Source organism: Labeo rohita, chromosome 1 (genome assembly GCF_022985175.1).
Source record: "Labeo rohita strain BAU-BD-2019 chromosome 1, IGBB_LRoh.1.0, whole genome shotgun sequence".
NCBI lineage: Eukaryota > Metazoa > Chordata > Actinopteri > Cypriniformes > Cyprinidae > Labeo > Labeo rohita.
The window spans coordinates 5,217,013-5,329,512 of record NC_066869.1 but is presented as its reverse complement, the minus strand read 5'-3'; the positions used below and the strand labels follow the sequence as shown (position 1 = coordinate 5,329,512).

Here is a 112,500-nt window from a genome sequence, read left to right as displayed (position 1 = left end):
AGATGTGGTTGAGATCGCTTTTGAATCTAATCATTTTCTCAGGAGGGTCAGTACAGGTCATTTGATCTTCAAAGAAAGCGATGCAAAATATTTGCGCTAATATTGATGTCTTGGAAAATCCAAGCACCGTTTGAGATGTGGTTGAGATCTCTTCTAAATCTCATTTTTTGAATCTTTGAAAAATCTATCTTTGGAGAAGTTAATGTTTGAATTAATACTGAGATCTTTGACTATAGATTGCAAATCTTGTCAAATCCAAGCACAGTTTGTGGTGTGGTTGAGATTGCTTTCAAATCTCATCATGTATATAGCTTAGATCATTTGATCTTTTTGTGGGAAATGTTTGACTTTATATTGAGATCTCTGACTTTACATTTCAAATCTTGAGCACAGCTTGAGATGTATTCCAAATATCATAGTCTTCTAAGGAGATTTCTCAGATCATTTGATCTTTAGAGAATTTTGTGAGTTCATATTAAGACCTCAGACATTAGGCCGGAAATCTTGGCAACTCTGGATACAGTTTGAGATGAGGTTGCGACCCCTTCCAAATCTAATCTTTTCCGGTAGAAAAATTGTAGAAACAGCACAGATCATTTGATCTTCAATAAATTTGATGAGAAATGTTTGAGTTCGTGTTAAGATCTCTGACGTGAGATTGCAAATATTGGCAAGTCTTGAGATGCATTTGGGACCTCTTCCAAATCTCATTGATTTCTCTGGAGAACTTTTGGGGAAGCAGCTCCCATAATTTGATCTTTAGATACTGTAGTTTTGTGAGAAATGCTTGAGTTAGTATTGGGAGCTTCTACTATAGATTGGAGATCTTGGCTAATCTAAGAACAGTTTAAGATGTGGTCGAGGTCATTTGATCTTCAGAGAATTTTGTGAGAAATGTTTGAGTTCATATTGAAATCTCTGACTTTAGGTGGCAAATCTGAGCACAGTTGCTGTTTTTTTTTAAGTGGAGGCGTTTATATTGAAAGCCATTACATGTATCAAAAAAATACCATAACGGATTGATTTTTATGATGTGTTTGTCTGTTAATGGTTCTCAAACCTCTGTATTCTTCTGTAAATGTAGATGGAAAACCGCTGTAAATAAAATTATATGATGTCATTTTTCTAAAACAATCATTAGGGATCAAAATCATTAAGGAACTGGAATCAGAACAGTGTCCCATGATTCCCATCTCGTTTACGCTAAAGTCTCCATTTGCTCTCTGTTCAATCCCATTGTGCTTTTGTGTGTTTATCTCCTCTCAGATCCTCTCTCGACGCCTCTTCTCTCCACCACTCCTCCAAACGCGCTCTCCACCACCGTTTCGATGGGCTTCAGTCCCACTTCCGTCCCATCCGTGACCTTCCACCCGGTGGGGGCTATAAACAGGGCTCCGGCGGGGCGGCCCATCACAGCCACGGTCCCAGTGACCGTCAGGCCTCCCCGCCGACCGCAGGGGCCGCGCACACCCATGTGTGAGGGCCGTGTGACTCGCGGGGTCCAGTGGCCTCCGACTCATCGAGGAGAAACGGTGGAGAGGCCCTGTCCCAAAGGATCTCTAGGTCAGTACTTGCTTTTGTTGGCTGGTGTTTCGGGGGGTTTCATGTGTGTGACCACACTACAGATGAGTCAGGACTAAAATAAACAATTCAGTGGGTGTGTTTCAGATGCAAACTGTGGTGAAAATACTGCTTTCTTTTGTTTCTTCACTATGTCATTACTCTCTAAAAATTTTGTTCCTTGTCGATTCCTTGTGTCGATGCCGGTTTCCCCATTTTTCTTAGTATAATGCTCAAATTTAAGTGGTTTTATTTTACATCTGATGACATGTGTATTTTTTATTGTAGTATTGTGTCTCTGGATGCGTTCGTATAATATAATCATACGCGCTGCTGAACTCTGAGCGAACTCGCCTCTGGACAGTCGTGAGGCGTTTGATGGCTTCTGTTTTTCATAATCTTTGTCGTAGTCATTTGTACAAGGCCCCCAGACACAAAATCAGTTTTTAATATAGTTTGTAAATGTATTTAGCATTATTATTAGAGGCGAGTAGTGGCTCTAACAGTCATTACCATCAGTGTTTTGACTTGATCATACAGATTACATCAAGGCGCTAGAAGGTCATATGCTAATGCAAGCTTTAAAGCAGCACTCTCCTGCAGAGGAAAACTTCATCTAAAATGCCATTTTCTAAATTCTAAACTCAAATTAATTGAGAGACGACATCAAATACTTCTGCTTATAAAAATCAGTTTGTTACACAGCAGGACTAAAGAAACATTTGTAAAAATGGCAGGAAGTAAGTAAAAAAACTAAATGAAACTATGACCATTCAGAACAATTAAAATCGGAAAATCTCTCACGCTTTAATTTGTCAGCTTCCTCACCGCTGAATGTTGCCAGAAAAACACACCCATCTTTTGCGCATTTTATGGGTCAAAGCGTTTTCTGAGCGGAATGTTTCTGTTTGTGGTGCTTTCCATTGACGTGTGTCATGTAATAAGGTCGAATATATCTTTACAGCTTGACAATAGTCTTTCCAAATGTTTACCTAGTAACACAGCACGGGATGAATGTGTTATGTTTAGCTGTGTTTTGATTATTTCTACAGGAATCTCTCTTATCTGGGGTTTTCCTTTTCCTACAGCGTTATCTGAAATGTTTGGCAGCTTTACTCAGTTTTCCTGCTCTCTGTGTTTCATTCAGGTATTGCGTCGTATCAGTGTATGGCTGACGACGTGGTGTGGAATTCCAGAGGTCCCGACCTCAGCAACTGCACCTCCCCCTGGGTCAACCAGGTCGCTCAAAAGGTCAGTCAAAGGTCACGGGTTAGCAGGGGGATAAACGTACACAGATGAACGGATGCTTGATGTGTCTCTCTCGTCTCTGTAGATAAAGAGTGGGGAGAACGCAGCGCATATCGCTGCTGTACTTGTCAATCACACACGGGGGCGTGTCTATGCTGGTGATGTCACTTCCTCTGTGCGTCTGATGGAGCAGCTGCTGGACATTCTGGACTCACAGCTGCAGGCGCTGCGACCCGGAAACAAGGAGTCGGCCACACGCAACTACAACAAGGTGTTGTACGCAACAGCACACGCACTCGCACACATGAACAACTATCAGAGTAACAGTTTTTCGGTGTCTTTTTTTAGCTTCAGAAGAGAGAACGGACCTGTCGAGCATTTATTCAGGTAATCATACAACACGCAGTCACGAAACATGCGTGTCTCTGTGTTCGGCGCTCACGTGTTTGTGTGTTTGTCAGGCGGTGGTGCAGACGGTGGATAACCTGCTACGTTTGGAGGCGCTGGAGTCGTGGCAGGACATGAACGTCACAGAACAGTCGCACACCGCCACCATGCTGCTCGACGTCATGGAGAAAGGAGCGTTTCTACTGGCCAACAACCTGTACGGGGGTCATTTCAGCGACCGCGCGCCAAACGTCGGTACGGCTTTATGCACAAACTTTTAGAAGTTTGGGAGCTGTTCTTCTGCCCACGAAGGCTGCATTTATTTGATCAAAAATACAGTAAAACACTGAAATATTATTAGAATGTAAAACAGCTGTTTTCTATGTGAAGATCTGTTAAACTGTAATTGATTGCTGTGATCAAAGCTGAATCTTCAGACACAATCCTTCAGAAATCATTCATACATTTTATTTTTCAGGATTCACAGGTGAGTAGAAAGTTCAAAACAACAGCATTTATTTGAAATACAGTAGAGAACTTCTGTAACATTATAAATGTCTTTACTGTCACCCTTCATTAATTCATTGATGAATAAAAGTATTCATTACTTTTAAAAAAAATCATTGTATAAAGTAATAATGTAACATGAGCACAAATATCTTTTTTTTTTTAATAGCATAATTACTGTCACTTGAGAAAGTTCAATTACGTTACATTATAATAAAATATACAACAAATGAACAAATTAATTAATTAAAAAATATATATACAAAGACCAAAATCTAATTATTTACAGTACTGTGCAAAAGTCTTAGGCCACTAGTATTTTCATCAGCTAAAAAATGGTTTAAAGTCAGTTAAAGTCGGTCTTTTGCTGTAGTGTGTCAGTAGGAAATATCAGATTACATTTCCAAACATTCATTTTGCCATTATTGTAATAATCCAGTGAGATTTTTGTGTGGAGCACAGGCTGTTGTCAGACTCCTTGTGCAAACAGAGATGTGATCTCTCCATCATTCAATCCAGAAACAGAAAAAAACGGAGACAGACTAAATCCAGAAGAACTGTGGCAACATCTCCAAGATGCTTTAAGAGACCTACACCTACAAAGCTACAGTACTGTTAACATTTTTAGGCAGTTAGGCACATAAAATGAGGATGCTGTCAAAAACAATGTCATAAATAGATTTTCTTTATCAATGAACTTCTGTTAACTAAAATAAATCAGCATCTGATGTGACCATCCTTTGCGTTTAAAGCAGCTTTTGCCCTATGTGCACTCGTGCAGAGTTTTTCAGGTAGCTCTGCAGGTAGGTTACTTGAAACATTTTGAAGATGTTGCCACAGTTCTTCTGGATTTAGTCTGTCTGAGTTTGTTCTGTGTCTTCATGTCATTCCAGAGACAGACTGGATGATGGTGAGATCAGATCTCTGTGTGGAGCACTGGCTGTTGTCAGACTCCTTGTGCAAACAAAAATCTCACTAGATTATTACAATTAATGGCAAACAGAATGTTTGGAAATGTAAACTGATGTTTCCTACTGATACACTACAGCAAAAAATAGAAATAACTGATTTTAAACCATTTTTTAGCTGGTGAAAATACTAGTGGCCTAAGACTTTTGCACAGTAATGTAAATGTGTTAAATACATAAAAAAAAATTATATAACACTCGACCATATTTTTACAACATTTATTAGTCTTGGTTAATACTTCATACATTTTTAAGCTGTATAAATAAACATTAGTGTATTATGAACAAACAAAAATTAACTATGTAAAATGCATAACTAATGTCAACAGTAATGTTACTCAGTGTTGGGGAGTAACTAGTTACAAGTAACAGAGTTACGCAATTTAATTACAAAAAAAAATGTAACTGTAATCTGTTACAGTTACTGAGGAAAATGTGTCATTTAATTAAAGTTACTTACAAAAATGTTAACAATTACAAAGTTACATCTGAACACTTGTCTTAATATTTACTATTTCTTGTTATGACATTAAACCTATATTTAACCTCAGATCAATCTCAAAGTAAAAAGAGGAGCTAATATCTGATTTTGTGATGGCTGCGCTTTAAAATTAAATTATTATTATCTCACTTCAAGTGTTGAGAACTACTGGTTTAAATGTTTGAAAATGCTTAACAGTTGAAAACATACATTATACATTTAGAAAAGTAATTAAATATAATCAGTTACATTACTTTAATGAAGTAATTAAAATAGTTACACTACTTATTGAATTTTAAATAGAGTAACTAGTAATCTGCAACCTATTACATTTTCAAAGTAACCTTCCCAGCACTGATGTTACCCTTATTGTAAAGTGTTACCAAACTTTAATATTTGTATTCATTTGCATGTACGTTAATGTGTTTATGCTTGTTATTTTTAAAGAGAAAACGTGTGTGTTTCAGATCTGGAGGTGTATGTGCTCAACACAGAGATGGAGCTGAAGGATCTGTCGTTCCCAAACTCGTATGACAGCGACAGCACCATCCACGTATCGTCATCCACCATCAAACAGTACAGCCGTAACGGTCAGTCTTTCTCTCTGTCTGTCTCAGTCGTCCTCAGACGCTCACGCTCTTCACTAGGTTTCTCTGCGCAACACGTATCCAGGCCGGTTCTCTCGTCGTTGCCATGGCAACAGTCACCATGATCACCGGCTCCTGTGGCTGTTGCCGTGGTGACGCGTGTGTGAGATGATGCGGGTTATTTCGAGAGCTGTGTGGGATCGGCCGTATCGATCGCAGCTGAACGTGTCGTGCAGATCTGACACGTGACCGCGTGACGTGTGTGTGTGTGCGTGTGTGTGTCTCCATCAGGTCAGGTGAAGGTGGTTTTCACGCTCTATAAGAACCTGGGCTCGTTCCTCTCCACTCAAAACGCCACGGTGAAGACGGACGGCGAGCTGAAGTCAGGAGGACACAGTTTGGCCGTCAACTCCCACATCATCTCAGCCTCCATGAACAAAGAGTCCAGTCGTGTGTTTCTGACCGAACCCGTCGTGTTCACACTGCGACACCTGCAGGTGCAAACACACACTGCAACACACACTGTTTTTAAGCAACATACACACTCTAATAAGCTCACAGTTCCTCATCTGTATGGCTCACAGGCATCTCTGTGGTTGTGTTTTGACAGCTGGAGAATCATTTCAATCCCAACTGTTCGTTCTGGAATTACTCTGAGCGCTCGATGACGGGTCAGTGGTCGTCGCAGGGCTGCAGACGTGTGCACAGCAACAACACGCACACTACTTGCGCCTGCTCGCATCTGACCAACTTCGCCGTGCTCATGAACCACCAGCAGCCGGCCGTGAGTTTCAGACACACGCGTTTAACGCTTCACACGCCGCGAGTCTGTCATTTACGCTCTGTTATTCTCTCTGTGTCAGTATCCCGGCGGCGTTCAGGGTCTGATCCTGTTCGTCATCACGTGGGTGGGGATGGTGATCTCTCTGGTGTGTCTGGCTTTGTGCATCTCCACCTTTTGCTGCCTGCGAGGCCTTCAGAGCGACCGCACCACCATCCACAAGAACCTGTGCCTCACGCTCTTCATCTCACAGCTCCTCTTCCTCATCGGCATGGACAAGACACAATATACTGTGAGTTCACAAGGACCGGACTTCATCAGAGCAAAACAGACCACATTAGACCGCTTCTGTACAGACTAAACCAGACCACCTCAGAGCAAACCAGACCTCAACAAACCACCTTATACAAAACCAGGCCACATGAGCCAAAATAAAACCACATTAGATTAAACCAGACCACCTCAGAGCAAAACAGACCACATCAGGCCACAATAGTCAAAACCAGACCATGTCTGATCACATTAGACTAAATCAGACCACATCAGATCAAACTGTATCAGACTAAACTAGATCACCTCAGAGCAAACCAGACCACATCAGGTCACAATAAACGAAACCAGACCATGTCTGATTACATTAGATGAAACCAGACCACGTCAGATCAAACTGTATCAGACTAAACCAGATCACCTCAGAGCAAACCAGACCACAATAAACGAAACCAGACCATGTCTGATCACAGTAGACTAAACCAGACCACATCAGATCAAACTGTATCAGACTAAACCAGACCACCCCAGAGCAAACCAGACCACATCAGGCCACAATAGACAAAACCAGACCATGTCTGATCACAGTAGACTAAACCAGACCACATCAGATCAAACTGTATCAGACTAAACCAGATCACCCCAGAGCAAACCAGACCACATCAGACCACAATAAACGAAACCAGACCATGTCTGATTACATTAGATGAAACCAGACCACCTCAGAGCAAACCAGACCTCAACAAACCATCTTATACAAAACCAGGCCACATGAGCCAAAATAAAACCACATTAGATTAAACCAGACCACCTCAGAGCAAAACAGACCACATCAGGCCACAATAGTCAAAACCAGACCATGTCTGATCACATTAGACTAAATCAGACCACATCAGATCAAACTGTATCAGACTAAACTAGATCACCTCAGAGCAAACCAGACCACATCAGGTCACAATAAACGAAACCAGACCATGTCTGATTACATTAGACTAAATCAGACCACATCAGATCAAACTGTATCAGACTAAACTAGATCACCTCAGAGCAAACCAGACCACATCAGACCACAATAAACGAAACCAGACCATGTCTGATCACAGTAGACTAAACCAGACCACATCAGATCAAACTGTATCAGACTAAACCAGACCACCCCAGAGCAAACCAGACCACATCAGGCCACAATAGACAAAACCAGACCATGTCTGATTACATTAGATGAAACCAGACCACCTCAGAGCAAACCAGACCTCAACAAACCACCTTATACAAAACCAGGCCACATGAGCCAAAATAAAACCACATTAGATTAAACCAGACCACCTCAGAGCAAAACAGACCACATCAGGCCACAATAGTCAAAACCAGACCATGTCTGATCACATTAGACTAAATCAGACCACATCAGATCAAACTGTATCAGACTAAACTAGATCACCTCAGAGCAAACCAGACCACATCAGGTCACAATAAACGAAACCAGACCATGTCTGATTACATTAGACTAAATCAGACCACATCAGATCAAACTGTATCAGACTAAACTAGATCACCTCAGAGCAAACCAGACCACATCAGACCACAATAAACGAAACCAGACCATGTCTGATCACAGTAGACTAAACCAGACCACATCAGATCAAACTGTATCAGACTAAACCAGACCACCCCAGAGCAAACCAGACCACATCAGGCCACAATAGACAAAACCAGACCATGTCTGATCACAGTAGACTAAACCAGACCACATCAGATCAAACTGTATCAGACTAAACCAGACCACCCCAGAGCAAACCAGACCACATCAGGCCACAATAGACAAAACCAGACCATGTCTGATCACAGTAGACTAAACCAGACCACATCAGATCAAACTGTATCAGACTAAACCAGATCACCCCAGAGCAAACCAGACCACATCAGACCACAATAAACGAAACCAGACCATGTCTGATTACATTAGATGAAACCAGACCACATCAGATCAAACTGTATCAGACTAAACCAGATCACCTCAGAGCAAACCAGACCACATCAGGTCACAATAAACGAAACCAGACCATGTCTGATTACATTAGATGAAACCAGACCACGTCAGATCAAACTGTATCAGACATAAGACCTTATGAGACTAAACCAGACCACACCAGATCACATTAGAGTAAACCAGCTATGTCAGATCACATTCAACTAAACTGGACCACATCAGACCTAGAAAGACTTTATGAGACTAAACCAGTTCACACCAGATCACATTAGAATAAACCAGGCTACACCAGAACACATCAGCAGTGAAGTACTCATGCGTCAGGTGTCTGTGTGCAGGTGGTGTGTCCGGTTCTGGCCGGTCTGCTGCACTTTTTCCTGCTGTCCGTGTTCTGCTGGCTCTGCATGGAGACAGTGCAGCTGTATGTGCTGATGGTGGAGGTGTTTGAGAGCGAGACGTCTCGTCGTAAGTACTACTACCTCTCCGCGTACGGCTTCCCTACACTGGTGGTGGCCATTTCCACAGCCATCGACTACAGGAGCTACGGAGGACCCAAAGCGTGAGTGTGTTTTCATATGCAGGACTCGTATATCTTGACATCGATGTGTTTGAGTGTGTAATTTCTCTGTCTTGTTTTGTGTAGCTGCTGGTTAAGGGTTGATAACTACTTCATCTGGACGTTTATTGGCCCCGCCTCCCTCGTTATTCTGGTAAGATTCATTCATTCATTCATTTTATTTCATTGTTTTAATTGATAAATATATATATATATATATATATATATTTATATATATATGAATTTTTTTACATATAATTTGACATGACTGACATATCACAAGACATATTTATGGAAATTTAGACTAAAAATGCAAAATAACTTTATTTGTGAGAGGATAAATGGATGTGACGTACTGGACTGAATATCTTCTGAGTGTTCTCTGCTCTCTTAAGTGCCCGTCTTATCTTTGAGCTTTTGTGTTTAGCTAAATCTTGCAGTGCTGGTCATCACCATCCACCGGATGCTGCGTCACTCCACTGTACTGAAGCCGGACTCCAGCCGATTCGACAACATCAAGTGAGAATGCAGGGGTCACTCTAGTTTCTTGGCTACAGCACATGGAATTTACTGGAAATCTGCTGCTTTGAGCACTTTATCTAGACAATAATAAAAGGTTTCACGGTCCGGACATGAATGTCCATTAGAGTCGAGTCTCGTGTGCTCTTGTGATCAGCACTTCTCATGTAGAACAGTCCAAATAATCACAAAAATTAATGCGAACTTGCACTATTGCAACAGTTTTTCAGTTTTAGTAGTAATTTAATGAAAATGAGACAATTGACCTTTACAACTAACTTTTTTTGTGATCTATTACGCAGCAAATCAGTATGTGATGTAAATGTAACGTTTTCCAGTAGTTTTAGGTTTAGTTAACACAGCAGTTTGTGTGTGTTAAGGTGCTGGACGCTCAGTTCTGTCACGCTGCTGTTACTGGTGTCTCTGACGTGGATCTTTGGCCTCCTGTTTATGAACGACAACAGCGTGGTGATGGCCTACCTCTTCACCTCCTTCAACGCCCTGCACGGCATGTTCATTTTCCTCCTGCACTGCGCCCTGCAGAAGAAGGTGTGTGGCTGTTTGTGGCGGTTTTCTCACATGTGTTTGTCCTCGTGACCTGCTTTCACACGCGGTGTTGCCTGTTTAACAGGTGCAGAAAGAATACAGCAAATGCTTGCGTCAGTCGCCCTGCTGCGGCCACGCCTCCTCCACCGGTTCCCACGGTTCCCTCAAGAGCTCCGCCCACCGAGGCAACAATCGCTACTACGGCGGCAGCCAATCACGCCATGCGCCAGCGCAAAGACAGGTGTGTGTCTGTCCTAAATATCGGCCTTACAGGAATTTGCACACCTGTAGCTTAAATCTCACCCGTGTGTGTGTGTGTGTTCAGAGTCGTATCAGGAGGATGTGGAACGACACTGTTCGACGGCAGACAGAATCATCCTTCATGGCAGCTGAGATCAACAACACACCCACGCTCACCCGAGGTGAAAAATACACACACACGCTCATCCAACGTGAAACGTCCCGTTAATCACCATTTCATTCGAAACATTTTAATATAGAAAAATCAAAAGTTTGCAAAATTATAAATATTACTAAATAAAGAAGTTGTAAAAATATTTTTTAAAAAAGTTTTAAATCATTTTCTGTCTATTGTATCATAAGAAATTTATAATACACAGGAAAATATTCCAAAATGTTGACTTCATTTAAAAATTCAAATATTACCTGTAATAAAGTTAATAAAAATGTTAGTAACAACGAATAATCAAAATATTTGGAAATTTGACCATTTATTTTACAACTTAAAACATAATATATAATAAAATATTACTAAGGCAAATATAAATGTGGAATGCTACTTTCTTTTATTTGGAAATTCCACAGACATTTTTTTTCTCCTACAAAGAGCACCATTTTTCAACTTTTTTAGTTTTCTTAGAATTCTTTCCCTTAAGTTCACACCCAAAGGTCACCATTTTCCGAGAACGACCCCTATCAACTCGCACAGCTGAAATGTATCCCTGCATCTCTGTGAGGATTGTGCTGTTTCTCCTCAGGCACTATGGGTAATCACCTCCTAGCCAATCCAATGCTACAGACCCGCTCTGGCTCCTCCCCTTACAACACCCTATTGGCCGAAACATTCAACCCCCCCTCACCAGCAGTTTTCAACGCCACTGGTCAGTGTGTGTGTGATGAAAAGCACTGTTTTGTGTGTACTCTCTAAATGTTTTTATCTGTATTCACTTGTTCTTCTGTTTCTCCTCTCTTCTGTCTTGCTCTCTCTGTTCTGTCACTTTACGCACTGATCTGCAGGCACGTTCAGAAACTCAAGTATGGACATGTGTTCGCACTCTCTGTCTGTCTGATTCTTTCATTTCCATGCTTCTCCTTCATCTTCACCTCCCTGCTGTGTCAATTCAAATTAAGCATTTATAAAAAACACATTAATAAATGCTAATGTCTCATTTATACAGTATAACATTTACGTCACAATCAGACATCAGATTTTCCATTGTTTTAGATTTCTGTTACTACAGAGCTAGACTACAGACATAAATAAGAGACAACTGTGGGCTATAAAAGTCTGGTTTAGAATGACACAAGGGTGAATAAATGATGACAAGTCATTAATTTTAGAATTATTCCCGTTGACTGTGAGCAAGCTGGCAAGAGTCACGACAGAGCCGGCGTTATTGTGGAAAGAGTGAATCATGTTCATCACATGCATGAGAGAACGTACACTCTAAAAATGATAGAACACGCGTTGGGTTGTTTTGACCCAAGTGCTGGGTTTAACCATTTGACCCAGAATGCTGGGTTGTTTATTTGACCCAACCAGTGGGTCAGGTTAACTGTGTTGCTGGGTTAAACATAACCTAATCATTGGGTTATTTGTTGTCTTATTGCCTTGCTACCTTTATATTTACCAATAATAATAAATAATCATAAAAGAATGTAAAATTATTATTGCTTTTCTGTAATACAGTTAGAAAAACACACACAAAAAAAATGCAACTGTAAATATTAATTTAATGAGTTTTATTTCTTTTTAAAACAATTTTCAAATGGGTGCAGCTGTCACACATTTTATCCAACCATTACAGACACATAAAACAACGACTTCAGTAGATCAGTTAATTTAAAACACAAAACTGTGTAAACTAGGCACTGTAGATTCCAATTCTTTGTCAACATTGCAGCAGCAGAACACTCAAAAATTAATGATTACCACATGAGAATCATTCCAAACATTGTGCTATTAAAACTAAGCAAAACAAAGTGTCCACCAGACAATACATATGACAATTTAAAACATGTTACAAGTGGCCAGAAAAAACTGTTGGCCTTAAAAAATTCACACATGAAGACTTGTCCATCAATATAATATACTGCAAGCACTGAGTCCGCTTCAGTGGCACAGTGAAGGTCTGCGATGTCGTTGTCTCGTCCCTAATACACAAATCCACCATGCTGGTCCCCACGTCTTAATTATACAACACTTAGTCTTGAAGAAACTTAGGCCTGAAAAATGCTCATTTTAGAAGAAAATTTCAAACTGCACATTTTTAGTCTTTTACATCTGAACACTTCATACAGTGGTGGCCAGAATGATTGGAACACTAGTATTTTCACCAGCTAAAAAATGGTTTTAAGTCAGTGATTTCTATTTTTTGCTGTAATGTGTCAGTGGGAAATATCAGTTTGCATTTCCAAAAATTCATTATATAAAACAAAACGTACAGGTTGTATGTCAATGAATGGCTTCCAGAATTCTGTGATTGTGGTTCTGTGGACACTTCCTCCAGAATGGGCAGGACTTTGAAAGCACTCTCCCCTTTAGCATCTAAACCATAAGAATAATACAGTGCAAACTGTGAAACTTATCTCATAATCAAAACAACACACTGACATTTCTTTATTCCTTTAAATAATGAAATTATAATAAAAAATAAATAAATAAAAAATATAATGGTATTAATGCAAATGAATCCCCGCCCCCATTCAACTACTGCAGGTTAAGTTTACATATGGGGTGGGATTCAGAGATGTAGAATATGCTCATGCAGAATAAGGCATCAGTATGTGCTTTATAAGTACTAATTAACAGCCAATACACAAACTAATAAGCAACTAGTTAAGTCTTCCTGTACCATTGTATTTACCAGTTGATGTGTCAAATCAGTAGCGTAGCCAGAAAAGAGACTCTGGGTGTGCATCAGAAAAACTGGGTGTGCCACATTTATCGTCAGCTTGATGTGCAAAAACATCCGACTGGTATTACTAACATTACAGATTACATATTAAAATGACCAGAGATGCGGTTGTAGCCTATTTTTTTTGCACGGCACGCATCCCTACATCTCCCCCCTCACTGACATCATTTCATGTGAAATGGTCAAATACAGCTGAATTTTGTTTCTATAGATTGACATATTATAAGAAATACATACGTCATGTCACCCAGCTCTTAATGCACCTTTCCATCTTGCTGGGCATAGGCAACAATTTGGAACTATCTGCAACTATAGCCCAGTCTTCAAATAGTCTACCTCTGGATGTAGCTTCCTGAAGTCTTGTGAAATCTGATCAAATTAAAAAAACAAACAAAAACAAAACAAATGTGGTTAAATAAGTTAAAGCTTTTAAATGTTAAATTGATTGTTTGATTTTATTGCCATACCAGTAACTATGGTTATTTTAATGAAAAGATCAAATTCGAAAACAAATCATGGGTATTGAATGTTATTGAATGATATAACTTACCTTCAAAGGTTTTAATCAAGGTATCAAGCTGCCTTTCCGTCAACTTCTCTGTTACAAAGCTGTCCATCTTCACCAGCAAGAATCTCACATATCTAGAATGAAATTTCAGATTTAGAAAATTAGAATTTCACAAAACTGTTTTTACAATGACTTATTTTATATAGAAAGCAGGTTAATGAGTTTAGATGCAGCGCAATCATTTAAACACAGATCAGTTCTATTATGCTGATATCGCGAGAAAGCTTCTCAAGCATTTTAATATCTTGAGATCTCGTAAACGTTAAAAAAAAAAAAACAACGTTTTGTGCAGTAGTGCCAAATTAAAACAGTTTGATTGAACTGTTGTAAAACTTTGGCGATCTTCAGAGTTAGAAAACAAATACTGTATGCACTGGAGCGTTTGTCAAACACGTGATGACACGATTCTATATTATACGGTACTTGAAGGCAACCCAAGCTAGCATCTCACCACTGAACTGCATTTATCAGTCTCCAGTCTGAAGGGCAGAAGCTACACTGTTAAAACTGTCGTTACTGGGTTTTTTTAGGGAATATTTGAATTAGCTATTCATGTGGTGGACTGTCACGATTTTGGCTAATGCAGAACACTACTGGATGCGCAACAGAAGGGATTTAGAAGTGGGTACACGCAAAGCCAACTGATAAAGAAGTGGACATAAGCCGTATACCTGCGTATACCCTGCACTACACCATAGACCACTAGTCATTAAAGTAAGGGGCATAGCGTAGCTAATGCAGCTCCCTGAGAACATAAAAATAATGGATCTATCGTTGGATTCGGACATCGCAGACATTGACTTGAAAAAAATGCCCTTAAAAGATCAATTTTAGTACGAAATGACATAATTCTGACAAAACATTACAAAGCCATACAGTATGCAGACAGTAACTGAACTTACCCCGTATTTCTAACCTATGCCTGGTTTCATGAAGCGTTAAAAAAGGACGGTACTGATAAAAAAAAAGGATGTGTACTGTATATAAGTAAAACTTTGCACGTGCACACACACACAACTTTTATTTAACGATAAAGCGATTGTTGAGGCAAAAAAGTACCTCACTATAGGCTGCTACTTAACGTTCGTTAATCATTCACAGAATAAAACGCTAACCCCGCACAGCGACATGTCAAATATTGCATTAAACAGTGAAATTGCTGTGCTTTAAACGACAACTTATTAAAAAAATAAAGATAAATAATCATATAATCATATTAACTTACCGCATAATCCTGCTTGCTGTGAATTGCGTGACCGCCTGACGAGGAGACGAGTTAAGAATCCAGAAAGTTCGATGAAGTGGAAAAATAAACAAACCGGTTGAGTTAAAATAACCCAACCCGCGTGTTCAGTGGTGAAAATCCATTTGACCCAGCATGATCAACCCAACTGTGTGTTTACAGTACCTCAAACAACCCAGAATTTTGACCCAGCACAATTAACCCAACAATGTGTTTACAGAAATAACCCAGCACTTTTTAGAGTGTAAACGGCAAAAGCATCACTGTATGCAGACATTCATGCATACGCAGCACCTGGAACCGCTCGCTCATTCAGAATCAATCACATATCAATGCCACATTGACTAAACAGTGTCATGTTCTGAAAAAAAAAACATTTTGAAATCCTGTTTGACTGTTTAAACTGAAACATTTAAAGGAGTCCTATTATGCTCTTTTTCAAAGTCTTGATTTTGTTTTGGGGGTGTACTAGACCAGGCTGGCATGCTTGGTTTGAAAAAGGCATTATTTTTTACATACTTTACATCATTACAATACCTTTCTCCCAGCCTGGCACAAATAGCTCAATTAGTTCCGGGTTTAATGAAAAAACTGAAAAAAGGAAATGTGTTAGCTGTCCCAGTGCGGCTCATTGGAGTGGCTCTCCGCGCTGCATCGCTAAGGTTTGGCTAATGCCCCACCTGGTCCCTACCCACCCCCCCAATAATTTGAATTTCTGTAGGCGGGATTTAATTGAATGATATTCTGATGGACCGCGTTGTGACATCATTGCATGCGGAAAACTAACGCTGTAGTCCAAAGGAGCCGTTCGATGTAGTTCTTGGAAAGAGATTTTTTTAAAAAACGAAATATCTCCCTTTGGAATGGACTTCGAGATTTGTAGATCTTTTTTATGCCCAAAGATAAACACCACACACTGACTAAAATTCAAAAAGTGAAAAAGCATAATAGCACCCCTTTAAATCAAAAAATCTGATTTTAGCTGCCGTGTGATCGAGCATTTCTCTCTCTGTCCTGTAGAGGGCACACTGTCGCGCAGCCGTGAGTCGTGTGGCCTAGAGGGAGTTCGGCTCAATGGAAACTACAACAACAGTTACTCGCTTCACGGAGGGAGTTCGGATCTCCTGGGGGGCGTTCCTGTGGGATCCGGTGGCGTGTCTGGAGAAGTCAGCCCCGCCCTTTTGACGCCCAGAGGGGCGGAGCCTGCTGGCGGTTTGAGACGGAACCTTTCTGACGCTGCAGCGCTGGAGAAGATGATCATATCCGAGCTGGTTCAGAGCAACCTGCGGCCTTCCACCGATCGCTACGGCAATGGACCGAATTCCACGATGCACCGGCAGGATTACGCAACTTCGACGGGTCACCGAGAGCCTCCGCAACGGCCCTTGCCCCGCCCACCTCCGCCACCCCCGCAGGACGAGGAGGAGCTGCTATACAAAGCGCTGGAAAAGCCACGCCTCCCTGACAAACCCCGCCTACCCGATAAACCCCGACTGCCGGATAAGCCCCGCCTCCTGGAGCACGCCCAGTCTGTGTTCTACCAAAGCGAGGAGGACTCGGAGAGCTTCTCGGCGGAAATCACGGATGGCGTGGGCGGGGCCGGACCGGACTCTGCCTCCCTGTACGCGCGGGACCGTGATTCATCCTATCCCGACAGCAGTCCCGAGGCACTGGGGGCAGAGCCTCATCCTACGCTCCCGCCGGACGAGCTGTACTTCAGCGCGGGACGACAAGCGCACATCTCGGCCTTTTACCAGCCTCCGCCTCGCAGGACCAACGATGAGGCTCGGCTGGGACTGCAGCCCTCGCAGGGGGAAGGCGACGGACAGATGCAACTGGTGACGAGTCTGTGACTAGGGCGCTGGTGACCAGGACACGTAGATCTGGAGGAGGACAATGAGGGTGGACGCCTTCAACATCACCATCATCATCCCAAATAGTACCTGGGCGAATCTCTAGAAAGCATGCATCTGGTTTGTAGATTAACGTGGACTTCATTTGAGTTCTGACTTGGTGAAATATGAGCCAGATGTGTTTCCATGAGATTCACGCATTAGTATGAAGCTGCTTTCAGATAATGAAAACCATTATCGTGTGTCCTGAGATCTCCCAGAATGAGCAGTGCGCTGAAAGCCACGGGAGATCCCTGTTTAGATGATGATGATGATGATGATGATGATAGCAGTGTTGGCGTCCTCCTCCACGTCTCTGTTTCCTGGTCACCCGCACACCCACCCTGCTCATCTCACTGCCATTCAAGCACATCTGTCTGTCCTTTCTAAGAAGAAACCTTCTTATCGGGTAGTTTTTCCTCCATTCGTTCATCCTCCATCTCTTTCTTGCTGAGAAAACCGGTGTAAACCATTCTGAGGTGGATATCTGGTCTCCTTTCTTGGCCAAACTGGTCCGTTTTGCTGATTTTGGGTGGGAGACCATCTGAAAACCACCTTAGGCTGGTTTAAGCTGGGTTTTCAGTGGGATTTCTTTCATTCAGGGTGGTGTGGTTTATGAGTGTCAGACCTTTATCAGAATGTGATAACACTTACACCAGAGACCGCAGCTCTTACATGCCAAAAAATATCACACATTTACACTCTTGGGGAGCAGCCACTGTCAGGATCACGCTCTCACCGTCATAGAGGTCAAAGGTTAAGAGTAAAAGGTTAAGAGTCACGGGTTCAACACGTCAAGCAGATCAACCAGACTGTTGTTTTTGAGCATTGTGGCGGGTAAAAGAATGAAAATGAACTCTTGCGTCACCTTTCTGGACGCCAACCAATCATTGGTGTTGGTGTTCAAGACACTGACCAATCCTCCGCCCCCTTCCTGTGTTCAAGTAGGTTGATCGAGGACGTGACGTTTAATGGCGGGCAGCCGAGCGACGGCCGCTCGCAACTTCCTGTAAATACGAACTGAGGGACGCGACGTCTCTGGACATGCTTCTCTTTCACTTACGAGTTTATGGTTGAAAAAAGTCTTAAAGAATATGTAGATGAACTGATGACACTGTCTCCTCTTTCGGTCTTTTTCTCACTCTGTCTCTTTCGGTCTTTCTCGCTCTCTCTGAGAGTGTTTCATGTAAAAAAGATAAGAAATGTTTTTTAATCAAAATAAAACGGACAAAAGCAAACAGATGCTGTTCAGACTTTTCCTCAGCTAATCTGACTAAATGTCATACAAGATCTCTGATGAGCGCTGGGTTGACCAGGAGGTCCAGGTTTAGCTGGTGAACAGGTAGGAAGCATCTGAAGCATCTAGGATGTAACAGCTTGAGAGCATTACATCTTATTCTGCAGAGCCTCATAAAGTTTAAATGCAAAGTTTGTGCTAGTCCTAATTACAGATGCTTAACGTGATTCAACATTGCTGCTGGTAACGGATCAGATTTTAGTTTTACGCTGTTACAGTTTCAGAGTTGTGCTAAACAGCGATGCGATTTTTCCATATTTATATGGATTTCTGTTTTTTAGTAAATCCAAAGGAAATCTAATCAAATTTGTTAAAATAGTTTTATTCAGCAAAAAAAGTTTAAGAAATTAAGACCTTAAATATTTGTAGTTCTATAAAACTATTACTATTATATAGTCATATTCAATTCAAATTCAAATTCAAATTTATTTGTATAGCGCTTTTCACGATACATATCGTTGCAAAGCAACTTTACACCAAATTGACATATTTTTACAATATATGTAGTAGTAGCTTGATGTATATATGGCAGTGATGTGTGGTAAAGATCAATTAATGACGTAATCAAACAGACAAAGAACACTATAAATTAGTAGCAGAATTCGGTAGTGCTGTATGTTTTCAGGGAAGAACAGGTTTTCTTTTAGTCATAGCTGATCACATGCCTGGTTACGTACCCAGTGCTGTATTATCATCATCAGCAGCAAAATTTGCTTATGTTTCAGGTTCCTGCACAGCTCTGAACTATTTACAGTCATTTGTTACCAAAAATGATCAGATAAATCAGATTGTAAACCACAAAGACACTGAGGATGCACATATGAAAATTTGTATTTGTGGTATGGCAGGATTCCAGTGGGGGAGGATAATGGGAAACTACATCTAATTTTACAATAACAGACCTGTTGGTATCTCCAGTGATCTGGTATTAAACGTTATCTGCATTCCCCTGAAATTAACCCAACTCATTGTCAATATTGTAGGAAGCATGATAAACACAATAAAAGACCACCGTGTTCAGTTTGGTTCGGAGCATTTAGTGAAGATAAACTTATCATTAATCTCATTAAACAATTTTCAGTTATACAATCCTTCAAACAAGATACTAAGACTTTTTGTCTTTATTATGTGTATTTTGTCTTACTCCACCAACTTGTTTTGAATGTTTAAGCTTAAAATATAATTTACTAGTGCAATAAAACAAAATATGCTAGTATTAAAGAATATATGAAAGCAAGACTTTGCAAAAATTGGCTAGGCACTAAGCTTTTAAAGATCTTAACCACAGATTGCTGAAAAGGAAATTAGCAAATGCACTACTTGAGAAACCACTGCTGTCTCAGGAAAACAAAAAAAAAAAAACATCGACATATTGTTCAAAAAAGGTTTTTCGGAGAATTTGGAAGTTTGACTCAGAGTTGTATGGAATTGTGAATCATGATAAAACTGGAGCTGCCTAGTGTCATAAAAGATCTGGTGAGAAATACAATAATAAATGCATCTCTAGCACAGAGAAGCATTAAGCATTGACTTGCTTCCCACAATTTAAAACTTATTATCTAAAGAGGAACAATCAGATGACCTGACCAGTAATTTTTGGTAAATGGTCAAATGTGCACCACTAAGCTAAATACTTGTACGTTTTTGGCATTACCAATTTATTATTATTATTATCATTTTGGAATATCTAAAATTATTTTTCCAGGCAACGCAATTATTTTATTATATAGTTTATTAGTTTATTTTCAACTGGGCAACTGGGCAACTGGGCTCGGTGTCAGGCGTGATCGCCTCAGGACTGAGTTCGTGAGTTGATGACAAGCTAAAAATGAATTCAATATCGTGCAATGTAACATTTTCATAAATAAATACATTTTCAAAAAAAAAAAAATCGTTAAGTCGTTAACCTGCACGTCACGTGATCATTAACCGACATCAGAGAAACGCGAACATGCGACATGTGTTGTTCAGTTGTTGGAAATAATAATTGAAGATCTCACGCGTAGTGCAAGAAAATGTTTACAGAACTTCACAAAAAAGTTTGGGAATATCCCGCCTCAGGAGAACGAGTGTAGACGTGTCACAGCTCCGGCAGAGGGCGCGCAGGGAACTCCGTGACAGCAGACCAACGGTGAGGTAGAAACGCCAATCCGGACTGACAATAATCATGTGAGGTTAGTCATTTCTCTACGGTGATGAAATGCGCTGTTTTGCAGATTAGAGCTGATGACACATCGGAATTACCACAACGTTTGCCCGTTATTCTTATTATTTTTATCTGAAATGAAACGCCCTGATTTATCTTAGATCAGGTGAACACGTTGCTTCAGTGGATATGACACGATAGCACAAAGCATAGTGATTCGTGATAAGAATTCATCAGGGCTCTTACATAAGAATTAATAAAATCACACTACTTTTACTGCTGCTGCTGCACTATTCAGCCTGAAACCATTATTAACCCAGAAACTGCTAGTGAATTTCACGAGGAATCACAAAGAAGCAGCGGGTAACATTGATTTAATTACATTTTTAAGTAGAAAAAAATGAAAAAGTATTTTCTTGAAATAATATTTAATCTAGTAACTTTAAAAAAAAATCATGTTTTATAGTGTACAGCATGCTTAGAATTCCTAGAAATAATTTTCAAGTTTGATGTCACTGCAAATGAGCCATGATGAGGTCTGTTAGGAATAATGGTTTCTGTTTCACTCATTATGTGAAAAAAAAAAATGAATTTGGAACTTTGTATTACGACTGCTTACATGTTATGCATAGATATTATTTATGTGACTTGGACCGAGTCACATTTGCCATTTTCTTTAATGGCTTTCTGTGGGCGATTGCTCAACATGCATGTGTTGAGTTCATATTCTGGGCTCATCAAATCAATAAGTATTAAATAGGAAATAGTACATCAACAATGCAAAGGGCAACAGTAAACACTCAATTTTCAGGTAAAGGTAGTTCATCAAATACAATAAAATAAAATACAATATTGTGTGGAGATAAAGTGAAGATAAAGTGTCCCCAACTAAGCAAGCCAGAGGCGACAGCGGCAAGGAACCAAAACTCCATCGGTCACAAATGGAGGAAAAAACCTTGGGAGAAACCAGGCTCAGACGGGGGGGCCAGTTCTCCTCTGGCCAGACGCTGAGGACTCACCAGGTCCCGTGGTCCTGTGCTGACAGCCGTCTGGGTGACGAGGTCTTCACTGGGGATCCGTCTCTGGGGCTCATCTGTTCGTCTGTTTCTAGTATGCATCCTCAATAAGGTGTATACTGAATTTGGTCTTTTAATATCACTGTCTCTGTACATTAGTGCTTGCTACAACCCTGGTAAAAATAACTGGCAGGCAGCCGAGGAAAGCCTTGTTTTGCCTCCAGGCTGGTGTTACGTCATGTCAAAACATGCCTCAGGATGAATCATAAGTCACTTTTGTTTAAAGTGTCTGCTAAATTAATAAATATATAAACTTCCCAGTATTCAGTGAGCACTGAGCTAGTGTTTCTGTTCAAATGCAGCGATGGAGACATAGATCAGATTCAGGTCACACGGACTCTGTGCTTTGAATTTGAGTGAGTCATGTGTGGAGTCCAGCCATCTGACTCACTGCTTAGGTTCTTATGAATTGAATTCGATAATAAAAGAAGGAACACAAGTTCAAAACGCTGGTGTAGCCACTGTTTGAGTCTTTTGGATTGACGCATACCCGACTCCATCTGGAATCCATCTGAAAGAGCAATGCAGAATCATCAACCACAGATGGGAGGGAAGATCTAGGCATATTTAACAGTAATGATAAGATCAGTCGCATAAATATACATTTCCAAAGGCTGATTTTTTAATGGTCACCTTTGCGGTCATTAATATGAGTTTATGTCTGTACTTTACTGTTTCTGATTGAAAAGCTCAAAGGATGTAAAGTTACTCGCTGAACTTCGTTATGAAGTTCACTGGCTCATGCATGCATATTTTTGACTAAATGCTCTGCAGCAGCTCGATGCATGAAGTCATGCAGACATGCAAATAGGGATGTGAGCAATGTGACTTTGCTGCTGTCAGAAACTGCTGATCTCTTGGGATTTTCGAGCACAACTCTCTCTCTCTCTCTCTCTCTCTCTCTCTCTCTCTCTCATCTATCTGTCTGCCTGTCTTTCTGTATCTATCTACAGAGCTGGGTAGTAACTGATTACATGAAATCTGGTTTACGTAATCAGATTCAAAATATGAAGTACTTGCAATTAGATGATATTACATTTGAAAATACTCAGAGAATCACACTACAGTTAATTTTTATTGATTATATAATTACATATTATTCACCCACAAAAATAAATTACTCATAATTTGTTGATTCTCCCCTTATTTTTTTCTCTTTTATCTTTTACATTTCTATCTGTCCATCTATCTCTGTATCCATCTGTGTATCTGTCTGTCTGCCAGTCTATCCGTATCTATCTGTCTATCTATCTATCCATCTGTCCGTCCATCTATCTGCTGCCTTAAAATTTTAAGTTCAGAAAATAAGTTTAGTCAACTTGAAATGTTAAGTTGGACTATGTAACAACTTAAATATTTGTGTTTGCTAAACTTAACAGATGGGCAAGTAACCCAGCTGCCTTAAAATTTTAAGTTGATTCAACTCAAATATCTAAGTTGTCACTTAGTATAATTTAACATTTCAAGCTGAATAAACTTTTTTTGAGTTGACTGAACTTAAAATTTTAAGGCAGCCAGGTTAAAAATTATTTTAAGTTGACTCAACAAATTGTTTTTTTTACAGTGTATCCATCCGGCCGTATCTATCTATCCATCTATGTATCTGTCTGTCTGTCTGTCTGTCTATTTATCTATCTATGTGTCTGTCTGTCAGTCTGTTTGTCTATGTGTCTGTCTATATCTACCTATCTGTCCACCTGTCTATCTATCTATCTATCCGTCTGGCTGTATCTGTCTATCTGTCTATCTATCTATCGGTCTATCTATCTGTCTGTCTTTCTGTTGATCTCAAACAGCTGGACTGGATACCACACACATGGAGAGCGTGTGGTCTAGACATCAGTAATACCAGCACCTGCACTCACTTCACTATATTTTAAGGGCAGGTTGCCAGTTTCCCACGAATGTATTGCGTCTAAGTTGCCCTCTGCCTCTTCCTTTCAGCATGCCTGTCTATGTTAAACTAGAGTTCCCCACTTGTTCCCTCCATAGTAAAACACGAGGTTGCTGGGTGATCTAAATGTCACTACACATTCCTCCACACCCATTTTCCCTTTCCTCAGGAATATAATCAACACGATCAGGCTGTGATTCACTGCAGCTGGCAGGCAGGATATTCTCCCTAGGCCTGCAGATAAGCCCCCAACTGATATTTAACACAAATACTGATAGATTACTTTCACTGTCTATCTATCTGTCTATCTGTCTAACTATCTATCTATCTATCTATCTATCTATGTCTATATATCTATCTATTTGTCCGGCCGTATCTATCTATCTATCTGCCTCTCTGTCTATCTGTCCTGCCGTATCTATCTGTCTATCTATCTATCTGTCTGTCTTTCTGCTGATCTCAAACAGCTGGACTGGATACCACACACATGGACAGCGTGTGGTCTAGACGTCAGTAATACCAGCACCTCACTATATTTTGAGGGCAGGTTGCCAGTTTCCCACCTCTTCCTTTCAGCTTGCCTGGCTATGCTAAAATGGAGTTCCCCACTTGTTCCCTCCACAGTAAAACACGTATGAGGTCGCTGGGTGATCTAAATGTCACTACACATTCCCGCACATCCGTCTTCCCTTTCCTCAGGAATATAATCGACACAACCCGGCTGTGATTCATTGCAGCTGGCAGGCAGGTTATTCTCACTAGGCCCGCAGATAAGCCCCCACCTGACATTTAACACAAATAATGATAGATTACTTTCACTGTCTTGCTTTTAATTGTTCTACCAGTTAATTGACGTTATTAGTGTTTTTCAGTAGTCATTTTACATATTCAGGTGACTTGAGTGTTACAAATGTTACAAACAGTCAACTCAAGGGTTCTTACTCATGCTGCTCATTTGCAGTTTAAACAGCTCCAACATTACATACAGGCAGAAAGGAAACATGGTAGACAGCCACACAAGTGCAAAAGACAGAGAGGCAAGGAATGTCATGATGCACAAGCACATGCAGCATAAGTCAACACACCCACAACGTTTTTTTTTACAGTAGTGTCGGGACAGATTTAATCATAAACACAATCTGGAACCAATTTACTGACCAATTCACTCCTTTCAGGCTGATGAAAAATACATTTCAGATGCTCTGATTGGCTGCTGTGTCACATGACTCCTCGGTGACATCACATTTAGGATAATTCTGGTCCTATTTAAGGTTTGCCCTGTTTATTGCCAAACTCCCAGCCTTGCGCATGTGCTGATTTAACCCTATGACATACCTAAAATAGCAGCACTAAGCGTGGAATGTTTTCCACCCACACACACCACAAACCTGTTTCTGCTCGCCCACTGAATTCCCTAAAATGTGCAACATTTCATAACATCTTCAATGATACATTATCAACTTAAAACACAATCTCTCATTTCCCCAGTTAATTTCTGATTTCACCGGTGTTTACATTTATCAGCAATTATCACAATAATATATCTGATGTCAGCAGTTATATACAATGCAATTGTGACACAAGAGGAAAAGAGGAACAAAACCTCATGTTTGAAGTCCTGACCGCTTTGTAGTGTTTTTGTGAAACAGTAACTTCCACATTCTGAGACGAAGCCCTACGAAAACCCAAAACGCACATGACGTAAGTGCTCGGCAGCAATGCGACTGACCTTTAGGTGAAACTCAGACTTTCCCTGACTGACCGTCAACATATGTAAGGGCTAAAGCATACCCCGAGAAAAACCGGTGTAATCTGTCCACATTTACACTGGCATGAGTTTGATGGAAGCGTTCCAGGAACGCAAATTATGAGTGACACGAGACGTTTTATATAATAACCGCAACCTCATTCACAGCCATTATTTAGAAAACCTTTCTATAAGAGACAATGGAGATCAGACGTTTGAATGATTGTCATCCAAAGTACCTTGCAGATCAGGTGAGGCTGAGGCCGAGATTAAGTGACTGAGATAAATCTGAAACAAATGACCTACAACTCAATCAGTAAGATGGATGGAGGGATGGTTTTATTTGTTTTATTTTAGAGCTGGGCTTTCCAGAATTTGTCTTGTTTACTATTCCCCAAAGTACAATCTGATCACGGGTCTGGAAAAATAAAATGAAAAGACCCGTCCACATTCAGGAAGCGCAGCAGAGTCACTTTCAAAAGGGAAGCTAAAAGAAATCAACGAGAGTACAGCCCTCATGTGATACATGTGTTACAGAAACAGAGTGTAAATCACATGCACACAACAGGTAGCACTGTAATAATGCTTTTTGTCTACAATCGCTCACAAATACAGACACACACTCAGAGCTACGAAGATAAGAAAACACATAAAACAAGTCAGTGATGTCATATGGGAAGTGACAGGAGTAAACAGGGATCTGAGAAAGTGACTCTTACTGTAGGCGTAATGCTGCTACTGCTGCTACACCTGTGTTGATGACATCACTTCCTGTAAAGGCTCAGGCTCAGATGCACAGGTTTTCACATGCAGGTGACATAATCACACCCTTCCTTTTCCAGGCACAGGAATCTATTTTTAGAACAGCATGAAATGCAAACTCATGTTGAATCACTTTGATGTTTTTATATCTGAGCCACTTTCATATGCATAGAAAAATTCCATATTCAAGAAATATTTTGAAATCACGCATCTGGAAATGATGTGCTGATCAAAATGAAATGCGTGCATCCCGGGATGCATTCAAACACTGTTGGAGGAGGAATGTGTGCTTTTACTTAATTCCCATTTTGTATTGATGAACCCATCTGATCGGAAGCTTCTTAATGAGAAGCATGAATTCCGTGTCAGCCAGACGTCCAGTCTCTTGACTGACACTGAAATGCTTTGAACAGTCATAACAGAAGTTATATTCAAATGAAATATCTGGAACAATATGTGAGCAGAACGGCAGAAATTTTTGCTCAGAACTCATCATGGATTGAGAGAAAACACAAGCTACAACATAAAAATAACTTACTTTCACTTCACTCACATGCTTGTGCTGTCAGACCTTACTGGAATCGATTCTAAGGCCAAAAATGGCTACTTCCACTCTTAAAAATAAAACTTTTTTATTTGCATCAGTGGTTTCTCGAAGAACCTTGAACATCCATGGAACTTTGAAAATGCAGGTTCTTTATGGTTTTTAATTGGGTTCTTTTAGGAATTGCTCACTGAAAGGTTCTTTGGGGAAACAAAAATAGTTCTTCTAAGGCAGGGGTGGCAAACTCTTGTCCTGGAGAGCCGCAGCCCTGCAGAGTTCAGCTCCAACCCAAATAAAAACTCACCTGCTTGTAGCTACCTAGTAACCCTTCAGATCTTGATTAGCTTGTTCAGGTGCGTTTGATTAGGGCTAAAGCAAAACTCTCCAGGGCCGACGTTCTGTTCTATGGCATCACTGCAAAAACACCCTTTTGGAATCTTCGTTTTTAAGAGAATAAATGTCAAAATGTTAAACATAAACCTAAAACTTACATTGCATGAATAACAATAGTCTACTTATCTCAGTGTTTTGTTCATGTGAATGAGTTTAGCATCTCTTGTTCAGGCCCACGTCAGTATCAGTACTTTTACAAAAAATGTGCACACAAACTGTGTGAAAGAAACACTATGGTATGAGATGGCGAGGGAATAAATGTGACCCTGGACTACAAAATCAATCTTAAGTAGTGCAGGTACATTTGTAGCATAGCCAACAATACATTGTATGGGTCAAGGTATTTTGTAAATTTCCTACTGTAAATATATCAGAGTGTCTTTTTTTTGTTAGTAATATGCATGGCTAAGAACAACTTTTAAGGTGCTTTTCTCAATATTTTGATTTTTTTTTTGCACCCTCAGATTCCAGATTTTTGAATAGTTAAAAAGAAAAAAGAGCCTTGTGACTGGTTTTGTGGTCCTGGGTCACAAAGATCAACATAACATTTTCTACTTATTTCAGTCTTTCGTCTGGCATCATCTCTTGGTGAGGCCCGTGTCAGTCTGTGCCACGTTTTTTTTTTTTTTTTTTTTAAAACGCACGAAATCCGAATCGAGCACTTCATGTTGCGGTGCAAGTGTGTAAGCAAGGTTTACAAAGTGAAGCCTCTCATATTTCTTACTTCTACGCAAAATATGCCTGTGAAAGAACTGTGTGAAAGAAACACTGGTATGACAAACTAAGCCGAGGGGACAATTGTAGGTATACGATATTCCATGAAATAACGAGCGGAATACGGAGCCAGTAACAGAAATTCACACTTTACTCTCCTCCCGCTTTCCACCTCCGTTTGCGCAAGAACGAAAGAAGCGGAAAGTTAGTCGGTTTTTCTCTAAACCTCCCTCCTCTTGCCCGGGTCTCTCTTTCTGTCTCCTGTGGGTGGGAGGAGGCGCTGACGAGGGAAACCCGTTAGTTCCTCCTCCTGCGCGTCTATAAAACTGCTTATGATGTCTTCCTTCAAACAGAACTGTACCTGCTGTGGATGTATATCGCTTTATTTGCACGCTGTTTCTCGAGATGTCCGCGTCCACAGATGTTGAGAGCCAGTCGCCCGCCGGGCGCTCCCGCAGCCGCTGTCTGGACACTTTCCTCATCGTGTCAGTCATCGCGCTCTTCGTCATGTTTGCGGTCGCGCTCGCGGGCGCGTTGTTCTTCGCCAAACACATCGAGGACGAAATAAACGCGCGGACGTCGCGAGAGGCAGACGGGGCTAAGGACTCGTTGGCTGCGCCGTTGCTCCAGGACGGAAACGCTTACAAGGTGAGTTTTACACGGTTTTACTCTTATGTGATTTTCACTCATTCTTATTTAGAATACCATAGATTTGTACCGGTTTAAAACAAGTACCATAGAATCACTGCGACTGGACATGAAAATACAATGGTGTTTTTCAAAGTACATTTGGATCATTTGCAAATACCATTAAATATGATTATGATCATCTTTTAGTGCTGACAATAAGTGCTTTGATTTTAGAGATGTTGTTATATCTCTTTCAAAAAGTAGAAATCATAATCGTAATAATTGATTCCTGAGAAATGTATGTATGTTTCTGATGTTTCGTTTCCTCTGTCTTCCTTTTTCTAGATGCAGAATTTTGCTTACCTGAGGGCCACTGAAAGTAAGTTTCGTGCCATTATTTTTGAACTTTAATAATGCCCAAATCCTTGTGGTCTAAACATAAAAACACAGTTAAGTTGTATTGAAGCCGAAACATTGCTTCGCACAGTGACTTCCTCTGTTAAAGTCTTGGGACTAAACGTGTCTCTTTGTCTCCGCCCCGCAGGTGAACTCAAAACAGGTGTGATGGCGTGGGAATCTTTCCCATACGGAAAGGGTCAGTCCATCGGCTCTCTCTACACCTATAATAAAGACCAGAATGCGCTGGACATCAAAGAAAGTGGAAGCTACTTCCTGTACGTCCAGCTCAGTTTCTCCTGCACTGGAAAATGTCAGTCTGGCCAATTCACCGTCACCTTTAACAATCAACACAAAATGAAGGAGTTCACCTGCAGCGTTTCGCTGCCTGAACAGCACAAAGAGACGCCTCAAAGTCAGACGTGTTGGCGTGTCGTGACCTTCCCGGAAAGTAATAACCGTCTCCTTGCCAAATCAGAGATTACAGGCCAACTAGGCGACTGGAAACTGACGCTGAATGACTCTGGCTTTGGAATGTTTCTGGTGGATGGATTACAGTCAGTACGTCACACATGATCACAACAAGCCTGACCGAACTGATTTCGGGGTGCTCGTTTGAGTCACGTCACTTTGATCTACTCAGGACTCTTTTCAGTTCTCTGATGAGCAGGACTCCACTAATGTCCACAGACTGTTTTGGCTAATTTGGCAGTGCTTTCAGCTACCAAAAAGACTGGCTCTTTGACATTTTAGCCACAACATTCAAAAGCCTTCTGCCAAATTTAGCAGATTTGCCTCTACAACAAAAGTTCAGAAAATGCAACGACGTCTAGAGACTTTGTCTGAGCCTGAACAGATAAGCAATGCTTCTTAAGCACTATTTATAATTTAAGTATATTTATATGTTTAACATGTTAAATATTTGTAATATTTATATTGGTGTTTTGTGTATACTGTACATAATGTTGTTGAAAACGGTTGTAGACATCACTACGTGTGCGAAGCATCAGACCAAACTCTTTCGTTCACTGATTGCATGTACTGTATTCTTCTACTGATGTTTAGGTACATCACAGAAATAATGAGTGAACTTTGACCAGCACATCAACACTAGTGCCTCGGTTGGGTCTGTACGTTTCGCTGTACGTTCAAGAACTCGAAAAGCTGCATGTGTGAATGTATGTGAACATCTCTTCACGAACACACGCCCGTGTTGTGCGTTTGGTGTGAAGGAAAGCGCCGTATGAATGCAAACAAACTCAGGAACTCTAGAAATGAATGTAATGACTGTGTGAAATGCTTTATTTTGTAAACAGAGTATTTAATAAAATGCAAAATGCTACTTTTACACAACTGTGGGCTGTTTGTTGAGGCGAGAGAGCGGGATGAAGTTATGTTGCGGCTCATTTGCTTCACTGAAGCATCAGCTGAACATCAGGTGTTTTTTTTCTAGAGTAAAACAAAAGTTACTATGGTTTAAGTTAATAAGGTAAACGCGGAGAGTCATTCAGATCATTTGATGACGCACGTTTGAGCTCATATTGAGACTTTTCTCACATTTGAACAGATGCGGGAGATTAAAGGAGGACAAAAATCTCCATTTGCTCTCCATTCGATTGCGTTCCGGTCTGGGAGAACCAGCTGAGATGGTAATGTGTGACTTTCTTTCCTATGGTGAGGTCTAATCAGACCCTGTGGGAGGAAAGTTCTGCTGTGCATCCAGGCCACCTTGCTCGCGTCACTTTCTGTCAGAGGTGCGAAAGTAGGTTTCGGTCCTCACCGCATGCTGACACATCTGCACAAACCTGACAAACAAACAAACAAGCAGCCTGAGTTTGTGCGAGTCCAAAAATATTTTGTCAGCAGATACTGTAGAAGAAAAAAGTTTCAAAGCTGACAAAATGCAAGTTTCTTCCAAACAAAGTTTGCACGAATGCAGGCAGTAGCTCGATTAACATCTCACCCATTTCACACTAAGAAACCATTGCTTTGTTTTTCTCTGCCGGATATCAAAAATTTGGCCATGCTCTGCAGAACCTCCGGAAGCAACGTGAGTCAGTGTGAGATTTGTTTCATAACGTCTGACTGGAAGAAAGCAAGTGCGAGGAGAGACTCTATCAAACACACAGACATTTTTAAACTTGACATGAGTCAAAACTGACTTTCCCCCCTATATATATATATATATATATATATATATATAAATACGTTCTTGGTCTCATTGTGAACAATTCACAGATCAGAACACATTTTTCCAAAGACCCAAAAGTCACTCTGTGCTTCTGAAACAGCTTTGACTTCTGACGTCACCGATTTCTTGTCTTTCCCGTTTTACCTAAAAAATGAAAGTAAAATGAGCTGTAAATGTCATTTCACAGTGGAAATCAATGTGACGCTCCTAGAAGAGAATTCGTCATGCTCATTATTGTTCAAGTTAGTTAAGGCTGTGTTGTGATTGTTGTGAAACGTTAGCATTCCTTTCAAGAAAAACAGTTTTACTTTGGGTGGCCATTGTCGGTACACCTCCAGGCAGTTGTTTCTGGAGACCCTTCCCCTGTTAATGGCCGGTCTCCTGCTCCTTACAGTTTCTCTGGAAATTGTTACAAGGCAGGAGGAGAAGATCTGCATGACTAAAAGCGTTGAGAAAGAGCCCGACCACACATCTAACCGCATCCAGCAGTCTTCCTGTTGGAAGAGCCAAGCTTCTCAGCAGGCGCACACTTTAAGGAGGATTTCATGCTATTTTAGGAGCAATTACCCTGACTCAGCGGATGCGCTTACATGCACACTTACCATAACTGAAGAAATGTCTAACTGGACATGTAATCGTAAGCCAGTGACATTCACAGAGATCAAGACAAGATGAGCAAACTGCAAGCTGATGGTTCTGAGACGTCACAGTCTGTGTTTCCAAAGAAATCTACATCCGCAGACATCTTTGTCCTGCTAAGTTCTGCTTCAGATTAAAAAAAAAAAGCTAAAAATGATTTAATGTGAGCAGATCTGCGGTGGAGTCTCTGCTGAAGGCAGTTCAGTGGTTCACTTCTGCCACCTGTTGATGGATGTGGAGAAGTGAAACATTTTCTTGGTATTTGCAGATTTCATCTCAGCAAACGCCTCTCATGCAAAGCACCTTCACATGCACAGCTCAGAAAAACACTGCGTCATCTTTGACTGTCTTCTCAGCAGGACCTGGACCTGCTCCAGTTCTTTAACCATTAGAGCATCACTATCCGTATGACAGACGTGTTCACTGACAAAACGTTTGCGTATTCTCATTTCCGACTCTCCAGCACCTGTTCAAACCAGACGTACTGTGATTTAAATGAGCAGGGCATGTTCATGGATCAGCCCATCATCCCTCTGGTTTTGGGACTGGTTAATGGTTTTGGCAGGACTGTGTTTGTCTCTCACTCAGTTTGGTCGCTCTGATCGTGGTCTTTAGAGGAACAGAAACTGATGCTTGGAAACAAACAAGCAGCTAATTTTTCTTTCTTTCTCATGCCACTCATTGCTCTCTCTCTCTCACACACTCTCTCTCTGAGTAACAGAAAGAAATAAGAAGAATAGTTGGTTGCGTACCAAGACAGAAACTTTCTGGAAACTTCCACCAAGATGCCAGAAATTGCTGAATCAGAAGCACAGAGTCTCACCCGCCCCCGTCTCTCACTCTCGATCTCTCGCTCATCCTCTCACCGCTTCCTACAGCACAGCATTCAGTGCTTTACATGTGCTGTCTACCTATCAAACCATTCATCTATATCTATCTATCTATCTATCTATCTATCTATCTATCTTTAGGTGCATCTCAAAAATTACAATATCATGAAAAAGTTCATTTTTTTGTTGTAACTTATTAAAAAAAATGAAACTTTCATATATTAACGTAAATATATGAAATATAGTTTTTTTTTGTTTGTTTTGTTTTAATTTTTGATGATTAGAGCATATACAGCTCATGAAAGTCAAAAATCCAGTCTCTCAAAACATTAGAATATTTACATTTGAGTTTCATTAAATGTCCATCCCTACAGTATAATTTCTGGGTATCTCTTGTTCTTTGAAACCACACTAACGGGGAAGACTGCTCACTTGACAATGGTCCAGAAGACAATCATTGACACCCTCCACGAACAAGGTAAGTCACAGTAGGTCATTACTGAAAGGGGTGGCTGCTTACAGAGTGCTGTATCAAAGCATATTAAATGCAAAGATGACTAGAAAGAAGAAATTGGGTAGGAAAAGGTGCACAAGCAACAGGGATGACCGCAAGCTTGAGAATACTGTCAAGCAAAGCCGATTCGAACACTTGGGAGAGCATCACAAGGAGTGGAATGAAGCTGGAGCTAGCGCATCAAGAATCATCACGCTCAGACGTCTTTAAGAAAAGGGCTACCGAGAATCTATGGGATATTTTCAAGAGAAAGATGAGAAACAGTTGATCCAACAATACACAGATGATCTGAAGTCTCAATAGTCATGTCACACTTTACTGATGCTGTAATTTGTGCTAGGAGCAAGTCATTTGCTGTAATATTTGTTGCCGACCAAGTACTGAGTGCATAAAGAAACATACTTTAAAGAACTTGAAATTTCTGTTTTGCAAATACGTTTTTTAAATTTCTATCTATCTTTCGGAATATCTCTCTGAATATTATCTATCCGAATATCTCTCAAAGCAGCTTCAGAGCATTAAATTGGAAAATAGTGTGTCAATAATGCAAAAGGACAACTTAAATGAAGTGCATAGCTGTTGGAGGAAGTGACATCAGACTCAGAGTAATACTTCCTGTCGTGCTCAGGTGTAGTGTGAGTGGCTGTGGAAGGAAACCACCAGGTGTGTCAAATGCCATGTCACAGCGACCGCACAGTATGATAATGAGTACACGAGAGCTTTTAGTGTGCAGTTGTCTAGATCTTACACTCATTCTAAAGCCACATTCACTTCATAAGCCCTCAAACAGTTCCCGTTGTCTCAAGGGGGATTCTTTTGACAGTTATGTTGTGTGACATTTCTGTACTTGATAAAGTAAGTAAAAATAACCCTAAGTCAACCTTGTAGATCAGCAGCAGCTCTCAAGCACGTGAGTGAATTAAAACCCTGAGATCTGCATGATATACCTGAAGAACATCCTGAGCGATCATGATCGATTTCATTTTATGTTTGTATTGAAATTTTTGTGAACCTGAGGTGGAAAACCCAGCGGTAGTGAAACACTGCTCATGCGTCTTCATTTCACCTTAAAGCTGATGTTTGCAATTTATATACACACTAAAACACTGGTCTTACTTCTCTTTTTGCTATTTTTTGGGACCACGCTTGAGCTCTGACGTCAAAAGACAAGAAGAAACACAACTCAGATTTCAAAAGCTCCCCCCCCAACAAATCTGCTACTGGTAAAACATCTACTCTATACTGAAATAACTGGTATATATAACATCACAAATGGCATCTGCACTAGATATCAAAGTTATAAATAAAACATTAATAGAGATCATGATCCCCTTATATATACCATTTTATCTGATCTCATTATCATTCTAGACCAGCGTATTATGTCTTCCACATGTCTTTTCATTGTACCATGCTTTGGTCAACTTCAGTTGTTGTTGTTTTTTTTTTTGGCTAAAAAATTGATTGAGTACATTGTACAAGAAAATACTATTTAAGTCTTTCTACTTCAAAATTCTGCATTTGGTTCAACGTGTCGTTTGACATTTTTTGTATTTATTTGTGAAATGCACTAGTAATTTCTGAGTGAAAATTGTTTTAAACTCTTTTTTTTTCAGTGTGCAAAATGCAGCAACCCAGAATACATGTGTTTCTGACAGATTTTGAATGATCCATATTTGAATGGCTCATTTTGCTTTGGTTCAGAAGTTGTGAAAAGTTGACAGTCTCAATGCGAATCAGTTTTCATCCATGTGCATGTTGTTTTTGTGCAAACTGTAGACAGGTGGACTTACTCTTTTGCAAGGGTGCCAAAACACATGCAATTTGCTTCCATGAATAATTCATATTTGTGACCTGGACCACAAAACCTTAAGTCTTAAGTAGCATGGGTATGTTAGTAGCAATAGCCAAAAGATACACTGTATGGGTCAACATTATTGATTTTTCTTTTATGCCAAAAATCATTAGGACGTGAAGTAAAGATCATGTTCCACAAAGAAATTTTTGTAAATTTCCTACCGTATATATGTCAAAATGTAATTTTTGATTAGTAATATGCATTGCTAAGAACTCCATTTTTACAGCTTTAAAGGTGATTTTTTTACAGCATCTTTCAGATGAAGTATAATCTCAATTTCAAAACATTGACCCTTATGACTGGTTTTGTGGTCCAGTGTCACTTTTGGTGTGAACAAGAAACAAACAGTTTGGCCAATGTATTTGAGAAACACTGTTTTTTGAATCTACATGGTGTAGTACCAGCATCTGTCAGCAGGGGTGAATCGACCCACACTAACCAGCCAAACAAGACCCCCGAATCTGACCTCAGTGTGTTTGCGTAATATCAGTATGTTAGATTCACAAAGGAAAGTGGAAAACATCAACAGGGATCCTGGACTTTCTCACTTGAAGCAGAAAGAAAATCGAAAAGAAAATACACAGCCATTTGTTTGTTTGTGGTGACTGCAGATTTTTTTGGAAACTTCCGTTGTGAGCGCACAAATGCGCTGAGTCAGGAAAATGCAACCGCTGCCCCCTCCCTCCAAAAAACCCGGTTCCTTCGCACTGTCCCCTTTCTGCTTTATTCAACCTCACGTTGCCACATCCTGCCCGTCCCCGCACATCTCCCTGCTTATCTCTGGCTTCCCTCCATCTCTGTCTTTATCTGCCGTGCTCTGTGCACCTTTGGTGTGCAGCGCTGCAATCAGCACACTGAGGCTGAAAACGAGAGTTCGAAAATAAGGAAGATAAGTAGCATTGTGCAAGACTACTGTCACTCGCTAGAGAAGACTCTGAGATTGCAATATTTTATTGTGATGATATACATTTAATGCACATTACAGTCAATATCAAAATACAGTATGTACTTTTATAAATAACATCAACAACGTCATGCCCGCACTCGAAACGTGAACCTCAACGCACACCTTAACGTTTGATCATTTCAAGTGCACGGCCTCGTTAGACGCACTTAAAGGAGTAATACATCCCAAAATGAAAATGTTCTCTTCAGGCCTTCCAAGATGTAGATGAGTTTGTTTCTTCACCAGATTTGGAGAAATGTGTCATTCTATCACTGTCACACCAATGGATGTGAATGGGTGCCGTCAGAATGAGAGTCCAAACAGCTGATAAAAGCAACACAGTAATCCACTCCAGTCCATCAGTTAACATCTCAGGAAGACAAAACCTGAACAAACCGTCATTAAGACAACTAGAACAAGAGTCCATTATTCATAACAATGATTCCTCCAGTGAAAAAGTGGCCTGGTCTGAATCAGAAGAGAAATCTGCACAGATCAAGCACTGTTTACGAGCAAAAACAGCTCTAAACAAATATGTTTTCAAGGACTTTTTCGCTGGAGGAAGCATTACTGTAGATTACGGACTCATATTTTAGCCAGAAATATGGATTTGTTTCAGCTTTTGTCTTTTGTTTGATGGACTGGAGTGGTGTTTTTATCAGCTGTTTGGACTCTCATTCTGACAGCACCCATTCACTGCAGAGGATCCATTGCTTTTTTCTTTTCTTTTTCAAATCTCCAGCCATGAACAAACTCATACTTCAGCTTATAATAGATAAAGGACACACTTTGAAAGGTTCTTCACAGCGATGCCATAGAAGAGCCATTTTTGATTCCACAAAGAACCATTTAGTCAAAGGTTCTTTAAAGAACCATCTCTTTCTTACCTTTTTATAATCTAAAGAACCTTCTTTCGCCACAAAACGGCACTTTCGCTCTTCAGATGTTAAAGGTTCTTTTTGGAACCGTTTAGACAAAAATGGTTCCTCTCTGGCATCGTGAAGCACCTTTATTGTAATTATTGAGTGTAGAAGACAGATAACGTGTTTACAAGCATTTGAAACATGATTTCTTAAATAATAATTATAACAATAAAATGATTAAAAACATATTTGTTGTTTTAAACAGCACTCTTTCCTGAGAATGGACCTCTAACGCAAAAACCAGCAGAATAATAATTTAAATCGAAGGAGATCTGAAGGTCAGATTTCAACAGTACACGCTAAATATATATCATTCAGTTGCAGAAATACAAAAATAGCACATTTCTATATTGCAAAGATTAAAAAAACTAAAAAATTATATTTCAAAACTGGTATGAGAACCTGAGAGTGTGTGTGAGATTTTCTCACAGCAGTATGTCAGTACTCAGACCATGAAGGCCCCAAAGTAATTCTCGTAGGGTTCGCCGTGCACCTGCGAGCTGTTATTGACCTTCACGAACACGCTGTCTCCTTTAAACAGGTGGAAGATGCCGCCTAGGTAGCTGTTGTCCCTCCAGTGGGATTTATTGGAGGCACAGATAAGCCTAGAATAAAAACACTCATGAGCTTTAACACTTACAGCCGTGATCTGTAGTGAACTGTGGTGTCGTATGGAGTACCTGGAGTTCTGCATCAGCTCGATGGCCTTGAAGTTGTACCTCTCCGTGCACTGCATGACCTGGTGCTTGAAGTACTTGCAGGTGTCCAGGTAAGCGATCTTGGAGAAGATGTAATAGTATCCGTCCTGCTGGATGTACAGGCTGTTGTTCTTGTATTCCAGAGCCCTCATGAACACCGGGTAGCTGTCGGTCCTCCACTGCAGGACGCCGTTCCCGCCGGACGCGGGCGAAGCGACTACACACACACACACACGGCCATGTAGGAACTTTACTTTAATACTGTTAGCAGTACAATGGCTGATGCATAAAATGGAAAATGGAAGAAAAAAAAATTCACAAATACACTAAAAGTGAAAAAGTGTTTCATACTTTGCAGAAGTGCTGCTGGTTTGCTCTCAGCTTGGGGAAGTTTGGGAGGCAAAATTTCATTAGAACCTGTTGAGAAAATATGCCAAATGAACACTGAACACATCGTGAAGAAGAGCGTTTCAATCCTCTGACTGTGTGTGTGTGTTTACCAACCATGTGAACTGCTGTACTTCTCTGGCTGTTGAGGAATATTACCAGCAGCATTAACAGGATCTGATGATGTCTAGAAAAAAAAAAAAAAAGAAAGAAAATATTCGAAATTTTTCGTAGAATGTTTTGTCATTCAGATACCGGGGAAATGGTCTGTTCACAGCAAGTTGAACAAATATTCGCATACCACAAGTGCAACTGATTTTTTAAGTGTTCTAATCTCTTTTCAATCACACTGTAAAATCTCCTCCCAACCAATGGAATTCGCACTTTTAGTCACATGCTCAAAAAGAAGCAGTGGAACAATCAGCTTGTCTCTGTATTGCTGTATTATGGTGTTGTTTAATAAACATCATAATGAATTATGAAATTTGAACATTTTCTGTTTCAAAAAATGCTGTTGTTTAATATCCTGCGTGTCAGAACACTAAGCTCAAAGTATACTTCAGTTAGGGTCCGCGTACAGTGTGTGTAACACACAGGTTTTGCCTCCAGGATAGTACACGCAACCACGCGTACTTCGTTGGTTCGTTCGAATTTGCACTAATCAGTTGTTCCACAAGGTGGCAGCACTGGCCCGGCTGTTGTTCCCACAGGAGCCTGCAGTGACAAGCTCTTGTGTGAGGGTTTTATGAGAGAGCCCAGCTTTAGTTTAAAAGAGCATAAAGATATTTTCCACTCATAACTTCTGGAGAAAAATAGAGCAGATGCCGGACCTTCTAGAGCACATGTGTTGACCGCCTGTGTTTGTATACACTATCAAATGGAGTTACTTTGAGCGGCTATGCTTTTAACTGCTAGCATACTTTTAAGAATATTATTTGGTTTTATGTAGCAATTTGTGTCCTGGAGTAACCAGGTTATTTAATACTTTCTAAACGCAATCTACTGTCAGAGAGTGAAGCTGTATATTCATTCGGCCCATCTGCCTTTAACGCATTGGCCTGAACAGACAAACTGCATGCGAAATCAGACCAAATTTTCATTTCAAACATTACTAATAATGGGATAATTTTGTTATTACTAGCTATGTTCCCATCACCGTGTTTTTCTGCACATTTTGAATTATTGCATCAGAAAAAAGTGATGGAAATGGCAAAATTAAAATAATAAAAAATAATATTAAAATACTTAATTCACAAAAACATTTTTTATGCTCACTTGAGGTGCTTTTTGAATTCTGCGAGAAATGGTTAATGCGAATCATGGGAGATGGTTCCTCCACGGCCACCAAAAAAATCACGTGACTTTGTGATACGAGACAGAATAACTGAAAAGGAGAAGTCCACTTCCAGAACAACAATTCACAAATAATTTACTCACCCCCTTGTCATCCAAGATGTTCATGTCTTTCGGTCTTCAGTCCTGAAGAAATTATGTTCTTTGAGGAAAACATTTCAGGATTTTTCTCCATATAATGACTTCATTGGTGCCCCGATATTGAACTTCCAAAATGTAGTTTAAATGCAGCTTCAAAGGCTCTAAACGATCCCAGCCGAGGAAGAAGGGTCTTATCTAGCGAAACGATCGGCCATTTTTTTTATTTTTGAATCACATCGAAAGGTCATTCTGAATGTAGGTGGAACCACAGGCGCAGTGTTTGCAAAGTCAACGCACAAAGACTAAGAAAGTGCAAGTAAGTCAAAAGCTGTTTACAAACAAAAAGGTACAACAATGTCGTAAGACATAAGATGAACGAACGACTCGAAAAACCTGAAGACTCGAAACAGGTGAACTAATTCCAGTACAGAACCTAATAGGATGTTGTGCATGCGCGACTAAACGAATCACTCCCTGAGACGACTCGTTCTTTCCGAGTCACATTAAGATTCGTTCAAAATGAATGAATTGTTCAAGAATGACCCGTGGATGCGCATTCCAGAGCGTGTGCTACACAAGCTTTTATTTTTCAAAAACAATGATCGACAGTTTCACTAGATAAGACCCTTCTTCCTCAGCTGGGATCGTTTAGAGCCTTGTGAAGCCGCATTCAAACTACATTTTGGAAGTTCAAATTCGGGGCACCAATGAAGTCATTATATGCAGAAAAATGCTGAAATGTTTTTCTCAAAAAACATAATTTCTTTACGACTGAAGACAGAAAGACATGAACATCTTGGATGACAAGGGGGTGAGTACATTATATGTGAATATTTGTTTTGGAAGTAAACTTCTCCTTTAACTCACTGGCAGAGCGATCTCATTACACAGCATGTGAAATGTAATTATGGTCATTCTGAAATGCCCGAGTCTGTCATCAAAGTATTTGTGTATAAATGTCTCCCAGAACTCTTACAAGATGGTGGCTTCCCCTACTTTCCTTAATGATATTTAGTGCCAGCTTATCAGGAAGTGATGATTTTGTTCTCTTTGACTCGTTGAACGGAAAACATGCTTATTTGCAAATATTTTATACGATACTCCAATTTTGTGTATAATTTTTTTGAAGTTATATTTTAGGGCTTTTTATTCCTTTATTATTCAGATAGGACAGTCAAGAGATGACAGGAAAGCATTGTGTGAAGAAAGAAAGGAGTGGGATTGGCATTGGACCTTGAGACGGAAATTGACTTAAGGTTGCCGTGAGCGCAATTGCGCTATATGTTGGTGCACTAACCACGAGGCTATTGGCGCTGATTTTTGTGCATAGGTATAATTTGCAACTTTGGATGGAAACCTGACTACTAATCTTTTTTTTTTTTTAAGATATCTACAGCTTACTTTTCTTTTTTCTTTGGGAGAGTTAGGGTATTTAAGAGTCCATTGGACTCCTTGGTCCTCAGTTTCATGCATTTGAGTCATTTGTAGCACCATAACACTGTGATCAGTTGTGATTGAGGCCTGTTACACTGTTTACCAGGATGAACACCAGTTTATTTTAATACATGGAGAGGCTATGTCTGTATATAATGGCTAATGGGTTTTTTTTCTATATTTTTGGTTTTGAAAATGTCACAATGGCTTGGGTGTCTGGCATAGGTGTTAAGTGTGCAAACCCTTATATGTGTTTACAGGAAATCACCACAGTAATCCAAAACCATGAGCAATATTCTGCGGGGGTTGTGTAACTTAGTGGTTAGTGATCTGGGCTAGCTACCAAAGGGTTCAAACCATTAGCAACTGCAAAACCTCAGGTTGCTGCTGAGCAAAGATCTGCCATTGGCCAAGTGACAGATTATCCAGTCATTACTGACACTAGACCAGCAGAGGACTGCTTGTGTTTTGACAGGCACTGATTTGAGGGGTCAAGAAGGTCAAAGCAGAGTGAGATTTTGAGACATTTGGCAGTATCCAAAAAGAGAAACACAGGAACATTCTCTGCAGCATTATAGGATGTATAGTCTGCACAGGGGTGGGAGGGAAATCTGATCATCGGACCTACACTGATTCTATGGTGATGCATCAAGCAGTGGTGACAGCGTCTCATTCTTGTGTCATCGTTGCAACTATTGCACATGTATGAGCTCACATTCTCTGAGTCACACCACATGATAACTGAGAACTAAAGAGTGATGAAAACGTGTGGAAAACATATGGTAAAAGACGCTGAGCAGCTAGAGCAACTAAAATACATGCATTTTCATTTTAGATGTACAGTAGGTGTATGAGCACTACTGAAATGACTGTTGGGTGTTGAAATAACAGGTGTGGATGTCTCAGTATTTGGTGTCTCTTCAGCAGCTCTGTAGCTACATGAACCTGATGGTCAGGATCTCCAGATCCAAAGAGCATCTTGATTTTCAATCACGATCAGTGATCTCTGAGGTCTTCTGGAGCCCACTGTAAATACTCATAATTGTAGATGTTGAAAGAACGTTTGTGTCCATGTGAACTTTATTCTTTATTTAAGTGTCACACTTGTGATAATACGGTCAAAACAGGCCAAAGATAGTAAGCGGGACTTCTTTTTTAATTAAATGAATGCACTACATTTTATTTCAATCATTTTGTTTCAGTAATATTTCATATTTCTAAGGAAATGTCATGGCCCTAGACAAAATTTTCTGCTAAAGTATGTGTTACACATAAATAAGGCTGTGTTTTGACTAGTGGCTTTTAAAATAATTTTCAGACATACTTTGGCATTTGGATGTATTTGGACATAATTAAAGTCTACGTCATCATGTTTGATTTGTACATAATTGCTCTGTATGCTCATTTTTTACATTCAGATCACAAGTGTAACTATTTATTTATTTATTTTTACAACAATTTACTCTTTTCTAATCATGTCCACATCATTTTTTCATTTTGTCTGCATATATCAAGTGCTACAAAAGTAACCAGGTTTCATTTCATTTAAAAATTCAAAACATTCTAAACTGACCAAAGACCTCCAAAGTGTTAACTGAACATAACTAATAACGATTTGAACTATACACAAGACAATGATCAGGAACACACATGCATGAGGACTCACCACGGGCCTCCTGTACAGGTGCCAGATGAGTCCAGCCTCGATAAAGACGCCCAGCAGAGCCACGGCCAGCAGCAGGTAGATGACGTAGAGTTGCCGGCCGCCCGTCCTGATGGCCACCTGACGCGGGAGCGCCTGGCTGTCCACCACGAACACGTTCATGTTTTTATTCACACTCTCACCTGTGTCAGCCATGGTGAAGTACGACTGACCTAACAACCCACCCGAACGACACCTACACCTTCAGACGGTAAACCTCTGTGTCAAAGCGTGGCGGCCGGATCCTCCATAGAGTGTGTGAACGATTCACTGCGGCGTGTGAGAGTCCATCCTCACCGTGAGCACAGCAAACACACAAGCACAGAGCATCATCTGAGCTTCACACTCTCATGAGAGCGACCTGACATCCTCTGACCCTGAACCTCAATGAGCCCAGAGACAGAGAGACAGAGAGAGAGAGAGAGAGAGAGAGAGAGAGATGACCGCCCACTGCTGCTCGCGGAAGGGTGTGTGTCTCAGAGAGAAAGAGAGACAGAGACAGAGACAGAGAAAGAAAGAGAGAGAGAGCACTAGGGAGGGGTCGACAGAGGAAAGAAACTAAAATGAGGAAGTTTTGGCTGTATGATGATAAATCATCTGTCACTCTCTCTCTCTTTAAGTCTGTACTGAAACCTCTTTGTTTTTGTTCTCTATTGACATAAAAGAAGTAATTTGTATTATTGTTACTTAAATAGTGACGATGTCTTTCTTACTAAATAAAAAAGACAAGTTTGCAAGAAAAAAAAGCAACGCTATTGTGCTAAACTCATAAAAAGTAACATTTTATTGTTACCTTAAGCAACAGTATTGTGTGAATGTCATGAAAAGTAACTTGATTTATTATTGTTACTTAAAAAGTAACAATATCATTGAATAAAAAGTAACAGTGTAGTAAAAACGTTAATTTCATACAAAGTAACTTTTTATTATACTTACTTAAAGTAACAATATCCTACATATACAATAAAAAGTAACATTTAATATTGATACTTAAAATGTAGCATTATTCAACTTATTAAATAAAAAGTAAGTTTTTATTATTGTTAAAGTAACAGTTTTGCACTTATTTTGTAAAAAAAAATACTTTTTTTGTTGTCACTTAAAATGTAACTATATCCTACTTATAAAATGTTTTATGTTATTAAACAAAATATCCAACTTATTAAATAAAAAGTAACTTTTTGTTCTTGTTAAAGTAACAATTTTGTGCTTTAAAAAATATTGTTGTTACTTAAAAAGTAACAATACTGTGCTAATGTTAAAGTAACTTAAAAAGTAACAATATCCTACTCATAAAAAGTAACTTTTTGTTGTTACATAAAAAGTCATTATATCTTAATAATATCAAATGACAGCTGCTAATGTCTGAAACAGGAAGCAAATGATGTTGCTATGTAATTTCATTTCTGTAAATGTATGATGAAGTTCTTTTGAAGTTTCTTCACTGCAGTCCAAAAATCAGGCTACTTTTGTGTTACTGTGCATGCAGAGGGTGCATGAAGATCTGCATAAATACAAAGTCAATCCGGAAAAAAGCAAACTACAAAACAGGTGACCACAGGCGCTCTTGCTTATCTGATGACCTAGAGACTAGTGCATTCATGCACACACACACACACACACACACACACACACACATTAACGAATTTTCCTCAACAACATACATAAAACACACTTTTTATACAAAACAGACACATGCACATGCACACACACACACACACATATGAAACACTATTTCCGAACAAACACGGATATATATAAAACAATCTCTCTCTCTTTCTCTCTCTCACACACACGCGCACAGAGATGTGAGAGTTCCGGTGCAGTGAGAGCTCTGATGTAAGGATGCAGCGAGACAGGAAGCAGTTGGCGTCTCCCGTGAGCTGCTGCACTGACCGTGAATCATCTCTGAACACACACTCTCATGCACCTGCCCACATGAAACTGGACAAGCGTCTGATCTCTGGTCAGTTCTGAATCAGTATTTTCAGTCTCTCGCTATGTGTTCAAAGTTCACCATCTCAGTTTCATTCTTTTCACTGTGACATTTTCTCAGGGTTTTTTTCTTCTTTTTCACAGCTACACTTGTGCAGTTTTATTTGCAGCTTTTATGTGCATGCTGTAGAATAATAACCACTAGTTTAAAGGATGAGCACTAGTAACAGTCATGCTTGACTTACCATTACTACTACTGGCAATAATAATAATAATAATAATAATAATAATACAATTCATTGTCAGTCATTTTATTTTACTTATTTATTTATTTATTTATTTATTTATCTATTTATTTTATTCACCCTGCTGGTCAACACAGATTTCACTAACAGGTTTATTTTAACAGCGGAACCAAGTGAAGAAGCTCAGTATGATTAGGTTGTGCTGCCATCTAGCGACAAGACATCATATTTGACTGTTTACTATTGTCCTCTTGCATTATGAACACACAGTTTTCCTTTTTAACACTGCAAATAAAATTTTACTTTTCAAAATATAAACATAGGTGACTTGACTTGAAATATCAGCGAGTCTAAATAAGATCCCATCGCAAACATGTTCCAGTAAATTACTCTTTGGGGTGTGAGTTGTAAGTAATTGTAGCCTATATTATATTGGGGTTATATTGATTTATATATTTGATCTTACAACACAGTTTATCTCATCTATAATTGTCTAATGCTTGAGAATATTACAGATATATAAGCAGTGCTGGGGAAAGTTACTTTTAAAAGTAATGCATTACAATATTGCGTTACTCCCTAAAAATACAATTAATTAAGTTACTTAGTTACTTTTTATGGTAAATGCGTTACATTACTTTTGCATTACTTTTTAAAACCTGGGTTGGGCTTGCTTCTTTGTTTTTAATATAAAAAGTTATATTTTTGGCAAATGTAAAAGCCCTTTTCACACCAAAAGTGAAATGAATCAGCCTCAGGCTGAAGGAAAAGTGAATTCCTGTCTGAAGAGCAGAACGCAGAAGACACACAAATATTAGTTCATCTAAAGTAATTTTTGCTTATTATTACAGGTGAACTGGATCGTTGAAGGTCAGCAACAAAAACGCTGGTGTGTTTTTGTGCAATGAGATGAACAAATGCATACATTTAGTCCAGAACTACAGTAACATCTTACTCCTGATTTCTCTCAACATGGCAACTTGAGAGTCAGTCAATAAATGGGAAAACTAAGTAACTGGTGTTACTTATGAAAAAGTAACTCAGGTATTTTCTTTTACTTTAAAAAAGTAATGCGTTACTTTATTAGTTGCTTGAAAATCATTTTCAAATAATTTTAAAATGTTTTAAATTCCTTGTTTCACTGTTGATGTTTAAAATTCCCTTTATATGTAAAGAGTTTTAAATTACCATCGTGTCTGAAATGTGCAATATAAATAAACTTTGGTTACAAGGTTTCCACGCCTGAGTCGCAGTGTGCATACTATCCATCCTGAAGTCTATGTGATAGCAGTAATTTTCAATACTATTTAGAGCAGTGTGGATAGAATGCACATTGGGACGCAGGGCATGGTTTTATGGGTAACGCGCGTCCTTGCGCGCTGACTGGCTGCAGTGCGGACACTCGGTGTGTTCTGATTGGCTGAGCGCCGCAGCAAAAGTTGAGCTACGGAAGCGGAACACATCCGTCGCTGGACGGAGGCTTTTAACGGAGTTACAAACGCCGTTTAAAGTGCTCTTTCTCCGGTTTATAGCATGGATGACGTGCAGAGGATATGCGTGTCTCTGCTCGCATGTGTCGCACTGTTTATCGGCGCCGTTAACGCGTTCAGCCCCACGGACAGCGAGTTCACGTTTCTACTGCCAGCTGCCAGAAAAGAGTGTTTCTACCAGAGCGCCATTCACAACGGCAGCATCGAGATCGAGTACCAGGTACAGCATGAACTCTCAAGTATACAAATATACATATACACACAGATAACAGAGACCATTCCGTTAAGGTTCTCTCAAAGTTATGAGCAAACGTTCTTCCAGTAACAGCGATCGAGCAGTTATGTGGTCTAATGCTCTCAAAATGACAGCATGAAAATGTGATTTATACATTTTGTTCCAGAAACATTCTCGTTGGACGTTCGTCTACTATGCTCAGAACGTTCAGAGAACATTCAAAAGTAACGTTCCCATATTGTTTGCAAAATGATCAACTGAAATGTTCCCCTAAGAAAACGTTACAGAAAGAAAACGTCATTGACGTAACTTAATCATGGCAGTGAGGAGCCATTTTAAGTTTCACATGTGTTTACTATGATTTTACCAGAAGCGCCACAGTTACTAGTTACTATAGTATATGTCAGTGAAGTGGGTGTGAGATGTTTGTTTATCGCGGCCTGTCGCATCCTGCCTCAGATCCGCGATGACACGTTCATCTAATTCAGGTAGCATCCACAGATGGAAGTGAATAATTACCTTATACAACGTGGCGCTGCGTTGCTAGGGCGCTGTGCGTGGTTGCTATGGCATAAAGAGTTAGATATCGCGTTGTTTGTGTGCAGGTGATCGCTGGAGCAGGTATGGATGTGGATTTCTCCATCCTTTCGCCTCAGGGAATCCACCTGGTCTCGGAGTTTCGCCGTTCTGACGGCGTTCACATGTGAGTGTTCATTTCTATCTTAGTCATTTCTTTTTGGATATTACACAAGTACGCTAATGTGGTAAGTAACTCGTACCATGGTATCACCGCCTCACAATACATCACTGTACTATGGTCCTGTCAGAAAGCTGCATTCTGCTAACTATGCTACTTTAAAAACGTACGTTATAACTAAAATGACTTACCTCAGTTTTCATCCCGCGTTTTTAAATGTGAATAAATACACACAGTTTTGCCCTGAATGATTTTGTGCAGAATGATTGGCTGCCGCTCCCCGCGGTCTGTCGTTGCTCGCGTGTGATTGGTCCGTTGTTTTCAGGGTGGAGCCCACAGAGGCGGGAGACTATCAGATCTGCTTCGACAACTCCTTCAGCAGGTTCTCCGAGAAGATGGTCTTCTTTGAGGTCATCCTGGACAACCCGTCCAATGACGCCGGAGCGGACGACGAGTGGGCGGGGCTTGGAGAGCCCGAGAACCTATTAGAGTACAAGCTGGATGACATAAAGGCGAGTGAATGTGCGTCAGTGAAGAACTGGGGCCAGTTGCATAAACTTAGCCTCTATGTTAAGACAGTGTCTTAAGAGCTAGTTTGACCAGCTAGCAGTTAGCCAAAGGGTAATCAGTCTTATTTTTTGGATTCAATGACTAATCTACATTTTTATGGACCAGCTTTAAAGAAAAAAAAAATAGCTGGCTTACTTTTAAGACTAGAAGCAACTGATGTTAGTGTCTCTCCATTATAGGGCTCATTTATGAAGAATATTCTGGGTAAAGTAACTGACGCTCTGTGGAGGGCATCTGTCTACCACAGAAACGAAAACCAGCTCAGTTTGTTAAATTAAAAATTACATATTAAGTCTTTAGGGGAAGTGTACCATGTGAGCTTAGCACTTAGCTTTCATTTCAATTTTAGTATTTAAACTTATATAATTTCTATGGAAGCCAGTTTCCGCCACTGAATAAAAAAAAAATAAAAAAGGTAATTGCGACTTTTTGTGAGTTTATATCTCGCAATTGTGATTTTTTTTTTTTTTTTTTCCCCTAATAATTGCAAGTTCATAACTGAGAATTGCGAGTTAAGTCAGAATTGACGTAAACTCACAATTCTGACTTCATTTCTCAGAATTGCGAATTTTCAGAATTCCGAGTTAAGTTAGAATTGTGAGATACAAATATCCGTCTCCTTAATAACTCACAGTTGCGAGTTTATATTTCACAATTCTAAGAAAAAAATCAGAATTGCGAGTTTGTATCATGCAATTCTGAGAAAAAAAAAAAAAAAGGGGTTTCCATAAATTTCTGTTAGCTGCCAAGGCAACATTTCTAATTAACAATAACAATTTCTTTTAATCAAAATATAAGTTTTACTATTTGTTTTCTTGGGGTGAAATATGGCCCAGAATGTTTTCTGTGATATTTGCTAGATCTTCAATTGCTTTTAAGCCAGAATCTAAAGGATGAAGTTGAGCGACGTTCATAAATGAGCTCACGTCTGTCTTTCCTCGTCTGTCGTGCCGCAGGAGTCAATGGAGACGGTTCACCGGCGTCTGGAGCGCAGTCGGCAGATGCAGACGGTCCTGCGGGCCTTCGAGGCACGGGACAGGAACCTGCTGGAGGACAACCTGTGGCGTGTCTCCTTCTGGTCCTGCGTCAACCTGCTGGTGATGCTGAGCGTGGCGCTCACGCAGGTCTACACCGTCCGCCGGCTGTTTGACGACAGGAGGAGAGTCTACTCCTAAAACCAGATCCGTCTCGGCCGCAGAGACGCCGTACAACACCAGAGACGGAGACCGCAGTGCCTTTCGATTGGACGATCCTCTGGTCTTTCCTCTACCTGTGGAGTTCAGTGACGCACAGCCAAATAAGACTCCAGAGAGCTTGGAAAAAAAAAGAATAAATAATAATAAAGAGAGATTTCAGATGAATCATCTGGTCCAGCACAGAAGATCTCATTTCATCTGGTGTGAGGATGTAGGATTTTGTAGGATGTAGGATGAACGTGTCTGTGCATTTCATGTCTTCCTGTTGCCTGAATGTTCATAGTTTTGTCTTTTTTTTTTTTAGTCCTGTCATTTTATGACATGAGATGTTGCTGTTGTTTTGGGAAAATGTGAAAATGTGGCATTATAGTCAGCCAAGGGAATCTTCTGTACAGCTCTGTGCTTTTTTAAAGACTTTTACACAATGAAACCAATAAAATGGGTCATATGTTTGTACATGGTGTCGCTAGTATGATTAGTAATCCAGTCTAGCGTGTCAGCGATTCATTGTCTTATCACAGTTATGGTTAATTTGCAAATTACTCTAAAGAATGAGAATAAAAGTAAGTGTAATGTAACTAATGATTTCCCTTTTCATCAGATGAGACTAAACCCTCTGATTTATACAAAGACATTCATATCAAAACACTTTTCCATTACAGTAAATTAATTCATTACTCAGTAAAAATCCTTTCACTTGGAAACGTCACATTATGGTATATCCAGAACCTTTTTTTTGATTTAACATCCGTTACAAACAAAATTCGAGACCAAAAACAAACAAAGAGCCCCCAAAAATCTAACATAAACTAAAAAGCAATTAAATAATAAAAAATGTAACAAAAGAACTAAATATATAAAAACAAAATACTTGCTAAAAAAGTAAAATATAAAAGAAATGATATATACAAAAATCAAAATACAATCAAATCATAGAAAATGCTAAATAATTTTAATATAATCAAAATAAAATACTGAAAATTGGTAAGTCATAATAATAAAAATGTAAAAAGCTTGTACTAAAAAGCAACTCAATCATAAATTATGACCAGTAGTTTCACATTGAATAAGTCACATTACGGAAGTCAAAAGGGTTACAAACTCAGTGTCTTGCAGACTTTTTAATATTTACTCCATCAGAACTGAGAAAAAAAAACCCTTTGGGGTTGCAGATTGTGTCAACTTTTGAGGGAAAAGAAATCAAATCAGCATCTAAACAAATTGCCCTTTTATTGATAATAATCATTACATTTTGGTTGAGTATGCTTTTGTTCGCAGTCCTTGCGAAATGTCATGAAAAAAACAAAAGAAACAACAGAGACAATAAATGAAAACAGATGAAAGGAAGATCTCCTGTCAGACATAAACGATATAAAATCATTTCTCCAACAAGTTAAAAAAATCTAAACATCCATTAAACCAAATCAATGTACTCGAGAAGCAAAGCTAAATGAGACTCGTTTTCAGAAGTGAAAGCGTGAGTCTTGACCTTAAACCACTTTATAAAGAAATTCAACAGGTTCAGAATGACGCGTGTTTAATTGTATCAAACTAAATTGTTTTAATGAACACAGTATTCTGTGTATGTATTAAGACAAGGTTTTTGAGTTGTTCTGTAGTTAGTGTGTCATTTAGACCACAGAAATTCAAAAATACTGTCCAGAAATCATGTGACTATACTGTACGTGAAAACAGTGTCTGCGGTCATCATCAGAAACGTTTAATTAAGTGTTTATACACACAAAACATATAAACTGGAGTGTTAAGATGAGTGTTGTCAGTCGCTGACTGCTCACTGTAACATAAGTCGAGGTTGAGTCGTCTGTAAACATTATACTCGCTGATTACTGACGCCTGCGTGAAATGAACGGACCTGTGCTTCACTACATGACGTATATATCGCGCATCTACTTCACAACGTCTGAAATCCCCTGAAATAATTTCTAGAAAACATAATACATATGTGGAGCTGCTTATATAAACGAATCATAAAATGTACTGTTATTATTACTATTACTTGGAAAAAAGCACTGAAGAGTATCAAAAGTCATCTGTCAATCAAAGTGTGAGTCCACGCCCTTTTTTGAACTACGACACTTGTGTGCATGTTAGTGTGTGTGTTTATTGTAGTTTTCTTTGGCGTTCTCTGTGCTGAAAGCTACCGCTCGTCTCCAGCGCTGCGAAACCTCTTCAGTCCAGCAGAGACGGTTCTGACGGTCTGATTATGGTGGGCCGGTTTGGAGCAGCTGGAGGCCTTCTGCTACACAAAGACACATGATGATCAACTCTAATAATAATAATAATAGCTAACAAGACCAGCGGTTCAGTAGTCACTACTAAAGTCAGTTAAAGTACACAAAAATTGAACACTAAAATGTATTCATAAAAAAAGAGTGGACTAATTTTACTATGGAAAAAAAAAAAAAAAAAAAATCAAACACTTACTAAAATTAAATAATAAAAATGTCAAAATAAAATAATTGTAATATGAAACAATTAAGATAAAAAAAAAAAAAAAAAAAATATATATATATATATATATATATATATATATGTTATATATATATGTTTTTTTCTTAATTTTAAGTAACAGTTTAGCCAAAAATGAACATCTGAGGGTGTCGGTCGTACCTAGGTATGCCGGGTGGCAGAGAGGGCGGCACGCGGGCGGGTCGTGACGGCACCTGAGGGGGTGGTTCCAACGCGCCACTCCCAAAAGCATTTGCGTTGACTGGAGGCGGGCCGGGCCTGGATGGAACGGGCGGAGCTCCAAATGCAGGGGAGGGGTTAAGAGGAGGCGGGCCAGGAGGACCAGGGGTGGGGCCTCGCACGGCAGGAGGACGGCCAGGGGGGCGGAGCCGTTCCCGCGGATGGTTTACGCTGAGATGGAGGACTGACAGAGACAGAGACAAGTTGACACGACTTCATGACGAAATGCACTTTTGTTATTTATATTTAGTTATTAAAACCAAGAGATTAAAATAAAACATTTAAATTTATTTTTTTTAATAATACACAGGTAAAATAACATAATTTTAATATCATGAATCAGAATTTAATAACATTTGTAATATACATATAATAATACATTTTAATATAAGAACAGTTAATAAAACATTAAAACAAAATTAAATCATTAAATGTTAACGGTTTAATTAAATGCATAATTTTAGAATAAAACAAAATAAAATATTTACTAAAATCATAAAAACTGTAAATTAAAATACCAAAATAGATTTAATTAAAATTAATTAAATAAAACAATTTTACATTAAAATAAATATATAAGAAAAACAAATCAAAACACTTACTAAAAAGGAATTAAATTATAATAATGTACTATTACATTTAAAAAATAATAAAATATAATAAATAAAAATAATAAAATAATTTTAATTCTATTTTTGTATTTTTATTATATTTCATATTTTATCAGAGAACCGTGAAATAATGACGTGTTGTTAAATTACAGATATGTTAATTAGAAATCTCATGTGGACTTTAAGGAAACATTTTAGGTCACAGGGGATCAGCCAATGAAAAAGTTTGCGAATATCCTTGATTTAACATGAATTACTGTTAACACTATTAGACAGTGCATGTGTGTGGTTAATGCGGTAACGCCGGCCCGTGTACCTGGGGTCGGTGTGGATCCAGGTGTCGTCCACAGGTGGCGGGACGGGCACGGATACGGTGGAGGTGCTGATGTCTCCGATGATGTGCAGCGCCTCTTTGAGCGCGTGGTACATGCGGAGCATCTCGTCGCGCCGCTGCGCCTGTTCGGCCGACTCCTCCATCAGACTGTTCTGATCGCCCGACGAGTACAGATACGCCAGCAGCTCCGAGTAGATGAACTCCTTCGCCTGACACACAGATAGACAGATGTGAGATTAGTCAGGATTGAGAACGAGGTTCGTGAAAACGCTCTGAGCAAACTGAAAACACGGTAAATTAAAAAGTAATTAAGAATCTTCTGTGATTGACACTTGATTAATATGAATAAAACATGTATAAAGCATGATGTCACAAGCCCCGCCCACACTCACGCTGTTGATCATGAGGTGCATGATGGTCTTGGGCATCAGGTCTCGGATGCTCTTGTTGACGATGCCGATGTAGGAGTCCACCAGGTTACGGATGGTCTCCACCTGCCGCTCCAGCTGAGGATCCATGGAGAGGGAGTCGGCCGTAACGCCGTCCTCGTTCTCCACCTGAGAAAAACAATGAGACGCCAGAGTTAAGCCATTTAGATTATCTCAATATTATGGGACTGAGACTCCGTTGAGGTTATGATGAGATTCAGGCCCTTCTGGAGAGATTCTGATGTGGGTCTGGTGGAATTTAGGAGAGAATCAATGAGATTAATGTAAGGTTACGATGAGACTCAGGTGAGATTTACATGAGATCCACAGGCAGATTCAGGTTATATTTAAGCAAGATCCATGTACGGTTGTGCTGGGATTTGGTTGAGGTTTAAGTGAGATTCAGTGAAATTAATGTGAGCTTTAGCTGATATTATGAGTTTCAGGTGAGATTTATATTTTTACTTCACCTTGTTTCTCACCTAAATCTCACCACAATCACAGATTCACATATTGAGGTTTAAATGAGATTCAGGTGAGACAAACATTTTAATCACCGCAATTACAGATGAATCTCATCATAACCTCACCTTAATTTATTTATCTCATTGTTTCTCACCTAAATCTCACCAAAACCACATCTGAATCTCACAAGAGCTGATATTTAGATGAGAAAAGGCTGAGATTCACAATCGGACTCAAATAACATTAAAGTGAGATTCAGAGTTGGATTCATGTGTGATTTAGGTGAGATTTACATTTTTAATTCACACAGTTTAAATACCACTACAAGTGATATAGTGAGATTCAGGCGAGGTTTAAGTGAGAATAAATGAGGTTATTTTAGATGAGGTTATGATGAGACTTGTCAGATTGAGAAAGTTAGATTCACGTAACATTTAAGTGAGATTCACGCGTGTCTGTGGTGAGATTTAGTTGAGGATCAAGTGAGCTTTAGGTGAGATTATAATGAAATATTTTATCACCACAATCACAGATGAATCTCCTCATAACCTCACCTTAATCTCATTTATCTCATTGATTCTCACCAAAAAACGCATCTGAATCTCACAAGATTTACGTGAGATGCATGTGCGGTTGTGAGATTATTGTGAGCTTGAGGTGAGGTTACGATGAGATTCGGACGAGATGAGGTTGTGGTAAGATTCAGGAGCGGATCAATGCGAGGTTTAGGAGAGCTTACATTGAGATGTACATGAGATTTATCATGTGACTGTGCTGATATTCAAGTGAGACAAAAGTGAGATGGCTACCTGGTCTTTCTCAGGATAGACTCCCGCCCGCAGGAAGGAGGCTTTCCAGCTGTCCACTTCCTCCTGAGAATCGCACGCCAGCTCGATCTGCCGAAGGTCTTTATACACATTCCTGAAGACACAAAACAGAACATTAAATCAGGTTAATGGTTAATTTATAAATGTAGGTAGCACGGTCAGACTGACACACACCTCTGCTCAGTGTTGAAGATGCCGAAGGTGTGTTTGGTGGACATGAAGCCTTTCTCAACATCTCTGAGCTTCAGGTTATCCAGAGGCAGCATGAACTTCTTCTCTTTCTCCTGAAAAGCACACACACACACACAGGCATGGGTTTGATTTTCACACAAAATGAATAAGCATCCATCCTGCAAACACACACACCTCCTCATCCTTGTACCAGGACAGAGACTCTGCAGTCAGGATGAACCAGTAGTCCTTGGATCCGCCCTTCATTATGCTGATGTTGATGGTGAGCCAACCGCGTCGGATCACCTGCGCAGAGGGGGTGGGGATATGATAATGAGCAGGAGCAGAAAGGACCAATCAGAGCTCAGCTCAGTTTGTGCTGCAGTGTGTGTTGTTTACCTGGTTGGGCATGGCTCTCTTCTTAGTGACGGCCGCGCTTCGCTGCTGGGCACTGAAACACGCGTGTTCGCTACGGTTACGCTTGTGTGACTTAAATCAAGATCAAAGGTCAACAGAGGTCAAAGGTCACTCACTTGGCGAAACCGATGAAGTCCTCATGGTTCGTGTTGATGTAGGAGAGCTCGATGTCGATCAGCAGCATCACCTGAAACACACAAACTCATCACGATTGTGTTCAAATAATCCAAAACATGCTGCTTGAGGTGTTATTTAAAGAAATGCACTGAACAAACCACACTGCAAGTAATTCTCACGCATAGGCTACTTATCAAACAAAAAATGTTGATATGAGAAGACTTTAGAAATTTAGAAACACACCTGGTCTTTAGTTTTGCTTTCTCTCTCCCTGATGTAGGTGGTAACGATTCGTTCCGTCTCTTCTCTCAGCTGAGGATACGAGTTCAACTATAACACAAACACACACTGAGAACTGCAGCAGAAACACACACACACACTCCGATTATGACGCTTGACTCAAACACAAACATCATCATGCCTCTAGTAAGATATTAAAGAGACTGAAATAAACTCGGGTGAGTAGGACAGCATGCACATCTGAACCAGTGTGTGTTTAAACACTGACGGTGAACGTGACTGCGATTAGTAGATCTGTGCGATTAGTATACTATAATCACCACAAAGCAAAAACAACCACAAACTGAGCTCATCCACCACAGACACTGAACAGGTCATGTTTACAGGGTCATTAAACATCTCAGACGACTGAAAACTATGACATTATTTTAAACATTAAGAGGGAATTTACTTCATTGGATTTGATTGGTTACGGGGTCTGTCAATCAAAGTTGGTTCAGTTACAGGACTGGGTTTGATTGGTTAGGTGACCTGTCAATCAAAAGGGGTTTGGTTACTGGATTTGATTGATCAGTCAAAGAGGGATCAATTACTGGACTGGATTTGATTTGATTGATTATATGACAATCTAAGTGGGTTTGATCACAGGACTGGATTTGATTGGTTACAGGATCTGTCAGTCAAAGCAGGTTTGGTTACAGAACTGGATTTGATTGGTTACAGGATCTGTCAGTCAAAGCAGGTTTGGTTACAGAACTGGATTTGATTGGTTACAGGATCTGTCAGTCAGAAACGGTCGCGTTTTACCTTCTCTGTGCACTTGCGGATGAGCGTGGCGAGTTCGGACACCACCAGATCCACACACTTGAGACACGGCTCCTTCAGTTTAACTATCTGCTTTTTCACGATGGCCTCAAAGGCCAAGTCAGGGGTGAAGAGCCCCGTCCTGAAGGATCATGGGAGACCAGGGTGTTACTTAGGGTGAGAGGGGCACAATGGTGGGAAAAGGCGGAGGGATGAATGAAAACAGAAGGGAGAAAAGCACATGACCCATTCATTCTGCACTTCCTCTTTCCTTTGAAGAGACGCGTCATTACTTGTAATTACAGCAATCGTGAGTCATTGATTCTATTCATAAATTATCAGCAACAGCATCTACATTTATGATGTGATGCAAGATTCTGCCTCAATATTGATGATCTTTAGATAGGAATTCATATAGAGAGTCTTTTTAATACATAAAAGGCAACAATTCCCCTTTATAAAGCCATGCAGGCATAAAAACATGCATGGCTTTAAAAAGAGATGTGTAGATGTGAACATTTAAGCATAAAAACAGTTTATAGGACATTTCATGTCAGAGTTTCTTGCTATTTTAAATAGACTATTGAAATAAATGCATTTTAACATATTATGAGCATATATAAATAACATTTATGGGACATTTTGTGCCAGACTTTATTGCTAATTTAGTTTGTTTTTAAATACACTACTGAAATATGAAATATATGTTTTGTTTTGTTTTGTTTTGTTTTTTACCTTGAGTGTAAAAACAATGTTTACAGGACAATGTGTGTCAGATTTTAATTGCTGATGTGAATTGTTATTAAAATGTGAAATAAACTTTTTTTATGCTTAAAAACATTTAAGCAGTTCATGTCAGATTTTATTGCCAATTTATAATGCATTATTATATAATATATTATTATAATGCATATAACGTTATTTCACAGTTTAATAATTACATTATATGCATAAACAAACATTTACAGGACGTTTCCTATAAGACTTTATTTCTGATTTTGCTTAGTTTGAAATACATTACTGAAATATGACTTTTTTTAATTTATTTTTTTTAGCACTATTTGAACCTAAAAACAACATTTATTAGTCAGTTCATGCCAGATTTTATTGCTTTTTAAATTATTAAAATGTGAAATAAATGTTATTTGGGTGTGTAAATAACATTTATGGGACAGTTTGTGTCAGATTTTATTACTGATGTCAAATACCTTTGAGGCAGTTTATAGTTTATTTTAAATGCATTATAGAAATGTGAATTTTTTTTTTTTTAAACATTATTTGAGTATAGAAATTACATTTATAGAACATTTTGTGTCTGCTTTTATTACTGATTTGAAATGCATTATTTAATCGTGAGTTCGTCCATCAATTCTCAGCATTTCCTCATTAAAGCAGACAGGATGGTGTGACTAAAACGGTTCAGGAGCATTTTGTCGTGTCCTGTAGCAGCGTCATTGGAGTGTTTTTGCTTTGCGGAGCCGTTAGCGGCGTGAGTCGGGTCAGATGTTAGTGTGCTGACATGCTCGAACGTCCCACTATCTCAGGCTACCTTCAGCGTGCACTGCCTGACCGTGTTGATGAGCTCCTGGATGACCAGGTCAATGCATTTGAGGCACGGCTCCTTCAGCTTTATCAGCTGCTTTTTCACGATGGCCTCGAAGGCCATGTCAGGGGTGAAGAGCCCCGTCCTGAGGTCACACACAGCACACGATCAACCCAAACACACAAATGACTGAACAGAAAGCAGGAGTCAAACCACACTGATCTCGCTGGTCACGTACGAGAACAAAGACGGCGCGTATAGTCCGTATAGTCCGATTACACAAACTCTGAATCTAATGAGCCGGTGCGTTCACTGAACAAGTCAACATTAAGTTGTGTAGGGTCATTCTATAGTTAGGGGTACATTTAGAATTTGACAATGTGTTTCTCAAAAACCCAGACATGACCTTACATAACTGCTTACAAGTGCTATATAAGTAAAGGGGATCTGTAGGAATATGTTTGCTGCTGTCCACCATGTTACCTTTACTGGGTAACACAGTTGACAGGTAACTTAGTTGACATTTTTAGTGTTTTGGGCCTAGTTTAACCAATATTAGGGGAAAGAGAGAGAACATCATTTTTAGTGTTTCATCCATGTGTTTCTAGAGGAAATATCATCATACTGTGCAAATTATGCCAGAATGGGACAAACCATTCCTCCCTAAGGCGGGGTTTTCTAGTGGGTAACTTCGTTGACAATGGTTTTTTGTACACAAATAAAACAAGTTATATCACAATAAACACTTATTATTTTTTTAAGCGCACACCCAAATGTCTTGATAACCTAATCTAACTAAAGGCAAAACTATGAAATTAATTTATATTGGAGTTAATTTTTATACTTAAATGCAAAGTAGAATGAGCAACTTTACAAAAATGGACCGCTGAATACCAGGGTTGTATGAGATATAAACATCATTTTAAAAAAAAATATATATGGCTTTTTCAACATATAGTAGTATGATTGGGAAAAATATAATTGTGTACTAGAAAAGCATCTGTGGTTTCTATTAATGAAAATATATTAAAAAAAATATACTTCGGACACGAAATGTACCCACAATTATAGAATGACCCTGTAGTGTATCATTTATACTTTCAATAAATCTGATATGTCGTTCTCTATATTTTCAGATGTTCTTGTTGACTAATTTTTCTTCTTTCTCTCGTTTCTTGATTTGTGTGGCTGTTGTGATGTATGAGTTTATTCTCTTGCCTGACTCCATGAATGTTCTTGATGGCGTAACTGATCTCCCTCCTCAACTCCTTCTCATCAAACTCCATCTGAAACACACACACGCAAATTCAATGGAATCGCCTAGCTACACATGTAAATTCTGTCATTATTTACAGGTCTGATTACATTTCTAAAGACTTGCGCATAAAACCCTCATATTCTCCATCAATAAAGTCAAACCTGATGAGCAAACGAGCCTAAACGTACCTTAACGAGCTCAAACGGGAAGCGCTCGTGGAAGATGCGGTTGATTCGCGCGCCGCCGGAGAGCTCGAGAGTGTCCACCTGATCGCCAGAGCCCTCGATACGCTTCTCGAAGTCCACGCCGAACTGCTGCACCATCCTACAAAAAATCTACTTTTATTCTAAAGTCATTTATATATTCAAAAACAAACATAATATATTAAAATGTAAGCATGCAGAAAGGCTTGTTTGAGGTCTGGGTGGAGGCTCACTGCAGCAGGGCTTTGGTTTTGCGCGCTGGATCGTCCGGTTTGAAGTTCTTGTATTCCTCCACCTCCTTCTCTAGCGACAGCAGCTGAGACTGAAGTTTACTGCGCAGCGCCGGCAGAGTGTCACGGATGTGATTCGTCAATTGCTAAAAAGAGTCGATGGTACGTGACGAATCAAAATGATGCGTTTTATGAGGCGGTTGAAATGACTTCTTTAGGTACTGTGTGTGTGTGTGTTTGTGTACCTGGTTGAGTGTTTTCTGCAGGTACGGCGTGCCCATTCTCTCGGCCATGTGTCTGTACGCCGGATGGGACAGGAAGAACTTCCTCTCAGCAGCCAGTGCGACTTTGATGTCCTTCCTGCCATCAATATCTTTCTGACTGCGGTTCACCACACCGATATAACCTACAAACACACACACACACATGCACACACAAACTATATTCATCCGCTGTCATCATTGAACTCTAATAATGATGTGTGTGTGTGTGCATGGTAAGCTCTGGTTCCATAAAAGATGAGAATCTGACGTGTAAAAAATAAAAAAAGGCTTGAACAATAACACAAATGAAAGTTGCTACACACAGGCAAAAATTTACACCTTACAGAATCTTCAAAATGTGAATTATTTTATCAAAATAAGAGGGATCATACAATATGCATGCTATTTTTTAGTACTGACCTGAATAAGATATTTCACATAAAAGATATTTACATATAGTCCACAGGAGAAAATAATAGTTGAACTTATAGAACTGACCCTGTTCAAAAGTTTACATAAACTTGATCACTTCAATGATTCACAGCTGTGTATTTTTGTATAGTGATATTTGTTCATGGGTCCCTTGTTTGTCCTGAACAGTTAAACTGCCTGCTGTTCTTTGGAAAAATCCTTCAGGTCCCACAAATTATTTGGTTTTCCAGCATGTTTTGTGTATTTGAACCCTTTCCAACAATGACTGTATGATTTTGAGATCCATCTTTTCACACTGAGGACAACTGAGGGACTCATATGCAACTATTACAGAAGATTCAAACACTCACAGATGCTCCAGAAGGGAAAATGATGCATTAAGAGCCAGTGGGTGAAAACTTCTGAACTGAATGAAATTGTTTACGTTTTCTTATTTGCCTAAATATAATATTTTTTCATTTAGTACTGCCCTTCAGAAGCTACAGAAGATACTTACAGAAGATGAAATAAGTTGAATTTACCCTGAAAAAAGTAAACTTTTTCTAAACCCCTGCATGATAAATTATGATGAAATGCAATAACATCTTATGTTTGGACTTCTGATGTTTGGGAACACACTCAAGAATTTATTCAGTAAATGCGTTTCCATTGTAGTTTATGCCCATGTTTTCTTTTTGGATAAAAATGATCTGCCTCACTGAGTGCATGTTTTTTTTTACAGCACAAGATTTTGTGCACATCTTGGAGTTTCCATCCAGAGTCTTTTATGCTACTGATATACTATTAGTTTTAGTTTTTGTCAATATTTTGAATTAGGTTTTATTTTCATAGTTTTGGTTTGCATTTTATTTTTACTTAATTTTTTGTTTTTTTGTAATTTCATATACGTTTTTCCAGTCTATTTTGTATTATTGTTTTTATTTAATAATTGAAGTTAATTTCAGTTTAGTTATTTTTAAGGTAAGTTACACAGCACCTCTGCGCAGAGGAAGCAGCTTGTTCTCCAGGATGTCTCTGGCGTCGGTTCCTTCATCCATCAGATCCAGTTTGGTGATCACACCGATGGTGCGCAGACCTGTAGGACAAAGGTTAAAGGTCAGCACGTTTGAGCATAATTTTGTTCCCTAAAGTTTAAAGTTTATTAAGCGTTATGTTCTCTGAACGTCCCGTTTTTTTAAATGTTTTAAAAACTTTTTTTCTATGTTATTCAAACATTCCATTTTCTAATTTGCAGACACTGTGAGAATGTTACTTCTGAACATTCTGAAACAAGAGGTAACATTTTAAAAAATGTTAAACGAACATTCTAAAATAGAACATTCCAGATAACTCTACATGAACATTCTGTTAATGTTACTGGAGGAATTTTGTTCATAACTTTGAGAGAATCTTGTTCGGGACATCCTAAGAACATTCCCCGTCATCACGTCTCTTACCCTGAGGATCCACCTCTTTGCTGATCTTCAGCGCGTCGGAGTTGGCGAGGTCGGTGTTGGCAGGTGTGACGGCCAGAACCAGGCAGTTCTCTTTGGAGATGAACTGCAGCAGCATATCTCTGATGAAACATGGAGAACGGCCGTCAGTGTTTCAGTCAGGTCCTGCACCTGATCAATGCGACTGTTCTTACCGGATCTGGTACTCGATGTCCACCGGCTGGTCTCCCACCGCCACCTTCGTCATGCCGGGCAGATCGATCAGCGTCAGATTCAACACTGAGACAGAGAAAGTACAAACATATGCCGTTTTCCTTCCACGTTTAGTCTCTCATGAGAATCTGCTGTTTTTGATTTCTAACAACAGAAACAACAGATGGTACGCTTGTCTGATTTACCGTTGGGCGAGTAAACGCGCAGGTTGATGGGCACCGGAGAGATTCCCTTATTAGATCCAGTGAGTCTGTCCGTCTCGGCCTCGATCTCCTGCCGGACCTCGTCAAAGTCCACAAACTTACGGCCCTTACAGTGCAGGAACTCGGCATATTCTACAGACAGACAGAATATTTTAGAATCATTAATATACCATATAAGAGTTCCTACTAATATTTTGAATTAGTTTTTTATTTATACAATTTCCAATTGTTATATTTTTAGTAATTTTGCTAGGCTTTCTTTTTTTCCCCCATCCTTATTTCAGTCTTTTTCAGTTCCAAAATCTGAGACAAAAAAATGTGTGATGACAAATCTGAGTCAAAGTCAGCACAAATGTTTTTATAATTTTAACACAAATATATCAAATCATATTTTTATAATTGTTTTTTTTTTATAATTTGTTTTATTACATTTCTCAAATGTGTGATAGATCTACATTTACTGTGCTCCGATATTATTGTAGCTTTGCTGATATACTATATTACTTTTTATTAATATTTTCTGTTGTGTTTGTCATTGTTTTATCGGTCTATTCAGTTTTAATTATTAATTTTTATTTTAGTTTTAGTTGTTTTAGCACTTCAAGTTAAATTAAATCAAAATGAGCTTTTTTTCCCCCCCTTTCCATTAACACTTATTTTATTTAATGTAACATTTTTTTAGGGTTTAGTTTATTAACCATAATAACCCAGCTGTGCTCAGACGTCAAAGGGACCAATAATTATTTTGTTTCAGTAATTATAAATCATTTTTCTATTTAAAAAAAAAAAAAGTGTTTATTTTTACAATATTGTGAATTTTATATCAGGCACTACAAAAATGGCAATTATTAAACCACGAATTAAAGGAATATTTCACATTCAAAGCTCAATGGATGGCATCCGAGGCATGTTGCGAATACCACAAGTAATCATTTTGACTCACCACTCCGTTTGAACAAGCCTTAGAAGAGATCTGGTGTTAAGAGGGTATAATGTGTGGTTTACCTGCTTTACTGTTGACTAGTTGGAGAATCAGAGGCCTGCGAGTGACAATGCCGGAACCTCTCGGCAGAAAGTCCCTGAATGACAGACACACAGAGACTTTGAATGAACATTTCTATGGTTTTATACAGTATGTGAAAACATCAGCTTTTTGCTTGCTTGTGATTTAATGCCATGCCAGCTATTTTAAACCAAGAAACACTGAATGAAATACAACAAAATGTACAGCAGACACACAATAGAAGGTTTTCAACAACTATTTTCACACTGATTTAAATCTAACTTCTTTTAGCTGTTTCTCAGTGAAGGTTTGATTATGAAATGACTGCATCATTCTTGGGTTCATCAAAGTACACACAGAAAACTGAGAAAAGGCAATGAACCTAACACACACCCTCAAAAAAAAAAAATCCACAAGAATGGAGTTCTTTACTCCCCAGGCCAAAGTCTCCATGAACTGACATGATGCATATTTATGTATGTGTGTGTGTATGTGTGTGTGTGTGTGTTGCTCTTCCTGTTGCTTCAGCAGGAATCCTGCATATGTCAAGTCAGCACATGCTGAGATCTCAATCACAGTTACATGAGGTCTGCTATTAGAGAATCATTCAGGGAAAGAAAAAAAAAAAAAAGAAGAGGAAGAGGAAGAAGAAAAGGCATGCTCATTTGAGCCTCTAAAGGATGAAAGCTGTTATTTTCCCCATAAACTGAGTCATGTTATGACTCATTCATGATGCTTCTGGAGTTTAGCCTATGTGGTCACCAATGTAGGGGATAATGTATTACAAGTAACACAAGTTACGTAATCAGATTACTTTTTCAAGTAACAAGTTACTTTTCATTTACAAAAAAATATCTGAGCTACTTTTTCAAACAAGTAACACCAGTTAATTTGTTTTTGAGAATGACAGCTCTCTCCTGTCTCTATGTTGAGAGAAATCGTGAGTAAGTTTAGGATGCGTTGTGTGCGCTGTGCGAATATGATGCTAATGTATGTTCTAGACTTGATGTGAATTTGACAAAAATATAACTTTTTATACTAAAAAAAAAAAAAAAAAAAAAGCAAGCCCAGCCCAGATAAAAAAAAAAAAAAAAGTATCACAAAAGCAACTAACACATTACTTTCCACAAAAAAAATGAGAAACCAAATTAGTTACTTTTCGAAAAAAAAAGTAACTTTCCCCAACACTAATGTTTACTGTAAAGAAATCTGCACGAACTTGTATTGCCTGGAAAAACGGGTTTGTAAGAACCACATAATAAATGACCACATAATGATTTTTGAGCGAACTATCACTTTAAGAACACATCAACACTTAAGCAGACGGTGATGGTTAATGTTTGACCAGCAATGACATTCTGATCACTGAACGCTTCTTAAGGTGAACTTCATAAGACACACGTTTTCAAATTCATCTACATACAATTAAACTTTGTAATACTTTGTAAACTTTGAACTAAATAATTAGAAAATAAGCACTAGGCGTGTTTTTTTTTTTCTGTGTTTTTGACTAGAATTGTTCTGAAGCTACTGTCACCTGCCCACGAAGTTTTCCAGCACCGAGCTCTTCCCGGCGCTCTGGCCGCCCACCACCGCGATCTGCGGCAGCTCGAGGTTGCAGCTCTGGCCGATGGAGCTGAAGGCGTCCTGCAGTTTGTTAATGAGAGGAATCAACTCCTCCATCCCGCGGTTCCCCATGATGAGCTTCACTCAGACGCTACGAACTCCAGAGAAACTCAATCGATCACTTCATCCCTCACTTGCTATGCGCTATAAAACGCGTCGACCCAAAATAAAGCGTCTGGACGCAAATAAAAGAGACCCAAGAAGTCAAACTCCAGTTGTCAGACAGAAAGAAGAAAAAAAAAAAACTCAGGGAAAAGTTTTCCATCCGGTCAGCAGACCATCATAAACTCCTGAAGAACGACCCTTGTTTGCGAACCGCGCGTTTCTATTGGCCACTGCTGATGTCCGTCAAGTTCTTTGAGAGCGGGATTGGCAGACAACGGCTGATCGTAGGAAAATAGGTGGGGCGGTAGATACAGTTATTCGTTTAACCCGTTTTCCGTTACATATGTGAAATACTTAAGTCATTCTTAGGAGCCGATAGTGACATAGAATTGTACATAACGTTACGTGTCTGAGATAATTTACGGGAGCTTAGGAAATTGCTGGTGTTAAGTTGCTAGTCAAATAGCCTATAATTTACTGACTAACTTTAAAACATGACCAGGTCATATTTCACCCAGAATTAAGAGAAAATTTATATATAGGCTATAGTGCTAAAGAAAGTATACCATTTAGAGATGCATCTTGGAAATGACTGTCTCTATCTGAAGCCCCGCCTAAAAAACCGTTATTGACCGTTATCCTGATACCAACTGTCTGTTACCATTAACGTTACTATCAGACGAACTGTTGCTGCTCTTCTAATAGAGCTCTATTTAAAACTGTTTAAAACGCAAAGTTATTATGAAAATTAAAACATACAGTATATATCTATAGAATATGGGGTATTTTTTAAAAATCAAAGTAAGAATAATCCAATCGCACAACAGCTTCTCCAGAACAGGATAATTGTGAATACAATATTTATTCAACAGTTCTGCTTTTTTAATAGTTCTATTAACAAACAGTACATTTGAGTAACAACTTTTAGATGGTTAGTTGACATTTTTACAAATCCAAAGTATTTGAATGGACATAAATTGATATTCTGACAAAGACCCATGTCAGTTATGACTCCGATGGCCATAATTTAGACTTTTTGATCTCATTATTGTTATTGTATGTGTGTGTGTGTGTATATACATTATTTTGTTTCTTGTTTTGCAAAAATTGACACGTGAATGATGAAAGCAACTGCAAAAATAAAGCGTTTTTATTGACAGACCAAGACATAAAAAGTCACTCTGATGATCCTGGATCAGTTTGTTCTTTAGTGTGTTTGTTCTGGTGGGTCTGAAAACTTCCTAAATAAGCGAATCTCTCGCCGCAGATGGAGCAGGAGTAAGGTTTCTCTCCCGTGTGAACTCGCTGATGGACCTTCAGGACGTCTGATCGAGCAAACGTCTTGTCGCACTGTGAGCATTTGAACGGTCTTTCTCCAGTATGAATCCGCTTGTGCTTTTGTAAAGTATCAACTTTCCTGAAACTCTTCCCACAGACGCTGCAGTGATACGGTTTTTCTCCAGTGTGAATTCTCTTATGAAATCCAAAATGAGCTGGACTGGAAAAGCTCTTCCCGCAGTAGGAGCACAGATACGGTTTCTCTCCGGTGTGAGTCCTCTCATGACAGTTCAGATAGGATTTGTGACCAAATCGTCTGTCGCAGTATTTGCACTGATACGGTTTCTCACCTGAGTGCATTTTTTGGTGTGACTTTAGACTAAATAACTGCCTGAAGCCTTTCCCACATTCACTGCACTGGTACGGCCTCTCATTGGTGTGCAAACGCACATGTATCTTTAGATGAGATCCATACATGAATCTTCTCTCGCAGTGAGGACACTTGTACGGCTTTTCGCCCGTGTGGATTCGCTTATGAACAGTGAGATTTCCTTTGGTGCTGAAATACTTGTCACATTCGCTGCAGTGGAAAGACTTTTCGTCGTGTCTCTTTATGTGAGCTTTCATATTAAAAGAAGTGGTGAAAAAAACCTTCCCGCACTGTTCGCAGTGAAACTCCTTCTTCATGCTGTGCTCTTTTGAATGAAGTCTCCTCTCTTCTGCGGCAGGAAAGCTGATGTCGCATCTCTTACAGGTGAAGACTTTCTGTTCTGTGTGTTTTCTCTCATGTCTCGCTAAATGACCCTGTGAACTCAATGTTTTTCCACAGGTGGTGCAGGAAAAACTCTTGGCCTCAAGCTGTTCTTTAAGGATCGAGGCTTTTTCTTCATCTCCATCAGAACATAAACCACCATTGACATCTGAAATGAACAAAACTTTAATAAAACAACCTTAAAATGCACTCAAACAGAGTTAGACTACAGAACCTACAGTCTCTGCTGACATTTAAGTATCAAGGAAAATAACAAAAGGACATGAGAGGAAGAAACAAACCTGGAGGAATGAAATCTTCATCATCATCATCATCATTCCCATTATAATCATCTTCCTCATCAGTCTGTTGTTGCTCCTCTGCAGTGGTTTCTTCTATCAGGTTCCTGCAGTCCACCAGTTTGACGGAGCACATCTTCAGCGGCGTCTGCAGCATCTGCTGTTCTCCAGCGTTACAGTCAATGGTTTGATCAGTGGATTCATGATCCTGAGCGTCAGTAAAACAGAGTAAAGTGAGGCTGAGCTCTGAGTCCTGTGTGTCCCTGGATCTCTGATCTCTGACGCTCCAGACTGAATCCTGAGCTTCTGTCCCATCAGTCACACGCGCTGAAACCTTCTCCACATGAAGTCACAACAAAACAATCCAAATTATTTAATGTAAACTTAATCATCAGCTAAAGGATGAACTGAAGAGCTGCTCAAACCTCTCTGTTCAGTTTGTCTCCTCTTTCTCTCAGCTTTGCCTCCAGTGACGCCACCTCTTTCTTCAGCTGACAGATTTCTGTGATGAAATCCTCAATATCCAGCATGGACAGATCAGTTCCTACTGACTTACAGCAGATCACATCCACCTGCGCTTTCATGCTCAACATCTGAACACAAACACATCGATTATTAAAAGGCACATTTATAATGGACTAATTAAACTCATTTACATAAGATTATGTGTTTCCTCAGATTGCCTTAATTTTAATGTTTTGTAAATATCACATATCTTTGTCGTTTACATTATAATATCGGACACAATAACCACTAAAATTGTTTATTAGAGTGAATGGTCAAATATTTTATCATAATTCATTTTATATTGTATATTTGACCATTAACAGTGTAAACTAACTTTTTTTAATATTAATATAATTTAGTAAAATCCACTGCCTTCATATGACCAGTCAAAGTTACTGATTCTTAGTTCAAAGTACATTCACAATAACTCTTTTTATGGTTTTCGACGGAATGTTTGAGTCAATGGTAAAATAAACATAAAAAGTATTTGACAAAACGTTTCAAATAATAATAAAAAAAACCTTTCAGAACAAAAATGTTTAGGTTTTACTATGAAAAATTAACCTCAAACACAAAAAAAAAGTTCTCAAGAAATCATAAAAATGTTATAAACGTGACTTTTGCTTTCTAACAGGAATATTATACTACACGAAATTCATCACCTTTATTTAAAACACTCGTTCAGCTGCAGGACTTGAGGCATTAAAGTATGGCATTCTGCTCGCTTCTGTTAAAAAAAAAAAACAAAAACGAGTACGAGAAAGCATATTATCCATACAACAATAAAGAAAACTCAGCGCTACTTCCGTCGTATGCTCTTCTCGGGTGCCGCAGCAACATGATGCACTTCCGCCTCCTGCTGGACTGGAGCGCCAACTTCGCTGAAGTAACTTTAACTTAATGGGCTATTTATCTCTTTAAATTTAACTTAAATTAATTAATATATTTTATTTTAAATCTATTTAATTTAATATTAATAATATTGCTAATTAAATCACACACAGATGTAAACTGCTGTTTCTGTCAATGTCCCAGTGAAAAATACCACTCAAAAAAGTATGGTTGCATTATATGTTTTGAAACATTCAAATGTGGTATTTACATTTTTTAAATCAGAACTCAGGATTGCTTTGTCATGATTATTTGTATAAAAAGTTCGATTTCCTGAACCTGTTCTGCACATTCTACAGACGTCCAGGAAAATCCCTAGCCAGACTTCCAAATTTTGGACTGCATATCTATATCATATAGACGTACAAATATGTCCTGAGCCGACCGACCCAAGATCTGCACGTTGGACAGACGTCTCATGTTTGTTGGGAACGTTCCCAGAACTGTTTTTTTTTTTTTTGCTCACAGAATATTATTTTGTTAAGGTTTGTTTTTGATTAGCCAGGAAAGTTTAGCCAGCACGACCCAATATAGTATAACTGGCGTGGAAATGATCTGTAAGGACGCCAAATCAGTATCATGAAATACATATCTAGTTTTTATCGTTTAATTAATAAAAACAATCTTAGCACATTAACCACGTGTAAGCTCAATCACCATTCAATCTGTCAGGTACCCAGATTTAAAAATTTTCAGCACCAAAGAAATATGACTTTAAAACAATGTATTGTATATAAAATAATTGATTCAAATAAATGATCCGTAAACAAAAACTTACCCATTAACATCATGTTCTCTTCAGTAGGGCATGTCAAATACCTCCTAAATCATATTTACTCTCATAACTATATTCATTAAGATAAACGAACGAGTCACTCAGTAAAACGAAGTGACCGTTAATTTTCAAATTCCGCGAGCGCGCGGGTCTCTGTGGAAGACAGGTGAAAGCGCGTGCTGGAGACCGGCGTGTAGGGCGTACAGAAAAAACGAAGGTTAAACAAACCCAAGAAATGTATTAACCCTTGCCTAATATTATACCTTTAAACGTGTTTTGTTTGATCTAATTTCTGTATTTTAATAAATGCTGCATTATACAAATTTCAGGGCTCTGTATACAGTTGGTCATTACACAAAAACATCTGCAACGTTTTCATCGGAAAGATACTTTTACAGGGTTATAAAAATAACCCGTGAATAACCATTAGGGGACGTTCTAAGTTAATTTAAAAATAACCACAGGCAATGTTCTGAGAACATTATTTTATGGTTGCAAAATAATAACCTAAACATAACCATTAGGGAACGTTCCCTGTAAACTGTACTTGTTTACAGTAAGTAACTTGCTTTTTTTGTTTTTTTAAACTTTGGTCATGTTTAGCATGAGAATCCAGCTGTGTAAGAATGTATGAAGTGGCATTAAACTCCCACTGTAATGATAAAAATGCACGGCATTTGCAGACAGCAGGTGATTGTTGGAAAATTGGACACTAAAACAGTGATAGACATGGTTAGTTTAACCCGTTTTCAGTTACCTATACGAAATAGTGACGTAAGACTTAAGGCCCGATTTTAGTGACAGAGTTGCTGTGTCTGAGTTCAGGAAACTGCTGTTGTTAAAGTGGTCTGGGGCATATTTCATCCAAATAAAATAAATTAGTGTTAACTCTGTTAAGAAGCTAAATTCACAGTATGTAACAGAATTGACTGTCCTACACAGAGAAACACACACACACACCATTTGTTACAAACTGTCACTCTACCTTAGTAACAGAGTTGACATTGACTAATTTACTGTATTATTCGGATAACAGGAAATCACGATTTAAAAATAAAAAAAACAGTACAATAATAGTTCAGGTTATTTAATAGTTATATTAACATCTAATGTTGAGGAACATCAGACTTGTAGGCGAATGTTCATATGCTCATGTCTTGAAACCATCATGAGTATGATGTTACTGTTGATGTTTCAAGACATGAAAAGTCATTCTGGAGCAGTCTGTTCTTTGGTGTGTTTTTTCTGGTGGGTCTGAAAACTCCCTAAATAAGCGAATCTCTCGCCGCAGATGGAGCAGGAGTAAGGTTTCTCTCCTGTATGAACTCGCTCATGGACCTTCAGGACGCCTGATCGAGCAAACGTCTTGTCGCACTGTGAGCATTTGAACGGTCTTTCTCCAGTATGAATCATTGCATGCATCTGTAAAGTAAGAACCTTCCTGAAACTCTTCCCACAGACACTGCAGGGATACGGTTTTTCTCCAGTGTGAATTCTCTGATGCTCTCTGAAATGAGTTAAATCAGAAAAGCTCTTCCCGCAGTAGGAGCACAGATACGGTTTCTCCCCAGTGTGAGTCCTCTCGTGATGATTCAGATTAGAAGTCTGGCGGAATCGTAGGTCACAGTGTTTGCACTGATACGGTTTCTCATCAGAGTGGATTTTCTGGTGTGACCTGGTGTGATCCGTGGTTGTAGGTCTTCTCGCAGTGAGGGCACTTGTATGGTCTTTCGCCCGTGTGGATTCGCTTATGAGCATCGAGATTTGCTTTAGATCTGTAATACTTTTTACATTCACTGCACTGGAAAGACTTTTCACCATGAGTCTTCAAGTGAACTTTTAGCTTAGAATGACAGAAAAAAACCTTCCCGCACTGTTCGCAGTGAGACTCCTTCTTCACGATGTGCTCTTTTGAATGAAGTCTCCTCTCTTCTGCGGTAGGAAAGTTGATGTTGCATCTCTTACAGACGAAGACTTTCTGTTTTTTATGTATTTCCTCATGTCTCACTAAATGACCCTTATTGTTGAATGTTTTTCCACAGGTGTTGCAGGAAAAACTCTTGGTCTTCGGCTGCTCTTTAGAGGTCGAGGCTGTTTCTTCATCTTCATCAGAACATGAACCACCATTGACATCTGAAAAGAACAAAACTTTAATAAAACAATATTAAGATGTACTCAAACAGAGTTAGACTACAGAACCTACAGTCTCTGCTGACATTAAATTTTGTGAAAAAAAAAACAAAAGGACATGAAAGAAAGAAACAAACCTGGAGAAATTAAATCTTCATCATCATCCTGCTCTTCCTCATCAGTCTGTTGTTGTTCCTCTGCAGTGGTTTCTTCTATCAGGTTCCTGCAGTCCACCAGTTTGACGGAGCACATCTTCAGCGGCGTCTGCAGCATCTGCTGTTCTCCAGCGTTACAGTCAGAGGTTTGATCAGTGGATTCATGATCCTGAGCGTCAGTAAAACAGAGTAAAGTGAGGCTGAGCTCTGAGTCCTGTGTGTCTCTGGATCTCTGATCTCTGACGCTCCAGACTGAATCCTGAGCTTCTGTCCCATCAGTCACACGCGCTGAAACCTTCTCCACATGAAGTCACAACAAAACAATCCAAATTATTTAATGTAAACTTAATCATCAGCTAAAAGATGAACTTATACCTGAACTTATCCTGATACCAACTGTCTGTTACCATTAACGTTACTATCAGACGAACTGTTGCTGCTCTTCTAATAGAGCTCTATTTAAAACTGTTTAAAACGCAAAGTTATTATGAAAATTAAAACATACAGTATATATCTATAGAATATGGGGTATTTTTTAAAAATCAAAGTAAGAATAATCCAATCGCACAACAGCTTCTCCAGAACAGGATAATTGTGAATACAATATTTATTCAACAGTTCTGCTTTTTTAATAGTTCTATTAACAAACAGTACATTTGAGTAACAACTTTTAGATGGTTAGTTGACATTTTTACAAATCCAAAGTATTTGAATGGACATAAATTGATATTCTGACAAAGACTCATGTCAGTTATGACTCCGATGGCCATAATTTAGACTTTTTGATCTCATTATTGTTATTGTATGTGTGTGTGTGTGTATATACATTATTTTGTTTCTTGTTTTGCAAAAATTGACACGTGAATGATGAAAGCAACTGCAAAAATAAAGCGTTTTTATTGACAGACCAAGACATAAAAAGTCACTCTGATGATCCTGGATCAGTTTGTTCTTTAGTGTGTTTGTTCTGGTGGGTCTGAAAACTTCCTAAATAAGCGAATCTCTCGCCGCAGATGGAGCAGGAGTAAGGTTTCTCTCCCGTGTGAACTCGCTGATGGACCTTCAGGACGTCTGATCGAGCAAACGTCTTGTCGCACTGTGAGCATTTGAACGGTCTTTCTCCAGTATGAATCCGCTTGTGCTTTTGAAAAGTATCAAACTTCCTGAAACTCTTCCCACAGACGCTGCAGTGATACGGTTTTTCTCCAGTGTGAATTCTCTTATGAAATCCAAAATGAGCTGGACTGGAAAAGCTCTTCCCGCAGTAGGAGCACAGATACGGTTTCTCTCCGGTGTGAGTCCTCTCGTGACAGTTCAGATAGGATTTGTGACCAAATCGTCTGTCGCAGTATTTGCACTGATACGGTTTCTCACCTGAGTGCATTTTTTGGTGTGACCTTAGACTAAATAACTGCCTGAAGCCTTTCCCACATTCACTGCACTGGTACGGCCTCTCATTGGTGTGCAAACGCACATGTATCTTTAGATGAGATCCATACATGAATCTTCTCTCGCAGTGAGGACACTTGTACGGCTTTTCGCCCGTGTGGATTCGCTTATGAACAGTGAGATTTCCTTTGGTGCTGAAATACTTGTCACATTCGCTGCAGTGGAAAGACTTTTCACCATGATCTCTTTATGTGAGCTTTCATATTAAAAGAAGTGGTGAAAAAACCTTCCCGCACTGTTCGCAGTGAAACTCCTTCTTCATGCTGTGCTCTTTTGAATGAAGTCTCCTCTCTTCTGCGGCAGGAAAGCTGATGTCGCATCTCTTACAGGTGAAGACTTTCTGTTCTGTGTGTTTTCTCTCATGTCTCGCTAAATGACCCTGTGAACTCAATGTTTTTCCACAGGTGGTGCAGGAAAAACTCTTGGCCTCAAGCTGTTCTTTAAGGATCGAGGCTTTTTCTTCATCTCCATCAGAACATAAACCACCATTGACATCTGAAATGAACAAAACTTTAATAAAACAACCTTAAAATGCACTCAAACAGAGTTAGACTACAGAACCTACAGTCTCTGCTGACATTTAAGTATCAAGGAAAATAACAAAAGGACATGAGAGGAAGAAACAAACCTGGAGGAATGAAATCTTCATCATCATCATCATCATTCCCATTATAATCATCTTCCTCATCAGTCTGTTGTTGTTCCTCTGCAGTGGTTTCTTCTGCTCTGCTCTCTATCAGGTTCCTGCAGTCCACCAGTTTGACGGAGCACATCTTCAGCGGCGTCTGCAGCGTCTGCTGTTCTCCAGCGTTACAGTCAGAGGTTTGATCAGTGGATTCATGATCCTGAGCGTCAGTAAAACAGAGTAAAGTGAGGCTGAGCTCTGAGTCCTGTGTGTCCCTGGATCTCTGATCTCTGACGCTCCAGACTGAATCCTGAGCTTCTGTCCCATCAGTCACACGCGCTGAAACCTTCTCCACATGAAGTCACAACAAAACAATCCAAATTATTTAATGTAAACTTAATCAGCAGCTAAAAGATGAACTGTAGAGCTGTTCAAACCTCTCTGTTCAGTTTGTCTCCTCTTTCTCTCAGCTTTGCCTCCAGTGACGCCACCTCTTTCTTCAGCTGACAGATTTCTGTGATGAAATCCTCAATATCCAGCATGGACAGATCAGTTCCTACTGACTTACAGCAGATCACATCCACCTGCGCTTTCATGCTCAACATCTGAACACAAACACATTGATTATTAAAAGACGCATTTATAATAGACTGATAAAACTCATTTACATAAGATTAGGTGTTTCTTCAAATTGCCTTAATTTTTTTTTTTTTTTTTTTTTTTAAATATCACATATTTCAGTCTTTAATATATAATATAATTTTTACACAATAAATACTACAATTATATGTATATTAGAGTGAATGGTCAAATATTTTATAATTAATTTTAATATTGTATATTTGACAATGTAAACAAAATTTATTTACATTATTATTATTTAGTAAAATGCACTGCCTTTATATAGCCAGTCAACAATGTTAATGATTCTTAGTTCACAGAATATTTACTGTAACTTTTATGGTTAGAAACTAAACAATTGAAAAGTTAACCTTGAAAAATTAACCTATAAAAAAAAAAAAAGTGCTCTAGAAATCATAAAAAAAATGTTATGAAAGTGATTTTGCTTTCTAAAAGGAATTACACAATGATACAAAATATAAATCACCTTTATTTATAACAATCGTTCAGCTGCTGGATTTGAGGTATTAGAACATGATATTCTGTTCGCTTCTGTGTAAAATTTAAATCACCATCCGGTACAAAACAGCGAGATACGAGAAAGCATATCAGACAGTCACAAAACCACAAAGCAGATTATGATATAAATCACATAACCGGCGAGAAACGCGTTAAACAGGCACCGACTGAACGAAAACTTGGCGAGAATTTCGTCGCGCGCTCTTCGCGGGTTCCACAGCAACATATGACGCACTTCCGCCTCCTGCTGGACTGGAGAGTGACTTCAGTTTAATGATGGAACGAGCGGCTTTGGTGGACAGCGGGAGATTTAAACAGTTTAACCCGTTTTCTATTACATTTATGCAATACTTCAGTAAAATAGCTGGTATTACTGACACAGAACTGTATGTGTCTGAGAGAGTTTAGGAAATTGCTGGTGTTACAGCTGATAGTCAAGCACTAATTTAAAGACTCACACGAAAATATGTCCGGGGAATATTTCACACATAATCAAAACAAAAATTGTATATCTACCGCTAAAGAAAGTCAAATTTTAGATCGTGACAATAACGTTCTGAAGCTCCGCCTTAAATCCGTTACTGACCGTTATTCTGACAGCAACTGACTGTTACCATCAGACGCGCTTCGGCTCTTCTAATATAAGTCTGTTTAAGCCTCTGTTAAAATGTAAGTATAATATACAGTATATAAATAGAGTATATGGGGGGAACTTAATGGTTTTAAATATTGGCTTCCTTTACTTACAACATGGATATTCTTGATGAGAATCGCTCAAGTAAATATCTGACAAACATCTTCTGATCTTCATTCTTCTGTGACATTCATGCTGATATTCTGCACATCAGGACAACTGTGAGTATAATATTTATACAATAATAGTTTAAGTTATTCAGTAGTTCTATTAACAGTCAGTGTTGAGTAATGTCAGGCTTGTAGCTGATAGTTCATATGCTTTTGCTCCATAAATTAAACTGTACAAACAGTGAAATCACTCAGTGATGTTGGACTAAACATCCACCATCTGAATGCTGCTTAGAAATCCATCTGTTGTGTAAAATATGGTTCAGATTGTCATGTCAGGTTGTTTCGATCAACAATCAGTTGTTGAAAGCTATCGATGGTCAATTAAACTATTTAATTTTTTGGGGTACATGCAGCTCGCTGGTAAAACACGTGCAAGCGGCTGTGAGTAACAGTGACGGGGCTGGATCTTTTGCAAAAAAATGGGTGAGGTGGTGAGGATTTGGGGAAAAAACAAGAAAAAAAAAATGTTATTTTATTAATGGAAATTCATGACCAACCCACAAAACAGAGCTTTAAATGTATGGGCTCGAATAGCATGAATCCTTATTTCTCTTACAAACACAGCTTTGCACCTCACTTGTGTCATAATACTCGCATTAAAATGTTTCATGTGAACAATAGTGTGTTTTTTGCCATATAGCACCGCCGATGGAAATGGTTCACTGACTGCATGGCACAGAAACATTGTGCTTTACCTACGTTTGGGATCATTTTATTTTCAATGCTGACAATGTCAATTGCAAACGTTGAGATTGTGGAGCACCATGAAACCATTTAAAGGCTCATTCATGACAAGATATGAAACAGCCAACAAAGTAAAATGATCCCAAACATAACTACAGCATGCTCTCATCAATTTATCAAATGATCATAATCACATATACTGATTTTACAGTCCTACTACTAACCTTTTATTTAGACTAAAACCCCTTTCATTCGGGTGCGGAAGCTGGCGTTTTGAGGGGCATTTGCACATCCTGCCATGCCTGACTACATGCCATTGCAATAGACACAATTTGCAGTATTACAGTTAATGATTTATCGATTAACAGTTTATTGTTCATTTTAACAACGATTGATGGGATTGATTGAAAATTGACATCCCTAATTGAAACCATCATCTGTATGACGTATGATACACTATATTGCCAAAAGTATTGGGACACACCCTCCAAATCATTGAATTAAGATGTTCCAATCACTTCCGTTGCCACAAACGTATTAAAAAAATGCAGATTGCTTCTACAAACATTCGTGTAAGAATGGATTAATCTCAGGAGCTCAATTAATTCAAGTGTGGTACTGTGATAGGCTGCCACCTGTGCAATAAGATTCATAAAATGTCCTCAATACTAAATATTCCATGGTCAACTGTTAGTGGTATTATAACAAAGTGGAAGCAATTGGGAATAACAGCAACTCAGCCACAAAGTGGTTGGCCATGTAAAATCACAGATTGGTGTCAGTGCATACTGAGGTGCACAGTGCGCAGAAGCCGTCAACTTTCTGCAGAGTCAATAGCTACAGACCTCCAAACGTCATGTGGCCTTCAGATTAGCTCAAGAATGGTGCATAGAGAGCTTCATGGAATAGGTTTTCATGTCAGAGCAGCTGCATCCAAGCCATACATCACCAAGTGCAATGCAAAGCGCTGAATGCAGTGGTGTAAAGCACTCGCTGCTGGACTCTAGAGCAGTGGAGATCTGGAGTGATTAATCACGCTTCTCTGTCTGGCAATCTGATGGACGAGTCTGGGTTTGGTGGTTGCCAGGAGAATGATACTTGCCTGACTGCATTGTGCCAAGTGTAACGTTTGGTGAAGGGGGAATTATGGTGGTACACACTCCTAAACCTTGTGGAACGCCTTCATAGCTGTGAAGGGAGGGCAAACTCCATATTAAAACCCTATAGATTAAGAATGGGATGTCACTGAATTTCATGTGCATGTAAAGGCAGACATCCCAAAACTTTTAGCAATATAGTGTATATCACATGGCGTGAATGATAAAAGCAACTGTGGAGATAAAGCCTTTTTTATTGACAGACCAAGACATAAAAGTCACTCTGATGATGCTGGAGCAGTCTGTTCTTTGGTGTGTTTGTTCTGGTGGCTCTGAAAACTACCTAAATAAGCGAATCTCTCTCCGCAGATGGAGCAGGAGTAAGGTTTCTCTCCTGTATGAACTCGCTGATGGATCTTCAGTACACCTGCTCGAGCAAACGTCTTGTCACATTGTGAGCATTTGAACGGTCTTTCTCCAGTATGAATCATTGCATGCATCTGTAAAGTAACCAACCTCCTGAAACTCTTCCCACAGACACTGCAGGGATACGGTTTTTCTCCAGTGTGAATTCTCTGATGCTCTCTGAAATGAGTTGAATCAGAAAAGCTCTTCCCGCAGTAGGAGCACAGATACGGTTTCTCTCCGGTGTGAATCCTTTCGTGACAACTCAGATAAGAAATCTGGCGGAATCGTTTGTCACAGTGTTTGCACTGATACGGTTTCTCATCAGAGTGGATTTTTTGGTGTGATTTCAGACAGCTGGCGCTTGTGAAGCCTTTCCCACATTCACTGCACTGGTACGGCCTCTCATTGGTGTGAACACGCACATGTATCTTCAGATGAGGTCCATGATTGAAAGTCTTCTCGCAGTGAGGACACTTGTACGGCTTTTCCCCCGTGTGGATTCGCTTATGAGCATCGAGATTTCCTTTGGTGCTGAAATACTTGTCACATTCACTGCAGTGGAAAGACTTTTCACTGTGAATTTTCAAGTGAAGTTTTAGACTAGAATGAATGAAAAAAACCTTCCCGCACTGTTCGCAGTGAAACTCCTTCTTCATGCTGTGCTCTTTTGAATGAAGTCTCCTCTCTTCTGCAGTAGGAAAGATGATGTCGCATCTCTTACAGGTGAAGACTTTCTGTTCTGTGTGTTTTCTCTCATGTCTCGCTAAATGACCCTGTGAACTCAATGTTTTTCCACAGGTGGTGCAGGAAAAACTCTTGGTCTTCGGCTGCTCTTTAGGGGTCAAGGCTGTTTCTTCATCTCCATCAAAACATGAACCACCATTGACATCTGAAAGGAACAACACTTTAATAAAACAACTTTAAAATGTACTCGAACAGAGTTAGACTACAGAACCTACAGTCTCTGCTGACATTTAAGTATCAAGGAAAATAACAAAAGGACATGAGAGGAAGAAACAAACCTGGTGGAATGAAATCTTCATCATCATCATCATCATTCCCATTATAATCATCTTCCTCATCAGTCTGCTGTTGTTCCTCTGCAGTGGTTTCTTCTACTCTGCTCTCTATCAGGTTCCTGCAGTCCACCAGTTTGACGGAGCACATCTTCAGCGGCGTCTGCAGCATCTGCTGTTCTCCAGCGTTACAGTCAATGGTTTGATCAGTGGATTCATGATCCTGAGTGTCAGTAAAACAGAGTAAAGTGAGGCTGAGCTCTGAGTCCTGTGTGTCCCTGGATCTCTGATCTCTGACGCTCCAGACTGAATCCTGAGCTTCTGTCCCATCAGTCACACGCGCTGAAACCTTCTCCACATCCTGACAAACACAATCAGTAAGTACTAGATATTAAGTCACATAGCAAAACAATCAGAATTATTTAATGTAAACTTAATCAGCAGCTAAAGGATGAACTGAAGAGCTGCTCAAACCTCTCTGTTCAGTTTGTCTCCTCTTTCTCTCAGCTTTGCCTCCAGTGACGCCACCTCTTTCTTCAGCTGACAGATTTCTGTGATGAAATCCTCAATATCCAGCATGGACAGATCAGTTCCTACTGACTTACAGCAGATCACATCCACCTGCGCTTTCATGCTCAACATCTGAACACAAACACATTGATTATTAAAAGACACATTTATGATAGACTCAAAAGATTATGGTTTGGTGTTTCTTTAGCTTTTGAAACAATGGATTTACCTTAATTTAACTTTTTTTTTTCTCTCAGATATCACATCTCATATTTCATCTTAAGGATAGTGTTTCTTTATATATGATTTTTTTTTTTTTTTTTTTTTTTGTTTTGTTTGATTTTCAATTAAAAGTCTGGGACAAGGGTAAAATAAAGTTTATTCACAAGTGGTGATATAAGAAAGAAGGTGTTATACTTAAATATGACATTTGCATAACAAAAACGTTAATTATAAACTCAGAGACAAGAAAACTGCCAAGGACAGCAAGAATGTTATAAACATAACTTCTGCTTTTGAACAGGACTATACTATAATACAGTATGTTATAACTTACATTTATGATGTTTATATTCAGATACTATATTTCTAAGATTTCCACTCGTTTCTCCTTACACTATAAATAATTAAATTGTCCGGTAATAAACAGCGACATATGAGAAAGCATGATATAGTCGTAAAACATTAAGTAAAATTATTGATGTAAAACACTGTAAACACGCAAATCTGAATGTTCACTCACAGAAATCTGCTCTACACTCGAGAGCTGCTCGTGGTTTGGCGCAGCAACATATGACGCATTTCCGCCTCCTGCTGGACTGGAGCGACTGATGCTGGATTGTTTTCAGTGCTCTCTGAATACTGTGCCCACTCTGAAAGAACATTCAGTGTTCTTGTTCATCGTTAAAATATTGTTAACGATATTTCTGACTAAGATAAATTTAAAAAAAAAGTATGAAAAAATATGTTGGCAACTAGGAGAAAATTGAAACAGATGCAGTCACACTGAATGTATTTCAGATGTGATATAAAGTTGATATGACAACATGTTTGAAAAGAAAGTCTGTGTGTTCCCCTCAGCAGTTGTTTGTGTTTTTAGGGAAATTAATCTTAATGCGCAATGTACTGTTTAACATACATTAACAAATATGTTTAGATCCATGTTTTCCTTTCAGATTATATGACATGTTCAGATTAAAACATCCTCAATGGTCATCTGTAGATGTTTGAGGTGTAAACAGGCTGACATTTTGCAGCACTATAAGTGTGTCTACATACTCTTTTTATTTGTTTTTATGTGTACTCTTACAAACCTTTTCTCTGAAAACAAAATTGATTACTTTGAACTGTTGTTGACACCCCAAAAACCAATAAAATAATTATTTACACTCTGACACATTCACACACAAAGCTGGAAGTCGTGTGATCTGTAATTAACTCTTTAGCTTTTCACTAGAACCCGCCCATCGAGAACAAACAGCACTTACATAAACACATACAATGAGAACAAACTCTTATTTCTACAGAATCTACTGTGAATCCATCCCTCGATCACCAAACATCTAATAAAACAGCAATGAAAATAACATTTCTAAAGCTGGAAACTTCTTTTTTTTATTTTTCTTTCTTCAATTTCATATCATAATCAGAGTAATAGAGTGAAGATTGTGTTTCAGTAGAACATCTTAGGTCTGCCTGTGTTTTCCCATCATTTGTCTGATCCATGTTTCCCTCTCAAATTACACAAAATATATACGAATTAAAACATACAGATGAAAACAAAAACACTGTTGATTGCCATACAACAGTGTGAAATATTAAAACCCATCTAAAAGGGAACATTCTCAGATCTTTGGCTAACAGTCTAGCAAAATTCTCTTAACCTTATGAAGAAATGTTTTTGCAGTAACGTTGATAAAAATGTTTGTTCAAAGTTATCTGGTCTGTAATAACATTCTGGAAACATCTGCGCAAAAACATGTAGCCCTGTTGTGCTGATTCCCCAATCCTGTCCCTCGTTCTCCTACTTTGCTTTGTGTCTACTCACTGTCCTATTAAAATAAAAAGGCAAAAATGCCAAAAATAAATCAAATTTATAACGTAGTGGGAATGTTAGCAAAACATTTTTTAAATTGTGTTCACTGGGTTTGCTATCATACTATTCTATTAGTCCAACTGAACAAGACAATCTGAGTGCAAGTAGCACTTACCCATCATAAAATAAAAAAATAATTAATTAAATTTGGTTATAAGCGATGATGTGCGAGTTAGTGTGTAAATAGCCTTTGCCAACAGGATTGGGTATTTGCACTTAGTGTAAACAGAAACTCCAATATTTAATTGTCTAGAGCTTCATAAAGATGCAGAGGAGGAGTCTGACGATCTATAGACAGATATATAAAGAGTGTTCGTCTCAAACTGAACAACACAAACCATGAGTTACTTGACAGAACATTCATAAATTATAATTTTCACAAAACCGACATTATATGAAAATATTTCTGTTAAAAACAGATCTCAGCTGTGATTTACTGAGGAGAAATTGAGAAGATGGCAGTAAGTTCATCAATAACTCTACATTTCTAGAGGTGGTTTGAGCTTCATTTCAGTGTATCATTCATCTCTTTCTCTCTGTTTCGTGTAGATGATGGCATTTTTGGTGGTTCTTCTCCCGGTTTTACTGGTGAGCGGATGCACTCAGGATAAAGACATGCTGGTTGACTGCTCTGACGTCTATAAATCAGGACAAACAGTCAGTGGGATTTACTCCATCTATCCAGCAGGTGATTTTCCTGTCTGGGTTTACTGTCAGATGATCTCAGATGGGAAAGAGGAAGGCAAAGGAGGATGGACGGTAAGAATGTGACTCTAGATCATTAAACACACATCAGAACATTGATTATGAATCATATATTGTATATAAACCCATCACAGGTGATTCAGAGGAGAATGGATGGCAGTGTGAATTTCTATCGGCCGTGGAATCAGTACAAGAGAGGATTTGGGAATGTGGAGGGTGAATACTGGCTGGGTAAGATCTCACAGCATGTGTCCGTTTGTGTGGATGTTCATGTCCGGTGTTTGCTTGAACGTGTTCTTCATGTGTGTGTGTGATCAGGGCTGGAGAACATGTATGAGCTGACACGCAACAGGAACTACATGCTGAGAGTGGATCTGGAGGACTTTGAAGGAAGGAAAGGTTTTGCTCTGTACTCGTCCTTCTCTGTGGATTGTGAAACTGATGGGTATAAACTGCATATTTCAGGGTTCAAGGATGGAGGAGCAGGTACGAGACTTTCATTTACATAAAAAAATCAGATGAGTAAATGTACAAATGATGTCTTCAATGATGCTCTTCCTCTCTGCAGGCGACTCTTTATTTGTTCATAATGGACACAAGTTCTCCACCTTTGACAAAGATCAAGACTCCCATAATGGTCTTAACTGTGCCAAAAGGCATGTCGGGGCATTTTGGTACCAAAACTGTGTCTATACAAATCCAAATGGTTTGTATTTGTGGGGTGAAGTTCCCATCATGGATTGCACTGGAAATTTTTGGTTCACCTGGAAGAACAATGATATTGCTGGATTCAAATCCATCAGCATGAAGATCAGGCGTGTGTCTTAGACCTTTGAAGAAACATCACTGTGTTTCTCAGAAATAAATAACAAAACCACTTCTGGAAATGAATTAACACTAAACCTGAATTAATTCATTCAGTGAAAGACATTATGTGTTGATGTGTCTTTTTTTTTTTTAATCTCCCCATTAGACATCAGAAACAGTAAATGAGGAATTCAGTTCAACTGCTCATGAACAGATAAACTTTCCCTAAATACAACCCTTTATATGTGAATGAACAATGTGTACTTTTTCTTAACACAGATATTCTCATTTATTTATTTATTTCACATTTTACATCATGTTTTGTATGTTTTGTTAATTTTAATTAAACACAAATTAATTTATAAACAAACTGCAGCTGCATCTTCTCAGACCAGAAGACACTCCAGTGTGTGAAGAAAACATTCACCACAAACGCTGCCTAAAGAGGGTGAGAAACACTATCAAAGACTCCTCTCTGTTTGCTATTCTCCCATCTGGGAGACATTATAGGAGTCTTCGCTGTCGCACCAGCAGACTCGGGGGCAGTTTCTTTCCCTCGGCTCTTAACAGCTCTGCTGAACTCTTAACTCAGGCACTGAACACTATATTCCACTCTGACCATGTAATGTGAGTATGTGTGTGTGTATACATATACAGTATGTACAGTTGTGCTCAAAATTATTAATATCCTTGGTAAATATGATCAAAGACGGCTGTGAAAATAAGAAAAGTGAAAAGCCAGCATACATATGAAAGCGACTGCATGCTGGCCACCCCTACAAATATAATATATGTGCATGCTGTGCTGTGAATGATTAAAAGAAAAGTCCACTTCCAGAACAACAATTTACAGATAATGTACTCACCCCCTTGTCATCCAAGATGTTCATGTCTTTTGACATAAAAAAGTATATAAATTGTATTATTTTTTATGAAAATAACCGATCGTTTCGCTAGATAAGACCCTTCTTCCTCGGCTGGGATCGTTTACAAACGCATTTGGGATCATTTGAAGCCGCATTTAAACTCCATTTTGAAAGTTCAAACTCGGGGCACCATATCAGTCCATTATATGGAGAAAAATCCATGTTTCCCTCAAAAAACATAATTTCTTTACGACTGAAGAAAGAAAGACTTGAACATCTTGGATGACAAGGGGGTGAGTACATTATATGTGAATTGTTGTTCTGGAAGTGGACTTCTCCTTTAATGTACGGACAGGAGCCCAATTGCACCATGTTAGATAATAAAAAAGGCATAATTATTATATATAAAGTAAGTCATTTATATTTATCATATGAAAAGTCTAAATTACAAGCCAACTGTGTCATAAACATGAAATTCTAACTAGAAGTCAAGTATGACACAAGTCAAAATAATATGATCAGTCATAATTATAACAAAAAATAACAAACGTAAAAATCATTGGTAGGACATAGAAAGACATTATTTTCAGCTTTTTAATATCATATATGTGACCGTGGACCACATAACCAGTCTTAAGGATCACAGGTATATTTGTAGCAATAGCCCAAAATACATTGTATGGGTCAAAATTATTGATTCTTCTTTTATGCCAAAAATCATTAGGATATTAAGTAAAGATCATGTTCCATGAAGATATTTTGTAAATTTCCTACTGTACATATATCAAAACTTAATTTTTAATTAGTAATATGCATTGCTCAGAACTTCACTGGGACAATTTTAAATGCGATTTTCTCAATATTTTGATTTTTTTGCACCCTCAGATTCCAGATTTTCAAATAGTTGTCTCTCGGCCAAATATTGTCCTATCCTAACAAACCATACATCAGTGGAAAGCGTATTTATTCACCTTCAGATGATGTATAAATCTCAGTTTTAAAAAATGTACCTTTATGACTGGTTTTGTGTATCCAGGATCACATATATTACTTCAAAAATAATTCATAATTATGAACTGGTATGTCTTAACTTTGATAATTTCAACTTTTTTGGCATAATTATGACTTGTCTAATATTTTCACATAACTTTTTTCACTTCAACTTTTTTCTCATTTTCATGACATATGTCATAATTATGTGGCACAATAATTCACAATAAAGACAATTTCACAATTTTATTTAGTGTCAGCACAGAACAACGATTATTCAGATGTTCTGCTGATAAAAAACACTAATATTATAATAATAAATACAAAATAGCACAAAAAACACTACTCTTAGTTGCCAAAATTCAGTGTTCTTGTTCATCGTTGAAATTGTTGTGAACAGTTTAGTTTTATTTCTGACCACAATAAAAAAGAAGAGGTGAATTGACAATACAATCGACCTGAAGATATTTGATACTCATTTTATTGTAGCTTATACTGGAAATGCAAACTCCATCACTGGCCAAAAACTATTTAATTGTGTTTTCTGGTTAGAAGTTATCATTTAGAAATTGCTTGACTTATCTTCTAGACATGTCTTGCCTTGACTTAACCAGTATAATTTAGTGGACAAAGCCGAGAATATATGCTGGCAACAGATGCAGTATAACAAAATGCAGTCACACTGAATGTATTTTAGATGTGATATAAAATTGATTTGACGACATGTTCTCGTAGGAAGTCTGTGTTTTCCCCCTCAGCTAGCTTTTGTGTGTTTAGGGACATTTTCTTATAGATTATATGACATCTTCAAATTAAAACATTCTCAATGGTTTGCTCTTCAGCAGATCTGATGTCTGAGGGGTAAACACACTGACATTCCACCACACAGTCTGTATTTATGTCTACGTACGTATTTATTTTATTAAACATGAGGTGTTTTCTCTGAAAACAAAACTGATTGAGCTGTTGTTGACACCCTAAAAACCAATAAAATCATTTCAGCATAGATACATTACATGCATAGCTTGAGGTCGTGTGATCTGTAATGTAGCTCTTTAGCTTTTTGGATGTTCATCTAACATTTTGTAAATGTTACTTCTTGTTTCAGAACGTTCAGAGAACATTCAAAAGTAACATTCACACAATGATTGCAGAAGGATGAAACGGAATGTTCCCTCAGCATCCACATAACCAAAAAAAAAAAAAAAAAAAAAAAAAAAAAAACCCAGAATGTTTTGAATATTTAAAGAACATTTAGAAATGTAGCACGTTGCACTGTTGTGCTACTTCTGTGCTACTACTACTTGTCTACTCACTGTCCTATCATAATAAAAAGGCAAAAAAGACAAACATAAACAAATAAATAAGTTAATTAATTATTAAAATTCATAACTTAGTCATTTTTAATACATATTTTGTTAGCTGGGTTTGCTATCATACTATTGTGTTTGCCCAGATCAGCATGCCAATCTGAGTGCAAGTAGCCAGGCATTGTGAGTGTGGAAAAGGCAATTTACACTTAAAATAAACTATAATAAATTAAATAAAATTGTTGTGGCAGCTTTGGTCTTGGTTATAAGCGATGGCATTCAAGTTAATGTGTAAAAAACCTTTGAAAAATAAAATATAATTGAGAATAAAACACAAACACTTCTTTTTCAATTCTTCAAATTCAAATTTAAAATCTTTCAAACACTTTTCATTTCTCATCTTGGATAATTAAACTATGAACAGAGTTTCTTCGCTACCTATTTTTCTTCTTCTTCTAAATGACTAAAATGTGAACTAAAATAGGAACCTTGTGACCATATAAAGGCACCTTGTGCCCTCTTTTACGATAAAGATGATCTAATTTATTGTGAAGTTCACCTTATTTTTTCCCTCATTATTTAAAACTGCTTTGTTACAACACTGACGTATTTCACAAATTAAATTACTTTCATACTCCCTAATATTTTCTTAGAGAAATATTCAATTGAAAAAATTGTGCTGCATTGTTAAAGCCATACATATTAATTACAATGAAAAAGGACCATCAGATTTCAGGACCACCATTAACCAATGACCACTATCATCAGCTTCATAAGTAATGACTTCCCCAGGACATTTGTTGAAGCGTATTGCCACACCTCCAGAAAAATTAGAACCATGGCTGAAAAAAAATCTTATCACCCCACTGATTAGTCCAGCAGGAGGCATTCAAATCTGAAGAATGAGTTTCTTGTAAAAAATACACAATGAAAAAATAAAAACAGAAAAAGTTCTTCAGTAAAATAAGAGAAACGGACATAAAACCTTGTTTTCGGTGCACCAAAATGGCAAGTATGTAAGGCAAAACAGCTTTGTGTCCCCTTCAAAAACTGCTCTTGAGAAATTTTTTGTTTATTGTCCACCCCAACTGTTAGATGACATTTATGCCCCTGGTGAGGGGGTTATGAGATATCCACACCTTTAAAGGAGTATAAAGAGTGTTATCAGTCATAACGTCCGGGGAGAAATAGTGCAGATACCATAACTGATCAAATGTAAATGTGAAGAGTTCAGATGCAAAACCAGCTAAATCCATCTGACATATTTCTTTAAAATGAGCATTTCTTTCTGGCTACTTTGTATAGGTTTCTATGTAAGTACTGGCACTTCTGATTGGGCTGAGGCTGGAATTTAGCAAGTTTGAAGTAAAATTATTTGATGGACGTGTACTATATGTTAGGAGCATTCACTCAGTATCATAATCTCATTTTTGACCGAGATGGCTTTTAGCTGGTTTTGCATCTGAACTCTTCATGTGTACCTTGAATGCAGTGTGAGTCACTTTGGATTAAAGCACCTGTCAAATGCATAAATGTAAATGCAATGTTGAGTCTCAGAACAAACATGAAAGAAACACAAAAGGAGAATTTACATAAATCTGCGTACTGTTACAGGCAGTGTTGGGGAAAGTTACTTTTAAAAGTAATGCACTACAATATTGCGTTACTCCCTAAAAAAGTAACTAATTATGTTACTTACTTTTTTGGAAAATAATGTGTTACGTTACTTTTGTGTTACTTTTTCAATCTGGACAGGGTTTGCTTGTCTGTTTTTAATCTAAAAAGTTCTACTTTTTTTGCAAATGTAAAAGCCCTTTCGCACCAAAAGCTTCAAGCTGATAGACAAGTAAATTCACATCTGAACAGTACAATGTAGAAGAAGAAAGTTCAACACTCTTCTAGTGTTGAAAAAAAGAAGAACAAATGTTGATTTGTCTAGTAATTTTTGCTTATTATGGTTGAACTGAATCATCGAAGGCCAGCAGCAAAGACAGTGGTTAATAAAAAGGGATAAAGCATATTTGTATTATTTAACATATTTAATTGCAGGTTTGCATCATATTCTAAGTTGCATTTCACTGTTTTTAAACATTTTGAGGAATACTGAAGTTTTTTTGTAAGTGAGATGAACTAATGCATGTTCACATGTAGTCTAGAACTAAACATCTTACTCCTCATTTCTCTCAACATGGGAACAGGAGCGCTTTCAATCAATAAATGGGGGGAAAAGTAAGTGGCGTTACTTATTTGAAAAAGTAACTCAGATATTTTATTGTAAATAAAAAGTAATGTGTTACTTTACAAGTTACAAGTAACTCACGTTACTTGTAATGTGTTAACCCAACACTGGGTAGGGGAAGTTCAGAAAGACAAAGAAGATCAGAAAAACAGTCTTTCATTCAATAAATCTAACAAGCAAAGGAAACTAAGACAAAAAAAACAACAACAACAACAAAAAAAAAACAGAACAACAACCACATAACACAAATGAGAATTAACAAAAAAACTAAGGAAACACAGGTCATCAATATCCAGGGAGTGTAATCAGGAAGAACAGAAACAGATGTGGGCCAATCAGAAACCATAGAAACTAACTAGAGGGGAAAAGGGGAACCAAAGAAACAGACAGGCAACACAGGCACAGAAAATAAAAACAAAACAGGCTATAATCCTGACACATAAAGGCATACTGAATTAAATGACTAAAAGCAAAGAAAAATCCATAACACTGAACCGCTTGTGTGAGAGACACCAGCCAACCAGAATTAATTTTTCATCATTCATAACTTCTGGACAGAAAGATCACAGACTCTGGACAAGGATGAATCTTTCTAGTGCACACTAGTGTCAAGCGCCGCTGTCTGTGCACACTATCAGATTGAGCTTGAAAAGCTGTGCATCACGTCACTTCGGGATTTTAACACTGTAATGTTTCTAGGAAATATTTTTAATCTTCATGCTGATGGATTTCATACTAACAGCGTATTTCTGTTTCCAGGTGACCCAAGCAACACCGATGGCATAATGAGTATTATCTTCACCCCATAAATACACACCGTTGGGGTTTGTTTGGTGACAGAAATTGTACCAAAATGCCCCAAGAAACAGTTTGGCACAGTTTCTGTTTTCAGAGTCCTGGTCCTTGTCAAAGGTGGAGAACTTCTGTCCACTGTGGTGAGTCAAAGAGTCGCCTGCAGACAGAAGAAATATCATTAACAGGATTTACGTAATATTAGGGATGCACCGATGCTGACACTGGTATCAGGCCTGTACAGTGCTCCTGTAATGGCAGTCGTACTCATAAAGATGCTCTGATACTAAAAGCCGATACCACACAGCGTGTGAACAGTGCTGTGCCCAGACAGAGAAAACCGACAACAGAACAAACAGAGAGTTATTAGAGATTAAGGATGTCACTGAAGTACACGTATGTAATTAGTATACCCCCGGTTTCACTGACAAGGCTTAAGCCTAGTCTCAAACTTAAATGTGAATCTGAGATGTATTGCTTGCTTTATGAGTGTTTTGCATAATGGTTCCCTGCATTATTACAAGAAAACATCTTGTGATTACAGCACTGAGCTGCTGCAGTGAAGAAGCTCTAATGAGCCATTAAATTAAAGTTAAAATAACAGCAATAAATCAACAGTGAAAAAGTGGTATCAGTGCATCCCAACATGATGTGTAGTCACATTCCTACTTGTTTAGCCAGACAGGTTTCACAATAAGCACTGGATGTTCTACTATGCCAGCTTTAATTTACCCCGAGCATAATATCCAACATCTCACACTGCTCATCGACAGAAGTCGGAATTTCGTATATTAATGAATTATAAATTATATTTACAAAATAAAACAAACAGTATGGTTCCAAATTGAGGACATGAACATTTTATTAAAGGAATAGTATAGATCTTAGACTAAGTCATTATTAGGCTATGGTTCAATTAGGACTTTTAAGTCATTTATAAAAATGTGCCTTAGAGAAAACATTACTTGTGTACATCTTGAGACAAAACAAAGGCACTGATATATTTTAGGATCAATCAGTGAAAGTTTCTTTCAGTTGAAACAGCTCAGACTTACATTTGAGTCCGGGACTAGGCTTAAGCCTTGTCTGTGAAACCAGGAGCAATTGTGCATTTACTCCTAGAAATGAAAGTGTCCTACCTGCTCCTCCATCCCTGAATCCTGAAACTTGTAGTTTGTACCCATCAGCTTCTGGACCCACAGAGAAGGACGAGTACAGAGCGAAACCTTTCCTTCCTTCAAAGTCCTCCAGATCCACTCTCAGCATGTAGTTCCTGTTGCGTGTCAGCTCATACATGTTCTCCAGCCCTGATCACACACACACATGAAGAACATGTTCAAGCAAACACTGGACATGAACATCCACACAAACGGACACACGCTGTGAGATCTTACCCAGCCAGTATTCACCCTCCACATTCCCAAATCCTCTCTTGTACTGATTCCACGGCCGATAGAAATTCACACTGCCGTCCATTCTCCTCTGAATCACCTGTGATGGGTTTATATACAATATATGATTCATAATCAATGTTCTGATGTGAGTTTAATGATCTAGAGTCACATTCTTACCGTCCATCCTCCTTTGTCGTCATCGTTCCCATAAGAGATCATCTGACAGTAAACCCAGACAGGAAAATCACCTGCTGGATAGATGGAGTAAATCCCACTGACTGTTTGTCCTGATTTATAGACGTCAGAACAGTCGAATGGCCTGAATGTAGAGTAACTGCCCAATACAAGCGGGAGAAAAGCCACCAAAAACACCATCAACTACACAAAACAGAGAGAGAAAGAGAAAGAGATGAACATCACACTGAAAATAAACAAATATGAGTTTAAACCAGAGGGTTAGGGTAACTAATGTAGCAAACACATAAACGTACTGCCATTTTCTCAGGTTCTCCTCAGTAGATCACAGCAGAAATCAGTTTTATCTAGGAATGAAAAGAAACATTATCATGTTATATTTATTTCAAATTTTATTTTCTAAAAAAAAGTATTTTGTGAGGTAAATGAATAAAGCAGTAACTCACCGTTTGAGTTGTTCAGTCTGACACAAACACTCTTTATATCTGTCAGATAATCACACTCCTCCTCTTTGTCTTTATGACATGTACATTTATGACATGTTCAATATTAACTAAATGTCTGTTAGAAAAGTAAAGTACATAAAAACATTAATTATGCACTATCAAATGTTAATTTCCTCAGTGTTGACAAAATTATTTCTGGAAGATCAGATGTTTTTATTTTGAGAAATAACAAATTAAATGATTATGAATTATTATGGCATTTTATATGATAATAAACCACAATTATTATATTGCAGTGTGTTTCTGACAGACAGAATAAATTAATTCAGCAGATATCACGATTTCTAAATATATGTTTTAAAATAAATGTATCTAGAGGCATATCTCATGTTTCACGATACGGGGAATATGCATCATTTAAATAAATAAATAAATAAATAAATAAATAAATATATATATATATATATATATATATATATATATATATATATAAATATGTATGAAGAGTTCAGATGCAAAAGCCTCTAAATCCATCAGACATTTTTCTTTAAAATGAGCATTTCTTTCTGGCTACTTTGTATAAGTTTCTATGTAAGTACTGGCACTTCTGATTGGGCTGAGGCTGGAATTTAGTGAGTTTGAAGTAAAAGTATTTGATGGACGTATAATATGTGTCAAAAGTATTCACTCAGTATCATTATCTCATTTTTGACCGAGATGGCTTTTAGCTGGTTTTGCATCTGAACTCTTCATATATATATATATATATTGGTAACACTTTAGTATAAGGACCAGTTCTCACTAGTAAGTAGCATTCTTATTAGAATGCCGATTACTGGCATATTGGCTGTTTATTAGTACTTATAAAGCACATATTCTGCACAACCATATTCTACACCCTTAATCCTACCCAATACCTAAACCTAACAACTACCTTACTAACTAACTAATCTTTAATAACCAATAGTTCATCAGTCATTGGAGGTGAAATGCCAGTCTGTTCCCCATGTCAAAAATCAGGACTTGATCATTTCAATTGTACATTTAATTTTCAACATGTCATAAATTTTACTTTAAGAAGGAAACATGGATCTAAGAGAGCAATTACTCATAATCATTAACATGCTTACTGTTATTCATTCAGACCATTTCCCTAAAGATTCAAAGGGCCAATGAGGAGGAAACACAGTTCAACATTCTCTCAAAGCAAACAAGATGTTTATTAGGGTGCTGAGGTTCATAGCAATGCATCAAAAAGAAAAACAAAAAAAGTTTACATGTCCATGAATGTTATTTTAAAATAAATATGAAGCATTTTATATGTTCTTACTGAAAAGTTTGTGGAAGCTCAGGATTACAGGTATATGACTTGCAGCTTTCAAATTTAATTTATTAAAATAGAACCAATTCCTTCAAATGTCAACAGCATCTGTTTGTTCAGACCGTGATACTTTTGGCCAGGTGAAAATGGTGTCTTCTATCATTTTAATAGAGCCAACTATTAAGCCAATCTTGCAAATTAAATAAAGAGTATTAAATCAGTGTGTTAATAGGACCGGTCACATATCAATCCAACTGAATTAATCTTTCTAGTGCACATTGTCTAGCACGTGTGTGTGTGTGTGTGTGTGTGTGTGTGTGTGTGTGTGTGTGTACACACTATCAAATGGAGTATACTTTGAAAGGCTATGCATTCGCTTGTCTGCTTGTCCTGGACAAGTGGATTTTGTGAAGGGGCAAGTGAAAGAGAATTTGACTTGCCAGACCAGACAAGTAACCTGATTAAAATATCAATAACAAACAATAACTAGGGCAGCACCCAAAACTTTAATGAGAATGATTCTGATTTTATTACTTTCAGTGTAATCAGTGACTGATAAGAGACAGTATCAAGCTTGCGTCAGCTGAGTCTCGTGCAGCTTATCTGACTCACAGAAAAATCTAAACTAATAGGTGCAACAGGACACACAAACAAACAAACACTAACAAACATACTGGTAGAACAAAAAGATAAATATTGTATATAACATAATATAGATAAGCAACATCACATGACCAAGAACCAGCAAAGTAGTGCAATAAACAAGCAGTTAATATTAAAGGAGTATAAAGAGTGTTATCAGCCTTAGCGTCTGGGGAGAAATAGTGCAGATACCATAATTCATAAAACCTTGAATGCAATGTAAGTCACTTTGTATAGTAAAGTGACTAGTAAAAGACTAGTAAAAGTACAGTAGTAAAACACATGCCAAATGCATGAATGTAAATGTAATGTTGATTCTCAGAACAAACATGAAAGAAACACAAAAGGAGAATCTGCATACTGTTATGGGCAGTGTTGGGGAAAGTTACTTTTAAAAGCATTGCAATATTGTGTTACTCCCTAAAAAAGTAACTAATTATATTAGTTACTTTTTTAAATTATATTAGTTACTTTTTTGGAAAGTAATGTGTTACTTAACTTTTTGTTAATTTTTCGGTCTGGACAGGGTTTGCTTGTCTGTTTTTAATTTAAAAAGTTCTACTTTTTTGCGAATGTAAATGAAGAAGATCAGAAAAACAGTCTTTGATTCAATAAATCTAACAGGCAAAGGAAACAGAACAACAACCACATAACACAAATGAGAATAGAAGGAAACACAGGTCTTCAATATACAGGGAGTGTAATCAGGAAGAACAGAAACAGATGTGGGCCAATCAGAAACCATAGAAACTAATTAAAGGGGAAAAGGGGAACCAAAGAAACAGACAGGCAACACAGGCACAGAAAATAAAAACAAAACAGGCTATAATCGTGACACATGACTAAAAGCAAAGAAAAATCCCTAACACTGAACCGCTTGTGTGAGAGACACCAGCCACTCCACTTTAAAAGAGTACAAATTCATTTTTCACCATTCATAACTTCTGGACCGAAAGATCACAGACTCTGGACAAGGATGAATCTTTCTAGTGCACACTAGTGTCAAGCGCCGCTGTCTGTGCACACTGTCAGATTGAGCTTGAAAAGCTGTGCATCACGTCACTTTGGGATTTTAACACTGTAATGTTTCTAGGAAATATTTTTAATCTTCATGCTGATTGATTTCATACTAATAGTGTAATTATCTTTCCAGGTGAACCAAGCAACACCGATGGCATAATGAGTATTATCTGCACCCCATAAATACACACCGTTGGGGTTTGTATAGTGACAGACATTGTACCAAAATGCCCCAAGATACAGATTGGCACAGTTTCCGCTGTAAGGGTCCTGGTCCTTGTCAAAGGTGGTGAACTTCTGTCCATTGTGGTGAGTCAAAGAGTCACCTGCAGACAGAAGAAATATCATTAACAGGATTAACATTATATTAGGGATGCACCGATGCTGACACTGGTATCAGGCCTGTACAGTGCTCCTGTAATGGTACACGTACTCATAAAGATGCTCCGATACTAAAAGCCGATACCACACAGCGTGTGAACAGTGCTGTGTCCAGAGAGTTATTAGAGATTAAGGATGTCACTGAAGTACACGTATGTAATTAGTATACCCCCGGTTTCACTGACAAGGCTTAAGCCTAGTCTCAAACTTAAATGTGAATCTGAGATGTATTGCTTGCTTTATGAGTGTTTTACATAACGTTTTGCATAAATAAAACAAACAGTATGGTTCCAAATTGAGGACATGAACATTTTATTAAAGGAATAGTATAGATCTTAGACTAAGTCATTATTAGGCTATGGTTCAATTAGTACTTTTAAGTCATTTATAAAAATGTGCCTTAGAGAAAACATTACTTGTGTACATGTTGAGACAAAACAAAGGCACTGATATATTTTAGGATCAATCAGTGCAAGTTTCTTTCAGTTGAAACAGCTCAGACTTACATTTGAGTCCGGGACTAGGCTTAAGCCTTGTCTGTGAAACCAGGAGCAATTGTGCATTTACTCCTAGAAATGAAAGTGTCCTACCTGCTCCTCCTTTATTCCTGAATCCTGAAACTTGTAGTCTGTACCCATCAGCTTCTGGACCCACAGAGAAGGACGAGTACAGAGCGAAAGCTTTCCTTCCTTCAAAGTCCTCCAGATCCACTCTCAGCATGTAGTTCCTGTTGTGTGTCAGCTCATACATGTTCTCCAGTCCTGATCACACACACACATGAAGAACATGTTCAAGCAAACACTGGACATGAACACCCACACAAACGGACACACGCTGTGAGATCTTACCCAGCCAGTATTCACCCTCCACATTCCCAAATCCTCTCTTGTACTGATTCCACGGCCGATAGAAATTCACACTGCCGTCCATTCTCCTCTGAATCACCTGTGATGGGTTTATATACAATATATGATTCATAATCAATGTTCTGATGTGAGTTTAATGATCTAGAGTCACATTCTTACTGTCCATCCTCCTTTGTCGTCATCGTTCCCATAAGAGATCATCTGACAGTAAACCCAGACAGGAAAATCACCTGCTGGATAGATGCGATAAATCCCACTGACTGTTTGTCCTGATTTATAGACGTCAGAACAGTCGAATGGCCTGAATGTAGAGTAACTGCCCAATACAAGCGGGAGAAAAGCCACCAAAAACACCATCAACTACACAAAACAGAGAGAGAAAGAGAAAGAGATGAACATCACACTGAAAATAAACAAATATGAGTTTAAACCAGAGGGTTAGGGTAAATAATGTAGCAAACACAAAAACTTACTGCCATTTTCTCAGGTTCTCCTCAGTAGATCACAGCAGAAATCAGTTTTATCTAGGAATGAAAAGAAACATTATCATGTTATATTTATTTCAAATTTTATTTTCTAAAAAAAGTATTTTGTGAGGTAAATGAATAAAGCAGTAACTCACCGTTTGAGTTGTTCAGTCTGACACAAACACTCTTTATATCTGTCAGATAATCACACTCCTCCTCTTTGTCTTTATGACATGTACATTTATGACATGTTCAATATTAACTAAATGTCTGTTAGAAAAGTAAAGTACATAAAAACATTAATTATGCACTATCAAATGTTAATTTCCTCAGTGTTGACAAAATTATTTCTGGAAGATCAGATGTTTTTATTTTGAGAAATAACAAATTAAATGATTATGAATTATTATGGCATTTTATATGATAATAAACCACAATTATTCGTGATATCTGCTGAATTAATTTATTCTGTCTGTCAGAAACACACTGCAACAGTGTTTCTGACAGACAGAATAAATTAATTCAGCAGATATCACGATTTCTAAATATATGTTTTAAAATAAATGTATCTAGAGGCATATCTCATGTTTCACGATACGGGGAATATGCATCATTTAAATAAATAAATAAATAAATAAATATGTATGAAGAGTTCAGATGCAAAAGCCTCTAAATCCATCAGACATTTTTCTTTAAAATGAGCATTTCTTTCTGGCTACTTTGTATAGATTTCTATGTAAGTACTGGCACTTCTGATTGGGCTGAGGCTGGAATTTAGTGAGTTTGAAGTAAAAGTATTTGATGGACGTATAATATGTGTCAAAAGTATTCACTCAGTATCATTATCTCATTTTTGACCGAGATGGCTTTTAGCTGGTTTTGCATCTGAACTCTTCATATATATATATATATATATATATATATATTGGTAACACTTTAGTATAAGGACCAGTTCTCACTAGTAAGTAGCATTCTTATTAGAATGCCGATTACTGGCATATTGGCTGTTTATTAGTACTTATAAAGCACATATTCTGCACGACCATTTTCTACACCCTTAATCCTACCCAATACCTAAACCTAACAACTACCTTACTAACTAACTAATCTTTAATAACCAATAGTTCATCAGTCATTGGAGGTGAAATGCCAGTCTGTTCCCCATGTCAAAAATCAGGACTTGATCATTTCAATTGTACATTTAATTTTCAACATGACATAAATTTTACTTTAAGAAGGAAACATGGATCTGAGAGAGCAATTACTCATAATCATTAACATACTTACTGTTATTCATTCAGACCATTTCCCTAAAGATTCAAAGGGCTAATGAGGAGGAAACACAGTTCAACGTTCTCTCAAAGCAAACAAGATGTTTATTAGTGTGCTGAGGTTCATAGCAATGCATCGAAAAGAAAAACAAAAAAAAGTTTACATGTCCATGAATGTTATTTTAAAACAAATATGAAGCATTTCCTGTGTTCTTACTGAAAAATTTGTGGAAGCTCAGGATTACAGGTATATGACTTGCAGCTTTGAAATTTAATTTATTACAGAAGAAAACTCATTTATTAAGACAGTGACTTGCCGCCAACTACTGGTGGATTGGTTACATATTTAAACGTATTGTTGTATTTTTCTATTTTATTAATATGTTTATAAAAAACTAAACCATTAATCTTATAAAATGATTTATGCATTTGCAATTTTAATAATAAAACAGCAAATAATTGCAATAATTTTATTTTATTGATACAATTTAAGAACATAAATGATGACACGTACATTTAATAAGGAATTAATAAGGAATATAATAAGGAAATAGAAATCAATTAAAGGCAAATCTCACAAATATGCTGATTAAGACCTCAGCAGTGATGAGATTATTGCTTCAGAATGGATTACATTTACACACACACAAAAAAAACAAACTTTTTTGCTCCGAACAAGTAAATGGCTGATTAACTTGTCTGAAGGACAAGTCAAGCCCTGAGAGAGCATAAAAAAACCAAGCACATGCACTACAAAGCTAATGTTATTAGATACTTTATTTTGATCATTTAAAAAGCCTTTTTAGTTTGTAACCTTTCATTTTCATTCAATCTTCAAGTTTTGCTGTCATTGCATAAAAGTCAAAAGTAACTCCATATGACTGCCCAGAGGAAAGAAGAAAATGCCATAAAAACATTAAGCTATACAGCCAGTTCCCTACAGATATTAACAAGTATAAAATATATACAGATGCATTTTGCTGTAATTTTGCTTTGACATTGTCCTTATTTTACCTTTAATTTTGACTTAAAAAAAAAAAAAAAATTGGTAATGTTATTATGAATGAATATTGCAGAAGACACTCATTGCTGGCCAAGTATATTTTGAATGAATCTTTTTTTTACCTGTCTTCAAAAGTCTTCAGTTTATCTTAAACACATGCATACATTTTAAACACATGCACCTTGTGCTCAAGGTGTCGGATCATATAACGGATGACTGGTTAAATTGTCATGTGTGATTTCTGAATATTTTTCCTCAAGATTTATATTCTGCTGACGCATTTTATCTGCAATGATCTGGACATTTTTAACTCTCTGAATGAGATCTGACCAGTGGTTATCAAAGAATTGTATTTTATCTTCCTCACTATTCAAACGTGGCTCGTCATTCTTTGGATTTTTCAGATCAAATTCATCTTTCTCAGTTGTTGCATTGGAGACCATCTTTTGATCCTCCTCTCTGACAGGAATCATTTGAAGATTATTCTCCTGATGTTTTTTGAGGCTAGAGGTCCTGTAGCATAAAGGCAGGTAAAAGGAAGTAGTGAGATGTTTGTTTCACACACAAACAGGGTACAAAATTAGGACTGAAGCTAGCAAGTATACGCTGCAGCTAAAACTAATTTAAGCGAATTTAAGCAGTTAATGACATGTAAGAAAAATGTATGGTCTGTAATTAGTTTTTCTATACACTCACCACAGTGTGTGACAGTACATTTTTTATATTAAACCAGCTAACTCTATATTCTATATGAATAAGGCAGAGCTGAAAATGTATCTCAAGTATTCTATAAATCAGTATTCAATTCTTCCACATATGACCTCAAGCTAGAGAGGAATTGTTGTGATTAGAGTTTGGTATCATATTACCTCTCTATTCATTTAGTGAACAAAGACTGTGGCCTGGAACTCATCAGGCACACAAAAGTTCACTAGAACTCACATTATACTGTATTTCACTTACCTGTTTGTGTGTGTTTCACTGTTGATTTTCAAAGGAAGCTGTTTAATGTCCCACAGAGACACCGATGAGTTAAGCTCATAAACTGTAAATCCAGCATAGAGGGGTTCAGTGAATGTGGTGTTGAATGTATGTAAGTGTGTGTGTGTCAGAGACGGTGTAGAAGGACAGAATGCCGGCTGAAAGAAGGAGACTACAGTAAATGAGACCCCACCCCCCCAAAAATTCACTAAAAAATGCATGTGTTTGTAGACTTACGTCTTTGAGGTCAGGCTTTATTTCTGAACTCTTCTGCATGATCCACTCTATAAAACACAAACATGAAAACATATGTATACTTTAAAGGTGAGACAAAAAGGAAATGCACAAAATCCACTTGTAATCACACAACATGAAGTTGATCTCTGATACCAAGTGTAAACAGGGTCTCTTATTGCCTACATACTTGAGTATCTCTAGTTTATAGTTTGGATCATCCAGTTTGTGTTTTAGCAGCTGGACTCCTGATTGCCCTGGGTGATTGTAGCTCAGATCCAGCTCTCTCAGGTGTGAGGGGTTTGAACTCAGAGCTGAAGACAAATAACCACAGCCTTCCTCTGTCACCATACAGCAAGACAATCTACAGACACAGTCAGATCATGTACAGACACACATATACATTATGACCAGCTGACGGTACATTATCCCTTAGATGTATTTGATACCTCAGTATCTGCAGCTGACAGTTCGGACTCTTCAGTCCATCAGAGAGCAACATCACTCCAGAATCCTACAGGTCATTGTTAGTCAGATCTAGCTCACTCAGGACACAGTTTGAATTTTGTAGAGCTGATGACAAACTCTCACAACACTGACAAGTGAGCTTACAAGTCTGTAGCCTGTGTGAACAAAAATAACTGAAGTGACTTGGCGTGAGTTGTGATGTTCTCACCCCCAACTTCTCATACAGATACGTAGGACTCCTAAAGGTAACTCTTTAGCATTATTTTCCAATGTGCAGGGTACTGTATTGCTTTCATTTGTTTGCTTATACATCACATCAAGATGCTTTTAAAAAGGTAGAAATGATTTTTACGTTTATAGTATAAATATTCTAAACATTTCCCATCAATTTAAAACACACAACAGGCAAATAAATAAAAGAAATAAAAATATTAAGACACAGTCAGATCATGTACAGACACACATATACATTATGACCAACTGACGGTACATTATCCCTTAGATGTACTTAATACCTCAGTATGTCCAGCTGACAGTTCAGACTCTTCAGTCCATCAGAAAGCAGCTCCCAGTGCTCACTCCAAATAATCATCAATAATCAATAATCAATAACATATAGACACTTAGTAAGGCCATGCCAATCCTCTGGCATTCCAAATAAATTAATACAAGTGAAAATAATTCTCTCTCTTCTACCACATGCTCTCTGTTCTCTGCAGTTCCCCCTCTTGGCAGCAGCAACTGCATCCATATCACGCATAAAATGAATGGGTCAATGCATGCTTTGTTGGTGGTAAATGGTGCAAATGTACAACTTTAGTAAATTGTGTTGTGTGTTTCATTGAAATACTGAAAATACGAGGGGGACTCGTACAAATGCATATGCCTTTTCATCACAAACTTTTCACTGTCTTCATATATCCAACTAATATCTGCTTGTAGTCCTGTTGTAATTCGTTCTTCAGTCTGAGGCTGATCTCTCTATAATCAGTAAGATTAGCTTTACTGTCCTCTGCAGTTGATCCTTTGAAAAAGACAGGGATAAAAAGCAAAAGAGTCATCTCCTCTGAAAAAAAAGAATTGGTCAGAAATGAACTTTTCCAGTAAGCAATATTTTAACCAAAGAACGGATTTCCAGGAGCATTTTTGTCATTATCAACACTGTTCAACAACTTGGGGTTTCCACAGTTTAAACTAACATTCACAAACTGCATTGCAAACTTATGTGGTTGGAAGTAATTTAATTTAATAATTAACTACTATAATTTTAATACATTACCAGTTGTTCTCTAACTGTTCAGCCTGAGGTTTCTGATTGATCTTCCTCAGAATGTTCACGGTGATCTTCACAGCTTCTTCTGGTCAAAAACAAACTAACATCTTATCCACTGTATTTAATACATCTACATTCTTCATTTCAAATCTTGAAGCAGACTCATGATCACTCTGTAAGTGCCGCTGAAACTCCTTCAGGACAGCTTCTAGCAGTTCCTTCATTGAGTTCACAAGCAGCTCCTTAACAGATGCCATTGTCCTTCACTGACTGGTTGCAAGACAAGATTAAAAAAAAAATCACTGTCATGTAGTTGAACTGCATTATACTGTAATGTTCTCTTTCAAGTGTTCTAGAATTAGTTCTTCTTCAAACTCATGCCCACAAGAGTCACACACAAACACTTATAGAAGATCAGAGATGAAAGTCAACCAGCTTGAGAGTGGAAAAAATGTTGTAAGATGTAAAAAGATATGTATATATGTTTTTGTAGAAAATAATGAATAATGAACATTCACATGTTGATTTCAAAAGGAATAAAACACATAATATTAATCTAGCTGAGATGAAGCTTCAAAGTTGTGTTGCATAAATCTATAATTATTTTACTAACAGCATTTAAAGCAATTATTTATTTTTTTCTTAAATGACAAAAACTCATTGAAAACTGATTGATGATACTTTTAAATCTATGTAGGTGAGTATTTCATGAAGCAATTTACCGTGAATGACAATGTAGATTTGTCTTATTTCTAATTTGAACTGCCATCTTCAGCAGAAAAGGCTTTCAGTCCTCCACTGTAAACATTCTTAGAAAAAAAATGAAACCTTTTTTTTTAAGGAACATAAGAGTGAAACTATGTTGTGAAACACATTGTCAAAACACCCACACACATTGTACTGTATGTGACTTATCTTTCAGTACAATCACTGAGAAGTTACACGTAAAAAGACAAACAGCACTGATATCGACACAGAGATAGGCTGTCAGTACACAGAAATACAGTTGAAGAGAGACAGCACCTTTGACAAAATAGAACAGACAGATGAAATGAAAAAAAAAGAAAAGAAAATCAAGCATTTTCAAGAAAGATAAAATTCAATCACTTTTCAGAACTTGAAACATAAGGTTAAAATGAAACATCAAATCTTTCTGGACAGTCAAATTCTGCTGCTCTTTCATAGTGAGTTTCTCAGTCTTCCTGCTTATCTGTTCTTCATCTGGAGAATCTCATAAATGATGAGTTGATAAGAACAAAACTGACAAACCAGTATAAAGGCTATAAAACAACAATGAATGATAAGAAAAAATGTCAAAATGTAAACGTACATGAAGGCAATATAAGTCACTTTGAATAAAAACATGGGAAATGGAGTCAGTATTCGGGCGAGGGTTCCCGCTGGCGCGAGACAGGAGGAGTCACAGAGACCGCGTTTGCGACAGAGCCACCCCCCGCCGCGAGTGCCTCCTGGCATGAGGAGGCAACCGACGCTGGGGTCTTCCCCTACCCCGGGGTCCTGGCTGATCTGGGTGGCTGCAGGGGAATAAGGGTGGTTGGAACCCCAGCACGCATTGGAAGGGGGTCATGTTAGTAGAGGTCTTCCGGGTGGTAGCCTGACGTGTGGCTCACGTTAACAGCCAGGAGATGGAAGAAGCTGGCCCAGAGTCGTGAGGTGAATTGTGGGCCACGATCCGAAATGATATCTTCTGGCAGGCCATAAAACCTAAATACAGCGTTGCACAGAGCCTCTGCCGTCTCCATGGCAGTGAGTAGCTTGGGGAGAGGTATAAAACGGCAGCCCTTGGAGAACCTGTCCACCACCGACAAAATGGTGGTATGTCCCTGGGACGGGGGTAGGTCGGTTACAAAGTCTACTGCAATATGAGACCATGGGCGCTTGGGGATCGGCAAAGGCTGCAGCAAACCAGCGGGTAATTGATGGGTGGTCTTAGAGGTGTTGCAAACGACACAGTGTTTAATGAAGGCGATTGTGTCAGTGCGTAAGGCGGGCCACCAGTAACGATTGCGGAGGAAATGAAGGGTGGCCTCAATCCCTGGGTGACCGGAGCTGGGTGTGGCATGGACCTCCGAGAGGACACGTTGACGGAGAGCGGCAGGAACGTAGGTAAGGTCTCTAGGACAATTTGCAGGAGGGGGGTCCTGGGTCTGGGCCTCAGTGATTTCGGTCATGAGATCCCAAGTAACGGGTGCGATGATTACTGAGGTGGGTAAGATAGTTGCGGGAGGTGAAGAGGTATGGTCGGGTTCGTGAACCCGGGACAGGGCGTCTGCCTTGGTATTCTGGGACCCTGGGCGATAATTAATAGTGAAATTGAACCTGGTGAAGAATAATGACCATCTGGCCTGACGATGGTTGAGGACCTTGGCTGTTCGCAGATACTCCAGGTTCTTATGGTCGGTCAGGATGACGAATGGATGCCGTGCTCCCTTCAGCCAGTGCCGCCACTCCTCCAGAGCGAGCTTGATCGTGAGCAGCTCACGATTTCCAACATCATAATTTTTCTTGGCTGGACTGAGCTTGTGAGAATAAAAGGCACAGGATAGGTCTTGGATGGTTGGCCCTGGCGCTGCGAGAGAACGGCACCTACTCCAGTACTGGAGGCATCGACCTCGACGATGAAAGGCTGCTGAGGATCAGGGTGACGGAGAATAGGTGCGGTGATGAATCGCTGATGTAGATCCTGGAAGGCACGTAGAGCGTCAGGGGACCAGTTCAGGCGGGTGTTGCCCCTCTTGACCATGGCGGTTAGCGGGGCGGCTACAGTGCTGAAGTTATGTATGAACCTGCGGTAGAAGTTCGAAAATCCCAAGAACCTCTGAAGTTCTTTGAGGGTCTTGGGGAGAGGCCAATTACGCACAGCATTGACTTTTGTTTCGTCCATAGCCTCGCCCTCAGGACTGATCATATATCCCAGGAAGGCAACACTTTCTTGATGGAACTGGCACTTTTCTTCTTTGGCATATAACTTATGCTGGGTGAGGCGCTGGAAAACAGTCCTGACATGTTGAACATGGTCGGTGAATGTATTAGAATAAATGAGAATGTCGTCAATGTACACTATCACCCACCGATTCAGCATATCGCGGAAGACATTGTTGACGAAGGCCTGGAAGTACGATGGACTGTTGGCCAGCCCGAAGGGCATCACCCTGTATTCGTAGTGTCCAGAGGTCGTGGAGAAGGCTGTTTTCCACTCGTCCCCCTTGCAAATGTGTATCAGATTGTAGGCCGAGCGTAGGTCCAGCTTGGTGTAGAAACGAGCTAACCGGAGCTGTTCCAGAGCCGGGGGAACGAGCGGTAGTGGATATCGGTATTTCACAGTCACCTCGTTCAGAGCGCGGTAGTCTATGCAAGGTCGCAGTCCTCCGTCCTTCTTTTTAACGAAGAAGAAGCCCGCCGAAGCTGGAGAGGTAGAGGGTCGGATAAATCCCTTAGCGAGCTCCTCCTTGATGTAGTGCTCCATGGCTTCTGTCTCGGGCTGTGAAAGAGGGAAGATGCGGCCCCGAGGTGGTACAGCTCCAGCCACGAGCTCGATAGCGCAGTCCCCTGGTCTGTGGGGTGGTAATTCGGTGACTTTGGCAGTGCTGAAGGCCTCGAGCAGGTCGTGGTATTCGGCTGGTATGGTGCTGTTGGGAGACAGTGAGGTTGAGCAGAATGGGGTCTTGGGTGGAGGCTGGATGCAAGATTGCTGGCAGTGCGGTGACCAGTTAGTGACCGCACCTTTGGCCCAGGCGATGGTAGGTTCGTGGCGGTCCAACCAGGGGAAACCCAGGATGAGGGGTGACGTAATGACGAAGAATCAGATAGTTTCCTGGTGACCGGGTTCTATGCGGAGGGTGAGTTCGGTGGTGGTGTGGTCGATACGTCCAGTTCCTAGTGGTCTCCCGTCGAGGGCGGCCAATGCCACAGGAGAAGCACAAGGAGAGAGAGGCAGCTGGTTACTTTTAGCAAAGTCCTTGTCAATAAAATTACCGGCAGCGCCGGAGTCAATTAAGGCGGTAGTCCAGATGGATTTCCCACCACAACTGAGTAGCACAGTTACTTCACACTTATTCAAAGCAGGACTTCTTTCACTCACCGAGGTGGGAGGACGAGGTGGTCGAGTAGGACAGGTGGCTCGGATGTGTCCCGCCTCTCCACAGTATAGGCACAGGTGGTTACGGATCCGCCGTTCCCTTTCCTCAGTGGTGAGTTTTGTAGTTCCGAGCTGCATGGGTTCGGGGCCTGCTGTGGCTGGAGGTTGGTGTGGCAGTGGTGTGATGGACGGACGAGTGGGCTTCCGGGCTCGCATGACATTGTCGATCCGGATGGACAGGTCGATGTATTGGGTGAGACTTAAGCCCTCATCGCGGCATGCCAGCTCCACCTGCAGGTCCGGGTTTAATCCTCTACGATAATGGAGCTTAAGGGGACCATCGTTCCATCCGCTTTGCGCCGCCAGTGTGAGAAAACGAAGGCGATTTTGCTCTCATCCGACACGTATAAGTTAGGTTGATGGTTGACGAAAAGGGTACATTGAAGCAGAAACCCCTTACACTTAGCAGCGGTCCCGTCGAACTTCTCCGGGAAAGTGAGCTTTGGGCTGGCGGTGACTGGTTGTGCTGCCGGAAGTGGTGCAGGTGGAGGTGAGGCAACGGGAGGTGGAGCGGCCCGCATTCCTTGGATTGCCTGCACGAGTTGTTCAGTCAGGGCGGTCAGGCGATCCAGTTGCTGCTGGTGCTGGGTAAGCATTGTTGCCTGAGCTGACATCTCAGACGCAATCTGGGAAACTGTCGCTGGATCCGTTGGTGGCGAAGTTTTCTGTGACGAGGCTACTGACGAATCATGAGGCGTAGGATCCATTCGCAACAGCTTTATTAAATCGGACAGTGTAAACAGGCTGTGGTCAACAATGGCAGACTGACGTGGTGAAGGCAAATACAAACGAGTAGTAATAGTCCATGCAAATGGTCGGGGCAGGCGGCGATCAAAGGCAGTAATCCGTGAGACAGGCGGGGGTCGATACAAGGCAGGCAGCAAAGATTCACACACGATACAAACAGACCGGTTGGCAACAGTAAAACAGTCCGAAAGAAAAACGCTCAGGATTGGGGACATAGCCGACAAAACTTTGCAATAAACGCGCCGGCGAGGCACGCTGAAATGGCCGCCAAAGAGGAAGTGACCCCGGGCGACCCGGAACCGGAAGCGAGAGTCCACAGGCACGGGATTGTGGGAAATGGAGTCAGTATTTGGGTGAGGGTTCCCGCTGGCGCGAGACAGGAGGAGTCACAGAGACCGCGTTCGTGACAGAAACAAACACAACAAAAGTATTTACAAGCTACTTACGTAAGTCTATTGACACAAAGGTGAAGAAAATGTAAAAAAAATGGGCACAAAAAGCTTGCCTAAAAACGTTTTATCTTTTTAAAGTTAGTCATTTTACATATAAATGTGAGTCATTATATTAGACGTTATTATATTTCAGTTTTGTGCTACGTATATTTATTTATTCATTTTATATAATATATTGGCTATAATATTTATTTTGTTCAGGAATATCTGACTATCTGACAAAATGATATCATCCATTTGTTTAGTTAATTTCCCTTCCAAAAAGAAGCTGAGTTTTTCCTTTATATATATATATATATATATATATGTGTGTGTGTGTGTGTGTTTTAAATGCTTATTAATATTTATCTGTAATGTAGAACAATGTTACCAACAACATTCTTTCTCAGCCCTAAAACTCAAACAACAATCTCCCCTATATACTTAAGTAATTAAATTAACATCATAAACATGCAAATAGGTGACTAATGATTTATATGATTGACTGCTAGGTGACTAGGAAACTCTTTAGTTCAGGGCAGCCCTATTGGGAACTGACACTTTATTTATACAAGTTCTTTCAACTTAAAAAAAAAAAAATAAATAAATAAAAGGCTGGTCTTGAGAATTAAACTCTGAAGCAAAAAATGGCCCTACTCTGAAACCACAAAAATGCATGTGACCACACTGGATGTTTTACAAAATGTGAAACATTTTGGTAACACTTCATAATAACGTTCAGTTGTAAGTCATTTATAAGCAATTAGTTAATGATGAAATTATCATTTACAAAACATTCATAAAAGATAACTAAGTGATATGCTAACAATTTGTATATGTTTTGTTACCTCATTCACAAGTACTTTACAAGTAATTAGTTAATAATAAACTAATCATTTACAAAACATGACTATGCATTCATAAACGATTAATAAGTGATATGTTAGTATTTTTATCTATGCTTTGTAGATTAAGTTATAAATCATTTACAAGTGATTAGATAATAATGAACTAATAATTTACAAAACATTACTATACAGTCTCCAATGATTAAGTTATATGCTAACAATTTACAAATCTGTCGTAAGTTATCTTTAAAAAATAGCATATCATGAAATAATCAAACAGATCATTAGTCAATGGTTAATAAGTTACTAGTTAATATATTATTATTCAATTATAAAGAATTGAAATGTCAATCATTCAAATGTTTCCCCTCCATTGAAGATCACATCATGAATAAATAATTTACAAATCTTTCTGCTTCCCCTAATCTAAAGTGTAAACAATTCATCAGTTGTAAATGATTTGCTCATCATTCGTAGATTTTCCCCACCAGTGTGTATACCCACACAACCTGTAACCGGCAGGTTTGTAAAACTTTACAACTGATGAGTAGTTTACACTTTAGATTAGGGGATGCAGAAACATTTGTAAATTATTTATTCATGTGTTTACACAACATGATTTGAATATTTGTTGTGTGTACTGAAATGTAAGGGCTGACTGGTGAGGGTAAAGATGGTAAACACATGGAGTATTTTAGTGCTGTGCACCTGATGTAATCTTCAGTGGAGGGTAAAGGTTCACATTATCACTAGATCCCACACACTCCACACAGAACACAAGTCTGTGCTGATGACAGAAAGGGTTTACGTGTTTAATCACTTGACAGCAAATAATTTATTATTATTTAAAAAAGAAAATAGTTTTAGAATAATTGCATTTTCAACATATCACTTATTAATCATTTATAAACACATAGTCATGTTTCGTAAATGATTAGTTCATCATTCAACTGAACGTTATTATAAAGTGTTATCGCTTCTGCAGTCGTTATACTTTTTGTACACTTCCTTTTCTACTCACTTATATTCTATGTAACATGCATTTGTTCGTTCAGCGATATTCATGTGCTGCATTCTTCACTCCTGCTGCAGTGATGCAGACTTTAACAGGATACATTTTGGAGAGAAAGAGTGCAGACACTGGACAAACATGGAGATTTGTAGTGCATGTGTGTTGAGAGAATGAATATTATAATAGTAATATACTAATAGTAACAGACTGAAAGATCATAATAATAATAATAAAAATAATAAGACTAATAACAAATTGCAATGGCAGCAGTAATTGCAACAAGGGTGATGTGGCAAAGGATGAAGAAAAAATGCAGATATTTGCAATGTTTGTACATAATAAATTTCTTTTAAAAAACACATCCTGGTGTAAAACTGTTTCTCAAAGTAAACTAAATGGTTGTTAAGGTGCTAAATAAATCTGATGAATATTTTGATGTGTTCTGCATTTTTAAGTGTGGAATTACAGAACTAAAGTTATGAATGTTTTGTTTATTAGTGTCGATAACAGCTCACTGTAATTATTTTACATTAGAACTTACAGTAGAGGTTGTCCCTCTTTTCCACACAAGAATCATCTCAGATTCAAAAACACAGTTGTTGTTGTTTTTTGTTGTTGTTGTTTTTTCAGAACAAACAATGAATAATATTTGCATTATTATTATATATTTTTTTTTTCCCCTTTTCCATTTTGTTTTTCAGGAGACACTGCCTCCCTTGCCTTCTCAGATGAAAACAATGCTGAGATTTATTTATTTATTGAATTGTCGACAACAGCCCACCACAATCAAGTTTTTTTAGTATGGCTGTATGACCAGAACATAGCATAGGCTGTGAATGTATCACCGTTTCAGTGGTGTATGTGTCTGAGCATGATGGTGATCAGAAAGCAAAACTCATCTCATCACATCAACTAACAAAAGGCCTTGATAAGGACTGCCTGATGAAGTTCAGCATGAAAGATGCTCTGGAGAGTTGGATTTGTCACAAGCCTGATCACTGCTGCATCGTCATAAAAGTTCATAATTTGCACATTTTCAAGCCTTGACAGTATAAACTTTCAAGTGATTTTAAGTTAAATAAGGTTCAAGGTAATCTGAAATAACTCAATGCAGTACCTGCGAACAATGAAACAAAAACTGGCAAATACACATAAAATTATGTCAAAATAACACAAACATTTAAGAAAATACCAGATGTGTATCAATGGAACATGATCACTTTCTTCATTCCTGTCCGATGCGGATTCAACATACTTGCCACCGACAGGGTCCACCTAGTGCCAATGGTGCAGAACGCAAAGCAAAAACTGCTCATTGGCGGCCTGTAAGTGTCGCAGCCTTAAATAAACCACATCTGTCCCAGCAACCTGTTTTTTTTATTTTTTTTTTTACTCATGTTTACTTAAATCTGACACAGAGAGAGGGAAGAATCATAATGAACCCCAAATCCAGCATAGCACAGAGGGTTTCAGTGAATGTGGTGTTGAATGTGTGTAAGCGTGTGAATGTGTGTGTGTCGGAAACACTGAAGAAGGACAGAGAGCCGGCCGACACGTCCACAAACACTCCTACTCTATGAGAGAATGAAGGGGCAGGTATGTGAGTTTTCTTATTGTTGTGACAAATTATGAATCCGTTATCAAAGTACCATAGACTCCATGATTTATCATTGTATCCAAACCAACAACATTTACGTTCTTTCCTGCTGATTCCTTTATATGCTACTGCTAAAATAGCAAACCTCCCACTCCATTCAGCCTCCCAGTAATGGCGTCCAGTCAGACTCTCTCCACACAGAACCTGATCACAAGCATCAAATCTTTCTGGATGATCAGAATATGGCTGATGCACAGACACAAATGTCACCTTTCTGTTCCCCTCAGACAGAATGAGACGTGTGTTTGCTGTGTTTGGATCTAGCGTGAGATCAAAGGCCCCTGAACAAAAGAAAAGAGAATCAGTGTTTATGTGGCCCATTGACCTCTATTGGTCCTTTATGTAATTCCAGTAGGTCTGAATATAATTTCTGAGTAGCATGTATTACAAAATTATTTAACAATATAATATTCAGACAGATGACATGCTCATGTGAAACACCAATATAATTTTTTATAAGGCTGAATATTGAACAAGTCAGCTGACTTAAGAAGTGAATTATCCTTAATTACATCACAAAGACATGAAGGATAGGTTGAGGATGGTTTCACAGGAAGTTCATTAACAATCACTTATCTACAACAACAACAGCTATTAACGGTGTGCATGTGTTTGAAGACTTACATTTTCACAGTCCTACTGACATTCTGATTGCTCCTCCATGATCCACACTATAACACACAAGCACACACAGCTGAACTTTATATTTGGTCCCTTTAACACATACTATTGACCAAAAGTAATGTTGTACCTACATATCTGCTAACTCTCATTTAGTATTAGTAAACTAGTAGGGTTAGGGTTATAATAAGTAGAATGCCTGTTGGGAAACCATCACAATAAACAGTTAACGGATGTTAAGCAGACAGTCTACTTATACTCTAATGAGAGTTAGTTGACATATGTGTAAAACTTATTACTTATTGTCAACAAAATGTTCAAAAGAGACCACCAAAAAAAGTGTTACCGAAAAGTTTTACACATTAAGAAATACATACTGGTTTTGTGAAGAGTCATCTGTTCAATTGCAACATGCTGTGAAAAACAACTCAAAGAGGTTACAGAGGTTACAGTTGGATTCAGGTCTGGGAAACTTGCCAAATGCCTTGGTCATTCAGAAACTGCCTACAAACTCTGGCAACATGAGGCCAGGAACTGTCCTGCACCAGGTGGAACCCAGGGCCCACTGTTGTCACTTTCATTTGCACTCACGCAGGTGAAACTAATTCACAATCATTTATGCTCCCTAACTAGACAGATTGATATCCTTGAAGTTTAACTGACTTTGTGTTATACTATGTTTTACTATGTAATTAAGTGTTCCCATATTTTTTATTTATTTTCTTTTTTTTTTTATCATTGTATACAAAAGTATATCACTGAACAGTGTTTCTTACTGCCAAACATACTTGAGTATCTCCAGTTTATAGTTTGGATCCTCCAGTTTGTGTTTGAGCAGCTGGACTCCTGATTGTCCTGGGTGATTGTAGCTCAGATCCAGCTCTCTCAGGTGTGAGGGGTTTGAACTCAGAGCTGAAGACAAATAACCACAGCCTTCCTCTGTCACCATACAGCCAGACAACCTACAGACACACATCAAGAGTCAGATGTGTGGCTGTTAACCTCTACAGAAATCACTCTGGAGATGTACAAGTCCTGAAGGTGGGGCACATTCACTCCAATAATCCTCTCAGCTGTCATAACAGTCTGTTGTAGTTTTATTTTGTCCGATTTGCTGGATGACCCAAAGCAGACAGTTATAGAAAAGCACAGAACAGACTGAATAACAGCTGACTAAAACTGTGTCAACTGCACTTGTGGCAGATTGAAGTTTTTCAGTTGATGAAGACAGTATGAAGAGGGAAGTCTACAATAAATAGGTACAAGTTTTATACCTCAAAGCTAACTCACCAGTTTAAGAGATTTATTTTTTCAACTTTGTGAAACATCAGAACTTGAAATCAATTATGATGATTCATGTCCCATTTATGACATCACAATATTCCTCTACACACCACTTAACATGCATATGTAAATCAAGCAGGCACAAACAAACAACTCTATTACAGCGTTGGTCATATGGAATATCAAAAATTTTAAATGTAGCTGCACTGCAGTTCTAATGATTAAAATCATTTTAAATGTAGTAGTTACTTATCATTCTAAAAGACAGAACTCTTCTTTCAAATACCTTAATATATTCAGCTGACAGTTTGGACTCCATCAGAAAGCATCACTCCTGAATCCTGAGGTCATTGTTACTCAGATCCAGCTCTCTCAGGATGGAGGACTGTAACACTGATAACAAACTCTTACAACATTTAACAGTGAGATTACAGGACTGTAGCCTGTGTGGAAAACAAAACAAATATATGATATAATGCGCATCAGACAGGGTTTATAATCTAGGTTTTGTAAGCAGAAAAAATGTTGATTGTAGTTAAGTTAATACCATCAGTTTAATACCATAAAGTTTCTTTAATTTATGATACAAAACAGGTATTTATGAAATACAATAGGTGAAACTTGACTTGTCTGATAGAGATTTAATATCACTTAATGAAATGTATTGTTACTAGGTGTCGTGCGCCGCTCCTCAGTGGCTCTCTCTGACCGGCATCAGCGGGAACCTTCGCCCGAGTTTTAACGTTCCTACCCGGACTCATTAGATTCACGTACCTAGGACTGATCACCGGTCCAGGTGTTGCTCATTTTCTCCCCTTTATAAACGGGAGGATCGCTCGGGATCCTCGCGAAGTCTTGTTTGCCCCGGCTGCAATTCTGAGCGTTTTCATTCTGTGGATTTACTGTTTATTACCTGGACTGTCTATATCGTTCGTGATTCCTGCTGCCTGCCCCGACCTTTGGATTGTTTATACCGTTTGTGATTTCCGCTGCCTGCCCCGACCATTGGATTGTTTATACCGTTTGTGATTCTG

The 112,500-nt window shown here is 38.7% G+C and overlaps 9 protein-coding genes, 3 long non-coding RNA genes and 1 pseudogene across 18 annotated transcripts in view; 4 read left to right on the top strand and 9 right to left on the bottom strand.

Annotated features, from left to right (window-relative positions):
* LOC127154488 (adhesion G protein-coupled receptor L1) overlaps positions 1–18,113 on the top strand; it is a 42,054-nt gene extending 23,941 nt beyond the window's left edge. For 3 of the 6 annotated variants that reach the window (XM_051096175.1, XM_051096090.1, XM_051096503.1), the window contains 17 exons: positions 1,267–1,563; positions 2,708–2,811; positions 2,894–3,079; positions 3,157–3,195; positions 3,270–3,450; positions 5,619–5,741; positions 6,030–6,235; positions 6,349–6,522; positions 6,602–6,811; positions 9,118–9,338; positions 9,423–9,489; positions 9,763–9,854; positions 10,235–10,403; positions 10,486–10,822; positions 11,399–11,521; positions 11,658–11,675; positions 16,390–18,113. In XM_051096175.1, coding sequence (XP_050952132.1) covers positions 1,267–1,563; positions 2,708–2,811; positions 2,894–3,079; positions 3,157–3,195; positions 3,270–3,450; positions 5,619–5,741; positions 6,030–6,235; positions 6,349–6,522; positions 6,602–6,811; positions 9,118–9,338; positions 9,423–9,489; positions 9,763–9,854; positions 10,235–10,403; positions 10,486–10,822; positions 11,399–11,521; positions 11,658–11,675; positions 16,390–17,222 — 3,380 coding nt within the window. In that variant the 3' untranslated portion in view covers positions 17,223–18,113. The remainder of the gene's footprint in view (positions 1–1,266; positions 1,564–2,707; positions 2,812–2,893; positions 3,080–3,156; positions 3,196–3,269; positions 3,451–5,618; positions 5,742–6,029; positions 6,236–6,348; positions 6,523–6,601; positions 6,812–9,117; positions 9,339–9,422; positions 9,490–9,762; positions 9,855–10,234; positions 10,404–10,485; positions 10,823–11,398; positions 11,522–11,657; positions 11,676–16,389) is intronic. The other 3 variants (XM_051096334.1, XM_051096417.1, XM_051096251.1) reach the window with 3 other exon arrangements.
* Positions 18,114–28,064: 9,951 nt separating this feature from the next.
* On the top strand, positions 28,065–30,299 carry LOC127155808 (uncharacterized). Its single transcript, XM_051098358.1, has 3 exons — positions 28,065–28,482; positions 28,810–28,843; positions 29,009–30,299. The coding sequence occupies exons 1-3, from the start codon at positions 28,240–28,242 to the stop codon at positions 29,434–29,436; spliced, it is 705 nt and encodes a 234-aa protein (XP_050954315.1). The 5' UTR covers positions 28,065–28,239; the 3' UTR covers positions 29,437–30,299.
* A 118-nt stretch (positions 30,300–30,417) lies between these two features.
* Positions 30,418–30,980, bottom strand: LOC127156172 (uncharacterized). Its single transcript, XR_007825693.1, has 2 exons — positions 30,824–30,980; positions 30,418–30,665 (listed from the first exon to the last, which is right to left on the bottom strand). It is a non-coding gene; the product is annotated as an uncharacterized LOC127156172 (long non-coding RNA).
* Positions 30,981–31,064: 84 nt separating this feature from the next.
* On the bottom strand, positions 31,065–31,805 carry LOC127156226 (uncharacterized). The gene is made up of 3 exons (XR_007825697.1): positions 31,654–31,805; positions 31,360–31,545; positions 31,065–31,195 (listed from the first exon to the last, which is right to left on the bottom strand). It is a non-coding gene; the product is annotated as an uncharacterized LOC127156226 (long non-coding RNA).
* A 4,028-nt stretch (positions 31,806–35,833) lies between these two features.
* LOC127155742 (tumor necrosis factor ligand superfamily member 14) lies at positions 35,834–43,299 on the bottom strand. The gene is made up of 5 exons (XM_051098229.1): positions 42,381–43,299; positions 37,964–38,033; positions 37,811–37,876; positions 37,442–37,676; positions 35,834–37,366 (listed from the first exon to the last, which is right to left on the bottom strand). The coding sequence occupies exons 1-5, from the start codon at positions 42,570–42,572 to the stop codon at positions 37,207–37,209; spliced, it is 723 nt and encodes a 240-aa protein (XP_050954186.1). The 5' UTR covers positions 42,573–43,299; the 3' UTR covers positions 35,834–37,206.
* Positions 43,300–46,004: 2,705 nt separating this feature from the next.
* tmed1b (transmembrane p24 trafficking protein 1b) lies at positions 46,005–49,240 on the top strand. Its single transcript, XM_051098482.1, has 4 exons — positions 46,005–46,306; positions 46,927–47,024; positions 47,344–47,530; positions 48,545–49,240. The coding sequence occupies exons 1-4, from the start codon at positions 46,130–46,132 to the stop codon at positions 48,761–48,763; spliced, it is 681 nt and encodes a 226-aa protein (XP_050954439.1). The 5' UTR covers positions 46,005–46,129; the 3' UTR covers positions 48,764–49,240.
* Positions 49,241–49,997: 757 nt separating this feature from the next.
* On the bottom strand, positions 49,998–64,627 carry dnm2b (dynamin 2b). Its single transcript, XM_051096638.1, is given in 22 exon segments — positions 49,998–51,044; positions 51,416–51,636; positions 51,638–51,677; positions 52,421–52,647; positions 52,831–52,995; positions 54,141–54,252; positions 54,333–54,442; positions 54,525–54,635; positions 54,729–54,780; positions 54,863–54,933; positions 55,107–55,193; positions 57,457–57,595; positions 58,669–58,736; positions 58,897–59,032; positions 59,145–59,287; positions 59,387–59,547; positions 60,813–60,911; positions 61,273–61,391; positions 61,464–61,548; positions 61,668–61,817; positions 62,691–62,764; positions 64,226–64,627. Coding segments are annotated over 22 exon segments (2,601 nt in total). The 5' UTR covers positions 64,387–64,627; the 3' UTR covers positions 49,998–50,974.
* A 294-nt stretch (positions 64,628–64,921) lies between these two features.
* Positions 64,922–74,642, bottom strand: LOC127155381 (zinc finger protein 501). 2 transcript variants are annotated; one of them, XM_051097652.1, is made up of 4 exons: positions 74,388–74,642; positions 67,173–67,340; positions 66,751–67,081; positions 64,922–66,617 (listed from the first exon to the last, which is right to left on the bottom strand). In XM_051097652.1, exons 2-4 carry the CDS (start codon positions 67,338–67,340, stop codon positions 65,596–65,598), a joined length of 1,521 nt encoding a protein of 506 aa, XP_050953609.1. In that variant the 5' UTR covers positions 74,388–74,642; the 3' UTR covers positions 64,922–65,595. The 2 variants fall into 2 exon arrangements, with proteins under 2 accessions (XP_050953609.1, XP_050953527.1); XM_051097570.1 differs by lacking the exon at positions 74,388–74,642 and adding an exon at positions 67,917–68,083 and having other exon boundaries at positions 64,927–66,617.
* Positions 69,969–80,321, bottom strand: LOC127161113 (zinc finger protein 845-like; annotated as a pseudogene).
* Positions 80,322–81,491: 1,170 nt separating this feature from the next.
* On the top strand, positions 81,492–82,569 carry LOC127161035 (microfibril-associated glycoprotein 4-like). Its single transcript, XM_051103706.1, has 5 exons — positions 81,492–81,497; positions 81,586–81,795; positions 81,876–81,972; positions 82,060–82,227; positions 82,310–82,569. Exons 1-5 carry the CDS (start codon positions 81,492–81,494, stop codon positions 82,567–82,569), a joined length of 741 nt encoding a protein of 246 aa, XP_050959663.1.
* Positions 82,570–88,580: 6,011 nt separating this feature from the next.
* On the bottom strand, positions 88,581–90,517 carry LOC127164303 (microfibril-associated glycoprotein 4-like). The gene is made up of 4 exons (XM_051108165.1): positions 90,317–90,517; positions 90,140–90,236; positions 89,885–90,052; positions 88,581–88,905 (listed from the first exon to the last, which is right to left on the bottom strand). The coding sequence occupies exons 1-4, from the start codon at positions 90,512–90,514 to the stop codon at positions 88,649–88,651; spliced, it is 720 nt and encodes a 239-aa protein (XP_050964122.1). The 5' UTR covers positions 90,515–90,517; the 3' UTR covers positions 88,581–88,648.
* A 2,625-nt stretch (positions 90,518–93,142) lies between these two features.
* Positions 93,143–95,163, bottom strand: LOC127164279 (microfibril-associated glycoprotein 4-like). Its single transcript, XM_051108118.1, has 3 exons — positions 94,993–95,163; positions 94,735–94,905; positions 93,143–94,089 (listed from the first exon to the last, which is right to left on the bottom strand). The coding sequence occupies exons 1-3, from the start codon at positions 95,120–95,122 to the stop codon at positions 93,833–93,835; spliced, it is 558 nt and encodes a 185-aa protein (XP_050964075.1). The 5' UTR covers positions 95,123–95,163; the 3' UTR covers positions 93,143–93,832.
* A 4,807-nt stretch (positions 95,164–99,970) lies between these two features.
* On the bottom strand, positions 99,971–101,527 carry LOC127164313 (uncharacterized). The gene is made up of 3 exons (XR_007827620.1): positions 101,430–101,527; positions 100,714–100,977; positions 99,971–100,458 (listed from the first exon to the last, which is right to left on the bottom strand). It is a non-coding gene; the product is annotated as an uncharacterized LOC127164313 (long non-coding RNA).
* Between the last annotated feature and the right edge of the window lie 10,973 nt (positions 101,528–112,500).

What these genes read in the sequence shown, in the direction of transcription:
- LOC127155808 (XM_051098358.1), top strand. Translation starts at nt 28,240, where the DNA reads ATGTCCGCGTCCACAGATGTTGAGAGCCAGTCGCCCGCCGGGCGCTCC. An exon ending in AGGACGGAAACGCTTACAAG is followed by an intron (nt 28,483 to 28,809) that starts GTGAGTTTTACA and finishes TCCTTTTTCTAG; the next exon opens with ATGCAGAATTTTGCTTACCT. An exon ending in TTACCTGAGGGCCACTGAAA is followed by an intron (nt 28,844 to 29,008) that starts GTAAGTTTCGTG and finishes TCCGCCCCGCAG; the next exon opens with GTGAACTCAAAACAGGTGTG.
- LOC127155742 (XM_051098229.1), bottom strand. Translation starts at nt 42,572, where the DNA reads ATGGCTGACACAGGTGAGAGTGTGAATAAAAACATGAACGTGTTCGTG. An exon ending in GAAGTACAGCAGTTCACATG is followed by an intron (nt 37,877 to 37,963) that starts GTTGGTAAACAC and finishes TTTTCTCAACAG; the next exon opens with GTTCTAATGAAATTTTGCCT. An exon ending in ACCAGCAGCACTTCTGCAAA is followed by an intron (nt 37,677 to 37,810) that starts GTATGAAACACT and finishes GTGTGTGTGTAG; the next exon opens with TCGCTTCGCCCGCGTCCGGC.
- tmed1b (XM_051098482.1), top strand. Translation starts at nt 46,130, where the DNA reads ATGGATGACGTGCAGAGGATATGCGTGTCTCTGCTCGCATGTGTCGCA. An exon ending in GCATCGAGATCGAGTACCAG is followed by an intron (nt 46,307 to 46,926) that starts GTACAGCATGAA and finishes GTTTGTGTGCAG; the next exon opens with GTGATCGCTGGAGCAGGTAT. An exon ending in ACAAGCTGGATGACATAAAG is followed by an intron (nt 47,531 to 48,544) that starts GCGAGTGAATGT and finishes GTCGTGCCGCAG; the next exon opens with GAGTCAATGGAGACGGTTCA.
- LOC127155381 (XM_051097652.1), bottom strand. Translation starts at nt 67,340, where the DNA reads ATGTTGAGCATGAAAGCGCAGGTGGATGTGATCTGCTGTAAGTCAGTA. An exon ending in GAGACAAACTGAACAGAGAG is followed by an intron (nt 67,082 to 67,172) that starts GTTTGAGCAGCT and finishes CATGTGGAGAAG; the next exon opens with GTTTCAGCGCGTGTGACTGA. An exon ending in TGAAGATTTCATTCCTCCAG is followed by an intron (nt 66,618 to 66,750) that starts GTTTGTTTCTTC and finishes TGTTCATTTCAG; the next exon opens with ATGTCAATGGTGGTTTATGT.
- LOC127161035 (XM_051103706.1), top strand. An exon ending in GGAGGGTGAATACTGGCTGG is followed by an intron (nt 81,973 to 82,059) that starts GTAAGATCTCAC and finishes GTGTGTGATCAG; the next exon opens with GGCTGGAGAACATGTATGAG. An exon ending in GTTCAAGGATGGAGGAGCAG is followed by an intron (nt 82,228 to 82,309) that starts GTACGAGACTTT and finishes TCCTCTCTGCAG; the next exon opens with GCGACTCTTTATTTGTTCAT.
- LOC127164303 (XM_051108165.1), bottom strand. Translation starts at nt 90,514, where the DNA reads ATGGTGTTTTTGGTGGCTTTTCTCCCGCTTGTATTGGGCAGTTACTCT. An exon ending in ACGACAAAGGAGGATGGACG is followed by an intron (nt 90,237 to 90,316) that starts GTAAGAATGTGA and finishes AACCCATCACAG; the next exon opens with GTGATTCAGAGGAGAATGGA. An exon ending in ATTCAGGGATGGAGGAGCAG is followed by an intron (nt 88,906 to 89,884) that starts GTAGGACACTTT and finishes TTCTGTCTGCAG; the next exon opens with GCGACTCTTTGACTCACCAC.
- LOC127164279 (XM_051108118.1), bottom strand. Translation starts at nt 95,122, where the DNA reads ATGAATCATATATTGTATATAAACCCATCACAGGTGATTCAGAGGAGA. An exon ending in GGAGGGTGAATACTGGCTGG is followed by an intron (nt 94,906 to 94,992) that starts GTAAGATCTCAC and finishes GTGTGTGATCAG; the next exon opens with GACTGGAGAACATGTATGAG. An exon ending in CAGGAATAAAGGAGGAGCAG is followed by an intron (nt 94,090 to 94,734) that starts GTAGGACACTTT and finishes TTCTGTCTGCAG; the next exon opens with GTGACTCTTTGACTCACCAC.